Below are 115,503 nucleotides of genomic sequence, written 5' to 3' on the forward strand. Positions count from 1 at the left end.
ATATTAATTCATGCGTAGCATATTGTCATTATGCGTGAAATTAGCAATGTGTTGGAGGATAGATGACCAACACTGCAGAACTTACAATATGTTATGTTCTCTTCGGTTGCCAACTACTTACAGCAAGGGTGTGCAACCTTTTTCAAAAGAGGGCCAGGTACAAGTAACTGGCTGAAGCCGCGGGCGGCACTTACCTAAAAAGGCTCTGGATACAAAATATCCAACTTACGAAGAATTTTCTCGTAAAAATATTGCTTCGGCAAACGTAAGATTATCTACACAACAAAATGAAGAAAACCAAAAACATGGGAAACGCGTGTAGTGATATTTGTTCATTTCAGGATAATTCAATGCCGTGCTTGAAGAAGGGATGTCCAACTCGAATATCATGACCGTCGAATATCGTTTCTCATAATTGGCGCATCGTTTCTCATGTTTGGCCGTCCACGTTATTATTCGAAAACATTTAAAACGTATTTCATTTCCACGCGGCTATAAATTATCTGCCATCTCACTGGCCGTTGTTTCCCGTGGGTACGTATAATGTGTTGCTAACGAAAGTCAGTGACGAGACGTAACAATTAAAACAAAATAAGAAAAATTTGAATTTCATGTGTGTTGTCACTCTGGTATATTACGTTCTCTCCCAGCTGTCAGCGCCGTCCTCCAACTCTCCGCGGTCTTCGTTTATCCTAGCCTAGTCGGCCAACTCCGAAAACAAACAAAGATAAAGTAAACGAAGACACCGTCCGTAGTTTTTATTCGTTATTTCTCAGTTCTTTCTTCTTTTCAGGCATTAATTTGAACCACAAAGTATTAAAATAATAAAAATGCATCCCATACAGCCTTAATATTTGGTGTCAAAATGACAAAGTGCTCTATAAAATTATTCCCAGGAATTGAATTCTAGGTTTCAATATTATGTTTAAAACATTGCTGCTCACCAAGCGATCATTTCAAACCAGAAAAAAAGTAATCACATTCCATTTTATCACTGAGTTTTACGAAAATTTAAAAAATACATAGTGATAATAACTAAAGTCGCCAAGAGTTTTATATAGTTTTAGGCCGCTGAAGATGAAGTTTATTTCTTAAATTCGTTTGACAGCACGAAAGTATGTTTTGAGGGAAAACATACATGCATGTTATTTGACACAAACTTCTACAAGGTTTCTAGAAGAGTTGGAAGTTACGTTCAGTAAGTCAGTAAAACATCAGACTTTCATCCAATGCACTCTTTATGACTTCCACCAGCCTCAATGGTTGTCGTGATGTATTCACTATTTAGGTTCCTTAAGTTTGAATCATCTGTTACAATCGTGTGTGAAAGAATTACTAGACTCCTTCTCTTCACAGGTTGGTTCATTTCACCTCTGGATGGTTTGGGCATTCTCAACCAAGCCCATGTATCTGGCACTGTTAAGGTATTAACATACATATTGCAGAATGGGACTTTGAAGTTTGTCATTTTACTGCGCCACTTCATCAACTTCAATCAATCAATTTTTTTCACTCTGAAAGGAACAAAACAACAACAAACGGACAGACAAAATGCAGAGAACCTGAGGACGGGCATAACTTAATGAAAAAGTTTAAAATGTACAAGTATGTGCCCGTCCAGCAAAAACAGTCAAAAGAACACAATAAAATAAAGACACGATGTAAAATCGAGCAATACCTTTAAATCAATTTTAAGATGTGAGACACTGATTAAAAGAAGATCATGGCAATACTTTATACAAACTAGGATTAAAAAAAACAAAACATTGTGGCTAATTCAATGACAGATTGGCACATTCACTGTATTTCAATCTATGAACTCAACCACAGTATCAGCGATCAATTCTTTGAATATTCTCAACTGATCTCCAGTAAAGGAACAATTGCACATCTTCAATGTTTCAACCCCGCATTGATAAACAATTTCACTGACTGTAGGTAACCATTCATATCTGACATTGTTCCAACTCAGATCTAAGAATTTGATCTGGAAATGAAAGTGGATTGAAATATGGTTTTTGAAAAGTTTGTCCTCATCACTGATTAGGCCATTGCTGAAGCTTTAAGTAAATGTGGTGATGTTTCTTTCACACAGGAGGGGTTAATTTTTTTTTTTAAAAAGTTCAAAGTCTACAGTCAGTGGTATCTGATAAGAGCCAGGCCCATGTGACTGCGCAATCTTATCGGACCGAGATAAACATGAAAATGTAATATATCCTAAGTGACAACAGAAATTAAAAAATGGTTTTGCTTGGATTTTATGAATTTGCGAACATAACAGCTACATTTGCAAATCAGTGATTGTTCAAACTCTCGTTATTTTGACATTAACCTAACCCACTGGGAAGATTATCAGTAATCTATTTATGTTTTCGCAAACCTGAATATATGAACTGAAACTGAGCGCATCCAAATTTTACTATAAAAATTGTCATTTTAGTAAGAAGGAGACGTGTCAATCCCGAGGGGTTAGGGCAAAAATGTCTTCAGTGCACAATTTGCAAAGAGTTAATTATACTTGGAATGTAGATGTGATTTAAACTTAAGATTATTAAATAGCGCTCCAAAAGTATGTGTACCAGTATGGAGATAACTAATTTTGTTTGCCTATTTTACATCAAGTTGAGTAAAGGGACTGAAATCTATGAGCAGGGAGTATATTCCATTGGCTAACAAGGCAGTCCCTATATGGCAGGGATAGCATTACAGTTACCAATGATATGATATGGGCTCCTGAGATAGAATACATTGGTTTTGCTGTAGAACAGGTTAATTAACCGGAGAATTCAAGAGTATCAAACTTACATGTTTGCGGCGAATGTGAGCTATTTTTGACCTAAAATACTTTAGAATACTGACATGACTAATATGTAATTGTCCAAAAAAGCAATAATGACAATATTAAAATTTGTCAACTGTAGCGTCAAAATGTGGCAACAAGACGGTAGTTTAAATATGACATTATCTATAAGTTTTTAATATGTTTTGTAATATTTCAATCACCGCCTTGTTGCCATATTTCAAAACTACTTTATTAATATGTTGGTCAAGTGTCCAATTTACAGTGTGAATACAATTTATCTGTGAAATTTAGATTTATTACTAGCTTGTATTGAGAAAGTTCAGTATTTTGATTCTGGTTATTTATTTTCCATATATATAAAAAATATGATTAAAAAATAGTAACCAACTTCTTTACAGCCTCCATAACATCAAAAGTTTGAGAACCTCTCGGTTATAGTGTTGCTACAAGTGATATTCCACCATATTTTGACGACAAAATAGTTTTATGTTTAGTAACAGTAAATTTTTTTTTCTCAATTTTTCTATACAGTTCGATCATACCAGTGTTCATTAAGAAAACTCTAAATCTGTTTGCTCAAACAAAGTCGAGTATGGGCCATTGATAAAGTTCAACATCAATGAATTTAATGTTTGATCCATCCTTGTCTATATATAATGCTTTCTCAATCCACGGAAAAAGCATTTTCAGTTTCTACTCCAATAAGACAAAATCAAATGATATGTTTCCTACCTTTGCATTGTGAGTGTTTTCCTTGAATGCTTTTATCCCTTCTGCTGTCAGATTGCAATAATTAGCCTGTAATACTCCCACCTGACATTGTGAAACAACTTTTCCAACTTCACCAAAATCCATTCCAAGGTTCTTGTTGTCACTGACATTTAGTTTATCCAACTAAAATAAATAGGATCAGTAAACCAATCATGGCAAATTTGATTCTGTCCAATTGTACTTTGATTCTGCCAAGCAAAGGGCAGCTCTGATAGCGAATCAGATGTACGTGGAGTCGGTTAAAGACCTCGCTTGTGCCATGCCAGTGATGGGGATACTGAATGATGCTGTCTATAGGGTCTCGTAATTATATATTTATTGCTTCTTTATCGTTAAATAACATATTCTATGTCTTTTCATGCATCTGATGAATTTATACAGTGGTAATGTTGCATCTTTTGTAAATTCAGTCACTTGTAAAAAAATATGCTCATAACCGGGATGATTATGTTCTTTTAAATCACTTATGATGCATATTGGTAATTTTTTGTTTCCGAAAGTGTTCTTTGTTCCCTGTATTGACGACTTTCCTCTCCCCAGGGATATATACGGTATGTTTAAAAAAAATCCTGAGAGGCCTAAGGATTATGCCTTTTAACAATGACCTCATAAATAATGTATTATAACATCATATTGTACACTTAACGTTCTTATAAAATATATTATGATATCATAAATAAATTTTCATATTGCACTAAATACAAAATTTTAGTCTCAGGTGAGATACCATGGTAATCATCCAAGTATATTAGATGGTGTAGATTTAATTTAAAAACACTTTAAGAACATCAAAGCTGTAATGAAACCCAAAGTCATAACACCCATTCCTAGTTGGGAGAGAGGCGGAGGGGCATTGCCCAGATACTTTAATGAATAAAACATTAATGATAAATAAACTTGTCATTCCATTTTTTTAAATAAACGTGTCTTCGATGAAAAAAAGATTTGAAATACCAAGAAACATACTAATTCTTAGATTATTTGTGGCTTAAATAAAATTGTATAGCTATGTATCAATGTTTTTTTTAGCTTTTTCAAAAAATAAAAACATTATTAATATAAAAACTATTCAAAAAATTAAATTAGCATATTTTTTGTTTAATGAGAGGGGGCAGAGTTTTTTTTTTAATTTGATGAATTAATTAATTCCTTCTATCTATTTAACATATTAAATTGGTAAATATTCGGGACAAAAAATATTAAACTAAATAAAAAATTAAATAAATATCAGTTTTATGAAATTTTAAACCGGTTTTATTATAGATTACAATTTAAAATTTATAACAAATTAAATAACAATTTTTTAGTTGAACATTGAATGTTAAAGCCCCTAAGCTGGAAGCCCCAAGGCTATTGCCTAGTTTGCCTAATGGTAAACTCGGCACTGCAGACAGTCAATGTAAGTAGGAACATTGTTAAATATTATTTGGCTAAATATTATTTGGTTCAAGAATTATTCATGGTCATGTATGGATAGTAGGTAAAGTCGACAAAATTTGGATCGGTTGAAAATTATCAGTCAATATTTTTAGAGTGTTTTATTCAATACTCTTCAGAAAGTCATCAATCCCAACCAATGTTGGCCAATCTACAATGTATTTGCTTGTAAATGCCTGTTCACAGAGGTTTGACAAACATTGCATCTATTGCTGGTTAATGACTCAATGGCAGGTTTCATGACATGGAAGTAGCGAGGTAACCACACTTTGTGGATTCACCTACAGAACCAGAGCAATAGCGGAAGGACTTATTAGAAGTTACAGCTAGATGAATCAACCAAAATAAACACTCTTTGCCCAGTTACGTGACTCAAGTCAGTCAGGGTTATGTTTGCTCCATGCTTGACTCTATATAATACTCTTTTAATCCACCAAAAATCATTTTTATTTTACCCCCCAAGAAGACAAAACCAAATGATTTGCTTCCTACCTTTCCATTGCGAGTGTTTTCCCTGAATGATTGTAATACTTCTGCTGTCAGATTGCAATATTGAGCCTCTAATGCCTTCACCTGACATTGTAAAACGACTTTTCCAACTTCACCAAAACCAGCAGTTCCAAGATTATAGGCATTACTGACATCTAGTTTATCCAACTGAAATAAATAAGATCTGTGAGCCAATCATGATAAACTTGCTCAAAAGGTGATATTTTGTCAGAGCCTAAATGCAGTACACAGGCAGTCAGGGTCGTTTTTAGATGTTGAGAGTGTCCTGTGATATGCCATTTGTGAGGCCCCTATTTACCAATGATATGTCATAATTTTAATCTAACGATCTTGTAAAATGTATTATGACATACCAAATACATTTTCAAATAGCGTGAAATACAAAATTTTAGTTGCAGACCAGATACGAACACTAGTCACCCAAGTAGATTAGATCAATATAAAAAAACTCCTAGAAATTCAATGAAACCCGAAATCATCACACCCACTTTTAGTTGTGAGAGGTGGTTGGGCATTGGCCAATTTTCTTTTTGGCTTTTTTTTTAATAAATTACTTAGCTTTAAATTGAGGCTTCATTACTGTAAAATCTGTTAAAATAATTTAAATAGGCATATTTTGTTTTTAATGCTAAAAAGACAGATTCTTTAAAAATTTCACAAATAGATTATTTAATTTTCTAACTTTCTAGGCCAGAGGTGTGCAACCTTAATTACAGTAGGGCCAGATACAAGTACCTGGGTGAAGCCGCGAGCCGCACCTTCATTTAAGATAGCCTTTTCTATTAGTTTCAGGCACAAAAAATTGTTTTTTCTTTTTGTTATAGATCTCACTACATTATTAAGGGTCCTTGCAGAAATGGCGAGTTAAAACGCATAAATTTCTAGAGAAAATTGCTATCCAAATATATTGTCTTTAAGCAAATTCATGGAGAAACACGTTTTTTTAACATCGTGTATTGAGCAACAGGATTTTGCTAGTTAGTTTTGCTAATATGACAGTGGCACTCAGGTACTGGTATGGATTGGAATTGCTCGACAATCCAGACTAACTAAACTGAAAACTTGTTTTGCGGGCACACCATTCAAAATTGGTACTTCTCCGCAGGCCGCACAATTTCTCCTTGCAGGCCGCATTTGGCCCGCGGGCCGCAGTTTGCACACACCTGTTCTAGGCGGTAAATAATTGGGACAAGAAATATTAGACTGGAAAAAAAATTTTAATAAATATCAGTTTTATGAAATTTTATTCTGGAGCAAGCCTTACAACTCAAAATTTATTAAATCACAATTTTTTAGTTGAAAATTGAATGTTGAGGCCCCTAAAGACTGGAAGCGCCAATGTTCGGCTAATGATAAATCCGGCACTGCAGACATCAATGGAAGTAGAAACATTGTTGAATATTATTTGGTTTTAGAATTATCTATGACCTCGTATCAATAGTAGGTAAAGTCTGTAGAATTTGGATTGGGGAAAATTGTTAGTCAGTCTTTTTGAAAGATATTTTTCAATACTGTTCAGAAAGTCATCAATCCACACCAATATTGGCCAATTTATGAGGAAGTATTTGCTTGTACAAGCCTTGTTCAGAGGGGTTTGACAAACATTCCATGAATTGCTAGTTAATGATGCAATGGCAGGTTTCGTGCCATGAAAGTAGTGAGGTTTTCTTTATAGTTGACTCTGACAGCATTTTGTGAATTCACCCACAGAAACAGATCCTCAGCAGAAGGACTCGTTAGAAGTTACAGCAATATGAATCCACCAGAATGAACACTCTTTTCTCAATTAGGTTCCTTAGACCAGGGGTGCACAACTCAAACGAGGACTTGTGCCAAATTTTTCAAATAAAATCTTGTCGCGTGCCACGCTAATCGTTGGTATTGTAAATTAACTCCCGTAAAACACACATCAAACAAATTTTCAATAATTATACCGAATTGATTGAAACAATTTAAATTCCTGAACAACGCTGATTTTGATATAAACGTGATGTTTGAATGTATAATATAAATAAAAAAATATTTCACAAAAACCTTTCACGTGCCACGTTTGAGCATATGGCGTGTCAAATTTTGGCATGCGTACCCCGTTTTGTGCACCCCTGCCTTAGAACATTGAAATATACAAAGCTACTATGTTTTGCAGAACCAAAAGTTTTCAAAGTTATCACAACCTGTGTGAGATTGTGGTCATGGGGTTTGAATCCGAGATATTATTGCTAAAATTATTTTTAGATAAAATGCTTATTTCGGTCTTAGCTCCAAACAAGATTCTGTGAAAGATATCACTGATACCTAACAATATGTAAGTACCGGTATCTACTATATTTTAGGAGTGGAATCGTTCTGGTTAGTATTGCGTAGTCAAAATATATTACTCTTGTGGTGTGGTCTGTGGTGGTTTACATGGGATATGTAACCTACTTGCAACATAGTTAAGTCACTGTGAGGCCATTGCGCCTATGCCCACTTTGGCAAGAATACTCAATTTCAATGTGCGATTGGTTTTGCTTTCACCGTGAAAAACTCTGAAAACTGATGAAGCACAATATTTAAAAAAGGCACTGTTCTGTTCATGCCAGATTTTCCATATAATACATTTATAAACCACCACCAATCATGCACTTTCAGTTTGCTTCCTAATGGGATTTGCTTTATACCTTCACACTGCAAGTATTTTCTCTGAATGCTTTCATTCCTTCTGCTGTCAAATTGCAATTCCGAGCTTCCAATGCCTTCACCTGACATTGCGAAACAACTTTTCCAGCTTCACCAAAACCATCGCTGCCAAGATCCTTGTTGCCACTGACATCAAGTTTATCCAACTGAAATAAATAGGGTCTGTGAATCAATCATAATGAACTTGATGATAAAGTAAGATTTTGTCATAGACTAAATGCAGGACAAGTATTGTCAAATATTATTTGGTTTGAGAATCATTCTCGAACATGTTTGAATGATGAGTTTGGACTGGGTGGGAATTAGCAGTCAGTAAATATTGAATGTTATTTTTTTCAATAATCTTCTTATATACATTCAGAAAGTCTTCATCCACATTAGTATCTGAAATGAAAGTAGTGATGTTTCTTTATCATGGTTGACTCCGACCACATTTTGCAGATTTACCTACAGAGGCAGATCCTATGCGAGGTGGTGGACATGGGGCTTGAACCATTCAACCACGTTGGTGTCTGTGCAGTAACCAAGTATTTCCAATGAAATATTTTTTTTCACATTGTTTATTAGCGCCGGCCACTCCAAACAAGGCCCTGACCCAGCAGAGACTGACATCAAACAAAATATAAGGAGCTTCTCATTTTAGAAGTAACGGAATCTTTTGATTTAGCATTGTCTACCCAATTTAACGCACTCTGGGTCGAGTGGGGGCATGGGATTCAAACTCGGGATATGTCACCTGCAATGCCAGCACAGTTAAGTCTAATGCCCTAACCGCTAGGACCTTGTATCATCATGAAAAAACTTGGAATCTGTTTATACAAAGTCAATTATGACAAAACCAAATGATTTGCTTCCTACCGTTGCATTTCGAGTGTTTTCCTTGAATGCTTTCATGCTTTCTGCTGTCAGATTGCAATACCGGGCCTCTAATGCCTTCACCTGATATTGCAAAACGACTAATCCAACATCGCCAAAACCAGCAGTGCCAAGATCCTTGTTGTTACTGACATCTAGTTTATCCAACTGAAATAAATAGGGTCAGTAAACCAATCATGAGGTGGGATTTTATCAGAGACTAAAAGCAGAAAACAGGAAGCCAGTGTAGTAGAAGTATGTAAATGTAAGAAGCTCCTCATTTTAGAAGGAATGATTGAAATTTATCATGATAATAAATAAGATCAGTTACCAATCATGATAAACTTGATTCTAAGGTTGGATTTTGTCAGAGTGTAAATGCAGGAAACAGGCAGTCAGTGTAAGTAGAAATATTGTTAAAAATTATTTGTTTTAATGTCTACAGAATTTGGATTGGTTGAAAATTAACAGTCAGCGATTTCTGACAGAATTTTTCAATAGTAATATGAAAATTCAGAATGTTTTAAATTCACATGAACATTGTATTTGCTTGTACAAGCCTTGTTCAGAGAGGTTAGGCAAACATCCCATAAATTGCTGGTTAATGAATCAATGGCAGGTTTAAGGACATGAAAGTAGTGAGATTCTCTTCATGGTCGACTCCGACCACATTTTGTAGATTCATCCAGAGAGATGGATAAATAATGAAAGAATTATCAAGAGATACAGCAAGATGAATCTACCAAAATGAACACTCTTTGCCCAATTGGGACATCGAACCAACGCCTAATTGGCAAGAATGATTAGATTTTGTCTAAATGTAGGTTTGATTTTGCTGTGTATGCATAAAGAATAAATCAAAAATAAGAAAGTCCGGTTCGGGAATGAAACTGACCGAAAACTTGGGTCAAACAATTATGTAATTTCCAATAATAATATAATCAGGAAACACAAGCAATATATTTCCATAACTTATGGGCATTTCTTTTTATATAGCAGAGCTAGACTTGAACCAAAAATATGATGTCTGGTGGGATCCTGAGATAGGACACATTAGTTTTGCTATAGAGCAGGCTAATTAAGATCAGCTACGATACACCAAAAAATTCAAGATTATAAAATTATTCTGATTGCAGTGAAGGTTGAAAAAATATCCAGATTTTGTCCTATAAGTGGTCGCCCATAGTTGAACTTTAAAGTGATTTTCAATCCTATTCTAATTATGGTAGGTTCATGTTTGACAAATGTTGACATTTAGGTTACCGTAGATTGAATTACAGTATATTTGACCTATTTTTTCACAGCGTTATCATACAGTTTTCATGCAAAAAAAAAACAGAATCCAAGATTCTTGTTTCCAAATCATATTAGACTTGATCATAAGACAGGATTTTGTCAAAGACTAAATGCAGAACACAGACAGTCAGGGTTTGAGGTTAACCAGGGCTCGGCAAACCACGGCCCGCGAGCCAGATCCACCCGCGGAACAATATAGTCCGGCCCGCGACGCTTCATTAAATTATATTAAAAAAAAACTGTATTGACGATTATATTCTTTACGTAACAGAATTTGTTTTGAGACACTGAATTATATTATAACCTAACAAGTATATAATTCACAATCATGCAAGGCCCCTCCTTATCAATCACATCAGAAAAATAGTTCATAAGGTGTATTAAACGCTCTTATAAAATGTAGGCCTATTATGATATTCTAAATAAGAATCACCAGAAATGCACTTTTATTTCCTGACTCACCCCCACCCCCAAAACAGTAAAATTTTGATGCAGGACATAGAGTAAAAACATTGTTAAATATTCCTTAGTTTGAGAATTATTTTTGACAATGTATGAACGGCAGGTAATGACTAAAGATTCAAGTTTCAAAGGGCCTCATACAAAATGTGGGCTTATTAATACCAAGATGTGACAGTTCATTAGCGCTATAAATGAGGCTTAAGAATTTACATGGGTGATGGGCAGGTCGAAAAAGTTTCTATATTTATCAATAAAAATTTAAATTTCAATCTGAGCAAGGCTTCAGATAAGCAATTGCAGGATTTTATTTTTACTTATACTAACACACATTTTGTATTAAGTGTTAAGTTTTTCCTATCAAGTGTCATATGTTTTCTCCCAGAGCAAGGTCGTGAACAAGCATAATATATTTACTGAAAGATAGCGATAGATATTATAGCAGAATAGCAAAAGTACCTTTTGCATATGTCATTTCTGAACCCCGCCTGTCATCTAAAAAATAGTCTCTAGGGTTTAACATAGACAAAATAAACTGACCAAAAGATGAAAGAGATGAAAGGCCACAATGGTGCTTGGTGCCAGTCATATTCATTCACATTTTCAAAATCTCGAGTCAAAATCGACCCTATTTCTACTACCGGTACATAATAATTCAATTATAATATAGATAATAATAAAATTTAGTATATTGGCAATATTCAAACTTCCAAATGTTTTGTTCAATGTCAATTAAATTTCTTATAACATTTAAACTATTAAACAGGCAAAATTTTCTATAAATTAAAAAATTATTGTCTCTCCCTGTCTGAAAAAGATGTAAGGATTTTAAAATATAAAACTAGTCAGGAAGACACCAATCCCGAATGAGTTATGTTCCACCACCAAGGTATGTTTTACTGTTTTTACAAGTCAAGTAGCCATTTATCCACATGTTACTTGTATGTTATAAATCTTTGACTCATAGAATCTCACTTTGATAAAAAATCAAGAATATAAATTCAGATTCTAAAATTTTAAACCTTTCCACAAGTTTTCCATTTGTTTAGTTCCTTCAGCTGCTTTGTAGTTAGATGTAACTCTTTGCATGAATCTGTCAGAAGATTCTTGACTTCACTCTGAGTTGCAACTTTAGCGATTGCAAGAAATAAATCCGATGTAATCTGGAAGTTGTTTCGAACATCAAGAGTGTGAATCTGTGTGATTTAGAAAAATGACACGACAAAAGAAAATTACACATGACGAGGCAAACGTAAAATAATTAATATTCAAGTAAAAAGTTCAGAATATGAATTAGGTAGGTTGGATGATCAAGTGTTTCCCAATGTATGGGTTGTGACCCAAACTTGGCAGCATCTATCTTAAGATTACGAAGTTACAATTAATTAATTGAGCTCTGATTTACGAGGCTGTACATATAATAAATAACTTGCTGCTTAGTAGTGACGATTGTTGCTAACTTTATGAAAAGTTCAACAACAGTTCAACTTTACATGTTTTATACTTCGAAGTAATTAAACTACGTAATGTCACATAACAATGATTTCTTTTGTATTAGATATTCCATTTTGAAGCTATATAAGCATTACTTGCTATTTATATTTGAGCATATTCTTGGGTCTCTTTCAGGAACCACTAGGTTAGATAGATCAACGTTCAATATCAATCTTTGAGTATTACATTGTAAAACCAACCAAAAGAAAACTACAAGCTTCAAAATGACTAGAAAAAAGGCTATTGCAAATTTTAAAAAACTTAAAATCATATCATCACATTTTGCCGGGTGGAACTAGATAACCAAATTTTTCGAATGCTTCACATAAATAGTGCTTCAAGCATCAACCTAACTTTATTGGTTACATAGCTTCAGGTTTATACTTCCAAAACTTAAAAATAGTCGTTTTTCAACCAGGCATGATATCTTGTGACAGACCAACCTTTAATCCTGTATTTCTTCCCAGTGCATCGATTTTCTCTTTGGTGAGTCCGCACATTTGAAGTTTGAGTTCCAATTCTCTTCCATCAATACTTGCCAAAGCAGAACCAAGATTATTGAAAGCTTCTTCATTCATTTGATTCCCACTGATATCCAACTTCGATACCTGTATAGATGAAATGGTGGAGTCAGCATAAAATTAAAAGTGGTGCTAGTAATTCATGACCAACATGAAATGTTTGCCGTAGAACAAGAAAACATTTGAATGCAGAGTTTCCTAATGCTAAGGGTAAGCGTATCATTAATTAAATAATTAAAAACAAATATACAAGGCTTGACGATGTGGAGCATTATTCAAAGCGCTAAGAATACACTTGACACAGCACGTCTGCGTGGGTTTGCAGGTATGAATCCAGTGGGAGATAATCATGTGTGAGAGGTTTGGTGGATATGTCACCACTGCTGCCTCCCCCATTGTGTCCAGGGATCTGAAGACAAAAATAACTGGCTAACTAATCCCATATCTGACTTGGACTAGTAACCGGACAAGAGGCTGTGGTTTGCCATATGATGAAGCGGTTTTATCGGCTTTCCATTATGCTGGATAAAAACATAAATCCTACCTTAATGCTTGGAAAACTTATATTTGCAATGTAAAAGGGTCACATTTTAATTTTGTAGCAACATTAGAAAAGACTGCAGTGCTCTTGCCTTCAATTCAGACCCTTTCAAATTTATCTCCAAGCATTTCATCAACTTTGCATTGAGGCCACATTTAACCAGACGAAACTGCTCAAGGTGACCACAACGTCGCATAACCGACGACATTGCATACATTCCTGCAGTAGTGAAAGACTCATTTTCGAAGTTGATTTTTTGCACATGCGACTGGATGAGTTCGGCATCATTGGCCTCATACAAGGCACCGAACAACTCCAACTTTTGATAGGCTTGCGTACATTGGCTTATCTTAGCCTTGAGGTTTTCTCTAAGTATTGCTTTTTTCTCTTTTCGATTGACCACTGTTAAAAAATCAGTAAATTCAATTAACATTCAATTGTATGATGTTGTAGCTCTACTTGGGCATATACTTACTAGTCGTAAGATCTTTAAGGAATTCAATTTTGATATCTTGATTAAAAATAATTCCACACAAGAAACACAGAACAACTGACCAGTGATCATCGTGAATCTCTTCAATGATAAATGATTGGAAAGTGGCAAGATCCATGTTGGCGATGTATAAACTGGACAAAATTTCTTGAAGGATTTGGTGACTGAAGAACATCAAATTGTCGCCTTCCATGAGATGTTGGCTTAGCATGTTATTTCCAGGCACTTTTAAGATAAGATCACGAACCTCATCTGAATGAAGGCCTACCCTTTCAAAATCATCAATAGTAAAAATTACTCTCTTTTCTTTTGTGCCTTTAAATGACATTTCCATTAACTTGCAAATATCCTGCCTCATGTTTGTTCGTTTCTGAGCGTGATCGGACCGCATAAAAATATGGAGTATTTGTATCATCACATCTGTCATCGCATCGGGTGAATTTGCAGGGTTGAACTTGTGAACTATTGCAATAAAAAACAAGAATAATGGTATGCTCGAAAACTGGATGAGCGATGGTGATTGAACAGTCAACTTATTCCAGGATTCTTCTCCTTTCTCACCCAAAACTGCAATGAATAACTTTTTGGTGTCCTCTTGATCTAGACCAGTGAGGGCAGTTATGAATGAAGGCCGTAATTCTGAAGGCAAGGAAGCTATTTTGTGTTCATGTGATGAAATCACAATTTTTGCACCAGGGAAAAGATTTCCTGTTAAAATATTGTATATAATTGTTGTTGTACTTGACTTGTCAAAGTAATTCATCTTGTTATGGTTTCCATGAAGATCCCACATTGCCTGATCTAAACCATCGAAGAAGAAAATACACTCAGAATCATGCTCAATAAGCCATTCGTATCCATCTTCTAACCCTAGCTTTGTGAACCCATGTGCAATTTTTCCAAAAAGCAAATCACAAGGGCTTATTGCTTCTTCTGGTCTTGCAGCATAGGAAACAGGCATATCTTTGAAACCGAAGTGATGAACAAATTTAAATTTACATTTTTCTTTGCTGAATGTTCCTTTTGCTTTCCTAGCTTCCTTCACCAAGTCATTAGCAACAACAACTCTTCGAGACATTCGTTTCATAATTGTCGTTTTGCCACTCCCAGCCTGCCCCGTAATTGCAATGTACTTACAGCTTCCATTACTGAGCTGTTGAACCAATTCGTTCATAGTTGTCACCTCCCCAATTTCTTCAGATCGCTCTGTTACAGCAAATTCTTTTTCTTTCTTGTACTCTGCTGCCATTTGGCCCTCATAGAAGTATGAAACTTTCTTTAATTTAGGATGAACCTCGAAATCAGGCTCATTGAGCTTTTTGTAATTTTCTGCAACTTTGACTTCAGTTTCTTTCCATGACCTCTTGTTGAAATAATCAATGAACTTTCTCACACGCCGACCTGAAGATTTTATGATTTTCATTGCTCATTATTTATGGTAGCAATAAATTTCTGGATAGATGTAGATTGAATAACTACATATTGTAGCAGTGTAGATCATCCAATGGTATGTAATATTGCGAATTTTCCATTTCAATCAATTGTTCTAATAAAAGTGTCTTTATTATCTGAGGAAGTGTGTTTGTGCATACAACTCTGGCCAAATAGGTATCGCTCCCTTATTATCAGATTTGAATGTAGTTACAATAAGTTTGGTACAAACAGACCTTCATTTCGAGACTTTATCATTTCAAAGGTATATAACTTGGAAACAGATGTAGAATATTATATCAATGCAAATGTGAATGAATGCTAACACTTACCTTTATGAATTTTGCGAGAGACTTTACCGAGAATCCCTAAAGAGAAATGAAAAAAATGATTTTTACATCTTTATATAAACTGATAATAGCATATTAATTAGAAAACATCAAATTTTCATATTTACAATTATTACACTGGCCAACACATTTTTTGGTTCCAAAGGTTTCTAAGTTGATGTAGATTAATTTTGGGGTGCTGAGTCCAAAAATCATACTAGTTTTTTTTCATCAGGTAAAATTGTTGAAATATTTGCTATTTTATACCTTTTTTACCTTAAAATTAGGGGTATTTCTATATGCATTTTAGTGTTATAATTACAAGTGTAGGTTTTTATTGTGATGTCTGCCAAACGATTATGACATCACACACCTTATATTAAAAGTCAAATTTGCCATATAAAGAGGTATGTAGTTTATAAGAAGCGGACACTCAGTAGCAAAGAAGCCTGCCGATTGCGGCATATTTTGTTAAGTCAGACAGGAAATGAATAAGCTGCGTTGTTTTGCTTGAGTTGCAGATTTTTTAAGCAAAAATTAAGCATGGCTTCTCTTAGTCAGCATTATTTAAACAATCCAAATGCATTTTGCTATATTTGCGGAGAATATACATTGCAATTCAACAGGAAAGGATTCAGTAAATTTGTGAAGTGTGCTTATTTTGCTTACTTCAAAGTAATGCTGGGTGATCAAGATAAGGTATGAGCACCCCATATTGTATGTAAGCAATGTGTTGAACATCTTCGACAATGGACAAAAAAAGATGGAAAGTCACTCCATGGGGCACTCTACATCACTCTAGGGCAGCGTTTCCCAAACTTCGAAGTGTCCGTGGAAAAGGATTCAAAAAGTCGTCTTAAATAGTCGCCATGGATATCTATGGCAGGGCTTCCCAAACTAGGGGCTGCTAAACGAATTTTATGGGCCGCAAAGAGAACACCAATTTTACGAAACATCAAAATCGCATATTTCCAACTGTTTACCATTATTATCGATGACAAGGGTCGCGACATTTTTAATATATATATATATATTAAAAGGGATCGCGAGCTCAAAAGTTTGAGAAGCCCTGATCCATGGAACGTGAAGTTGTCGCCCAACTGATCGTTCAATATCGCGTCACCATCGGCTTAAATCGTACTAACTGGAGTAGGATAGTGGCATTTTCGATAACTGTCGGCCTAGCTTTTTGACTGTTAAGTTCATTATCAAGTTTACAGCTATCATTTTGGTTTTGCTATGAGCAAACGAGTAGACCGAAAGTATAAAGGCAAAGGGTCAACTCTTCTTCCTCCATCTTTGCCTGGTTTTATCTGAAAAATTACTCATTTTCGCTAAACTTTATTAAGTAGATAAATGCAGCGAAATTGCAGCAAGTACTTCTATCTCCATTAGACGTAACATTAGAGGCAAACACTACGTAATGAAGAGTAAACGACATAGAATGGTAAAATGAATTTATTAATTCATATACACACCATTTACATTAAGAAACAATAAAACATTAATAATAAATGTAACATGTAAAATATTCAATCATATTAAAGTATTATAACACAATTCTGTTAGTTTTTGCCGCGCATTTGACAACTTTTTCTTTATCAATTTTACCCTTTTATTTTTTGGTGTTCCGCGAGGCGAGATAAAAAGTGGAAGTGTTCCGTGGCCGAAAAAGTTTGGGAAACGCTGGTCTAGGGGAACCGGAAAGTCATTTTGATGACTGCTACTTTTGTGCAGTAAACACTAAGGGAATCAATAGGAAGAACAGGAAATCATTGGTTTATCCAAACCTTGAGTATGCCATTAGGCCTATTCCACACTGCAATGAAATTCCTGTTCCAGTGTTTGAAGGCTTGCCTGAATTGGAATTGCCTGGCTGTGAAGAAGACTTAACCTCCGTTTAGTCCAGTGATAGTAGTGAGGGCACTGTTTCAGATATCATATTAAAATTGTTAATTTCTGGGTCGGTATGGTAATTTTCAAACCCCCAAATGTTGGATGCATGTCTGCATCGCTGTGTAGCGTTATTCAGCTATTGGCTCTGACATTGTTTATGACATAACAATGCAATTGATCTGTTCATTTCTCGCAACGACTTGTCTCTTTCGGGAGTGCATCTGAAGACTGATAAAAAAATAGAACACTATCAGAGTGGAATTCCCTCCAAACTCTTTGGAACCGTAAAATGTAAAATAATTTGCTGCATCATCCTAAACGTTTTTGGTAATTCATATGCATGTTTTCGTAGTCTAATTTCATAAAATCGAGTGCGATAAAGAATCTCTGAAAGAAGTGCTGCATAAGTAAAGCACAAAACTACACCAACACCAACAGAAGCTTGTAAGATTTCAGAAGTTTCTTATAGATACAAACATTGATTAAATATCTGTGACCCACTCTCTTCTGTTCTGCGATAAAAATACAATTTTTGACCCATTCATTGAAAAAGGTTCGCCATCCCTGCTGTAGTATATTGCAACAACGTTGCCAGCCTGCTGCGAAAGCTTGGTGTACAACAGTATGATCCTCAAGATTGGGGCCTTTTTATAGACAGTTCCAAAAGAAGGTTAAAATGTGTTCTTCTTCACAATGGAAACTTATTTGGATCAGTTCCTCTAGGTCATTTAACAACCCTCAAAGAAAAATATGATGAAATCAAATTTGCACTGTAAAAATTCCATACAGACAGCACCAATGGATTATATGTGTCGATTTGAAAATGGTTGGATTTCTCCTTGGGCTACAAGGTGGCTACACAAAATTTTCTTGCTTCTTGTGTTTGTGGGACAGCAGGGCAGGAACAGAGCAGGGATAAAAAAAAAATGGCCTGTGCGCAGTGAGTTGATTCCTGGTTCTCTCAATGTTTTGGCTCCTTCTTTGGTCGACTGTTCAAAAATTGTATTTCCTCCTCTTCACATAAAGCTTGGCATCATGAAACAGTTTGTGAAGGCTCTTGAGAAAGATGGCGACTGTTTCAAATATATTTGCAGGAAATTTCCAGGTCTGACCACAGAAAAATTAGGAGCTGGAATTTTTGATGGACCCCAGATTCGAAAGTTAATGAATGACGCAACTTTCTGTAATTTTAAGAATCCAACAGAATTAAGTGCTTGGACGGCATTTACAAATGTGTTAAAATTCTTTTTTGGAAAAACAAAGGCGCCCAACTACAAAGAGCTTGCTGAAACACTACTTACAAGTCTCCGCCAACTCCGGGTGCAAATATGAGCATCAAGTTACATTTTTTGCACAGCCCGTTTTCCAGAAAATCTAAGTGATGTGAGCGATGAGCAAGGGGAGCGCTTCCATCAAGATATCAGCGACATAAAAGTTCGCTATCAAGGTCGTTGGGATTCCACCATGCTTGCAGACTACTGTTGCAGCCCGATGATGCCGAGGCCTTCCATTCTAGAAAATCAGTAAAACGTCAACTTATAGCTGATGACATCTATTAATTAGCATTTATTACAACTTCCATCTTTAATTGTGAATATTTTGATGAGATTCCATGAATATGTTCAATAAAATTACAACATGTTTCTTCAATCTGCATATCTTTATTGTAGCTATCGGCATCCTGCAGAGCGGGATTATACCACAGAAGAAAAAGTAACCTGATAGAGAAAAAGTAACAGCATTTCTGGAATCAGCGCCCTCAAATTTGCTAAAAATGTTTAAAACATCTTAGGCACCATGAAAAAATTTTTTTTTGTTGGCCAGTGTTATAGCTTGAAAAAAAAAACGGATCTGATTAATTCAATCATATTGGTGTTGTTATCATTATCTGATGTATTTCATTTGTTTGCTAAATTGTAGAAGCTTGATAGAGTAGTATCCACGGCACTTTTACTATTGTTTTAAACAAGATGCGATGTTTTAAACAAGCATGCACTCATGAAGAAAGAGCAAAATAACTCACTCAGGATGGGAGCACACACAAATTTGATCAGTAGTGCGACAGGGTTATACAACTCAGGCTTTCATTAGATATCAATCCACACGCAACTAAAATTCTTCAAAACAAAACTTTTTGCATATAAGTTCTGATAACTAATGAATGAAGAATCAGCCAGATAGTTAGATAAAGAGAGTTTGCTATGATAGAAGTCTGATCATGTAGTTCCATTTGCATCCAGGCATAAATTGCCAAGAGTTTCTTCCAAGCATTGACTTGAATTTCTGAATATTCTTGCCTTTATGTGAATATCATAGTGTTCTGTTTTCACCAAGATCATCACTTCATTTGGACACACACGAATTGTTTTCACCTCCATTAAATACATGACTGACACGGTTCCACTCTTTTCTAAAAAAATAGGTGGCCAGGAGGCAACCAAACTTACTAGGCATCTCATCATAGTCTCTCAATCTAAGTTCAACATATTGTCGATTCGGCAAAGATCAAGTCAATCAGCATTTAATAATTTCTGACTTCTTAACAATGTATGGCTTCGAATGCTAAAATCTTTTCTCTACCCTATCGTGGTGGACTCTTAACGCCTGTTTTAAGACCTTTTGCAATCGGATAACAGAAACAATTTTTGAAATCCCAATTTAGTGTGATATGAATTAATTGAAACTGAATATTAGCAGACATAGCCTGATTACTGCAACTAACCTAAAACACTGCCAAAAATGATGATTGAGCTTGAAGATTAAGTTCGTTAAGTATAAACAAACTGCAACTGTACAAATATGAAATATGTTTACAAGCAAGATGAGGTTCCGGCAAAATAAAATTTTCTAGATATCAAGCCAAAATTCAAATAAATTTCCTTTAAGCTTGATGCACTTTGAATAACATTGACTTGGCTTCGCATGTTTGAATGTCATGGGGCATAAGATTTTGTTTGCTCTCCTGATTTCATAATTAGTTTTTATTTATTTGTTTATATCAATCATTTAATTGTTATGCTGATTATGGAGTCGAAATAAACTTGTACTTATACTAAATATTGCAATAATGCAGAGCTGCTTGCATACCACTTGAAAATTTCCACTAGTGGTATGTGTACCACTAGTTGAGAACCACTGTTCTATAGGAACACTGGAACTGAAACAGTTGCACTCTCGGAGAATTCACAACAACGTAAGGCAGGGGTGTGCAACCTTTTTCGCAGGCGGGCCAAATATCAATACTCTGGTGAAACCGCGGGCCTACATTTAACTCAGGCTTTCTATTAGTTGCAGGCACAAAATGGTGTCTTTTTGTTATTGATCTCATGTCATCATTAGGGATCTGTAATTCAAATATATTGTCACACCCAATTTAAACGAAATCAGTGAGAAATTTGCTGCTGGATTCTTTTCCCAACTACTTTTATCCAAATTTGCCTAAATGGAAGTGCTAGCTATTCGATATGACGCCCATTTTAGAAAAAAATATGTTACCGAAAAGTGCCATATTTGGAACCATGACTTTTTTCAAATGTGGAAAGTTATCTTGGTTAAGATGTTTTCAGTAAAATACGCCAATATGTTTAGATTTAGACAAAATCAACTGATAGGCTGGAACCAAAACTCATTTAGCTTTTAAATCTTTCAATAATAATTTTTTCTAAACTGCTCTCCAGTTGCCTTCGCGGGCCGCCCAATTTTACCTTGCGGGCCGCATTTGGCTCGCGAGCCGCACTTTGCACACCCCTGATGTAAGGCATTTAAAAAGTGTCATTGCTTGCCAATTATCTTACTGTATAGTGAGTTATAAATATCTTAGTTACCACACAGAATTACATCATTTTGAATGTGAAGTGTGATAAGATGGCTGTGAAACGACAATGTTATTTGTTGAGCTTTATATGGTAACCGACACTCTTGAAAGTCGTTGCGTCTTATAGCGATTGCGTCAAATACCCTGGTGTGCCTCATCGTCTGTGAAATATGGTACGTTCATTTCAGGTAATAATTTTTTCCTTCTAATGATCATTTTTATGACCCCTGTCATGTGCTTAGCATTAGCATTGTGACATATACCGGTACATCTGTACCAGAAGTATAAGTCAACTGAATATTTTGAATAAAATTCAATAATATTTATGATATACCTGATGGTGTGGGATCAACTTTATATACAGGGTCGGCAGCTGTATTTGGTTGAGCACCTGCTTCAGTCGGCCTTTGCTGTGTGGGTGATGACAGACTTGAAGATGGTTGGTCTAAATGCAATGGGTGAGAGTTTAATACAAGCTACGTTGGATTTACCACTCATCTGGTATATATCAATACTGTTCCGAGCGCCCTGGCTTAAAAAAAGGGCCTTTCAATAATATTATTCAAGCAACAAGAACAAGCATCCGGCAACAAATAATTGGCTAACTAATTCTATACCAGTCAGGCCGTCATGGAGTGGTAAACAAAAGAGAGGCCATGGTAGGTCATATGATTGAGCAGTTTTATCTGCTTTCCAAAATCCTATCCTAATTGACTCCTGACTTCATGATAGTGTGACGTCCCAACAAACTAAATGACGCAATGAGCCAAAATTCCGGGTAATACTAATTATATCTTCTTTTATCCTGCCAATGCTATATATTATAAAAATATTGTCCAGACACAAATGGCCTAGTTTACGGTAACTAACAAGTACAGTAATCTTCAAAAATCCATCAATGAGGTATGAAAATGACCAGAAACATTTAATGAAACATGGGCTAAGAACAAAGATAAGCCAAGACGCTTGATCGTTTTCATCACAAATCCAAACAAATCAACGCCTCTACTTGTACCCTAAATAGGGACAATGGCTGCGAGCTCTTTGGTAATTTCAAATTCATCATCAACTCCCCGCAAGAAGATGGCCAACTGAGCAGTAACCTTGGGGTCAGTGCTTTTGTGAAGCGCCAATGAATACGATGAAAATTTCCCTGTGTTTGCAATTAAAGTTTCTGCTATAGAGATCCCAGGCTCTTCAACGCGACGAGTTTTGGTCTGTCTGTTTTGACAGGCTATTTTTGCAGACACCTCTTTTATTTTCAGACTGAATGGCTCCGATTGTTTTGCGATAACGTCATATAGACTAGTAAAAGACCAAGTGTGTAAGCAATTATGGCACCATTATGTATCGATATCTCCTCCCAGTTGGTTTCGATTCAAAATGGCACTCATGGCTCTTTTGAAAGGGATGGCAGGGCGCATTTCAGGAAATGAACAAATCGTTTGTATCACATCTTTGTATATATACTACATCACTCAAAAAATAATTTTACTCAATTTTTCTATTCAATCCTGAAAAATACAACGCGGGCCACTCAAAATGCTGTTGTGACGACGCTGTTCTAGAGGAAGCCTAGGGAAGTAGCGCCACCTGGGACGCACCTGACCAGTGGCAAAGTTTTTATCCAGGATACACTGATATTATTAAAAGTAGAATTTGTAATATGCTTTGTTTCATTTAAAGTGTAATAAAATACCATGAAAACATAAAAAGTAGGTTAACTTTAGTCACTGCGTTTTGAATTTGCAATGTGGCCCATAGAAAAAATAACTGCTCAGCCATGTTTTCTAAAGAGCAATATTGCCATGAAACCAAGGAAGCTAGAACCAGTTTTTAAAAATATATGCATCACTTACAACATAAGAGCGGAAATACCGGAGTGGAAACCAGAAATAGGTGAAAAGCCATTTCTCTATATTAATAATCATAATTTACTCGCTTTTGAATCTATCAGTTTTTGATTGATTAAATGTACTTTTCAGTGCATTTAATTTCGAACTGAAACTGTGGTGAACATGGATTTGTAGGGTCAATAAATTGTGGAAAAAGAGAATAAATTTGTTACCATGAGCTTGGAAAATGTTGACAACTTTGTTAACAACTAATTTTTCAACCTTCTTCACATACGCTTCCTTTGGACTGGTGATGACTGTTTCTGCAACAAAAAAAAAGTTGTTACAAAAAATTACCGTAAATAAATTGAAAGACTGAAGAATATTGAGAGGATACACTTGCCATTGAAGCCCTGGGAAACTTGACAAGTTCAAATGTTGAAAAAATGTTTGGAAAAAAATGTTTGGACTCCTCAGCGCAAATGAATCTGCTGTTTATCTATTGAGTAAAATCTTCATCATCCATATTCATGCACTTAAAAGGGTCAACTAGCTATTTTCAAATTATTGGTTATTTTAGATTACTATTCTTTTCATAAACATTTTTTACGCACAAAAAAATATTTTATTCTTAGTTATCTTCAAAATATGTACAACATTTAATACTGTGGAATCCAACCTACCATCAATGTTTGATACATTTTGCACGACCTTCTCAGCATGGACTTCACGAATCTGATCAGCTCGAACTTCTTTAATCTGAGAGTCGCTTATATTTGTCTCTGTAAGAAAGAAATAATTTGCAAATGTGAAATATTCGATTTTCAAATCTGGCATTATTGCAAGAATCAAAATTGTGCTATTTTCACATTCCGATTGGGTTGAATATGAAGGTTCCAACATGGTTTTGGTTGAAAGAAAGCTCTCAAACAAATGGTAGGAGTTGAGAATACACAATTCTTTACTCTTACGATACCATATCAGTGACAGAAGCAAAATGTTTAATATTATTAGTTAATATTATAAATTGATGCCTTGAAACAAGCATTTAATAGAAACTCAGCTTTGGGTACCAAACCACAATAACTGTTATGTTCATTCAACTTATGTACATATACAGAAATATGTCACACAATAAAAACAAAAATTTCATGTGAAAGACTTAGGGGCAACTATAAGCAAGGTTTTATGCAAGTACAGAAGAAACTCTACCTACAAAAGGTTCTCAATACAAAAAATTCAACTTACGAAAATTCTTTTCATAGAAATATTGCTTCAACTAATGTGAGATTTTCTGCATACAAAAGGCCGAAAAATTATAAAACATGTGTAGTGATATTTGCCTATTGTAGGTATAGAGTTTCTACTGTACTTGTATGCAAAAATTTACTATTTTAATTGGATGAACAGGAATCTTTGGTTTATAGGTTGTCAATTTCTCACCATAAACTGGAAAGCATTAAAACTCTTATAGCTGTTTTTTCAACCATGTCTGTCAGACCAGGGTTTCCCAAACTAGGGTCCACGGACCCCTGGGGGTCCTTGATGATTGAAAGGTTGGTTCGCAACTATATGGAGAGAGTCTGATCAATCTTTAAGGATTGATTTCAATCAAAAACACATGTGGGTACTGTTTAGATTCTTCCAGTTTTGGAAGTACTGTGAAATCCAACCTACCATCAATGTTTATTACATTCTGCACGACTTTCTCTGCATGAACTTCATGAATCTGCTCAGCTCGAACTTCTTGTAAGTGAGAATTAGTTATGTTTGTCTCTGTAAGAGAGAAATAATTTGGGAATGAAATTTTAGACATTCAAATCAATTATTATTCTGTAAAGTAGAAACTTGTGTCCTTGCCACTTTGATGTGAAATATCAAAATAATATATTTAATATTCATTAACTGAAACACTTGAACTAACTTTATGGGATGGGAAGTCATAATTCTTGAAGCTTATGATACTAAATCCGTTACAGATACAAAATGTGCTGGACGAGAAAGAAAGCCTTATTCAGGGGAGAGGGGACACCAAAATTTTGTGACCGCGGGCCAGGTATGACTCAAACTGTGTTGAAACGGGCCGGACAAATATTTTTGCAATACAATAAATTCACAAAAGTTGGGGAATGCATTCAATTTATTTAACAATATAAATTTTGAATTTCTGAAGATTTTAATATCAAATTATATATTGCAGAATATAGATTGAGAATATCATAGCAAAACAAATATAATAGACTTCTAGACATTTATCCTTAGGTTACCTGTTAGCAAAACATTGTTTTCATGCATAGTCACATGTGAGCAGTGTCACGTCTTTTGATAGCCCGGAATCTATATCGACGAGACACAATGAAAACGTATCGAACGCGCCACTCTCAGCCCCTTTGTCCACAAACAAGACACGTGCATAAATCACTTCTTTATATTCTTGGCAAAGAACGGCGGTTTTCTTAAATAAAATAAAACAAAATTGATTAACATAAGTCAAAGCATATAACAACAACAAAAGGCAAATTTCTCACCAAACGTTTTCCGATCCGGGAGGCTAATACAATTACAATATATAACAAATAAATAAACAGTCCACAATACAGACAAATATCTGCGACTCTTTACACGACGAATACGTGATGCAAATGACCGAAAGGAAAACGCTAAACCAGACAATAGATAATAATACTAATTTACGCTACAAACAAAGGGTAATAATGAGTCTACAATGATTGGATGCAAGGCAGAGCACGATGCACTGCATACAGTGGCAAAATATACGACAAACGTACGTTTACAACGTAACATACCCCCACCCGAATATATGACCCAGGGAATATATTCTAAAAAATTAAACGTTGTAAATGAAACAATAATTCGATGGACTATTTTTGGTCTTCTAGAAATCGACATAGTTTAGTAATGGGTCGTCTGACAACATTTGTGCCGGTTCCCACCAACACTGAGCGGACGAGTCCATGTTTGTCTGGGAAGGTATTTATAACCCTTCCAACAGTCCATCGACCGCGAGGAATCGATTCATCAACTAGCAGAACCATATCGTCGACTTTGAAGTTATCACGTCCTTTCGTCCATTTCGACCTTTGTGTTATTGTTGGCAGGCAGGGTTGTCCAAAACGAATCGAATATTCGAATGTATTCGAATATCAAAATATTCGAATACCTTTTCGGCTGATTTTCGAATAATTCCGAATAGTAGCCACTTTTCGCCGTAAACGTGGTGTTTCGTTTTACGGGAATCTTCAAACGACTTTTACGCTGTCTCACGTATTGTAATGACGATGAATTAGAATCGGCACTTTGATTGTTTATATTCTGTGCGACCGTACGTCGCATAGTGTTGCGACACATTTGCAGGTTTGCGTGGGTGGACATTGCCAACGAGGCTTCTAATTTACAAATTCATTTCCATTACGTCGAAAAATTGACATTTACCGTATTTCCCGGCTAATTAGTCGCTTTTCTAGGCCACCGAGATAAAGTGATTTGTGACCCTTTCGTTTTGCCGATTCAGCAGAACACGACAGGAAAACACAGCTGTGAAATAACCCGTGGACGTACAGTGTATTACTTATCACATTCCAAAATTATTTCAACATTCGGGTTAAAAGGTTGTCCAAAATGATTGCCGCTTTACAACTTAAATTTACCGCTCAATTGTTAAAAATAGTTAATTCTGTGAGTATGATTCTACCAAACTAACATGATCTGGTTCTAAACATTTAAAATTATTAGCGCATATCAGCATAACTGAACAACAGGGACACAATTTTTCTACCCGTCTTATTGGAGGTCTATATGGAAAAACCCCTTTTTGGAGTGCTAAAAATAGACATCGTCCTATTTGCCATGTGGACTTATTAGCCGGAAAATACGGTATTTATAGCAGTCATTGTTACGATATCCAATAAATTGTCACAAGTTGGAAAAACAAGTCGGTTTATTAGAAAATAATTTCTGATAACGATCCTTTACCAGGATGATTTTTTGTTGCGCAAAATAATCCAATCCATGACTGGTACCAGCATTTAAAATGTCATGCCCTATTAATTTAATTCTGTTCAATGTAACTCATGGTTGTATCGACAATCTGTGGACATTAAATGTGTGGTAAACTGACCGATTTTATTAAAAATTTAATTCATATTTTATATTGATAAAATAATGAAAGTATTAATACCAAATACCACGGGCATTTGTGGACATGAAATACGTGGTAAATTGCCCAATTATAATTTCGGATTCGTATTTACAAAATAATTGAACTATTATAATTCTAAAATGCAACGGCGATCTGTGATCTTAAAATGTGTGGTAAACTGCCCGATTTACCAACATTTGAGTTATGATAATAGAATTAAATTAACACGGTAAGGCATTTTAAATAGTGGTATCGGTCATGGATTCGAATATTTTGCGCAGCACAAAATCATCCTAGTAAAAAGTCCATACTTTTAAATACAAACCAATGGCAACCATTATCCAAATTAGTTCCCAAGAGCGGGATAAAATATAAATTCTTTTTCTGACGTGTGACAATTATTCGTGAGTACGAAAATAAGAATAAAAAACTAATTATATTCGGCATAATATCACCGCAATCTGTGGACATAAATTGTGTGGCAAACTCGCGATTAATATTAATTTTTGATTCCTATTTCCGTATTCACAAAATACAACGGCGATCTGTGGACTTGGAATGTGTGGTAAACTACCCGATTATGAATAATTTTTGATTCCTATTTTCATATTTATAAAATAATAAAAGTATTATTACTCAAACATACAACGGCGATCTTCGGGCCTCAAATGTGTGGTAAAGTTCCCGAATATAAATAATTTTTGATTCGTATTTTTGTACTCGCGAAAAAATTGTCACAAGTCGGAAAAATAACTCATACTTTATCCCGCTTTTTGGCAAATAATTTGGATAATGGTTGGTATTTGAAAGTATGGGCGTTTTACTAGGATGATTTTGTGTTGCGCAAATATTCAAATCCATCATCGATACCACTACTGCCGTATTAATTTAATTCTGGTGACATGACTCATGGTATATAAAATATATACTGCAATAATCTGCAAATATGAAATGCCTGGTAATATAGGTAGGTTGTAACTTGTAGATAGCAGTTATTCCATTGCTTATTGTATGGAAATTCCTACATACATTTAGATAAGCTTCAATTAATGGATTTTAATTTCGAAGTATTCGAAATTTCATATTCGGAAAAAATAATTTCGAATGTATTCGAAATAGTGAACTATTCGGTTTTGGCCATCCCTGTTGGCAGGTACTCTTTTATCCATCGATGCCAGAATTCATCTGCCAGATATTGTACCTGGCGCCATCGCTGTCGAACGTAGCAATCACGCTTCGTGAATACACCTGGTGATACATTTGGTGACGAAACAACAAGTAGTAGATGGTTGGGCGTCAACGGTTCATCAGCTGAGTGGTCCATTATCACTGGAGTTATCGGTCTGGAATTCAGTTTCGATTCCACTTCAACTAGTAGCGTCTCCAACTTCTCATGAGTAATCGATTGACCTGTCAACAATACAGATAGAATTCGTTTAGTTGATTTATTCATTCTTTCAAAAACGCCACCCGTATGACTGGCGTATGGAGGATTAAAGTTAAATTCTACGTCACGTTGACGCAGATGGTTTGCAATATTTTGCTCGTTCCATTTGCTAATTGATTCTTTCAATTCGCGACAAGCACCTACAAAATTGCTTCCATTGTCGCAATATATGTGAACAAGACGACCTCTGCGTCCAGTAAAGCGTCTCAATGCGTCAATGAAGTCGTCTGGCTCTTTGGGTTTATCACAGGATGATGTGGCAATAACCATTTTGTTGGATAGATGTTCGGCGACCTAGGACTGTCAGCTATACGAGCGTATCCTTTATCAACATAATCATTCAATGTCTGAATATATTTTTGGTGCAATGTGTCATCTTTGAAAAGACGTCGCTTTAACTGACGAAGGCGATTCTCCGCCACTTTCTGATTACATGGTAACTCGCGATGATTGATTTTCCACAATAAAGGTAGTTCGTAATGTCCATCAACAAATTTGAGTTTGTCTTCCACGCAACTACGCGCTATTCTATCTTCGCGGGAAGTTTTGAAGTTTTAGTGTCACAAATACTGGGGACGTCAGCAAAATCCGTACGCCAAAGTCGCTCAATCTGCGACGCCAAAGGATTTGTATCAACGAAATTAATGAAAGTGTTTTCATAGACGGTCAGAGACGGACCCATAAGAGACCAACCCAGAGGGGTTTTCACCGCAATCGGCTGTTGACTCCGACCCTTTCTAAATTCCTCCCACACAAACACTTCGGGAACATCCGCTCCTATCAGCAAAGTCACTTCACCGTCGTGTATTCGAGGAAAGTCGATATCAGACAAATAGGATAGCTTACGCAAGGAACTGCGCGAGGGTAGCTTATTGGGCTTTATGGGCAAGTTACTGACGCACAATACATTGGGCAATTCAATGCAATCGTCATGTCCGTCAATTTCTTTAACGAGTAGAGGGGACAACTTCTTTGCTTTAACACATCTGGGGCGATTACCAACAGTTTGCAATGTAACATCTATAGGCACCCCGGTTAGATTTAATTTGTTCATCAATTTCACACTACACATGGTGGTTGTAGAAGCACAGTCCAAAAGAGCGTATGTATCAAAAGCCCTGTTGCCAGCAGTTACTGTCACCGGGACGATATTCATGTAAACACCGGTGTTCCCTTGTTGCTTTGCGGGCGCCAATTTATTAGCGTGAACGTCGTGATCCGCATGGTTCATCGAGGTACCGACGGAACAAGTCTGTTTACTAATACCATCTCGCCGTGTAGGTGTCTCGAAATCGCGATGCAACAAAACATGATGGAACGGATACTTACAATCGTGAATGGGGCAACTTTCATTCTGGATGCACTGTCTAAACATATGCCCTCGTCTTAAGCATTTGAAGCACAACTGATTCCGTCTAGCCACGTTATATCGTTCGTACCATGAAAGGACTTTAAATTTCTTACAGTTGAATAATTCGTGAGAGAAATTACAATACGGGCAGTGCCAATTTGAACCACTAGCAGAAATAGCAAAAGCACTACCTTTCGCCTTAGAATTTTCATAATAATTTGATTGCCTTCTATCTCTTCGGGCAAAACGAAAGTCTGATCTTGAAACATTAGCTTGCTCGGTGACAAATTTAGAGAGGTCGTTGTAACTAGCTTCACGATCCTCCGTTTCTAAAATTGTTGCCACTTTGAAATCCCAAGCGTTTTGCGACTCTGGTGGCAATCGTTTAACAATGGCCAGCAAATTGTCAAAATTATTAAGATTGTCGTACTCACTGATTTCTCCAAGAACTAAGCCACATTTCCGCATCAGACGCGCATACGCTTGCATACCTTTCGCGTCGTCAAAGTTCAACTTCGGACCACGCTTCAACCTGTCCAAACAGGTGCGGGAAATGACATGATCTTTACCATATTCATTCTTCAGCTCTCTCATAGCTTCGCGATATCCGCGACTCGGTTCCATCATTGAGCAATGATCAATGGCATTTTTCGCTTCGCCCTGGCACAGCTGTAACAAATAACTGAGACGTACGTTATCATCATCTACAAGATCTGTAACATGGGCCTTAAAGTTGCGGATAAAGGAATAATATTCCATTGGATCACCTGAAAATTTTGCAATTTCCGGTTTGGGTAGATCGACAGTTCTGCGATGTAAAGCATGGTTCAAACGTGGAGGCACAGGATTAGCTGAGCTACTATCAGCTGTGTGTGTAGGCAAACGTCGTGGAGTATTTTCACGACCGTTATCAATGAGCTGGGATTTAGGTGGGAAATCACGGGTTTTCACGCTATTGTCGTGCCTAATTCTATCTACTGTTACCCACCGCAAAAATTTGTCATCGCTCATTTCCCAAACCTTTGATTCTGTTTCAGCAGCCTGTAAAGCGTGTCTTGTCCGAAGCTTACGCAAGTCGTCTTCTAAAGCTGAGAGTTCTTCTTCTTGACGGGCCTTTAGGCGTGCCAGCTCCAACTTCACTCTTGCATTCCGGACGGAGAAAGTCGATGACGCTGAAGAACCCACGTCGCTAACGTCACTGGAACTCCTGCAAACATCTAGATGAGTTTTAAATTCATTAAAACTGCCAGGAGCATTGCTAATCATTGCCTGATGTTGGTCATCCGACCTACCACCGGTTGCCATTATCGAGAACCCGAATTAATGTTTGAAACCCTTTGGTTGAAAACTTGAGAATTTTGGTATTAACGTTAATATCATTGAAAACTTCACAAATTATGTTTGGGGACTTGAAATCGTTTGAATTTTGAAGCACGTTTGAAAACTTTTATGTCACGTCTTTTGATAGCCCGGAATCTATATCGACGAGACACAATGAAAACGTATCGAACGCGCCACTCTCAGCCCCTTTGTCCACAAACAAGACACGTGCATAAATCACTTCTTTATATTCTTGGCAAAGAACGGCGGTTTTCTTAAATAAAATAAAACAAAATTGATTAACATAAGTCAAAGCATATAACAACAACAAAAGGCAAATTTCTCACCAAACGTTTTCCGATCCGGGAGGCTAATACAATTACAATATATAACAAATAAATAAACAGTCCACAATACAGACAAATATCTGCGACTCTTTACACGACGAATACGTGATGCAAATGACCGAAAGGAAAACGCTAAACCAGACAATAGATAATAATACTAATTTACGCTACAAACAAAGGGTAATAATGAGTCTACAATGATTGGATGCAAGGCAGAGCACGATGCACTGCATACAGTGGCAAAATATACGACAAACGTACGTTTACAACGTAACAAGCAGTACAAAAGTTAATGTGACAAGAAACGTACACACAAGTAACAGTTTTGCCGAAAGCACGTGCCAAGAGTGCATCCATCATTCACAGAAAATGTTGCGTACCGATAGAGAACTTACCGGTAAGCATATTATATCACAGCTATTCCTAGAATAATTTTGGATTACTACAAGTGCACTACAACTCCTAAGAAAGCAAAATGATGATTGACTTATTTGATTCATACTTAAATTTCCAAAACACAACCAAAAACTAACGAATTGCATTCAAAATCACAAAAACGAGGTATTGTTTACACTTTACAACAACGACTGAAAATCTGTTCTGAGTGGATGCGAAAAGGCTTATTTTTATCACTTTTTGCATCTGATTGATTGGCCAATATTACGAAATAAGCAAGAAAGTCGATTCCCAGGGTAATATCTCTTGAAGAAAAAAACCTTACAAAACATTGTTCTAGTTATTACAAGCCAGATGAAAGGACGTCACGGGCCTGAGGTTTTGTGACCTCTGCCTTAGATCATTGTTACATTGATGCATTGAAATCCATCGTTCAATGGACACACTTTTGATGTTCAACCACCACAGATGTTTCTTTACTTTTAATCAAATGAGAACATACTTGTAGTAGTCTGTAACTAAAAATGTTTGGAGGGGGTTTTGTCAACCAGAACACACACACGCACACAAACATGGCACAGAACCAAAGAAAAAAGTTTGCAATACAGATTAGAAGGCAACAATACGACTAAGCGGTGACCAAGGTTCTAAATAAGTACAAAGAGCTACTGCTTAATTGGAATAACCGGAATCTTTGCGACTCGCTATTGTACTACACTCTGGGTGATGTTGTGTTGGAAAAAAAAAAATTGAATTCAAGTTCACTATATTATCATTGAGAAAGAATTTTCTTTTTAACCATAAGCTAGTAGAGATAAATTCATTGTAATTCTATAAAATACTACTACTTGCCAAACAGAGTGATCCCCCACAACTTATCCTTATTGAAGATAAAGGGCAGATAATCATGAAGACGGTTTTTCACTATAGTATGGTACTATGTCAGTTGTGGAAGTAGTTACCCAAGCCAAATTTATTCATTAAAATTTCCTTCGTAATTTATTGAAAAGTTCATTCATATCTGAATAATCAATAATATTTCTAAAATTTTTAAACTCCTGAAATCCTGAGGAATACAACCTACCATCAATATTTGTCACATTCTGCACCACCTTCTCAGCATGAACTTCATGGATCTGCTCAGTTCGAACTTCTTGAATCTGAGAAGCGGTTATATTTGTCTCTGCAGGAAAGAAATAATTTGTGAGGAAAATGTTAGATTTTCAAATCTTGCATTATTGCATGAATTAAAATTGTGCTATTTCCAGATTTCATTGAGTATTAAAATAAGGTTCCAACATGGTAATCGTTAAATGAAACCACTCAAACTAACTCTAGGAGTTGAGAATACATAATTCTTCAGTGACAGAAGCAAAATGCATGGGAGAGTTGAATATTATTGATAAAAGTTGATGCACTAAAAGCAGCATTTAATGGCAGCTCATCTCTGGGTGAATGCTACAATAGCTGGTATGTTCATATAACTTACATGATTGAGTAACTGCCTGGGAGCCTGGCTGTCTGTAATAACCAATTTGTACAGAGGGTGGGTTTGCCCACCAGAACACATACACACAAATATGTCACTCAATTAAACGGAAAATTTTGTGTGACAGACTTGTGGGCAACTATACACAAGGGTTATACAAGTACTTGTGTGAAAGAATTTACTATTTCAATTCAATGAACAGATTTCTTCAATTGTCAGTTAATTGCTACAAACTAGAAGGCACAAAAATTCTTTAGTTATAGTTGTTTTCTCAACCATGTCTGTTATGCCAAGGTTTTCCAAACTAGGGTCTGCAAACCCCTGGAGTGATGACTGCATAGGAGGTTTACAATAATATGGAAAGAGTCTGGTTGATCTTTAGTGATTGATTTCAATCAAAAAGGCATTGCATTTTTTGTTTTTTTTTGGTTGAGAGTTGTGGAAGAATATCCATTGCAGTCAGAAAAGACAGTTCAATTTTTTTGCCGTTTACAACAACCTATATGTGTGAGGCAGTATTTGTTATGTGTATATTTATTGTATTTTTGGCAACTAGCATTTTCCCAGATGGCTGAGCATGACCTGTGATGTTATCAGTCAAAGATGACTGATCATGACCAACCAACTGTGAAGGTGGAGTAGCCATGTGTTCTCTGTACTTGAGGGATCAATCCTGTCGTGTGTCTTGGGGATTACCTTGGTTACATTTACAAATTATGCGTTTATTCTGAGTTAACAGTATTTTCAGATATTATCCATTTAAGATGACAAAATTTAGGTCGACGCTTACCATAGAGCCTGATCTATTAGTTTGCTTGTCACAAATTGCTGAAGAATCTATAAATTATGCAGTGAAAAGCAACCTAATCCATCACATTAATGTCATTTGTGTTGCTGTGTTTGGTGTGAAACATTGTATGTTTTAAATGAAACATTATCCTTTCTCGTTGGTTAGGCACAGAAATGGTTATGGCATAGGATAGGGCTTTTTCAAAAGTAAACTCACAGATGGGCTATTCCAAGTGACACTACAATAAAATCACAATAAAATTAGTCATGTAGTATAGTGCCCTACAATGTATACTGAGCATTGATAGAAGCTTTGTGTTTTATGACGGAACGGAAGTGTTGAGCTAGGGTAATATTTGGATTATTTCAATTATGGAAATCCTGTAGAATCAAACCTACCATCAATGTTTGTTACATTCTGCACCACCTCCTCAGCATTAACTTCATGGATCTGCTCAGCTCGAACTTCTTGAATATGGGAGTCAGTTATGTTTGTCTCTGTAAGAAAGAAATTATTTGCAAATGAAATATTAGATTTCAAATCTGGCATTACTGCATGAAGTAAAAATGGTTTACTCATACCTATTTTGTTAAATGAACCCCTTAAACTAACCTTAGAAGCTGAGAATACATAATTCTTCAGTGACAGAAGCAAAAATAAATGTATGGCAAAGTCTTATATTATTGGTAAGCCAATGCAATGAAAGCAGCGTTTATAGGACACCCAGACTTTGGTGTCCACCACAATAGCTGTTCCTTTATTCTGTCAGTAGTTTATAAATCGCAAGCAGAAAGTACACATTGTACAAACATAATGAAAAAAGGTAAAAAAATGCATTTCAGAGTGAAGGCAGAAGCGATAAAATACTGATGGTTATAGAGAAGTGTCACTTATGAGGGAGTGAATCTAACATTAAATCATAATAAAAAAAGTCAAAAATAGAATACTAACAAAAGTTGGACTGGGGGTCTGCATATCCGATTTGTATGACCAGCAGCGAGATAAAATTATTTCATTGTAATTTAATTAATGTAACTAATTTTTTAATGCATTAATTGATGTAATTTAATACCATATGTATAAATAAATCACAATAAAATTAGGCAAGTAGCATAGTCTCCTGCAATGTATATCAAGCATTGATTTAAAAAGTGGTTTAGTTTGTGTTTTATAAATAACAAACAATTTCCAGTTGTACGGTTGGCAATTTTCCTATATTTCTTCTCTCAAAATCCTGTGAAATCAAACCTACCATCGATATTTGTTACATTCTGTACCACCTTCTCAGCATGAACTTCATGAATCTGCTCAGCTCGAACTTCTTGAATCTGGGAGTCAGTTCTGTTTGTCTCTGCAGAAGAGAAAAAAAATTGAGATTTCAAATTTGGCTTTAGTTAGTGAAATTTCCACATTTCTATTTAGTAAATATTGAAATATGGCTCAGAATTATACTGCACTCAGGACGTGGTTGTGGTGCCAAATAAATAATTGGAATTAAGTTTATTGTGTTATGATAGGGTTCGAATTTGATCAAGTGAAGCTCATTAGTGATTTCCCAAGTATTGATTTGTAACAAAATAACCTTGTAGGATTTAATAATGGTTCCTAGATTTTGTTCATTGAATAATTTTGATTATCTTAGGTTAGATTATTCCCCTAACCTGAGTTTCTTGATTATTTCAGGTGAAACAAATGATCTAAGCTATTGTCCCAATAAAGATTTTTTTGTTATGCTGATATCAAATTATTTGCTAATATATTTCTGAAACACTCAACATTTTATTCCAGTATCTATGATTTTTACTATTTGGACTATAAAATTCATCAAATGTAGAAAGAAACATGACGTGTTGGCAAAGAATTAAGATTGTTGCAATCGGGTAGTCGTGAAAAACAGGCAGTAAGTCGTAAATCGACACCAATAACTATTATTATGCTGTAACGAAAACTCAACAAGCGTGCAACACTGTCCATCGCCGAGCCAGCTGTGACGACTGCGTATATTTACGAATGCCCTCACATACTAAATGCTATAAATTTCATCAAAAATTCAAGATATCTCACCCGTAATACTTGGAACCAAATTTGGCTCGTGACACTGATCCGTCATTTAAAGCTTTATTTGGCATCAGGTTATAGAATTATGACTAAGAAAAAAGATTGTTACATTGCTGATTATGATAAGTAGAATAAGTGAGATTGTTGCTATTACCATGCACTTGAGACTGCCATGAAATATTTGTTTTTAATCAAAGAATTTATCCCATATAGTTACATCATCCATTGTATAGGATGGAGCTCTTATGAACCAAAATTTCAAAAACTAAAAATTGAATACACCATGCCGAACGAGCCCAAAATCCAACATTGCAGCTGCACAATTTCGAATACCTAACCCGACATTTATCTATTCCACTGCCTGCTTTCACCTGAAGTAATCGTGGGCGTTGGTCCTTGCTATGACGTAGGGAATAACTAATTCACATGAGGAAATAGCGTTTGGATATGACGGAAGTCAAGATTTCTATATGAAAACCGATAACGCGTCAGGTTATTGTATACAAATATTAACGCAGCACGTTCAACAAATTGCTAAGAATGCTCCTGAAACTCCTGAATCATCTAAATCAGAAAAACTGCTGACGAAATTCCCACTGTGCTCTACTATACACGATCGCTCCCATCAATCATGCTGGAATGCACCCGAATATCAAAACGGATATTGTCGGTAAGTGCTGGAATCTGATACTTTTATTGCATATGCAGTCATATTCAAATTATACACGATCAAGCATGGCCATACGATCGACCACAGGGATATACACAAAAAACTATTACAATTACACAAGACCAATGTGAAAGATTTGGCGCTCCAGAAGTATGTGTACCAATATAGAGGTAACTAATTTTGTTCTCCTACTTTACATCAAGATGTGTACAGGGACAGAAGCCTATGGGTAGGGGGTACATTTACTCGGCTAACACAGACAGTGCCTGAACTCGCGTTAGAACTAAAATAAGGAAAATCGGAATAAAATTATGGCCTAACCCTAACATGGTACACATACCGGTGTCTCCAAAATGTCGTGTCCCACTTGTACCACGTGTCCCACCTGTCCCACTTGTATCACGTTTCCCACTTGTACCACGTGTAGGGATTATCATATTTTTCAATTTCTAATTTTGAATAAAGCGCGCCAACACTGTTTTTGTAAATTTAGAATTGTCAAACCAGATAAGTACGACTGGTAAATTTTGTATTCTATGAAAATTTTCCGAGATATTGGGGACGGGGAGAAATATTATTTTAACCACGTAGAAAAGCCATTATTGCCGATTTATTCAAGTATTTAGTATCAGTGTTTTATTCCTAAGCTGAGTTACGTGAATTCTCAACACTGAGTATTAGAGAGATTACCAATTTGCGGAGTTTTAAATTATTATTATTATTATATTGTTATATTATTAATTTACAAACTTCGATACAAATCCTACAAAAAAGATAAATATCAGCATAAATTTAATTTGTGTTGTGAATGCACTCCTTAATAGTTGTCTTTGACATCGTCGCCGATGTAAAATCAAATTTCTGTCCAAAAATTAAAACCAAACTGCGATATCCGCCGTTGCATGAGAATTAATATTTACTAGTGAATAAAAAGTGCTTTAATATACCGGTAGTTTATTGTTATCAATTGGGATGTCAAGCCACCGAAAGGATCACGGTGACAAAAATATTTACTGCGGCCTTGGGTTATGACAAAATTAGGAAATAAAAATCTCTGCATTGTTGCGAAGTTTTTAGTCTTCAAGTAAATTCCGAAAATTGAAATTGTCACGGCGATCGTTTCGGCGGCGGTTACAAATACGGTTGTTTGAAATGACAATACTCATTATTCGGTGTTGTGTTCGTTGAAAATATTCGAATAATTCGACTAAAAAAACTATTTGTCCACCACTAATCACGACGCATGTTAATTATCATTGAATGGCAATTAAAAATCAACTTGTTTAACATTAAAATCCAAGTAATAGCGTGTTTTTGTACTTATAAACGACTTTGAAGCTACTGACATCCGCGAGTTACACTTGCCCCAAAATTAATTTTCACGATTTCTATTGTTCTATTTTCAAATGCGGGTACTGCTGACTACGGATTAATGGTCGATATTTGAAATAGGACTTTCAAAATATTCACCATAAACCGCCAGGCACATAAGAGGCGGGCTACACGTAACTGTGGAATTTCGATGTGAACGACGCATTCTTTTCAGTTTATTAAACGCCTTACGTCGTCGTGAATTGCATTTTGGGTGCTCTGTTTTTTAATTTCACCGAAAATTTTGGCTGCGCCCATGTCGGTACCTATCCGATATCAACCCGGCTATATTCTGGCACTGATAAACCGAGTCATAATTTGTCACCCATGTCATCAATAACCAAAACTATTGTGCTTGCTATGACCAGAATGCCTTTGTTGAATGAAAGTGCGACCTGCGGTTTTACTCAGTTATCTTTATTTGGTCCTCCTGTAATAAAGGTTGCACACCCTTGGTTTTAACTACTTAAATTGCTTTGCAACCTAGTTCTTCGCTTGATATTTATCATGTTTTTTCGATTTTCGTCATTTTTTTCTATAAATTTAGAGCAATAAGGGAATATTCAGGTAGTTTGTAGACTAACATGAGATGTAAAAGTTAATAATGTCCCGAGCAAGTGTTGACATTATCTATCGAACCAAGAAATTATTGCTCCATCTAACATGAATACTACCATATTATTTTATGATATTTTTTCCATTTTATTGCATTTTTCTCTCCGATTTTATATGTAACTGCAATACCTTATATTTTTTCTGCAAAGATGTTTGTTATTTTATTGCAAGCATCAATTGCTTTAACCATTTTATACTAATTTCTTTTTATTAACTGTTAAGTTCCCTTATTTTTTTCATCTGCAAGTCCTTAATGATACTAGCCCAATTGAAAAAAAACTACAATCACAATTTCACGAATCATTGTGATGTGATCATATATTTTGTCGCATTCACTACTAAGAACATAAAGTCATGTTTTTGATGGAATCAGTCTGCTTTACAAATGCGTCTTTGTAACAAAAATAAACGAATTTCTTCAATTGAGCATTGACTGATTACTATAGCTAAAGATAGTATTATTTATTACGTAATTTGTCCACAAATATCTCATTCATTGGGGGCACGTTTTCCAAACTGGAAAAAAATTCATCCCTGGCGAGTAACTTTGTCCTTTTGAGAAGGAATCGGCTATGTATCTGCTGTAGCATTACTGATTTCCCAAAGTTTGCTCTGCCTACTATAATACAATGCACACATTCAATTAGAAAATACTGGAACTGTACAAAATCGGTTTTTCAACTGGGGCAATAGACAAAGATCTAAGGATTAAATTAATACAGTAGTTTTTATCCATAGTGGGGAAAGAATAAAAAGGTTGAAAGATTTGATAAGGGAAAAGTTTAACGGAAAGGGTTTGGAATCACATGACTTTTACACCTACATCTTATTCATCAAATGTTTTGTCCACATGTACAATATGTATTTTGTCCACATGTATCCCATTTATCAAACATTTCATTTAACAGATGTTTTGTCCACCAACAGCTCATTCGTGAAATGTTTTATTTTGATACATGTCGTTCAGGGGTTTTGTCCACATATATCTCATTCGCCCGATATTTTGTCCATATACGTCTCGTTTCCTTGATGAAACAACAGCTCATTCGCAAAATGTTTTCTCTCCATACATTTCGCCAAGGGGTTTTGTCCACATCCACCTCATTGGCCTGATATTTTGCCCACATGAATGTCGTATATCATACATCTGATTAACCATTTATGTTGTCCATATATATCTCGTTTCGCCGATGAAACAACAGCTCATTCGTAAAGTGTTTTCTCTTCATACATTTTGTCTAGGGGTTTTGTCCACATGTATTTCATTCGCCGAATATTTTGTCCACATGAATCCCGTTTATCATATATTTCACTCACCAGATATTTTGTCTATATATATTTCGTTTCCCTCGCCGTGATCACAGTCGCCGTGATTATTCGCTCTCGTTAAAAAAACGACTTTTTTAGTGAGACTCTTCTGTGGCGTATAATATTCAATCCATGGTAATTAACTTAATTGTGTCTAACGTAACTCGTGGTGGCGGGTTTTAAATACATTGCTACTCTAAAAAAAAACAGATGTAATATGCGGACATAAACACATGATATAAACTGTCTAATTATATTTAGTTTTCATAGGTATGTTTGCAATCTTGCAAATTGTTATCGCGGTTAGGAATCCGTATTTTTGCCATTTTGCGAAATAGAAAAATCTGTACTTGTAACACAGATCCGCTCAATGCTGCCACTCAGGTTATTTTTAAGATATAAACGTTATAATCTCACGACGTAATATCTATTTTAGTACAATAAAACTCGATTGGATTAATAAATTTATCATCATAATTAATTTACCATCACAATCCGTTAAGTGTGACATGTGGTACAAGAGGTACACGTGGGACAAATGGCACAAGTAGTACACGTGGCATACGTGGGACAAATGGCACAAGTAGTACACGTGGTGCAAGTGGCACACGTCGGATATGGGGTGCAAGTGGGACATGTGGTACAAGTGGTACACGTAGGACAAGTGGTACACGTGGACAAGTGGGACAAGTGGAACACGACATTTTGGAGACACCCGTACACATACTACGTGAGCACCGAAGATTTTCCAAAGCTTATCAACCCGTTGACTGTAGGCTACCTAACCAATGAGTGGAAAACCCTTGGACAACATCTATTGTTGTATCGTTCGGTTCTTAGCCGAACAAAATTATAATCGTTCTAAGAACTAATGACTAACGTTACGAAAATAAGAAAGATTGGTATCGTATTTCAAGACATTATACCGGATGATAATAATTATCTTCATTTTATCACAAAAACGTACACAAGACAACAGCAAACACATGTAAGATGAGGGAAATAAATTAAAACGGGGAGAACGTAAAAAGTTTGGTTTTGACACATAGAAATACGTGTGACAGTTCACTTAAGTAACATATATCTCCAAACATAACGTGCATAAAACAGTGATAGAAACTCCAAACAGTCATCTCTTTTATTCATTCTTTTTATTCTTCCTTTCTTCGGCCGAAGAAGGTGATTTTCAGCCCGACCAACATGAAAGTTCTCGAGAGACTGAACATTTCAATTTTCAAATTGAATACTAATAGTAAATACTGTTCGAGAAAGTTTAAAATAAATTCTTCATTCCAAAATGTATTAAATGAAGTAAACAATCTCTTGTGCAATCAAAATGCTGGATTGACTGAGGATCGAACAGGCTTCGCCACTGGAAAAAGAATAATCCAAAATTCAATGTTTATAAAAGATGCAATTTCGCATACAAATATAGAAGATAAACCTTTGTTATTAATGTCTTTATATCAGGAAAATGCATACAATTCAGTCTCATATAATATTTAAATTATTGATCAAAATTTATTTCGTGGATTCCGGTATTGTATATAGATTACTTTAGTAGCAAAATTCAAGTTAATAGTTTTATTTAAATAGTGCATAACTTTGATACAAGCAGGACAATGGTAGGATCAAGCAGAACAAGTGTGAGACAAGCGAATATAGTTTAATTCAATCAAAAAAGCAGAACAATTATGATACGCCCAAGATAAGTTTGGAATAAGGGGTACAGGTGTAGAACAAGAAATACAAGTGTGATAGAAGTAAATCAAATGCGGGCCGAGCGGAACAAATGTAAAACAATCAAGTCAATTTTGTTTCAATAAGGACAAACAGGATAACAGACAAAATAACAGGGCAGGGTTCAAATAAGCAAGACAACTGCGAATGAAACAGCAAAAGTGCGGTAGACAAATACAAAGGTGAAACAAAACAAGTCAAACAGGGGTGATGATATAAGCATGATAAGTTTGATTAAATTGAAACGAGTGTGAGAATTTCGGAAAAAGTGTGGGTTGAGCGGGACAAGTTTGAGTCAAACAGGGAAATTGTGTGACACTCATGAATAGTGTGAGAAAACAGGACTAGTGTGAGATAAGCAGGACTAGTTTTAGATGAAGTGTACAAATGTGAGACATACAAGAGTGACAATGGTGGGTCAAGATTCAATAAAGAAAAGCAAGATAAGTATGATACGGACAAGACAAGTTTGAAATAAGAGGTACTGATGTGGAATAAGAAATACAAGTGAGTTAAAAATGACTTTTTTTACATTTGTTCTGCTCGCCCCGCATTTAATTTGCTTCTACCACACTTGTATTCCTTGTCCAACAACTGTACCATTTATTCCAAACCTGCCTTGCGCGTATCATACCTGTCCTGCTTTTCTTGATTGAATCAAAAGTTTTTCGCTTGTCTCACACTTGTTAAGCTTGCCCCAATATTGTCCTGATTGTATCATAGTTATCCTGGTGATGTTTCTTTTGTACTGTTAATTTATAACTTGTTTTGCGTGTCTCACACTTGTCCTGATTGAATTAAATTTTTCTCTTGATTCTGAAATATTGTTCTGCTTCTAGGTCAGTTTTCCTACCGGTCCCAAATTTGTCTTGCATATGTTTTGCTTACATCAAACCTTGTTACCCTCGTTTGTCCTGATAGTGCCACCCTTGACCCACATTAGTCCTGATAAATTCGTACTTGTCTTGAGTTTCTCACACTTGTCCTGCTTGTATAATACTTGTCCTGCTTTCCTAAATTAATCAAAAATCACTCGCTGACTCACACTTGCCATGCCATTATCACAGTTGTTTTGGATGTCTCACATTTGTACAGTTTATCTAAAACTAGTCCAGCTTATCTCACAATTATTCTGCTCTTCTCCACACGTGTCTTGATAGTCCTACACTTGCCCTGCTGGGATTAAACTTGTCTCGCTCGTTCCTTGCTTACCCTGAATGTCTCACATTCTTTCTAATTTATTCAAACTTGTCAACACGTGTTCGGCTTGTCCCACATTTGTGGGACGAGCGGAATCAAACAGGGCAAGTGTGGGACTATCAAGAATAGTGTCATTCGAGCAGAACAAGTGTTAGCCGTGCGAATGAATTTTAAATAATTCAAACAATGCAGAACAAGTATCATACATGCAGGACAAGTGTGGAACTAACAGGACTAATATTAAAAGGGCAGAAAAGTATAAGACAAACAAGGGAGGTTTGATGAAACATGTAAGCAGGACGAGTTTAGGATGAGCAGGACAAATTTGGGACAGGTAGAAAAACTGAGATACAAGCAGAACATATTTCAGTTGTAAGATAAAAAATTAAATTATTCTGGACAAGTGTGATAGAAGCAGAACAAGATTTAGATAAACAGTACAAAAGTAGCATCAGCAAGATAACTTTGATACAAGCAGGACAATGTGGGTCAAGCAGAGCAATTGTGAGGCAAGATTCAATCAAGAAAAGCAGGATAAGTATGATACGCGCAAGACAAGTATGAAATAAGGTGTACTGGTTTGGGGCAAGGAATACAAGTGAGGTAGACGTAAATTAAATGCGGGGCGAGCAGAACAAATGTAAAACAATCAAGTCAATTATTTTCAATAAGGACGATTCTGGGACAAGCAAAATGAAGGCACAGCTTTGAAACAAGCCGGACAACTGTGGGTGGAAAAACATGAGGGCGATAGAAAAATACAAATGTGGGACAAGCCGAACGAGTGTAATATAAGCATGCAGTATAATTATATTGGAAAGTGTGTGAAACAAGTTTGAGTAAAACAGGACAAGTGTGAGAAAATCAGAACAAGTGCGAGATAAACTCTATAAATATGAGACATCCAAGACGACTATGAATCAAGCATGACAAGTGTAAGTCAAGCGAGTGAATTGTAAACAATTCAAGAAAAGCAGGACAGATATTATACAAGCAGGACCAGTTTGAGACAATCAAGACAGGTGTGAATTAATTAATCAGGATGAGTGCGGAACAAGTGTGGCACTAACAGGACAAATATTGGAAACGCAGGAAAAGTATAGGACAAACAAGGCAAGTTTGATGTATGCAGAACAAGTTTAGAATATAAAGGAAGAACTTGGGACAAGTAGGAAAACTGAGATACAAGTAGAACATGTTTTAGAATCAAGAGAAAAATTTAATTCAATCTGAACAAGTGTGAGAGAAGCAGGAAAAATATCACAGAAGGGCAAATGTGAGACAAGCAGGACAAGTTTTAAATAAACAGTACAGAATTAACATCTCACAGAAGGATAACTTTGATACAAGAAGTACAATGATGGGTCAAGCAGAACAAGCGTGAGAAAAGCGAATAAATTTTGATTCAGTCAAGAAAAGCAGGCAAGGCAAGTTTGAAATGAGTATGAGACAAACCGGACAGGTTTAAAATAAGAAGGACACCTGTGAGTGAAACAACATAAGTGCGGTAGACAAATACAAATATGGGGCAAACAAGACAAGTTTGAGTCAATGAGGACGATTGAATGACAGGCAGAACGAGTATGAGACAAACTGGACAGGTTTAAAATAAGCAGGACAACTGCGAGTGAAACAACATAAGTGCGGTAGATAAATACAAATGTGGGACAAGCCGAATAATTGTGATACAAGCAAGACAAATTTGTTTAAAGTTAGTGTGAGACATGCTGAACAAGTGCGGGGCGAGCGGGGCGATTTTGAGACAAGCAGAGAAAGTGTGGGACTATCAATACAAGTGAGGAAATGCGGAACAAATACGAGTCAAGCATGACAAGTGTGAGACAAACGAGTGAATTTTGATTCAATCAGCAATAGCAAGAAAAGTATGATACAAGTAGGCCAAGACTGGGACAAGAGACATATTTCAGAATCAAGAGAAAAATGTGATCGAACCAGGACAAGTGTGAGAGAAGCAGGACAAGTACAAAAGTAGCATCACCAGGATAGCCTTGACACAAGCATGACAGTGGTGGGTCAAGCAGAACGAGTGAATTTTGATTCAATCAGCAATTATAAGTGTGGTAAAAGTTACATAAATGTTGGAAAAGCCGTGAAACAAGTTTGATTCAATCACGACGAGTGTGAGAAAGGCAGGACAAATACCATAGAACAGAAAATGTGGGACAACTCATACAAAGATAGTAGAAGCAAGATAAGTGTGGAACAAGCAAGATCGGTTTGATTCAATCAGGACGAGTGTGTGACAAGCCAAACAAATATAAGACAAACATGACAGGTTATAAATAATCAGAACAACTGTGGGTGAAACAACCTAAGTGCGATAGAAAAATACAATTATGGGACAAGATATATGAACATGACAAGTTTGATTAAATTAGAACGAGGGTGGGACGAGCGGCACAATTTTGAGGCAAGTGGGGAAAAGCAAGACAAGTGTCAGATAACCAAGACTAGTTTTAGATGAACTGTACAAATATGAGACATCCAAGACAACTGTGATACAAGCATGACAAGTGTGAAACAATCAAGACAAGTATGAATTAATCAGGACGAATGTTGGACAAGTGTGGCACTAACAGGACAAATATTGTAAGCCAGGGAAAGTATGGGACAAGCGAGGCAAGTTTGATGCAAGCAGGACAAGATTAGGATAAGCAGGACAAACGGGTTGGAACGGGTAGGAAAACCGAGATACAAGCAGAACATATTTCAGTTCCGAGAGAAAAAATTTAATTCAATCAGGACAAGTGTGAAAAAAAGCAGGAAAAATATCGTAGAAGGGCAAGTGTGAGACAAGCAGGACAAGTTTAAAATAAACAGGACAAAAGCAGCATCACCAGCAGAACGATGGTGGGTCAAGCGGAACAGGTGCGAGACGAGCGAATAAATTTTATTTCAATCATGAAAAGCAGGACAATTATGACTTGCGTAAGAAAAGTTTGAAATACTGGATACAGGTGTGGGCCAAAGAATACAAGTGTGGTGGAAGTAAATCAAATGCGGGGAGAGCGGAACCAAATGTAAGACAATCACGTAATTTTTGTTTTATTATGGACGAATCTGTGCAAGCGAAATAAAAGGACAGGTTTGAAATATGCAGGACAACTTGTGGCACTATCAGGACAAATATTGGAATCGCAGGAAATGTGTAGGACAAACGAGGTAAGTTTAATGTAGGCAGAACAGGTATAGGATAAGCAGGACAAGTTTAGGACGGGTAGGAAAACTGAGATACAATCACAACATATTTCAGAATCAAGAGAAAAAATTTAATTCATTTAAGACAAGTGTGAGAGAAGCAGGAAAAATATCACAAAAGGGCGAATGTAAGAGAAAAGCAGGGCAAGTTTCGAATAAACAGTATAAAAGTGGCATCACCAGGTTAACTATGATTCAAGCAGGACAATCAATAGTGGGTCAAGCAGAACAAGTGTGAGAAAAGGGGATTAAATTTTAACAGGCGCGACGGTGTGGCTCAACGGGCTAAGCGTTAGGAATACGCTCGTCACCGCACCTCTAATTACTCTGCGTGGGTTCGAATCCCATACAGGGATGGTTATGTGCGGGAGGATTGCTGGACTACTCGCCGTCGTTGGGTGGTTCACGTAACCGCTGGTCGGTTACGGCTTCCTCCACCATCAAGTCCATGTTTCCGAAAAAACGAACAATATAACTAATCCCATACCCGACTTGGAATGGTAACCGGACGAGAGGCCGTGGTTCGCCTTACGTAAATCCTATCCTAAATTTGCAGCCATCCCGGTTGTCATCATTGTCTGTCCAAATATCGGGTTCAGTTCGAAAAATAGAAAGGAATAGACGCTGATGATACAAATGATCAGAATTTAGATTTTTTTATGTACAGCAAAAGGAATAAAAAATAATGAAATAGTCCGCCGTTTTCAAGCATTGAGATTTACTTGTTCGCCCAAGCATGCTTTTTTGTAGATAACACCTTCAAAAAGACGTTGTCCAATGTTACATCCACGTGAACGTCCGAACAGGACCAATTAGAATTGATTTTACATGTAATACGTTCGCTAACAATGTTAGCGGGAAGCAACGAAACAAACAAAATAACACATTCAACTTCAGTAAGTAGGTTAGCGTTGCGCTACATAGCAACAACAGTAGGGAGAACATGTTCGTGTAATATGCTGGATGGCTGAACGCCAAAGCTGGATTTTTATCTGGCTTGTCGGGACGGCGGGACAAGATGCACTAAATGCAAAGATTATCCTTGTGGTTACCAGTTTACATCAAGCGTTTTGAACGGTCGCCTACCTTATCCATTCTTTGTGATTTTTATAATTTAATAAATTGTTCCATACAATATTGCTCTCGTTTGACTGATTGCAAGCACTCATATACTTTGATAAAATTGTATCGTGTTTTTCAATGATTACTTTTTATGAATATGCTTGTTTCGCTTATAATAAATTTAATAAATTCAGTTACTCAATTGGCAAAAAGTATGTTTTTGGTGCTTTGTTGTCCTAGACTTTTTAAAATCTCTGTTCAGGTCATGTTACGCTTGAATGAATTAAATTCTTATGATTCAAACTCACCACTTTATTATATTTTCGGAAAATGCGCATAATGTCGAAGAAAACGTGGCTACTGAGTGACGCTTTTTCGATAATACTTAATATGCTTTTCCGCACAAACACGCAATAGTCGTGAATGTATTCATTTGGGCAATAGTTATTGTTCAATTGTGACGCGTAGATTTCTCATTGTGAAGAACAGCTATGGTTACAGTCACGCTCTAAAGGAGACGAACAATTTTCATTTCTGAATAGACGAATTCTCGCGTTGATGACCTCGCATTTTGATTTCTCGAATACCTATAATCGAAAGGACATGTATATCACATATCAGTTTATGATGTATGTAACTTACAGGTAATTTGTTACTATACCGGTACAGTAAAGTTATAATGTTACCGGTATCAGTTTTGCAGTTTGAGTCACATTACCGATACGGTACCTGGACACGGTACGGTATAACTTATATTGTATCTACTCTTTATTCTGTTATTCAGTTTTCAGTACGGTACTGTTTTATTTGATGTTAACAATTTCCTACGGATTTATACTGAATGAAACTCAGCACATAAAACTGTACTGGCGCGGCGGTGTGGCTCAACGGGCTAAGCGTTAGGAATACGCTCGCCACCGCACCTCTAATTACTCTGCGTGCAGGCGTGGGTTCGCAGGTTCGAATCTCATGCAGGGATGATTATGTGCGAGAGGATTGCTGGACTCGTCGCCGTCGTTGGGTGGTTCACGTAACTGCTGGTCGGTTACGGCTTCCTCTACAATCAAGTCCATGCTTCCGAAAACAAAAACAATATAACTAATCCCATACCCGACTTGGAATGGTAACCGGACGAGAGGCCGTGGTTCGCCATATGGATAAGCCGTCTTATCCCTTTCCTCTCCCCCGGGATAAATATGTAAATCCTATCCTATCCTACCGGTAAAGTGAAGCAGTTGATAGGTCTGTAGGTCAACTATTGTGTATTGTGCTCATTCTGCTGTTCTGTGATAAGCATCCGGAAACTTTTTTCTAATGAACTTTATTTGTCTGTTTGTGATGATATAAAAATGATGTTGATTCAATGCGGTTAGGGATGTAACTTAGATTCAAAATTTTGAATTAAAGCGATTCGAATCAACATCAATTCAGATAGATTCGAAGCAATTTGAAAAAAAAATAAATTGATTCTATTAAAAAAAAAAAATAGTAACTCAGATAACATGAGGCGATACTACACCAAAGTGCATTTTTATTATTGCTTTCACAGATTTCTGGATTTTTCGAATCTTAACACTCAAGAGTGTTTTTATATTTCATATGACTTACTGCTTCAAAGGAACCAATGGTTTCGATCTATTTTGTTCAAGTGCGGTACCTTAATTGTTAAGAATTCACGAATATGTCATTGCTTTTTTAACGTTTGTTTAAATCACCTGTAAAAAAACTTGTGTGCGATGTTTCTCTCATAGAAATATGTAAATGAGTTTAACTCTATACAAATCTTGATTTAATAGCCCTTTTCCATTAGAAATCGGGCATCTAATCACATATCCTGACATGCAAAGATTGAAATCCTGGCATCAGTGACCACCTCGACTCGCCAAACATATAAGATCTGCGCAAACCTACAGAGAATGACTTACCGGTGACATGAACAGTTATTTTTATTTGCTTACAATTCAAAATACACTTATTGTTTCGATTAGGAAATGGTACCACAATACGGCACAGTTTTATAATTCCCCCCGATATTGGAAGTCATCAATTATAACTCGAGTCAGTCTGAGATTCCATGTCAGCATAAATCGGCAATCCATTTTGGTGCAATTAAGAAGGAGCACTATTTAAAAACGCCAACATTGAATTCTTCAGAAAAATGAATCTAATTTGCAGTAGGAAAAAATCTCATTGTGGCATTCCAGAATTTTTAGCTGAAAAAACATAATTTTGTTCATGTGACGACTGTGGTTGAGATATGCACGCCGCAATGTGCTGGACGTCGTCATTTTAGAGACAAATATAGTGTTTGTTTATTGAAACAAATGTTGGGACATTTTGGAATTGGAGAACTGGGCCCTGCTTTAATGAAGGATTGTATGCTCATAATCATAATACAGTAATGTGAAATAAATAATTAAATGTATTTTGATATTGAAACTCAGTCTCATGTTTTAATGTTAGAAACTCTCATGCTATTATAATTTATTATTCGAATGGGTAAACTCAACGATAATCAGAATGGAATAATCTACTATTCAGAACACATTGGACAAACATATTTCCAAATCTAGAATATTAAATAAATTCTGTTCAATGAAATACACCAAAATTTGTGTATATTCAATGAATTGTATATTGGATTTCATAGAATGTAAACAGTGATTGGAGGGGTTCTTCGAGATAAATGGCGTAAATGATAGTTTGTTAAATGCAACTAAATTATATCCTAAATCAAGTATTTAAAGTTCTTAAATATTTATAATTATTATAAATTTAATTTCACTCATTCAAATATTCAATCACTCGCTACGTTACTCACATTTATTAAAGTTTTAAATGTATTGATATGATGTGAAAAGCTATATATATATACAGATCTAAATGGATGCTCAACACAAGTATGAGCCAAAACTTTAGTCGATCATGGGCCATGTTCAGAGACTGAAATAAATTAGCATATTTTATTCATTGACATAGGACTATTCCATTACTCAATCTGAAATATGTCAGCAAATTTTTGAGTTCTGAATTTTGCCTGAAGAGATTGAATATTTCAATACATTCAAAAATATTTTGAGATATAGTGAATAATTAATTTTAGGAATTTAAAATATTTTTCTTTATAGAAAAGTGATTCTGCTTGATTTAAATCTTCTGGCAACTGTAAAAACTACTTAATCCAGTTCGTTTTCACATTTCTATTTCATATAATTTGACTTTTTTAATATTGACGCAAATTTTGTGTTGAACATGACCAAATTTAGAATATTCAAAAAGAGTATTTCAGAATATTTTCAGAATAATAGACTACTTTATCTTATTCTAAGATCCATGATTTTGTGCTACTGCATCTGAATGGAATCTGTCTCTGTTGTAAGAATTATTTGAATATCATGAAGTAGTGAAATTATTTGTTGAACAGTGATACTTGACGCATTTAATTACTATAATACTTGATGAATTTGCACTGTAAGTGAAATTTCCTTTTTTATCAAACTACTCGCTCTACGGTGCTTGGAGTCTCTCTTTACCATTAACGAGCGCCTCTGGATTTCCCTGACATCCTCTGGATACGTTTCTAATATATATATATATATGATTGGTGCTGCAGTCTTCAAGAGGCTGCAACCATATCTTGACTGATGTGCGATCAGCAAAGTAGATAATTGAGTTAAGGTGTATATGAAATAGAAAAAAGAGTGCTTATGAAATTTTGTCTGAGATTTATCATACCTTCACTCTGGAACAGAAACACTGAAATGGGGGTCACTGATGTAAATGGCTCAAATAATTGCTTTTCTAATGGAACTATAAGGAAAACAATAGCTGGGTCAAACAAATTTTGAAAGGATAAATATTTAAAAAAAAATACAGTATAAAACAAGATGGAAGAAACTGGGCAAATATTCTTGATATATGTGTAATATGTATACATTTAGGTATTTGCTACCTTAGTTAATATTATATTGGGAAGTTTGGATACGTTCTACTCCTAACTCTGATATATGCGACTGAAAATGTCAGATTGCTCGATTACACTTTTATTAACCATATTTAACCATATTTCTAAGAATTTAGGTTATATCAATCAATAATGCTATTTATTGTCATTGTAAACTCCAGACTTGATCATTATCATTTAGTCAAATTAATTATCTTCATTAATTGAACGTGTACTATGAAACTAGTGTTGGCAACAGGACTTTTAAACTGTTGCTAATCTTTTGTGGACTAGAAGGAAACATGTGGCAACACTCAACAGCAAATATTATAGCTTCATAAATCATATTTCAAAATGAGCGAAATGCTTCTGTTTATAGCATACTTTGGGTATATGACAATTTGATGTAATGTTTTAGGATCAATGTTTAACAACGGCTGTATTTGTAGTTTCACTACGAACTAATATAATTGGTCTGCAATGTTTGCGAACATGTATTGACATATTTTCAACTCTTGTTCGTAGGTAATATTTGTTCTGTATGGAGAGCATTTCATAGCAAACTTTTCATTTGAGATCACAGATCTGTTTTTCTGGGTTTAAAGTTTTCGGTATTTTAAATTGGAGCTTCTTTATTTCTTCGATCAAGGTTTAGTTTTTCATTTTCTAATTCTTTCGTCCCTTATTCCCATTAGTAGCCTACTTTTCTCTGTTGAGATTTCATAAGTAGGAATTATTAAAATTGGACTGGTTTCTTCGAAATTGTTCAAGTTGGATATATAAACTATAGACATGTAAAGAAAAGCAACGGCCGCCCTCTCATTTTGTCTTAATAAGAGATAGATAGCTCTTTTTCAGTAAAATACATTAGTATCCATTCTAGCCAGACACTACTTATGTTTAGTTCTATAAATTGAGCATTTTTTCAAAATAATGTGAAACATTATTAAATTAGGTATTGTATTCTGTAACTATATAATTTATCTAGGGTCAGAATTTCTTATACAACATAGTTATTCCAATTTGGCTCTATGTAAGGCTTTGAAAAATAGCTAAGTAAGGAGCTGCTTTACTTTGGAAAGATAGGAATCTTTCAGTTCAGCTTTCCTTACCTAATTTATTGCACCCTGGGTGAGGTGATGTACATGAGATTTGAACCCATAGTGTTCAGCGCTTCACCACAGGGCAATTTCGCCTAATATGTATGCATATGCATCATCCCATGCTGGTAAATATGTGACGGATGTTATATAGGGTTTGATCCATTTATTAATAGTATCCTTGTGCTAATTGGAGTCAGTCTTGCGTCAGAAATCAGCCCTCGAAGTCATTCAGACATTTTATATATTGAATAGCACAATCGGAATCTTATTGTGATAGTATTCTTAGATTCCATTTGATTCCTTTATTCTTTAAGTTTCGAATTACACATGTTGTATTCAGCATGTAGCATGTGTTTTATTGATACTAAACATGCCCTTATTAATTACATTCCGTCAGGTTTATATATTGTTTAGGATTATTGTGCATTTGTTCATGAAGATGTAACTGAATTAGGCTGTATTACTCGTTTTTGTGTCCTTTGAGTTGGTTCGAAAAATCATTGGATATTAAAAATGACTGGCGATATCATTTCATCAGCTTTTGTTCAACATCACTGCAGGACTTTGGCATCAGAAAGCAGTGACTTAGCAAGTGCTTGTCAAATCATCAAGGATCGTTTATACTTTGCTACACTGAGAACAAGACCAAAAAGCACCAGTCACACTCACTATTTTTCTGTTGACGAGGAGTTAATATATGAAAATTTTTATGCCGACTTTGGCCCATTAAATCTTGCACAACTACATCGCTATTGTGCTAAACTACAGAAAAAACTGAAATCTGTAACATTAGCTAAAAAGAAGTTGATTCATTACACGTCATTTGATGCAAGAAAGCGTGCAAATGCAGCATTTTTGGTTGGAGCTTATCAAATAATTCATCTGAAGTTGTCTCCTGAGGAAGCCTATAGACCTTTAGTTTCTGGAAACAGTCCCCCATACCTACCCTTTCGTGATGCTTCTTTTGGGCCATGCTCTTATAATCTAACATTGCTAGACTGTTTACATGCTGTGCATAAAGCAGTAATGCATGGGTTTTATGATCCTGAATCTTTCGATGCAGATGAATATGAGCATTACGAACGAGTAGAAAATGGAGATTTCAACTGGATTGTCCCTGGGAAATTTCTTGCTTTCAGTGGGCCTCATCCAAAGAGTAAAATAGAAAATGGATACCCATTGCATGCTCCTGAAGCCTATTTTCCATACTTTCGAAAACATGGTATTACTTGTGTTATCCGACTAAACAAGAGACTGTATGATGCCAGACGCTTTCAGGATGCAGGATTTGATCACTATGATTTGTTTTTCATTGATGGAAGTACTCCTTCTGATACTATTTTACGTAAATTTTTGAATATTTGCGAAACCACTGAAGGTGCGATTGCTGTCCATTGTAAAGCTGGACTGGGGAGAACAGGAACGTTAATTGGATGTTACATGATGAAGCACTACCGTTTCACATCTGCGGAAACAATCGCTTGGATCAGAATATCTCGACCAGGATCTGTCATCGGACCACAACAACAATTTATCGAAGAGAAACAGCACAGTATGTGGGTGCAAGGTGATCTATACCGTGCCAAAAAGAATGACAGAAAATCGGAAAGCAGCCGAGTCACTTTGCAGCACATAACATCTGAAGTTGATGACATAGATATATCAGATAGAGGTTACACACATGCATATGAGTCGTATAGAAAAGGATCAGGCAGTAAAACAACAGACAGGCTGTCTCAAGGTGATAGGTTACGAGCAGCCAAAGCAAAACGTCATCCACACTCTGCCACAACAGGGACCACGAGATACTCTGATAGTGGTCTCTACAGCAATGGACGAAGCACTTCACATCTTTTACGATCTACGGTTCCTAACTCGGTCTCAACTTTATCATCACAACTTAAAGCGACGAAACTGGTTCTCTCTGAAGGACATGGCATCACAACAAGAAGCAAGTTCAGATCGACAAGTGCGAATGTTGGGGTGAAAACCCGACGCAGTCAAAAATCAAGAACTCCTCCAGGGTATTCATTCAGTCATATATATTCTGACGAATAGCAAACTGATAATATTGGAAAGCTAGCAAAAATACTTAACAAATAATATTCATTTCTGGGTGGGTCAAAAATATACAATTGAATGTTTTATCTTTTGGGTATGTTTGGCTGAAATAATGTTATTTTTAGGCTTAGTTTCTATTATTCACATTTGTAGGGTTATACACTTTTCTGATTTCTAGTCAATTTTATGCCCGTTGCACTCACAATTTTTAATTTTTTTTATTAGTATAAATTTATTAAAAATATTAATTGTCATTTTAATTTTCTACAGCACTTTCTTTAGGGTACTATACTCTTATTATTAAATCTTGATTGCCAATTTCAATTCACTAATTCTTGTAAAGTATACTGATATGTTGGTGTGATATTATTAACTAGCAATTGCCTGGCTGAATTTTAGAGCTGTCATTTGTTTGAATATTTTTATGTCTCAGCATGCTGTATCTTTGTTTAAAAAAGAATTGAGTTCAATTCCAGTTTTCTGCATAAAATTTCAAAACTTTTGTAATCTACATTCATGGTGCACATTTGTCTTAATTTCTATTATATATTTTATTTTGGTGTAATTATTAGTGAAACAGACTATAATATAATAATAACTTTATTTTTCCTACACATGTTCTAATTTGCCTTTGCCAATGATTGTATTGTGCCGCTTTTAATTGTAAAATAATATCATCTGATTTCAAATTGGTGCTTTTTTTATGCATTAATTCTCAGGTTATGGTATGATGCAAGAATGCTCAAAGGTTAAATATTGTAATATAAGATCTTACATGATAGTACTGTAAAATCTAAAATGTTGATGAAGACGTTGAAATTTTAGTCAAACTTTCTGAGCATTCCTCTCATCTATGGCTTCACTATATGATTTTGTTGTCTTTCATACAATATACAGTATCTTGGTTTCCAAAATATGTTAGGCTTACAAATGTTCCGATTCTTTTATATTAATGTTTTCTTCAACTTCTGTAAAATATTTGTCTCTTTAATGGTTTAAAAATCCCCTTGAAAAGCACTTGTATACATGACTGATCAGTTTCTACCTGGGAAAATTATTATGGCGGCCCTATTTGAGCTAAATAGTAAACTTCAAAAAGGTAAACCTGTGGTGTTTATCAAAATAATTGACCACTTTGCATTACTTCTAAATGATATTATATTTTTCAAATAAGTTTTACGGAAACATGTACAAAATAGGTAAAGTGTCTTCAAACAATAGCTATTTTTGAAGTGAGAACAATTTTCGTCAGTGTCAACAGTATAAGAATTGTTAGTCAATGATGGAAAAGATGTAATAACAATTCCAAGTACTAATGGAGATAGAATAAACTGACTTGAACGTATCAAAAGCCCCCTTCAAATTTGAAAAATAGTGAACTTGCTGAGAGGTAGGCTACATTCTCAAATTTGATAATTTCTATTTGATTATTAAACTAAATTCTATGATTGTTTCAACATTTGTTTCCTTTTCCAATGATTAAACTATACAATTCAGCAAATTTATTTAGGTTTTTTATGTTGAATTGTTTTTTATAAAGTGAATTTCACCTACAAACTATACTGTTGCATTATTTATCACATTGATTTCATCTCTAAGTCAACATAATATTTTGCAATTGTCAAGATTTAATTTCATGCCAAGATAAAACTATTATGTTCATATAAGACATTTATTTTAACTCGCCAGTTAATTTGTCTGAAATAAGAAAGCATTCCGTAATTGTTCAGATTTCATGATATTATTTGCAAGATGTTTTGCGATGACTTCTCTTTTTGTTTGTACTAAACTTCTAAATGGTTCAATGTAATACTTTCATTGCTTCTCTCAAAGTGCTTGTATTATGTTGGTCTATTTTTGTATTCCTGATAAAATTCTGTTTGATGAATTAGAATGTACAATCTTAACCTGTCCTTATATAAGATGATCATATGATATTTTGTACCTAGGCACAGTAGATCTAATTATGAATGTTGTAAACTGGAGTATTCTTGCAAAAATGTCCTCTTCATATAAACCTGAAAATATCTTGCATTTACACTGAAATCTAAGCATTAGATATACCCATTCTTGACTGACTAAATTATTGAGAATTGTATGCTTGTCATAGAAATCAAGTAACCCCACTAATTTTTGAATCAGTCACCTAAAGAGCTTGCAAAATTTCTGTTACTCTGAAATATTTGGTTCAAGAAAATTTTGTCAAATTTGCAGTGGTATGAGTAAGAGTAACTCATTTGGTTCTCCTTGCATGCGAAATTATCTTTCAACTCAAAAGGACTTCATTCAGCAATGGTTTAATGGTACTGGTGTTGTTATAAAACTCCTTCTCCAGTCTGGTGACATTCAAATGTACCCAAGTTAGAATTTTTTTATCATCTTTGAATATTAACAATACTGTGCTTATGCCAGAAAATCTGTAAATTATATTATTTCTTGTAAATTTTTTCAAATTTATAACAAGAACGTTCCATTTGTCATTATTGCCAATCAAATTGAATGCTGTACTGTAACCTAATTTTCAGAGATATATTGTTATTATATTTGAAATTTTCTAGATTAGAATCTATTGTTATTATTATATTATCATAATTGTTCCAAAACACTCTTTAGCAATGTTCTCTTCTTTGTAATGTGATTTGAATGGAATTTGTGTCACACAGTTATTAAGTTTTGTGGTTCGGAGTTTGATATATCCTGGACCAACTAAATTCCCAGTGTCACTAAAAATGTTTTTCTCCTTCATCCAATGCATTCTGAATTTTTTGTGATCACATAATATTTTTGGTCGACTTACCAATGTTATCAGTTCACAATTTTGTTCATTTGAAATTTTATTCTGAATTTTTTGTGATCACATAATATTTTTGGTCGATTTACTAATGTTATCAGTTCACAATTTTGTTCATTTGAAACCAACCTAGAACAGTAAAATGTTTAATTTTACATATGCCACGCAATAATGCTTTAGCTTTGTGAGAAAATTCACACCACTGTATCAAACTAATAATTCGTCACTTTCTTTTTTCTGTAGATATATTATAGGCTTTGTAATATAACAAACAACTCCCGAAATGTCTCGGCTTATTGTTAAAAATTTGCCAAAGAAAATATCATCTGAGAAGTTGACAGCTGTGTTTGCTGAACATGGTACAATTACAGATGTAAAGCTTTCCTTTACCAAAGATGGAAAGTTTCGCAGGTTTGCATTCATCGGTTACAAAGATGCAAAGGACGCAATGAAAGCTAAAGAATATCTTCATAATTCTATGATATTAAATCAAAAAGTTATGGTTGAAGATTGCAAAGATTTTCAACAAAATAATTTATCACCAAAACAAACAGATAAAAATGTGAAAATAAATGAATTAGACGATTCTGGAATTGATCAAGAAGATGAAAAATCTACGAGATTTGTTTCTGATTCAGATTTTTTAAAATTTAAAAAGCAAGCAAGAGACGTATCTAATGAATTTGAGGATGAAACAAAAACTGGAAACATACAATCAAAATTTTCACTAAGACTTCGAGGTGGTCCAGCGAAGTTAACAGATAAACAAGTTCACGAATTCTTTCACCCTCTGAAACCGAACTCTGTAACAATCTTGAAAGGCAATGCCAAGCGATGTGCCTTTGTTACATTTTTAACACAAAATGATTTGGACAAAGCATTAAAGTTCAATGGTGACTGTATCAACGGAAAATCAATCAAATTACAGTCAATTAAAAGAACTGAAATTGATTCTCAAGAATCAAAAGGAGATTGGAAGAAAAAGCTGGAAGACAGCAGGAGTAAAATTGACATTGATGAAATTGCAGAATCTGGACGATTATTTGTTCGTAATCTTGCGTTTATTTGTACAGAAGAAGATCTAGAAACTCATTTCAGTACTTTTGGCCCATTGTCAGAAATTCATATTCCCATTGACTCAATGACAAGAAAAAATATTGGCATAGGTTATGTCACGTTTATGTTCCCTGAACATGCAATAAAAGCTTTCAATGACCTTGATGGCACAGCATTTCAAGGTCGAATGTTGCATATCCTCCCCAGTAAAACCAAACCTGAGAAAGAGTCTGATTTTCAAAAGAATGGTGCAGGAGGCTCATCATATAAGAAAGAAAAGGCTGTCAAAGATAAGTCTAAGAGTCAACAAGCATATAATTGGAACACTCTTTTTATTGGTACTGATGCAGTGGCAGGCGCTATTGCAGAGAAATACAATATCTCGAAAGGTGAATTTCTCAATGCTGAAGAAAAGGGAAGTACAGCTGTTAGAGTTGCCCTTGGCGAGACTCAAATTGTACAAGAAACTCGGCAATTTTTACTTGATAGCGGCATTTCATTGGATTCTTTTAGCCAACCAAATTCTGAAAGAAGCAAAACAGTTATTATTGCAAAGAACTTGCCTTCAGGAGTAACAGCTTCAGAGTTGCGAAATTTATTCGAGCCTCATGGTGATTTGGGAAGAGTCTTGCTTGCGCCAAGTGGTGTAACTGCTGTCATGGAATTTTTGGAACCATCACATGCTCGACAGGCATTCATGACGCAAGCATACAGAAAATTTCATTTTCAGCCTTTATATCTGGAATGGGCACCTACTAATATTTTTTCAAAATCATATGACGACTTTACGAAAGATAAGGAATTAGAGGAAAAAACAGATGTTGATGAAACGATAAACTCTGAGTTGAAAGAAAATCAAATAAGTGAAGAAAATTTAGAAGAAGGCGCTACCATCTTTGTTAAAAACTTAAACTTTGATACAGCCGAAGAGAACCTAAGGAATCATTTTTGCAAATGTGGTCAAATATATAACTGTACCATAAGTAAAAAGAAAACTCACAAAAAAGAAGAATTACTTTCGATGGGATATGGTTTTGTGCAGTATTATAAAAAATCTGATGCCGAAAAAGCCATAAAAACTTTACAACATAGTATGTTAGATGGACATAAATTGGAACTCAAACTTTCTAAACGGACAACAAAAGAAACTGTACTTGATTCGAGGAAAAAACAAATTGAAAAGAAACAAACTACTGCCAAAATACTTGTCCGTAACGTGCCATTTCAAGCAGACAAAAAGGAAATTGTAAGCTTGTTTAAGACATTTGGTGAACTAAAATCTGTTCGATTGCCCAAAAAGTTGTCTGTTAGTGGTCAAGCTGGTACGCATCGTGGGTTTGCGTTTGTCGACTTTATTACTAAACAAGATGCTAAAAAGGCATTTCAAGCTTTGTGTCATAGCACTCATTTATATGGCCGTAGATTAGTTTTGGAATGGGCCGATAGTGAAGAGGAATCAGTAGAAGGCTTAAGAAGGAAAACTGCTGAGCGATATCACGGCAACAGTAAGAAATTTAAGGGTAGGGGTGAATTTGAACAATCATTGGCAAATAAAAGAGATGATTCTTAGTTGAATATTTGAATTTCTTGCAATAAATTTGCTCCTATGACATCAAAATTTTTTTTTTTCTGAAAATGTTGGAGTAACTTTGGTGTGTTAAAACAGATTCAAACATACCAAGAATTTGGAACGCCTAGAGCAGGGGTCTCAAACTCGCGGCCCGGGGCCAGTTGCGGCCCGCAGGACGATAGTTTGTGGCTCCCACCTTAGTATGAAAGTTTAATGTTAGTGTGGCTCGCAAGTCACTTAGGCAAAAATGCTTGAACAAAAATAAAGTAGGAAAGATTAAAAATTTTTAAACTAGGCTTCTATCGTGAAAAACCTGATGCGGCTCGACCCACCCAGATTCTGCTTCCAGTGGCCCCTGGGAAAATTGATTTTGAGACCCCTGGCCTAGACTGTTGGTTGGCTCTTATGATTCAAAAATTCCTTCTTTATGATGCCATAAAATATTGCTTGGTATCAACTTTAGTCAATGTTTACAGATGCTAAGGAGAATAGCTCAAGGACTTTCTGTTAACATAATATTTGTTTACCGGCAGTCAAGTCTTTTATAGTTGCGGTGTTTCAATGGAAGACAGGTGCTTTTGTGTTTATAGTAGTTCATGCTTTGGCATTGTGATGGATACAATGGTTTCAACACTACGAATTATCAATGCTCAATAACAGAAGTGAAAATTGCTCAAACATGATTATGCTCAGTTGTAACATTTGAGGGTTATTTAAATAAAGTGAACAGAGAGAGAGAGAGAGTTTATTATTTTTGTCAACCAAATAAAAAATAAATTTTAGTATAATAAATTAAACAGCATTTATTTTGGTATAGACTGGGAGATGGCGATACGACCAAAGGTCATCAAAGTCAGCCACCACCCATTCCAGCCAAATAATTATCGAGAAAAATAAATATAAAGTAATCGTCGACTAGTTAACTACCAAATATTTAAATGAAGTATACTCTCACTATGAAAAAAATAATGTAAAAAATAAGAGGTACCAGAAAAAATAGGTGAATTGTAGAAAATATTCAAAATAGATTTGAAAATTGAAATATTGTAAGCAAACAGTGGCTATGTGACAATTATATGATGGGCAGTTACATATTTTTATCATTATTGATTATTGTAACTACCGGTATACTCTAGTAGTTCTTAACCAAAAAATTTAGGTAACTTTTCTTAAATTTCACGTAGGAAGCCAATCTAATAGATTCAGGAATTTGATTCCAAATTTTTGGACCAGTGAACTTGATTGATTTTTGAGAGAATTTTGTGTCAGCTTTGTGTCATTTTGTGTCGTATCAAAAATATGAATTTTTTGATACGAATATTGGCTACTACAATCGGTGAAATATGACGCAAACGATTCAGGTAAACTCCCTGAGGAGAATTTATGCATAATTTTCCCTATTTCATAGTGAAATAAGTCATTCAGTTTCAAAATATTCAATTTTTTGTATAGTGGACTAAGTCTAGTTCGCAACGGCACATTAGATATAGTCTTGACAGCGCGGTTTTGGAGAACACCAATTGGCTTTAAATAAGTTTTTGATGCCGAACCCCATAAGACAATACCATATTGAATTGAAGAATGAAAAATTGCAAAATAAACAGTTCGTAAAACACTTAATGGCACATAATTTTTGAGCCTGATTAAAATACCAACAGCCCTTGACAGCTTACTAGATAAATGATTGAGATGTTCTTGCCATGTCACACCATGGTCAATAAAAATACCAAGATACTTAACAGAGGTACACACTGATAAACGAGTTCCACTAAGAAATAATTCAACATTACCAAAGTTTTTATTTTCTTTGTTTCCAGGGCTTAGAATAAGAACTTTAGATTTATTTGGATTAACAGATAACTTATTACACGACATCCAGTTTTGAATATGCTGGAGATCTAAATTCATGACATTCTCCAAATGTGCCAGAGTTTTGGAAGAAGCTGTCACACTGGTGTCATCAGCGAAAAGTCGCAGAAAAGATTTTGAAACATTTACTATGTCATTAATGAAAGTTAAAAACAAAGTTGGACCAAGGACAGAACCTTGTGGAACGCCACATAGTATGGGAGCAAGACTTGAATTTGAGGCATCAATGCTGACGAATTGCAATCTATTACTTAGATATGACATAAAAAGATTATTGGCCACACCGCGTATGCCATAATGATTCAATTTTGCAAGTAGTATCTTGTGGTCTACAGTATCGAAAGCTTTTTTCAAATCTAAGAATACACTGCAGCCAAAATATTTCTTCGATATAATTTCATGATAATTTGACAAAATATCCAAAATGGAATATGTGGTGCAATAATCATCTCTAAACCCAAATTGACTACTGGTAATGATAGAGAATCTATCAAGATAGTTTTTTAATCTTACATGAATTAATTTTTCAAAAATTATTGACAAACAGGATAGTATTGATATAGGCCTGTAATTGGATACTGAGCTTTTGCTGCCAGATTTATATACTGGTACAATTCGAGCAATTTTTAGACATTCAGGAAAAATACCAAAATTAAGACTATGATTAAAGAAAACATTCAGTATCTGAGATATTATTTCATCTAGCATTTTAATTAGATACACAGGTACACGATCATGGCCTTCTGCTTTTCCATTTTTCAGTAAATTAACCACAAGTTTTATTTCTTGAACCGTGGACGGTTTTAGGAACATAGAGGATTGGTGCCGTTTGCCCATATATTTCAAGTATCCTGAGTCATCTGCCATAAACGTGGAGGCTAACCTAGGCCCAATTTGAGAAAAATAATGATTGAAAATACCAGTTATTTTATCAGGGTCATTTGATGATATACCTGTAGAGTCATCAATTATTTCTCTGAAAACTTGACTACATTTTGACTTCAAATTAACAATCAATTTTATATTATTCCACGTTTTTTTTGCATCGTTTTTGTTTTGTAAAAAAGATTTTGAAAAGAACAATTTTTTGGCCGCATATTTGATATGGCACAACTTGTTAGCATATGTTTTGTATTGCCTTTTTTCCAAAATAGAACCTTTCAAATACAATGATTTATGCATTCTATCTCTTGTTTTGATGGACTTCAATATGCCGGTAGAAATCCAGGGTTTTCTTTGCAAACGCAATTCTTTCCTAGACATTTCCTTCAAAGGTGCATGCTTTTCTATGATAAATTTCAAGTCTTGGACAAACTTACTAAAAACATTATTAAAATTATCCTTTGTAATATTCTGTAGGGCATAGTTAGGGAAACAATTTTCTGCATCACTTATAAACAGATCAACATTAAAATTCGACATATCACGTTTTAATTTTTTACGATTTGGACAGTCTGATGTTTTATGAGAAATTTGGCAGAGAACAGGAAAATGATCTGTGAGATCATTTTGTAGCACAATTGGTTGTAATGCGACGTCTTCTAAATTAGTATAAATGTGATCCAAGAGAGTGGAAGAGCCAGGAGTCACTCTAGTTGGATGCGTTATCAAGGGAACCGTGGAGTGAGATTTGAGCATGCTGATATAATTTAAAATATATTTAGACTGAGATAAGAGATTCACATTCATATCTCCCACGATGAAAAATTTTTTTTTATCATGAGACAACTTATACAGTGAATCACTAAGATTGTCTGGGAAAGAATTGGTGTTAGAGTTAGGGTGGCGATAAATGACACCAATAACAAGTGAGGAATGCTGGCTAATTTTTAAAGGTATTTCCACCCACAACTCTTCACACCCAGCATCCATTAAATTATATACCTCAATCACCTTAGGACAAAGTTCATTCACTATATATAACCCCACACCCCCAGATTTTTTTTTTGATGGACTATGTAAAAAAGTATATCCTTCGATAGAAATATTTTTTATAGGATCTTGTTGTAATTTAGTTTCAGAAAGACAGATAACAGAAGGATATGGGTTAATATCATGTAGCAACGTCACCAAATCCTCATAATTTTTTTGTATGGATCTAATGTTGAAATGTATGAGCAAGAAAGGCATATGTTTACTATATTGTGGCATGAATTTAGATACAGACAATTTATCCATGTTCAAAGTGCAACAATCCTGAATATTTTCAAAATCAAAATCAGAGAGCTCAAGTTTTGGTAGATTAGTACTGACTTCTTGTGGGACCCTATGCTCAAGGCTACATTGATATACATCAAATGGAAGAATAGATTTAACACAAGGAAAGCAGTAATAATTAAGCTCAGAATTTGTCAATGTTTCAAATGCAGCAATGTCCATTAAAGAACATTTAAAATGTACCCACTGATCACATATATCACAACAAATTGCTGCTTGGTCCCATTGGCAAGGTTGCCTACAAACTGAGCAAGGATAGGATGACATTTTAAAAAATAATAAACTATTTATATCATCCTATCTTATATCAGTTACTTTAGTTTTTCAAGGTCACTCATGGACTTGATTGCAATTCTAGCATGGACATTACTTTTTTTCATGAATACCTTGCCATTTGCAGTCCATAAATATTCATACTTGTTTTCCCTTTTCACAGTGCGTGCAGCGTAGAACAAATCTTTTCGTTGTTTAGTCAAATGCTCATTGATGTACAGGTTCGTCATTTTAGGAATTCCAAAATCTTGAATATCTGCAATTTTTTTTTTAGCTACAAGAAACTCATTCCTTTTGTTGCGAGAAGTGAACCTCACAAGTATTGGAGGTATTTTCCTGGTTTGTGAAGGTAACCTATGCGAGATGGAAATATCTTGTTTTCCTACCTTGATGCCCAATAACTTCCCGATTTTAACAATAGTTTCATCCGTATTTTCCCTACCATCATGAGGAACCGGAACATCGTGGAACTCTAGATTTTCAGTGCGATTGTATTGATTCAATTCCTCAATATCATACTCATTGATGTTCATCCTTTCAACAAGAGTACCGGACAGTTTCTGCAGAGAAACTATTTGTGCCCTCATGTTGATGACCATTTCTTCAAGCCATTCTACTTTTTTCTTATTCTCTTCAAACTTCTCATTAATCATATCTTGGCTAACTTGTATTTCATCTACAGTTCTTGCCAAGACCTGAGTTTTATCGAAAATTTCATCCAGACGAGTTCCAAATTTCCCCACATCGCATTTCATTGACTTTACGTCACAGCACACAATTTCAGTGCTTGCCACGACCTTGTCCAGTCTCTCCGTCACTATTTGAAAATTACTAGAAAATGATTTCTCGGCTTGGCTTGAAAAACTTCTCTCAGACATGAGGTCTTCAATCGTTTCATTCACAATGGCTTTTAGAGACAACTTTAGATTTTTTGTTATCTTTGACTCCATCTGCTCCATTTTTGCCAGTAACTGTTCCATCATTTCTTTTTCTACATTCGCTTTAGAAGTCATTTTTACCAATTTACATAAATGAGTTAAGTTAACTAGTCAGCGAGTACCTTAATCAAATAGCGAATAATGAACAATAGGTGCTATGGTATCTATATACTCAACACTTGAGATATGCGAACTCTTCTAGTACCGTATCTATTATGACAAAATTTACTCTTCGGAAAGGAGTTGGAAATGGGTATTTGGTTCGTTCTTGGATGTGACATTCGATTTTATGGACCAATCCCAAGGATGCTCTTAGCAAATCAAGTACGGTAGTAAGTCAAGTTCATGTATCTGAAACAAATCGTTGGCTAACTAATTTCACACGAAAGGCCGTGGTACGCTTCATGACAAAGCCGTCTTATCAGTTTTCCACACCGCCGAGATTCCGTGTTTCTCCGAAAATAAGACCTAGCGTTAATTTTAAAATTGATGAATTTTAAATGATGAATATTCCATGTTTGCAGTTATTTTGAATAAATACGTGTTATTTATAAGTAAATGGATATCGGTTTTCATATTTTGTACATTTGTAAATCTAGTAATTCTCTAGTTTGTCAGAGTCAGAGTTGAAAATTGAAATAACACCCTGTTTCATTTTCGGGGAAACACGGTAAATATGAAAAATCCTCCTCTACAAACAAATAAGAAAAATCCCCAAGGGCGTGACGTATCTGAGTAATAATCGTTCATTGAGTAGTTCTCGCAACAAGGGCCGGTGCTAGGAACTGTGGAGCCCAATTATAAATCTGATGGCGGGGCCCCTACTCTTTATAGTAAAATTTATGGGTGTTTATATTTCATAAAAAAACATACATACAAATCAAAAAATACATTTAATATTTGCTATAAAACAAATTAAAGGTAGTGAGATGAAAAAAGGTAAATGCGGATGATTTTATTGTTTTACTTCCAACGCAAAAATAGGCAATAACATTATGCTCTTTTAGAAAAAGACTTTTCTAGCCTTATTATTAGCAAAATCATTCAAAATATTTTTAAAAACAATAGCTTTAGTAATCTCGCTTTCCATAAATGGTATTGACAAACTGTTAAATCTTTTTTGTGAGACGGCATACGGTATACCTCAAGTATGTTTTAATTATAGATGTACCGATACCACTCTTGTCGTCGATAACGATATATATTATAAAAAGCAGATATTCCGATACTATGTAATTATCACCTCAAGTGTGCAGGGCAGACGAGTTGAAACAATAGTATATATATATTTGAGCATTATCCATAGTGCACATCATTTCAGATTTGTGAAGAAATAGACTTATCACATTAAAAGAAATTGGTGTTTGAGATCCAGATGCGTTATTTGATTCATTGTGTACTACCGCTAGTAATCTAGGTGTTGAATTAGACAACTCATCGAGCTTGGCTGCTGTGGTTGGTACTGATTACTTATCCTATCAAACTGATACACTGAGTTAAGTGCGCAGGATTTCGTGCCAAAATAACGACATATTTTATTTTACATATGTATTTTACAGATTTTATTTTACATATGTATTTTACAGATTGAAAATTCACTTTTTTTTTATTATTTTATTTTTATTTTTTTATTTTACATATGTATTTTACAGATTGAAAAATTCACTGATATTCGATTGATGTGTTTCTTCATAATTACCAGACAATTTTTAAAATGTCAATATGAAAATTTGGCAGCGAAAATATCCAAATTAGTTGAGCTAGTTCGGCTGATAAATAGCTAAAAACAGGTCAGAATCCTATTCCCGTTTCTACTCGCGGCAGTGGGACGTGCATGGCTCATTGTTTACGATCTATACAACAACAACAAAAATTCTACATCAGTATTCTAACTTATCTATATCGGTCTGCATTCAGCCGATACCAAAAATTTGGCCGATATCCGAAACATCTTTAGTTTTAATTAGTTTCAGCTTTGAAAAGCTTCTTTCCCTGACACGACCGTTATTGGCATCGCTGTACTTTTTTTACCAAAATTTACCATGCATAACAAATTAATATTATGAGAAAGATTATTTCACTTTATATTTATGTTTTCAGGAGTATTTTGTACCTCTTAATACGAAAAAAGACCCCCACTAGGGCGGGGCCCTTTTAAAGTGAGCGGCCCAATTTGATAAATCGGTCAAATCGACTTGAAGCCGGCACTGCTGGCAACCTGAAGATATTCTTACATCTATGGTCGAATAAGGGGATAAAGTGCACCTCCCAATGTTCGGATTGCTTCGCAAATTCTGCTGACAGTGGCAGTAACATCCAGCAAGTTGCCAGAGATTGTTCATTAAACTAATTTTTTCGTATCGTCGATCCTCGGTGAGTTAGTAAAGATTGCGTGATCTGGCTTTTCAAGTCTTTGAAGCAATGAAACAAAAAAAGAAAATTATGATGGAATTTCTTAAAGCCCTACTACTATGAAATGAAACTACTAATAATAAACAATAACATTAGTGAACTTTACAACGAAATGGGCTTCATGTTCTTTGAATCCCAAAAAAGTTTTTTTTTTCAGTTCACGTGAAAACATTTCAAACCAATTTCTTCCCTTCCCTCCGAGCATGAATGTTTGCTATACTTGTCACACAATGAGCTAAATCCGCTTCTACAGATTTTTGTTGTTGATAGAAAATGTCCCAATATATTTATATCGCTGGATAGTCTTGATAAAATGGGGACACTGATAACGATTGTCGTACTAGTTATTTTTCAATTGATTCTTCTAATGATTTCCCGCATTAGCACGCAGTTCTAAATCGATGCATGAACGACAGCATATATATATATCATAAAAATATACACCTTTTGATGTTTGCTACACTCTCCGAACATCGTCCATGTAATTCTTTTCAGATACTGATCTTTTCTGTGTATGTGTTGAACTAGGCTCATGTGAAACTATTGCACGGTCGCGCCAATATTCAAATCCTCTTCTTAGTTGCATCGCAGATTTATCATAAACCGGTGAACATTTGTTCGCAATTCGATCTGGGCGTTTTCAAATACCTAGTGGTTTCAGAATTGAATCGAATATTTTTTGGAATCGAATCTCGAATCCTTGAAGGATTTGTAACTGAATGCCACTTTTTTATTGAATTACTGAAAACATACAATCCATCCAGTTGTTGTGGGTTCACACAGAACAAGAAAAACCCGTTTAATCAATAAATGACTCGCATGTCAGTTTGTATTGTAAAAAATAACTCCAAGAGTTTTATGCAATTCCACCCACACCATATTTTGTCAAACTTTGGCTATTCGTTTTCTCGTATTTTCAGGAAGAAGTCTAGTACGCCATCATGTAGGAATCTTCTCTGTGCGCTTCCCCCCTTTAGGATCAGAATTATTTTTACTTCGTACAAGGTCAACCCATGTCCTACTACAAACTACATGTCTCATTCGACATACAAGAATTGCCGTTGCAATAAGATAACCGCAGGAGATTTTATAACGATATACACCAATTACATAAGCGGTTGAAGATATTTTTCTTTAAGGCGCCAGCTGCATTCTATTTTCCTGCGATTTGTGTAAATTATGAGTGAATACAACTTGGTCTGTTCTGCAGTGTGAGACATTAAAGTATTATCAAAAGAAGCTCTAAAACAGCGGATTAGGAAAAGGCATATTCTAAAGTTGCGTGTAACATATAGCCAGGCTGAGTGTGGGCCGCACGTTATAGGCGGTGAGTTTGTTGATTGAACAAATACTAACATTTCACTCTTACTTGACCATTAATTAATTCATTCGCATGTATAACAACATCTATAATTTGTTTATCACTCGTTTTCTTTCAATTTAGGCCTATAGGGGGCATTTTCAATGAATTACGCAAATAATCTACGAAATTGAAAATACTTGAAAAACAAGCAGTGTATGCCTGAATACTTGTATTATTTCTTCAATTTAGTTGTTTAAATAAACTGTTGTAGGCAATCCTCTACGAATTGTACGACCTCTTAGCGAAATACTTCCCTGAAATTAATATATACTGCTAAATATCGCCATCCCATAATTTCAGGATGCTGTTTTTCAACAACATTTACACGAGTTATTTACACAATTACCAAAGAAAGCAGACGATTCTAGCCTTGTACCAGAACTATAACTACCAACCACGGCCATATTTTTCTTATCAATAATTTAGTTATTGTTAAAAATTTTGTCTTGCATGCTCAATTTCCGATCTGCACATAAAAATTTCTAACCTACTTGTTTTTAAACTTGCCAAGACAATCCTGAACTATGGAGGGTCTCAAAACGCTCATGTTACATGTAGTAGTAATGGAACGCGCATTTTGATAGATTAATGGGTATGTCCGCCAACCAATCACAACAAATGTATTTGTTGAGGAACTACAAAAATAACGAAGGGTTTAACGTTAGTGTGTTTGTTGCGCTGCTGCTTTTGTTTATAACTGTCTGGAAACTAAGCGGCATACCTCAAATGACTGTGATAATTTCCCATATTTGATTTGTTACATGTTTGCTCATTTACAATTGCTTAAAAAGCATTACCCGATTTTAAATCGTGTTTACTCGTTTATGTACTTGCATTATTTTTGTCGGTAGGTGGGTGCTACTTATACGTTTGGTTTGCCCGCCTCCCACCCAGGTATCTCTGCATTTTGTTCGTCTGATTACTTTTTACACTGATTTGATTTGTCAGAGAACCAAATTAAATGATTGATAACTATATTCATTTAACGAACCCTGCTGATAACTATAAAGAACTTTGTATGAAAGTTTTCAAGCACCCGCGCAAATATGTTACGTGCTTTATATATTTCTTCACAAGATACTGTATGATGGAACCCAGAAATGGATTACAATAATGATCCAATAAGACCAGAAAAATATAATTTTGGGCATTTTCGAAGGTATTCTCTGAAGACTTGATTTTGTCTTATCTTGTTCATCTCTAAGATCTATTTGCATATTAAGCCCCTGCGTATCATAACAGAACAATTTTATTCATACCAAAACGATTTTATTGTGGTTGCTATTTTATTGATGACTGTATTTTTTAATTGACAAAATAAAGAGTTTCTCTCTCTCTCTCTCATGAAAACAAGTTAACACTCCCGCCATCAAACAGAGAAAAGGATACATGGATAAGGATTTGTGAAGCAATCCGAACTTTGGGAAGAGCACTTTTATACCCATAGTCGACCATGGATGTAAGAAAATCTTCAGATTGACAGCAGGGCCGGTTTCAAGTCGATTTGACCGTTTTTATCGAATTGGGCCCAAAGTTTTTAACACTCCCACCATCAAACAGAGAAAAGGATACATGGATAAGGATTGTTGATTATTCGTGTTTGGAAACATTTTGATAAACAGACATAACTATTATTTTTTCTTCAACCTCGTTTTTCTTCCTCTGGTAGCTCCATGTTTTGCAGCTCGAACCAGGCCGTCAAATTGGCCCTGCATTTTCTTGCGCTTCCTGCAAATTAACAATGATATAGTTCAGGGTTGTCCCAAGGTTGTCGGCTCCGCGGGCCACAAAATTATTTTTGCATTGTTCGCGGGCCACAATAGTGCCAAGAATAGGTAAACAGTGCAATACAATAGACAATAATGATGACAATACGTCAAAAGATTTTTCTGATTTATTTTATGACGAAACAACACGAAATGCGATTTTTTGATTACTCTCCGAATATGACGCGGGCCACAGATAATGAAGCGGCCGGCCACATGTGGCCCGCGAGCCTGGGTTTGGACCACCCTGATATAGTTCATTATTTATTGTTTCAAATGCCTAATAGTTCAATAAACAGCTGCTTTAAAATAATAATTTTTATCATGATGAACCAAACTAGGCAGCCAACAGAACAAGATTTTATTATCAATCTAATTTCCATCCTGTTCACTAAGTGTGACATTTTCAACAAGCAGTTCGATATACATATGACACCAGTGTTAACTCTAAGCAAATTATGAGTGCGAAAGTGCTTCGCAGTCGAAAAAAAAAGTGCGAAAGTGCTTTTGCCGATTTTAACAAGTTAGGTGCCCTAGCCTTTCATATAACCCATTTAAAACCACATAGATACTCAAAAAAGCGCTCCTCCGGTTAATATCATGAATTAAAGAGAAGCCTTTTCGTTAACCAAGTTCCCTTTAAGCGAATTCATGTTTAATTAAAACAAGCGAATTCATCGGCAACGAAATGACATCTGCTAACACCTGCCCGGACAAAACTTTCATGCAATGTATCACAGTGTCAGTTGCTTACTCGCGTAAACAGCAAAGACTTTCACATTTGTTACTCCTTCCATCTAACAGACACGAGGCAGGCTGGAAACCATAGTAGTTACAGGGTGGATTGTTTGTACAAATCCCGTGCAAAATAATCCCCCCCCCCCCCAAATATAAATAGTAATCAACTAATTAGGGTTAGGTGCGCTGTAAATTCAACTTTTCGATTTATCCTTAAACCTAATCTGGTAATTATTAATTTGTGATTTTGGAACCACTTTGAAAGTCGCCACCCGCTGCTTTAAAAGATAAGTTAACCTACCTTCCCTCCGAAATATTACGCAGGATACTCCCCTGTTTTAGGAGATAGGTTGACCTACCCTCCTTTCAAACTTTTTTCTCCGAAATATTACACGAGATCACTTTGAAAATCCTCCCGTTTCGTGAGCTAGCGTGACCTAATTCCTCATTTACATTTATATTATACTATTTCAGAGCTTACCCAAAGACAAGTAATTTTTAAATGTCGACATGCCTTGGTTTGTGTGCGAGTTAGTTTAAATCGGGCAGAAAACTTAATATTTTGGCAAAATGTTTAGTAATGTCATGTACTTTCAGCATTTATAAATAGCACTCTTTGTAATGTTGCTGACCTAGTATCAAATATTCGCATCACAACGCCACTTGCGAGGTTTCCATATATTTCAATTACACTAATAGGAACGATGACACCAAAGAGTTTTCTTTTGCGAAGGTACACTAAATACAACCAGAGTGATTCTTGACAAAAACATGAATATAAAAAATAAACGAATGATATGATAGTGGATCCCAAATAATTTTGAGAGTCTCGAAATACCAATCCATTTGATGAATAATTTTCATTCGACCACATGAACGCTGATATCCTGAAAATTAATGTTGAAAGAGAATTACGCATTCTCAGATATCGGACATCCAGTCGCGATATTCAATCGTTCATATGCACAAATCTCACATTAATAGTAATTGCTACCCAAGTTTGTAAAGTTTAGAAACCAACAAACAGAAAATAACTTATCCTGAAACACAATTAAAATTCAGTCGGCAATAAATTCGTCGCCAAGACGATGCCATACAAAACAAAAAAGATTTGGTCGTGAGAGTTACGTGAGATGACTGCCGTTGTTTTTTAAGCAGAATGTAAAAAAATTTATAATTAATAAACGGGAGTTACGACGCCCTTTACACATCGTGTGTATTAAACTTCCCTGGTAAGTACTTTGGTAAGTACTATTATTATTGTACTTATACACCTGTTGGAGTATTTCGGACAATTTCGAATTTAAAATAAATGAAAACCCGACATATATAATAAAGACGCAAAAGTAAAATGAACATTTATTGAAAAAGATATTATTTAAGACAACATGATCGTACAATTCCGCCAAAACCTCGATGTTCGCAAGTGAGATGATAAATAAATACTTCCATGTATTCGATCAATTAACTTTAGCGTATCGTTGTTCTGCCAACAAACAGCCGGGTGCAAAATATTTCCGTCCTGTGATATGCTCACAAATATTCTCGATATTAATATCATACCCTCGCGACCCTTCCATCCTTGGCCAAGTCATGTTTCGAATATGTGAACATTTTATTCGACCATACGTGGCCGGCGGGATGTTAAAATTGTAAACAAGAGAGAGGTAAAATCAATCGCGAATTTCGTTATAACGGCTCGTTTACGAATTGTTGCGCCTGTTATCGTCGAAAATGATTACATTTGTTGTATTTTGAGGCATTTAAGCAGTAATAATTAGGGCATGACATCATCAAAATCGTCAAGTGAGATCTTGAAATTGCAAATTCCGTAAATAAAATTGTGAATTATTCGGTAACGAAATCAGCTTTAATGACCGTCGGGGTATTGTTTTGTTGAAAATTATTATTAATGTGAGGGCGCCAAAAACATACAGTCCATACCGATGCGACTGCAATTTATATGGTCGCAATTGGTCTGGCGCGTTTATTAATAGTGTAAAATAAATTAAACGAATATCAATTATAACCAAGCCTGTCAACGTGTTTATTTTCTGTGGGCGGGAATCGTAAAATACCATCTTGAGACAAATTCACTTCTATTATAAAATCTTAATTTTCAGTTATTATCGTTATACAAATAACGTGTGGCAACTTTTTAATTTATCGTCGACTAAAAAACCGCCCCACACTCGTCCAAACGTGTGTCGAGCTTGAACGACAGGAACAGATTCATCGACGACCTTAATTAGGGAAAATATGTATTTTATTGGGAATGCAAAATAAATGTAACAAAACGCATTTTTTGTGATATAACTTTGTATTTTCGGAAACGGGTTGCCGTGAAAGGTAAAATTTGATCTAAATTAATCGCAAAAATGTTTTATTTTAAATGTAACAAAACACATTTTGCGGTATAACCTTGTATTTTCGAAAACGGGTGTCCTGAAAAGTAAAATATGATCTAAATTAATCGCAAAAATGTTTTATTTTAAATGTAACAAAACACATTTTCGCGTTATAACCTTGTATTTTCGGAAACGGGTGTTCTGAAAAGTAAAATATGATCTAAATTAATCGCAAAAATGTTTTATTTTAAAAGTAACAAAACACATTTTTCGAGATACAACTGTATTTTCGGATACCGGGTGTCATGAAGAGTAAAATATGATCTGAATTAACCGTAAATAATGATTCATTCCAAATGTATCATAACGCATTTTTTGCGATATAACTTTGTATTTTCGAAAACGGGGAGTCACGAAAATTATTAATCTAATGTTTTATCTATGTCTATCTAACGTCTGGAACACATCATTTTCGGGGAGAACTCTAGCCCGCGAAACGTCATTTAATTTAAAATAGAGAATGTTTCACGCATTTCAAAACGGAAAATCACCAGTAAGTGGACAGGGATTCAACCCTCCGGATTCAGTATTCTATATCCCCCCTGTCAGAACTTTCTGAAGAATGGAACAAAGAACCCGTCAAACCGCCGCCGAAGGAGGGGAGTATTTTTTGCACTAATAATTAGGGCGTGACAATATCAAAATCGTCAAGAAACTGGTGAATTTGCAAATTCCATAAATAAAATTGTGAATTGCTCGGTAACATTTTAGCTATAATTATCGCCGGGGTATTGTTTTGTTGAAAACACGTTGAAACTTGAGGGAATCAGTTACAATTAGCGCCTGGCCTCTATTAGGCACTCGAGCACTCGAAAAAAAAGCACTCGAGCCCAATCTTTTTAGCATCAAGTCGCATACTTAAAATATCCTGTAAAAGAAGTGCTGTTCATTAACGTCATCTCGTCTTATGACCACGCAGAAATGCCTTTATTGCCGAATTATTCAATCACTATTTTAAATCAACATTCAGGATTGGCACAATTTCAGATTTGCGAAGTTTATCACCATAGAAATACATGAGAAAGTTAATTATCGTCTTAATAAATATCTGCATCACGGTATGAACAATAATATTAACATTCGCATAAAATTGGGACGGTATATTTACAAATCTTGATAGGTAATATTGAAGCCAACGCAAATGTTAATTTGAGTCCTCAATGTCTTCAACAGCTGTTGCCGATGTGAACGAACGGGTAAACCCGAAATATAAAACTTCGATGTCCGCCGACCCACAAGAATTCATATTTGTAAAAAAGAGAGGGCGGGAATATAGATTACCCAAAACCTGGATATCGCCGCCAAAACGGTCGGTGACAAGAACAATTAGCGATTACAACGGAATTAACCAGTAAAAAGGCTTTGTTGCCGATTTTTTAATGTTTCCACCACGTTTATTCGGTACTCCTTAAAAATAATCGATTCAAAAAAATATTGAATTTTGCCCACCCGTCCTCGCATATCAATGAGAAATAGTTGTGTAAATATTGCAAAATTACGGAAAATGCCACTCCTTTCAACATTGTGATTACAATAAAATGGCACTTAATGGTATTTTGTGAATTTGGTGATTTTGCAAATCTGTGACATGCTGCTAAAAGTTTCGTCTGATTTGAAAATCGTGCAGTTTGGTCACAATTCATCCAAAGTGACTATAACACATAACACTTTTATAGTCATTTTGAATTCATCGATATCATTGATAGTCACATGACCACTCTCTTCAAAGAAACGCACTGCGTATTATTCCAACATCTGGTTTCAATCACCTGGGAGCGTTTTTCGCGGGAGAAGCGGAATCGGTGTGCTTGTATAATAATCATATTATAAACAAAATTTTGCAGTTAATGCAAAAGCTTTATCTCCTATGTCTGCATCTCGTAGGTTAGAATTCCGGTAAATATCGTTATGATATGCAGAATTGAGTTACAAAAGTACTAGTATGTTACTTATTTGTCAACTTAATACTCGAAAATATTTGTTAACTTTGAATTTTTATTCCATTCAAAATCGGAAAAAAGTGCTATTTCTCTTCAAAATCGGAAAAAAGTGCTATTTCGCAGTCCCTGAAAAAAGTTGCGAAAGTGCTTCGCAATTTTCGCAAAAAAGTGCGCTAATAGTGAACACTGTATGACACCATATATTCCAAACCATTACCTTTTATTTAAAACCGACTTATTAAGAGGAATATAGGTATATGGATCGTGCATTCCCTTCTGTTTGATGTCCCCTTTTGCTTTCTGAAAAACATAAATGTTATAAATCCACTATCACCAAGATCAGAAAATTTATAAATAATGGCGCAGGGTCATGTCATAGACAGGTCAAATGCCAAAGTTGGTGTAGCGAAGTTGTATGTTACGAATAAAATTAAATCCTCTAAAATTTCAAGATTAACTTTTATTATTACTGACATTGTTATGTCATAACACACAAGGTATGTAAAATAGTACCCAAACTCAAGTTGACCTTGAAATTTCTGATTGGTTAGTCTTAAGACCCCAAAAACTTTTGTTTTACACTGCAAAGATGGCAAAGACCTTATCAACAAAGTCAAAAGAATGAAAACTTTTGACATACTTTTCTTAATCTTGAGTTTAATGAAAAATGATGCCCTCACCAAGTAAACATACAGTTGGGCAAATTAATTGGGTCACAGTTTCCCAACCACTTAATATTATATCATTTCACTAGGCATACCTTTGCTTTATAGACATTTCCCATGTTTCTGTGAATTCCTTTCCCTCCTGGCTTGTAAGAAGCCTGTTCTTGATCACTATCATCATCATTATCTTCTGCGAATGTAACTTTACGTTTTCTGCTGGGAGATATCATACTTTCTTTGTTCAATGCTTTCTTGATACCAAGATTGCTGTAGACCTCCTCTATGTCTTTCATAATAAAGAACATCATATTACAAAATTTACATCTTACATAACACTACATAATCCTTTTTCTTTTATTACTTATGAACATTCCATATTCTGATGATATTAATATTTTTTATACGATGAGTATTCACACCTTCGCTTCGAACGAGGACCTATACTACCGTGTTTCCCCGAAAATAAGACCTAGTCAATAACGTGAATTTTTATTTTTACCTAGTAGGTAGCAAGCAAGAAACCTCTGCTACACTTTTTAAACTATTAATAATCTAAGTTTTGCAGTTAATTTGAATAAAAACGTGTTATTTATAAGTAGATGGATATCGGTTTTCCTATTTTAAAATCTCGTTCTTTACTCTGAAATTTCGTTTTTGATAAATGAAAATATGAGACATCCCCCGAAAATAAGCCCGAGTGTTATTTTTCGGAAGAAAATTGAAATAAGACCATGTCCCTTTTTTCGGGGAAACACGGTAGCAGCCATTGATATCTGAAGATTCGTGAAGAGCAACTTTGTTTTATTATTTCCGGTTCGGCATAGCCTACCCATTTGTAGCACCCTGGGTGAGGTGGGGACATGGTATTTTAACCCAAAACGTGGTATCAATGCTATGTTTGAAGCAGATTCTCCATGGAAATATATGCTTAACCAGTATTTGTGTGCTATAGTCTTGAGGTTTTTGAAGAATCATATTACGATATTTCAATGTTACCCCGAATTGCATTTTGAGGGTTTTTGATTTTTAAACTTCTGTAGCTTTTCATTGAAATACTTTGGTGTATATTGCTTTAAACTGTGATTGAACACCAGCTTAAAATGCACCACTGGTACATTTTGTAATATTTTCAAAAGGAAATTTCATGAAATATTAGCATTCACCCTTTTGTTTTGAAACCCTCATATCACGGAGTTTCTATGAATTGCGATATTATTCTATTGAGTTTCATTATGCTTCATTATAAATACAATGCGAATGATTGTAATATTTATTGGACAATTCACAAACTCGAATTTGCAGCTATCATATTTTGTCATCTAATAACTGACCACCTAATAAAAACCACTTTAATGTACACATAATCTCCATACGTCCTTAAAACTGTTCAGGTATAGTAGGAATATTTTCCTGTCCTACCTTCCTTATTATCTTCATCATCTTCTCCTATGATCAATCTTCCATCTGGTGTTGATTTGAACGCTTCAACCTTATTTTTTGTAGATCCATGAGGATTTGTCGCTGAAATTATCAAAACAATATTTATTTATTATAATAAATTTATTATTATAATCCTGGGATAAATAGGAAAACCCTATATGTTGATTGTTGGAGTTTCCCCTTTCTATGCCGCCCTTTCAGTAACAACTTTATATTTAGATTCAGATCTTAGTAGGAATGTCATCAACATCTTGTGACTCCTCTACCACTAAATTTACTTATATGTTATAGGCAGTGACCATGTTTTGAGCAAACTCACTATAAAAACCAAACAAAATACTCAAATTCTTTTTCTCTTTTGAAAGATTTAAAGGCTTTAGTTTGTGATAATTTTTTACACTCAAAACTAGTAACTGGGTTGAGAACAACTCTTATTTTTTATTTCTATACCAAATTCTTACTTTGTTTATTACTACTGGTATATCAATGAAAATTTAGTAGCGTTACGCAGTAACCTGGTTGTTTGATTAGATTAATTATTGTATGTCCATTTAAGTAATAGATCTATACAAAGTGAAATTACTTCTGCTTGCCACATATAGTATACCAGGGATGATCAAAGTGTTTTTACAAGGGCCACAGTCAGAAAGGGCTGCATTGAGAAATTATATGTGATTGTGATGTCACAGCAACTACTCTCAATCTCTATGGTGACAAATTTAATGGTGGTCGACGCAACTAGAGATGAATAAACACATTAATGCTATTTTAAGAATTTCATGAAAACTTAAATCTTGCGGTATATGTAGGAAATTTTCACAACTTTTTCCAAGAGCTCGAGGCCGTACAAAACGCTTTGGCCCGCAGCACTCAGCCTAAGTTACAGAATTCTTACCAATAATTTTTTGCGAAACGGACTGATCAAGTAAATTCATTGGTTCGTCTTGTGAATCCTTCAACCATGCCGAACTATTTGAGTTTTTCTTTTTAGTTTTCTCACTGACGTCGTCATCATCAGAATCTGAATCAGCAAGTAACTCTTCGATGCTGAAATACAATCACTCAAGTTGAGAAAAAACTATCATCAAATATGTTATTTGTGAGAGTGACAAGAAAAATATAATAGGATAGGGTTTTCATATTCATGAGGAAAGGAAAAAAGATGAGACAGTTCTATTATACAGTGAACTACTGCCTCTCGTTCAGTTGCTGGTCAATGTTGGGTATAGGGGTAGTAGGGAGAGTGATTTTATCAGATGTATGTTTGACAGTGGAGGAACATAAGGTAGGGTAAACAAGCGATGGAAAGGGTCCTACCTAGCGCTTATCAGTTTAAACTTTTTCACAAAATCGAAAGACAAAAAAAACTTGATGCTGCAAAATTGAATTGAAAAGAATAATTTTTGACTTGCTATCACCCATGTAAACCTGAGAGAAAATTTGCTCAGAGCAAACAATCTATTACTTCTTTACAAAACTTGGTAACACTAGATAGAAGATTGAAATATTAGAGATATCAACAAGAAAGTTTTTAATATGGTAATATTATCAGACTAGTTTAAAAATATACTATGTCTGAAATCCAATAAACAAAATACCCCTCTGCTTTCTTTGATTTAAATGTAACATCTTCATTGTCTGCGGTTGTTGTCTTTTCGTTTCTTTCTTTTTGTTGCCGCTTTAGTCTCTCTTTAGTTTTCTTCAAATTAGCTAGTTGTTTACGATGATCAGGCGGTACAAGTGAATTAATCATTTCATACCTGAATATATTATCACATATCCTTTAGAAAATTTTCCTCACAAAAAAAATTATATATTTTGTGGAAAATGTGTAAATTCAATCCTAATCTGTTTCCAATCTGGGTCCAGTCAAATTGTCACAAGAGCCAGTAATCACGGTGCAGCCACCAATCAGACTGATATATCTTCGAAATTAATCTGGTTCTCATATATCTTAGGCGGCAATCTGATCCATTGAAAATCTATATTTCTGTTGCTGCGAAAAACTAAAGATTTCTAAGCAGTGCACCTGAAATAGCCTATGTACCTTATTGTTATGGATATCTACAGATTGCAGGGCGGTAGAATAGATAAAACTGGTTTATAGTCCGAGCCTAGCGTTAGAAAGTGTTAGACCTAACTGTGTTGGCATCGCAGATTGTACATTTACATTACAGTGGTTCAAATCCCAAGCCCTACCCCCTCACCAAAGGTGTGATAAAAGATGCCATTGTGATCCATTCAATAAGTACCTTTTTGCATAGCATTAGATGTCTTCATAAATCTTATGAAAATCAGCAAATTTAACAACAATCAATTCCTCACCCGAATTTCTTCACCAAACGTTCCAACATTTTTTTCACTCTAAATCTGAAATGTCTTCTGGTTTCTGATTTCCATTCAAATAAAGCACCAAGCTGAGAAAAGAGATAATTGACATATTCTTTATTTCACAAAACAGCGAGTAAATAAATTATTCTATGATAATAATGTTTATCTGGTGCAATGGCTTAGCAGTTAAGGCATTAGATTCAACAATGATGACATGACAAGTTCAAATTCCATGCCCCCACCTTACCCAGCATGTAATAAATTGGGTGGGTGATACCGAAACAAAAAGATTCTGGTCCTTCAGTAGACTATCTGCTTGTTTAGAGTGAAAGACATAATATATAAAATGTGGTATAAAAAAGCATCATATTTTAGTTAAGTTGATAACAACTGGTTAATAATTTGGCATTTTTTGCAACAAAACTCATGCCTGATGATGATATGATATTTGACATGATTTGATGATATTTGACATGATATTTGATGCAACACTGATATTCACTGAATCCTTTTTAACTGAACACGACTGAAAATTTGTCACAGAACCCAGGACATTTAGAACTTATTCTAGAGAGGACATAACTTTCGTAAAAAGCGTCTTAGATTACTAACAAACAAAAGCTTCAAAGTTGCCTAAATTTTCATCATTTTCATATATAAAGAGATTTATGGATCATGTTTTATTTTGGGTCACTGTGTATTCAAATAAAAATTTTGTGGCAAAATCAGGGACGCAAACGAAAACTGAACAAAACAATTACTAATTATTACTTACTATATCTTTCAAATGCTGAGCGAGAGTTGAACGATCAAGTATAGTTATTAAAACTGTAACAAAACCAAGTGCGGCTTTACAAACTTCTCTTGTGTTCGTGCCAAGTAAGAAGCAAACATTGGTTATACAGTTGTTTAGAAGTTCTGATGACATTTTATCTGAAGCAAAATAAGTATTGAGATAAGTTTTTGCATTTAAGGCAATTGTGACAAGATGTAAATCTTCCATAAACTATATTTAGAAAAAGAATAAAATTGATACGTGAATGTATTCAACTAAATTTGATAGCAACCCACGTGATTTCAAGAAGCATGAAAAAGAGAAAATTACTGAAAACTGTGCCAGAACATATTACTGTTTAACACAGTAATTAGGAATTCCATGAAATTCAATCAATTACACAGATATGGTTTAAGAGGTCTAAGAAAATACATGAATGAAGGAATTAGTGGTTATATATATTTATGGGACAGGGCACATGCCCGAATCATCTTGATTTCAAACCCGATTATGCAAAGTGGACTGTAAAATATTAAGTAAGAATGCAGCCAGACTATTCCAATGATATATTTACTGTTGCATCATAGATGAGAATAATAAAATAAATAATAATGACAACCACCTTTGAATTCATAAATCAATCTCGATAAGGCACATATTGATGCTGTTACTGTAACAGGAGATCCACCGAGTCCAGCAAAACAAATCTTAAAAGAAAAACAATGAAAGAGTTAATGTTCAGTTTCCAAAACATCACAGTTTTGTTTTCAATGATAAATATATTACATCTGGAACATTATGAAACAGGGGTTCCCAAGCTTTTTCTCAGGAAGAACCTGAAGAAAAAATTTTGGGTGTTCATTGCAATCTCGGGTCCAAGAGTTTGGTCACTTAAGACTACATTTGGGGTTGCGAACCTCGATTTGAACTTTGAGGACCCCTGTTATAAGAGATTAGATAAACAAGCGCTTGCATTTGCAGCAGTATATTGAATTTACAGTCTGATTGTCTCAAAAGGCATGATACTTCTCAATCATTAATTTAAGATAGAAATTTTAGCAGAGATTGAAACATTCATTTCACCTGAAAATATTCCGCTAATGCTTTGCGTTGTAATTCGACTTTATTATCTTCGTCTGACAATCTTGTAGCGATTTCCATATAAACTTCACCTGCTGTAACTAAAATGTTAAATGCAGCAACTCGAGCTCTTTTCTTCTCTCTCGTACACATAATAACCTTGAGAAACAAAATTTACAAATTGCTTTGAATAAAAATTTAAAGTGAAATGCAAGCAATGATTTATGGTTAGATTTATGAAATTAACTCTGGCTTGTATTTAGTTAGTTTTGCATTCTTTTCTGTGTAAGGGAATTTGCTCAAAGCTAGGTCACAAGTACTCACTCAGAAATAAAGGAGATTGATCACTGAGAAAAGTTATGCGCAACCTGCAACAACTAAGTGCCACAAGCTACAGAGACTATAAACTATATCTTATTATAATGTAAATTTCATGCTTGTTAAAAAAAATATCCTAATTTGTATAACTATACAATGTAATTTCATTAAAAAAGGTATTTGAAATGTTAAGGCACTCACTTCAGGTATCAAATCTCTCATAAACTCAATACATTCTTCTGATGAATATTTTTCATTTCCAGCTAAAAGTTTTAATATCTTTTCCATGCACTTTAGTCTGGGTCCTGCATCATAAAAATTATCTTCAAATATTTAACAAATCGCAAAAAATTTATACTGATAAATTTCTAATACTGTATTTTCTGGCTAATAAGTCAAATTTCAAGACCTATTATTTGGAAGATTCTCTGGGGTCACCTTATGGTGCGGCTCAGCTTAATTTCTTTTTTCTGGTTTCGGCTTATGATTAGATTTGGACCAGAGAACAACAGACGAACTTCCCCGTCAGTTTTCAGGAATCGGCGTTCTCATACGTTAAATCTGGAATAGGCCTATCTCTGCTGTGATTATTATATTTGACGTTGCCGGTTGGTTGGAAAATAGGATATTTACCTTTCGAAGACGGGCTGGCAGCAGTCAAGCCATTAGTAAGAAGTTCTTTGATTTCGTTCAATTTATTGTCGACAAATGTTCGGCAGTCGTCAGTGTTTGACCCACAAACTTCTTCGAGCAAGCGGTAGGCTTTCTTTTGCATACTTCTGTTAAAACTATTCAGCATCGGTTTCATGTCCTGAAAAAGATAATTTGACACAATTCGACAAATCCACCAACTTTAAAAAAGAATTTTATTTAGTATCCAAGTTGGAAAAAAAATATTTCAAATAAATTCAGCTTGTATGTTAGCCTTTTGTAACATCAGTATGGGATGTGTAACAAATGTTAAACTTTGATGACATGGATACCTTGACACATCTCTGACTCATCTTGAAAATGAAAATATTCAAACATGGTCATGAATCTTAGAATTACAACATCAAAAGGAGTAATCAGATACATAAAAATAATTCCATTATATTTTCTCATTGACAGCATAACATATCATGAGATAGAATTATTATTTAATTAATAAAGCAGAACTGATTTGAATCATTCAAATTATCAATTATCAAGATGAATAAAAAATTTGGCGCTCCAGAAGTGTGTGTACCAATATGGAGTTAACTAATTTTGTTCGCCTACTTTACATCAAGTTGTGTAAAGGGACTGAATCCTATGGACAGGGAGTATATCACTTGGCTAACACAGATTAGATTAGATGTTTTTAGATATTCTATGTCCATTGCATGCAAGAGAGTCCACATGTAATTCTTAGCAATCAGTGGTTACTTACAACTCCAACTTACAACTTATTTGTTAGTGGATCAGTGCTTGCGACCTTGCTCAGGGCTGGCACCCAAGCTAACCATAATAGATGTAGATGGAGCTCCAAAAATAATTGGCTCCATCTTAACATTTAATTATTTTTTCATATTTATAATTGCCTAATACTTTATAAAATAATAACATCCATCCATTTCTGCTCATAATTATTTCATATACTTTTTATTATTTAATAGTAGTATAACTTATAAGTATAACTTCAAAAGTTTCATGACAGAAAACTAATTTAAAATTTGAAAAGCTTATATCATAGTTTTGAGTCTCACAGCTGCCAAACTGTATTTGGCTCATATTTCATGACAGTGGTCATACTAAAATACATCAATGGCTATGTATCTGGAACATCTCCAGTAACAAAGTAATTTGTAATTCAAAGCATCTAGCCCTGCCTTAGAGCAAACACACATCACCTAAAAAAACATTGAGTGGTGAAAAAGATAAATAGCAATGATGTGTGTAATTCATAACAGAAACGTAAAATTCACCTGATAAACATTGTTCAAAGTATCGACATCTGTATACATAGCCATTGCAATTAATAGATCAAGTAAAGACAATCTTGTTGCATCATTTTCATCAATAGCATTGAAAACTCTTTTCTGAGCTTTTGAAAAATACCTGTGAAATATCAGATAGTCTCAGTTCAGCAGAAAAACTTTATTATTCATGAAAGTAAAAAATCGCATATAAAAGAAAAGCAATAAAATAGTTGTGTGAACAAATTTCAACACATACAGAATTAAAGAAGCAAATAAATGTTTCCTGTTTTAAATTTTCAGGCAGGGATAGATTGCATTAAAAAACTCCACATGGCCATCATGACTATACTATAACAGCTTGACCAATCCAGTTGCTGTTAGAATTATACGTGAAAACCTTTTTGGTGCTAGTAAAGAAACATATTATACCAAATGTAAAAAATGACATTAAATCAAATTGACAAAGTGAAACTAATCAAGGAAAATATTACAAAATTTGTAGGAGGCAGTGCGGACTTAAAAACATGACTCCCACTTAGGCTTTCTTGTTTAACCACAACTGTGAAACATCAGCCAAAATACAGTTTTGCATATAGGAGGATTCAAAACTTGAACTTTTTAACATACAAATTTGACTTGAAGCCTTGAAATTATTATTGAAAATTGAAAAAATAATTATTAGGAAAGAGTAGATTTGGTATGATCATTGGTATGAAATATTAGAAGATTATAAATGTGAATAAATGATTGGATGGTAAGAGGCTGGAGAAAAAAAAACTTTAGGTAGGTCCAGCTCTAACAAAAGGGCTCCAGACTATGGCTCCCCAGCGCTAGTACGAGGTTTAAATTTTCCATTATTTTATAACAAGCATACCCAGAAATCATCTTCTTATCTGCAAGCGGTAAATAAAGTCTGATGGTTTCGAGTGCAGCGAGACGATCAGGTGATTTCTTTTTATTCAAATCAACGTCTGATTCTTTTTCGTTGTCATCTTCCATCTCCACATCATCCGTGGAAGGAAGAGTGGTGTACAAATTGAATAATATTGGAAGATAGTTTTTGGCAAAGCGACTGATGGTTTTTCTACAAAGAAAAATCATGAAATTGTTACAAAAATTAAATAGAAGTAATAATGTAGAGTAGAATAATTTCCCCATAGAAAAAAATTGGGTTTAGTTATAATTGATCTACGATGACTTCAGTTCAAATGATCTTTTTGATTTGTATCACTGATTCCTACCTTTTTTCAAATAACTCGAATTTGAAAAAAAAAATTGGACCCAAAAATATGAACTACCGGTAATACTAAACAAAATGTAGTCTAATTCTTTTATGCAAAATTAAACTTCTAAAAAATATAGTTACAATCGCTAGCACTCAACAGCAAGTTGAATTATTACTGCATACCATCGGTAATCTGAAGTTAAAAAACTAATTGTAACATCCCAATCAAAAAAATACCATGATACTCCATACACATCTATTATTATTAGGCAAACTCATTATTAACAAATCAATATATTTTTGTTTTTGTCAATAAAAGCGACATCGAAGGATTTTCAGGTGAGACCCACACACTGGGCAGCACCGATTTCAAATATAAAAACTGAAGTTGGACAATTAAGGACTGTTTATTCAATATCATTATCTTTCCTCGATATTGATATATGATATTAAATATCGCAATTTAGCCACTTATTTATGACATTGAAATTTACCTGTCATTCTCAGCAGTACATTTCGTAATCAACGTCCTCAGTGCCTGCATTGCAATTGGTCTCAAATCCTCACGTTCAGTGATTGCCGATCCAATTGTTCTCGCCAAGGTGGAAAAAGCTGCTGGGACGTCCGTGGCACCATCACAAAAATTGGGCAGTAGCAACCATATTTGATATTGCAGCGTGTCATATGGTGCTGCGAGTGATTGCTGACTGGATGTCTTGAGTTGTATAGCTGTTTAAATTGGAAGTTGTGTGGTTGAATGCAAATGTAAGCATAATAATATAATAAAAAAAAATTATAAAAAAATACAGGCTCACTTCACAAAAACGGATTCGCTGATCACCATAACATTCCAAGAAAGTGTTAGCAAAAACCCTAGAAACACCCCGGCCTCCGAATCCCACCACTGATTAAAATAAATAATTATTGACAAACATATGGATCCATATTAGATTCTAGTAAAGAATTTAAAAAAAGAGGGAAAATATGAAAAATTTCTTTGTAAACTGCATCAACTTCGGAGAGTTATTATCAATTTAACCATGTCTTCTAAAAATAAATTGGTCAATGTGTAGGGATTTCTCTATTAAAATTAAGTTTATCAAAACCTGTTTAGGATGGACATACCCACGATGTTATAATGATAAGGCATATTGTATACAATAGGTGACAAGCGCCAATAAACCGAATCTTACTGTAATACATGGTTGGAAAGATTTGAAATATAGCAAGCAAAGCTTTTCCCAACAATACATTGAATTAGTGCAAAATTGTTTGATTTCGTTTCCTAATTTCCTATCATTCAGATATAAAAATTCACCTTTGACTCTAATTTTAGCGGCAAGAGGAAGAAAATAAGAGTTGAAAAATCCAATTTCAGTGTTTTTCACATGATCTCGTAACAATGGAAGAAGCCAACTCCTAGGAAAATTGTAGTCAGTTCTGTAGAGATAAAACATAAATGAATTGAAGATAAAAAATTGTGAATCAGATAGCAATATTTTTGACCTAATATTGGATGCTGGATGTGGACAGGGTGACTCACTCAAGAATTTTTTGCCCAATTCAGTTGAGTATCGGATTTGACATCAGTGAAGATCATATTAAAACAGTTAAACAAAACCATGATGCCCATAAAGTACAGTTCTATATTACCGTACTAATGAAAGCTTAATGCCAGAAAAAGACGAATCTGTTGTGGAGCTGCCCACTACATGAATATGGGAAAACTTGTAAAGGAAAGCCAACGAGTGCTGAAAAACGAGGGTATAGTCGCTATAGCTTGGTTTAAATTATCTGGCCTGGAAATATATGATTCAGGGAGTAATTAAAAAAAAATATCAGCTGACAATATATTTCAAGAATATTACTCGAAATCATTGAATCAATACTTTTTTGATACGAATTATCCTGTATATCGCGAAATATATGACAAAAAGGAATGAAAAAAATAAAATAAAATATCACTGCATATTCAGATTTATCTCACAGGGAGCTGAATATATTTCTACTATCTCAGCCCATGTTCAACAATCACCGCAAATTATATGAAACAGAATCTGCACCGTTTACAGTGATGGGAGAAAAGTTGAAGTTGATAAATAAACCAAACATAACAGATGAGAATATCTTTAACTCAGATTGAGGTCGCAGAACTCGGTTATATTCTGTTCAAAATAAACGAAATGGCTGAATACTTTTTTATATATCATAATTCATATCACGTATATATAATTTTATTTTTGAATACAGATCAATAAGTTATGCACTAGCACATTATTTGTGGATTATATCAAATTTCTCCATTCTTGTTTCAGATTTATTGTCACTTTCTTGCAAAGTTTCAAAAAATCGTTTTGCTCCTATTTGCAAGTCGTAAAAATGATAAAAGGTACTTTCTAACAATCTCTAAATTTCACAGTTTAAAGTTGATATTTAATAATAAGTAATATTACAAGTAGCTACATTTTTACCAATACGCAGAACTGGAATATGATGCAAGTTACTCCAATAGATTATATACAAATTTGCTAGTATGGTGAGTTTTTTTTAAATGTTAACCATTTGATGTGAACAAATAGGGGAGTAACTAGGATTGCAGAGAGACACAGCGTCTCAAGTTTCTTGTAAACACAAATTAATGAAAGATGATAATACGATTAAGCGATGAAGATCTATTTTTCAGTGGATCAGCTATCAAAAGAGCAGGTTCCAAAAATGAGCAATATGTGTGGGAGTGAGACTAAATTAATTGTATCATGATTTGATTTTACTTGAAGGCTGTAGGTGATACCTCACAAACTACTAATAAAGAGCATATACCAATACCATTGTGTAACTAAAACATTTACAAGCATGGAGTTCGACCAGAATCAACAGACATGCTACAGAGACCCAGTAATATTAGTGTTATACAACTGTTCTTCTTGCACAATGATAGTAACACGAAACACTTGACATAAATAATAAACAAAATACTCACTCAGTTCCATCAATCATGAGAGGAACGGCTTCTAACAACAATCTTGGTCCTATAGCAACTGTTGCAGCTCCAAGTGCTTTATCAAGAAGAACTTTATGAGGAAACAATGGAGTATTGCGTAGATCAGCCATTGAAGTTATGCTATTACAAACCTGAACACATTAAAGATAGGAGATGACAATGGTGTGATTTGATTATGCAACAATATTTTAACAAGCTTTATTATAAGAAAAATGTAGTCCAAAATTGAATGTCCATAGACATACATATCAGGGGTGCAGCCAAGATTTTCAAAGTCGAAGGGGATTTAAAATTGGAATCAGAAATTCCCATGGACAGGCGTGTGAAACTGTGCTGTGATTAAGCTACTCGTTAAAAGAAACAACTTTTCCATCTGATGATAATGTATCTGTTGCATACAATATTCAATTCACAACAGATTTTATACAGCATTTATAATGTTTTGCCTACATTAGAGTTGACAAATGATGAAAAAACTGTAAAATAACTTTAAAAATATAAACCTTAGATGCTGGTCACACACTTATTTCATGCAAAATTCAAACACTGAGTTAAAAATTGGATTTGAGTATTTATAATAATAACCCCACTTACTACTTTGAAATTTTCTGGCTTTGCCAAAAATTTATATGCTGCATGGAATATTTCAAAAATCAAATCCCATACTGAGTGATATTTATAACGAAGTCCATCTTCAAGTAATCTAGAAAGAAAAAACATTATGAAATAGGAATTATAGATCTTGTTAATGTGAATAAATGTGAATGTGGCAAATGTGAATAAAAAGCTCTGGTTTTAAGATATATTATGCAAATTGCATTATTATACTGGTTACCTGAAATTGAGATGTTATATAGACACCTAGAGAAACATTTATTCAACTACTTAGGCAAAAACTGATTTGAACTAGAAAACCAGCTCAAACAGCATTCATTTCTTTTTAATTTTTGCAAATAATTTTTTTTAAATACCAGCATTCGCCTTTTTGTCCCAATTTGCTGAAAATAGCATTGGTTACTAATTGTGAATCTGGAGAACAACGAGTTAAATGATTGAGTGCAAATGAAAATGAATCTAGTGTGTATGATGCACATAATGAAAGGCAGTGAAATAGAGTATGGTGGTGGCCCCCATGCTATGCTGCTCAAAAGTTATAACTATCCAACAGGTTTATTTCGAAAGTTTGCTTCATCACCATCATCAACTTTTGTAAGCAACATAATAACATTTGATTATTTTTATGTAAAATTTCCCTTCAGAAGAGGTACGCAAGCACTGGTAAATTGTCAGCGCAAGGCGCATCTGCAATGATATTCAGTAATGAATGTATTAAAGTGCAATAATTACTTGAAAATGTCTTTAACGTTTGCTTTAAACATTGTTGAAACTTCTTCACAAGAACCATAAGAATGTAAAATTTCCAGCACTGCCTGGAAAATATACAAAAATTGAGTCACCGATATCACAAAAAATATTTCACAACTTTATTTTATCATTAAATTAACAGAAATAAGACAATTAAAATTTTGAAATACCATATTTAAAGGCCCTAACACAGCCTGTAAAATTAATTGGCCATCAGGTATCAGGGACACATGGAATATATAAAGTTTGATTCTTCAAGAAACACATGCGGATTACAGAAAAACAAGATGTATCTAAGGACATATATAGGGTAATGAGTCCAGGGGGTTCAAAATCAGAATCAACCCCCTAGCTGTACCACTGAATGAGTCATTTAGAAATTACAAACTATGGTGTTTTACAGTCTGGCCTGGCATACGAGTTTCTGCACAATGCACGTCACAAGAAGAGTGCTACTTTTTAATGATATTAATAGTTCATTTTTCTGAAATTTGATATTTATGTGCTCCTTTAAATTTGAGAAAAATAATTTGCAACCAATTCCATGTTCTTCATCATTATTATTATTATTTATGCCAACCTACCACTACTGTTGATGCTGCTGATCTTGAAGAATGTCTTATGCCAGATTCCATAATTTTCAAGCATGTTTTACAGAGCTTTGCAATGTGAGCAAGAGCGAGTTGTCCCACTTGAGTTTTCTTCTGTAACAAAACGAATGTAACATATCACTCGGAATGAGTTTCAGGAATAATGCCAGTATTAAAAATGTCCTAAAAAATAGACTTAATCTAAAAGAAATTGAGATCAACCGAAAAACATTCATAAAAAAAATTGCAATTAAAATGTGCTGATGAGACATCAATAAAATATCAGTCCAACATACCTCAGTTAAAGTCTGATATATAAAACTCATATTCTTCACAGATTCCTCCATCACAGCCAGCCATGCTTGTAGAAGTTGAATATCATTTGCAGAAGGAAGATAATCATACAGTGCCTAAACATAGTGAAGGAGTACAAATTAATTATTATTCCCATCACGTACAGCGTGATCCCTAAAATTAAAACTTTTGGGTGCAACCATACATATACAAACAGAAGTTCAAGTGTTAAATAAATTGTCTTCATTTCCGTAAAAGCAATTAAGTAATTCATGGTCACGAGAATCTGTTTTATTAGATCGCACTGTACTTAACTTTAAAAAATCATAACATTCTATATGGAAATAAAAAGATTAAGAATAATGGAGTATTCTATAGTTTATAGAGATTTTATCTCTGTCTTTTCGTATAATGTAAGTTACTCATTAATATGTGTGTTGATACATCTCTAATCTCTATCTTAAATCCCATGTCCCATACCCATATTGTTAGATATAGGTGGCTTGCGAAGGCTCTTGTTTGAAGCAAAAAGCATGAGCAAACGTCACAATTCCACAAGCTTTGTTGAAGGTAAATAAAATGATATTAGAAAATACTGAAACTATAATAAAACGGACTTACAGTCATCAATTGTGCATTCATTTCTGCAGACAAAAATTCCGGCTTGGGTCGATTTTTGAACATTGTGTGAAAAGCCTGAAATAGCATACCAATTAAAACAGTGTGTGCAAAAAAGTGAATTGAATATATTTCAACAATAAATGTGTTCAAAAAAGTTTCAATTGTATTTTCAAGTCTCTAACTGCATCAGATCAGTCATATCGATTAGCAAAGAGCTATGGCTTGTATATGTACGGGGTGAAAGTGCTGTAACAAGGCTTACCTGCAAACACACAGACTTAACAATAGGCTGACTGAGCATCATCAATTTTAATATAGTTTCACATGATTGTTTAAGAGAAGCTGATGGAAAGCAATGCAAAATTCCACTAAGCAAGGATACCGCGTGACAAACAGATGAAGAAGCATCTGACGAAGTTGATCCTTGAAATAAAAATTGGAGTAATGTTATATATAAGTTTTTTTATTAACTCGAAAAAACAAAGCCCTGTTGAAAGAGTAATTTTCAATAAACCATCACTTGGTAGAAGGGAGAGGGAGCTGGTTTGATATTAGGTATTTCGGCTTACGCACCCCAGAATATTCAAACTGTTGCTCCAGCTACATTTACAGTGCCTCATTTTCTTACACCATGGCTGAGTTCCAGCACCAACTCCAAAGCCATTTAGGCTCTCGGTATGAGCCACTAAAATTTCTGGTAGCTCCAGCTCTATCTATTATGGTAGGCTTGGCTCCGACTTGAGACGACTCCGACAACAAAATGTCACAGCTCCATGACTCCAGCTCTGTCTGACAGTCAATAATTAATTTTATTTTCAATTGACAATATACAGATATTTAGAATATGGACAACATGCAGTTTTCAGCCACTAATAGCTTAATTTTTGTGTAAAAAGAAGGGGGTTCAATTAAAATTATTGGCACCTGATTTTTCGATAAATTGAACACAATATTTTGCAGTCGTTGATGCAGCAGGATGTACTTTAGGAGGTTCTTCTGTCAACATAAAACAGCTCGCTTTCAAAACAGCACAAACTCCATTTTGGGCAGCTTTTCTGATCTGAAAGCAGGAGTATTGAAATTAATAATGTTATTATGAAAACTCCATAATAGATATTACAAAATTAACTTCAACTAGTGATTCACAGAGCTAGGAAAGGCAAACGGATTAGGTCTTGTGATGAATTGTTTGCCTCTAACACAGTGAACATCACTAGGGTTGCATATCCGTACAAAAACATCTCTTTCAATTAGTATGCCATAATCATAAATCAGAGCTTTCGTCCGGAGCAGACTGCGTTGTTTTTTACCGAAGGTTCATTTGCAGTACATAAGGATTACTGAAACATGTTTTGTTGAAAATTGAATGAAGAAGTTTATCAGCGCACACTCAAGTCTTTATACATGATTCGCCTCTGTCAAAATAGTTGTGTTGAGTAGCATTTAGTTTTTGACAAAGAAATTGGGGTAACTATAGAACATAATTCGATGATTCCAGGCTAAACACATTTATATATCTTAAATTCATCAATTCAAATTATCAACATTTTTCGCAATATTTTATGGATATCAATAATCACTCACCTTTGGTTTTGAATGAAAAGAATAAGAAAGCAAAGTTTGATAAACATTAATTGTTGATAGATGAGACCAGGTTTCGACAGTCTGAAAAAAGTATATGATATTAGGTTACATGGAATAAACATTGCTCTTCAACATTAAAAGTATCAAGCACAAATTCAATTTGTGTTAGTACAGAATATTAAACATTTTGAGGTTCCAATCCTATGCTCAGGGTGTAAGAAATTTGGTATGGCGTCTAAAGAGAGAAAATTCCAGTCCCTAAAAATAAAAACTAGATTCTTACATATTATCAAATATCAGTGGTGTTTGTAAAGATCCTTGTTCGGAGTAAAAAGGAATGAATACAAGATATATAAAAAATAATAAAATGGATGCATAGAAAAAACTTGTGTTTTTTTATATTGAACAAATTTACAATAAATTCAAAGCTTTATTAAGGGCTACATGCGGCGCACGAGCAATAGTTTTTCTCATTACTACCCCATAGGAAAAACAATGGAAGTGTATGTACCTGATTCCGAAGTACTGTAGCTAAACAAATCAGAAGCGATCTAACAAGAGCAGTTGGTGATTCACTCGAAATATTTGAAAATCGTTCAAGTGTTTCAACAAGTAGTTTTGAGACTTCTGAAAATTTGGCTCTTAGGACAGGTTGTGGAACTCTGTAACAGAACAAATTAACGTTTGTCATGGCCATGGGTATAGCTAAAATAAAATAAATTTAACTCGGTGGTTCCTAAAGTTAATTAAACGGGGGCCAAAGTTAGAAGCGGGAGGATTTCGCGGGCCAGGAGAGTAGAGCACCCGCGAGGAACCGAAAACGGTACGTATAATTACCGATAATAATAATCCGATACCGGTATAATTGATGTGTTACAAATATACTTTTTTAAATTAACTGACATGATTTCAAAAATACTTCGACAGTGAGATATTTTTTAAATTAAATCACAAACAATGGAAATCACAAATCAATGAATTACTTAATGGAAAAGAATATAATATTGAGAAACATTTAAGATTTAAAAATTTATTATGAATATATATCCTATCTCGATGTATGTTAATACGTACATTAGACACCTACCTTTTACATGTCATTGACAACAAGTAAGAAACTGCTGTAACTGATTCAACATTTTCAACAGAATCCAGAGCAGTAACTAAAGCAGCAAAATAAGCAGTGTCAGATTCCTCACCACCTTGCTGTCGAATAACTTCGGTAATTGCGGCAATGACAGCACAGACCTGGAATAATAATTTCAGTTGAAAAACGTTAATATCATACCAGTCAATTACTTGAAAACCCAGAAAATGAATTTGATTTCACTAAAAATATCCACCGAAATTTGAGTAATTTTTATAATATCATTACATGTTACTTATTTCAGTATCAGTTAATTAAAGGTAATAAACCAGGATATTACTCATTTTTTAGTTTTATAATTCAATCAAAAGTGCTAATAATCAAAAACAATAATTCATAAATTATATAATTTTATTTTGTAACATTTGTACTATTGTGGCCAATTTCAGATGCAGCACTTATCAAAATCGAAAAATATCTCCGACCTAAAGCATAGCCTAGTTCAGATTATTTTTAATCTTATGTCATTTCAAAATCTTTCGTTCAAGTTCATTCTGGTTATTCTGTTATCGGATAATTTTGGATTCGAATATATACTATATATTGCCAAGCCCTGATAATTTAAATTCAGATTGGGATGAGCTACTCAACACAAGGAAAATATTTATTAAAGGGTGCTCAATTGATAGTCATTGATAGCAACTCTCTCATGTTATCCAGATTTCCAATTTTTCAGAGAATTCTCATTTTCGAGAATTGCTTCATTCAAAATTCGTGTTGACAATAATTGACATTGATTCAAACTGAGTCAATTTGGAATCCCCAAAATTACAGTTATACAGCCATACAGTTATAAGCACCTCTTTATGTTTTGCAGAATTGTTTTGCCAATATCGTTGAATTTTTTTGAAAGTTATGTTGCTGCAATCAGATAGTCCACTGAGAAAAGTACCAAATGTTTGACCTCCTTCACTTCCATCATCATCCACTGATGGGCTGAAAAAAAAAAGAATTTTGTGACCATTGAATGTATTATAGCCCAGGGTCGTCCAACCCATGGCCCGCGGGCCATTTGTGGCCCGCGGAAGCATTTCGAGTGGCCCGCGCTGTCTTTTTCGAAATTTAATAAAAAATAAATTGAGTATAACTATTATTTGAGTGATGTAGTATGCAAAAATACGCTCTGCCAGCCCTTTCAGACGAGCCATGAGTGCCATTTTGAATCGAAACCAACTGGGAGGAGATATCGATACATAAAAGTGCCATAGTCGCTACGTACATAAATAAAAATCCCAATACATACATAAAAGCAAGCTACTTCATGGCAGAAATATTGGCAAAACAATCAAAGCCATTCTCATATTGAGAATTCGTTAAGCGATGTATTGTTCGGGTTGCCAATATTTTAGGTCCGGAAATAAAAGAGGCGTTTGCAAAAATAGGCATGTCAAGACAGACGGTTCTCGCCGTGTTGAAGAGCAAAAGCGCGAAAGTTTTCATCGTATTCCTGAGCGCTTGACAAAAGCACTGACATCAATCTTCTGCTAATCATGCGGGGAGTTGATGATGATTTCGAAATTACCGAAGAGCTCTCAGCCATTGTCCCAATTAATGGACACGACTCCAGGCATTGATTTGTTGGGAGCTGTGATGAAAATGATCAAATTTCATGGTTCGTCTTTGGCAAAACTTTCGGGAATAACCACTGATGGCAGTCCATCAGTGGCTGGGAAACAACAGTTTTATTGTTCTAATAATTGTGAAACTTTGGCGTGAGGGTATTGTTTGTTTTTTCATTAACCTGTAGTCAGTGTAGCAAAACTAAAACATAACTACAATGTTGAGTGGCCCGCGCACTTAATAGTAAACTAAATGTGGCCCTTCGGCCAAAAAGGTTGGACGACCCTGTTATAGCCAATAACATTTTTCCAATGACCATGGCTAATGTTTATAAAACAATGGCATCTGCAGCCATGTCACTTTTGATTGAGACGGAACAAGTGAATTTACTATAAATATATATTAAAATCATTTTTAATAGCAAATTTATACCTGTTTAGTATAATATATTTGTAAAAATATTTCAAAAGCATTACTAGTAATAAAGTTTTAGCATCTGGAATGAATACTAAGCATATTACCAGCTGCGTAAATATTTTATTTTACGAATAATAAGATACTGACATCACAAGAATATTGCTTCACCTTAAATGAGAATCCTGCATTTCATCATGAATTTTCAATGCTTCCAGCGTCAATCCTGTATTTGATTTTGAAGTTGGATGCAAATGAAAGAACTTTGATCTTGCTTTTTCTCTATACTTTTTTACATCAGGGTTAGATGAACTACTTTGACCTTTTCTCCATCTTTTTAATTTCCCTTTATTACCTCCTTTGAGTTTTCCTGCTTTTACCATTTTTAGTGTGTGTTTATGCCTTCTTACTGAAGTCTACTACACTAATGAGAAATGCTGAGCAAGAAGATAAAACATGATAGATCAAGCATGATACACATTTATGCAGCCTATTCTAAATACATATTTGAAATGCATAAATTCTGAAATTATTTATACAAACCACAGCCAGTAATAACCCCTGAAAGGGGATGTCAAATTTGTAGCGCTTCGTAACGCAAATTTGTAATTTATAACACTGTAATCTTAACTACAACCTCAAGGAATTCAATTCGGGAGAAAAGAAAATCGATTTAATATGCATTGATTATATTTCATTTCATCACGATCCTGAATAAAATGATGGCTGTAATTTTAATAAGCCTCATTTGAAATCAGCACCGAACAAAAATGCACGTTGTACAAAAAATAAACTGCATTTTTTCATCTTAAGTATGTATGTATGTTTATTTGCCTCAAAAATGTAACAGTACATATGCGTAGTGCAGTGTTGATCCCGATAGCAAAGTGCGCACCATACTGCCATAGTCATGAGAATTTCTTTTAATTTACAATATCTAAAAATAGAGTTAACACAACATTTTATCTGTCCCAGACAGCCAGAGCTACTAAAAATATATTTATGATGCTTTTTCATCTTATTTTTTGTGTACATTTCGCTTCGCTGCTTTGTGACAAAAATTAAAATCAAGTAGCTTAGACATTACACATTAATGATAATACTGTAATATGGTTCACATTAGGCCTATCAGCCTATAGCTAATTCACTCCAAGTACATGAATAATCTTTTAGTCTTTAGTCTTGTCGATTGCTGTAGTCCTGTAGTCAGGGCCGGATTTACCATTGTGCAAGTTAAGCTGAAGCCTAGGGGCCCACAAGCCTTAGTTAGGGGCTTCGACATCAGGCCTGAGCTAGGTTATCAGGCCTTTCACTTTTGAATCATTTTTAAATGCTCTGATAGCAGAATAGGCCTACTATATTTGTTCAATTTTAGAATCAGTTTAATAATTCTTGTCCCAAATATTTATCGTTTACGAAGATAGAAATATGGTCGAATAAATTAAGGGGTCTAAATTTGAAAAACTTCAACGTTACACGTTCTGACATTTATTAACCCCAGAAACATAATACTGTAATAGGGTACGTCGGTACGGTGCTACAGTACCGGTACTAATATCTGAATACGGTACTGGAATATGGCCTATGGGTACTGTAATACCAGAACACAGGTACCGGTACCTCTACCAGTTTACCGTAATTCTTAAATTCCTTGTTAATTAATGAAAACGATTCAAATAATAATAAAGTACTACCGGTACCGGTACGGCTGTACGGTATTTGAGCCAAGCTATTGTACGGTAATTCAGTAGGCCTACCGTAATTAGGCTACCGGTATTACCGTACTTTTTTTCGATTTTTACGATTGCGATCTTTTTTATCGTACACCCGCTAACCTAAAATATTGGAATGATATATCAGTATATACTATAGGATTCACAATGAGCATAATTGCCGAAAGTCTAGTTCAATTTTAAAAACTCTACCCAAATATCCATTAGTTACGGTACCGTACAAGTACTACCGGTAGTGTGATTATCCATTGTTTCTGTATTTCCATCAAAACTTGTACATGAACGCACGTGTTATGCTCAGTCATCCATGACTTTATTTACTGCTGTATTTTGGATATTGAAGCGCAAATATTTATATGGTTTTCTATAGTGAATTATATCATCCTTCAAGCTGGGACTTCACACGCTAAGTTGTTTTGGAACTGAAAATGTACTATGTTTGTAGAATTGTGAGTGATTGTTCTCCAACTATTGAATATTATTTGTAATTGTACCAGATTGGGGTTAGGCCATAAGCTCATTCCGACTTCCCCTATTCTAGTAACTAGTTCTATTACAAGTTCGGGGATTGTGTGTGTGTTAGCCAAGTGTGTATTTCCTGTGCCCACAGGTTTCTGTCCCTTTACACTGTTACGTTGTAAACGTACGTTTGTCGTATATTTTGCCACTGTATGCAGTGCATCGTGCTCTGCCTTGCATCCAATCATTGTAGACTCATTATTACCCTTTGTTTGTAGCGTAAATTAGTATTATTATCTATTGTCTGGTTTAGCGTTTTCCTTTCGGTCATTTGCATCACGTATTCGTCGTGTAAAGAGTCGCAGATGTTTGTCTGTATTGTGGACTGTTTATTTATTTGTTATATATTGTAATTGTATTAGCCTCCCGGATCGGAAAACGTTTGGTGAGAAATTTGCCTTTTATTGTTGTTATATGCTTTGACTTATGTTAATCAATTTTGTTTTATTTTATTTAAGAAAACCGCTGTTCTTTGCCAAGAATATAAAGAAGTGATTTATGCACGTGTCTTGTTTGTGGACAAAGGGGCTGAGAGTGGCGCGTTCGATACGTTTTCATTGTGTCTCGTCGATATAGATTCCGGGCTATCAAAAGACGTGACATAACAGTTTTCAAACGTGCTTCAAAATTCAAACGATTTCAAGTCTCCAAACATAATTTGTGAAGTTTTCAATGATATTAACGTTAATACCAAAATTCTCAAGTTTTCAACCAAAGGGTTTCAAACATTAATTCGGGTTCTCAATAATGGCAACCGGTGGTAGGTCGGATGACCAACATCAGGCAATGATTAGCAATGCTCCTGGCAGTTTTAATGAATTTAAAACTCATCTAGATGTTTGCAGGAGTTCCAGTGACGTTAGCGACGTGAGTTCTTTAGCGTCATCGACTTTCTCCGTCCGGAATGCAAGAGTGAAGTTGGAGCTGGCACGCCTAAAGGCCCGTCAAGAAGAAGAACTCTCAGCTTTAGAAGACGACTTACGTAAGCTTCGGACAAGACACGCTTTACAGGCTGCTGAAACAGAATTAAAGGTTTGGGAAATGAGCGATGACAAATTTTTGCGGTGGGTAACAGTAGATAGAATTAGGCACGACAATAGCGTGAAATCCCGTGATTTCCCACCTAAATCACAGCTCATTGATAACGGCCGTGAAAATACTCCACGGCGTTTGCCGACTTTGCCTACACACACAGCTGATAGTAGCTCAGCTAATCCTGTGCCTCCACGTTTGAACCATGCTTTACATCGCAGAACTGTCGATCTACCCAAACCAGAAATTGCAAAATTTTCAGGTGATCCAATGGAATATTATTCCTTTATCCGCAACTTTAAGGCCCATGTTACAGATCTTGTAGATGATGATAACGTACGTCTGAGTTATTTGTTACAGCTGTGCCAGGGCGAAGCGAAAAATGCCATTGATCATTGCTCAATGATGGAACCGAGTCGCGGATATCGCGAAGCTATGAGAGAGCTGAAGAATGAATATGGTAAAGATCGTGTCATTTCCCGCACCTGTTTGGACAGGTTGAAGCGTGGTCCGAAGTTGAACTTTGACGACGCGAAAGGTATGCAAGCGTATGCGCGACTGATGCGGAAATGTGGCTTAGTTCTTGGAGAAATCAGTGAGTACGACAATCTTAATAATTTTGACAATTTGCTGGCCATTGTTAAACGATTGCCACCAGAGTCGCAAAACGCTTGGGATTTCAAAGTGGCAACAATTTTAGAAACGGAGGATCGCGAAGCTAGTTACAACGACCTCTCTAAATTTGTCACCGACCAAGCTAATGTTTCAAGATCAGACTTTCGTTTTGCCCGTAGAGATAGAAGGCAATCAAATTATTATGAAAATTCTAAGGCGAAAGGTAGTGCTTTTGCTATTTCTGCTAGTGGTTCAAATTGGCACTGCCCGTGTTGTAATTTTTCTCACGAATTATTCAACTGTAAGAAATTTAAAGTCCTTTCATGGTACGAACGATATAACGTGGCTAGACGGAATCAGTTGTGCTTCAAATGCTTAAGACGAGGGCATATGTTTAGACAGTGCACACAGAATGAAAGTTGCCCCATTCACGATTGTAAGTATCCGTTCCATCATGTTTTGTTGCATCGCGATTTCGAGACACCTACACGGCGAGATGGTATTAGTAAACAGACTTGTTCCGTCGGTACCTCGATGAACCATGCGGATCACGACGTTCACGCTAATAAATTGGCGCCCGCAAAGCAACAAGGGAACACCGGTATTTACATGAATATCGTCCCGGTGACAGTAACTGCTGGCAACAGGGCTTTTGATACATACGCTCTTTTGGACTGTGCTTCTACAACCACCATGTGTAGTGTGAAATTGATGAACAAATTAAATCTAACCGGGGTGCCTATAGATGTTACATTGCAAACTGTTGGTAATCGTCCCAAATCTGTTAAAGCAAAGAAGTTGTCCCCTCTACTCGTTAAAGAAATTGACGGACATGACGATTGCATTGAATTGCCCAATGTATTGTGCGTCAGTAACTTGCCCATAAAGCCCAATAAGCTACCCTCGCGCAGTTCCTTGCGTAAGCTATCCTATTTGTCTTATAGCATAAATAGTTGTTAAATAAATGTGATGTTACCGTATATTGCTAATTTGTAGATTGTCTCTGACTTGCAAGTCACCCATTCACCCTTCAGCTTCAACGCCCACGTGAATGAAGGAAACTTTAGAAAACTCTGTTTGATTTTATTCTCAGATTTCCACGATACACATAATATAAATCTTATAACATTTATCCCTACTAGCTTTGAATGGTTTACATCGTCTTCTCCTCCTATCGAAAGATATCGGAGTCGTATTTATAAGTCCATCATAAATCTTATTAAATACTGTAAACGTGAGCTCGTGATTCACGTTATAAACAGAAACTCCTATTATCTCAATAAGGGTAATTATGTACATCGTACGGATGAGAACTTAGATATAATTATTTCAATCAGTGACAAAGGTCTTGAGAATATAAATTTTAATTTGATAATGACTGGGTGGAACATGTTATGTTCTTAAAACTGGTGTAATTTGATTCCTACGAAAGTCTTTGTTCGAATTTTGGGAAAAATTAACTTTGTCATGATGATTTCAACATGAAATGGGGTACATTTGGGGGTTAGTTGCTATATTATCTCCCCATCTTACTAACTGGAAGTTTAAAGATTTGGCACCTCTAATAAATTGAAAATATATAGAAAAATACAATACACAATGCTAAAATTAATGATATATATAGGTCAAAAAAATATTTACATGTATATGATCTACAATGAGACAAGACATTGAAGTAAAGAAGAGTTTATAGAAAGGGTAAAGGTTGTAAAGTAGAATTACAGAAAGATGGCGTATTTTTATTTTAAAAATTTTAGTTTGGACGGTTAAAACATATTTTCAATTTAATGTATTTCGCTAAGTTAAAATACTTATACTCGCTTTATCGCATTGTTACGATTTTGTAGACCTAGTTGGTCAATATATGCTTGTCCCATGTCGGGAAGAAAAAACGCATTTTTAAGTTTATGCCATCTCAGGGCTTTTTTTGAAAAAATAACGCTTTTGGATACAATTTTTGTTAAACGAGCTTATTATTTTACCGTTCTATATGACGGCTTTGTAAATAATTAAAAGTATGACTCGCTCGAATCTACTTTTAGAAAGCATTTTAATTCTAACGAAATCTATTTAATCGAAAAGGAATGCTAACCACAAATATTCAATAATATAAATCTCTTGAAAGGTTTTGAAATCGGAATATTCAAAGTTGTTACCATCAATTAATTTATAAAATTAAAAGTCGAATGAAACGCCATGTATATATAAGAAGAAAAAGAAGTACTTTACCTTAGTATTAGTGGAAGAATGAAAAATGTCTGTCTCAATGATAAGAAAAACCTGAAAATCATGAAACAAATTGTAGGATGACATGCTCCTGATCTGTATATCCATTATGTATGCGAGAAAATATCTCTATTGTTTGGAATAGAGCGCGTAATTTACCGTAAAACAGTCCATGTATATAGTTCATTGTTTTCAACAGTTTGTTTTTGATTAGGTTTTTCATCTCGAACATATATCATGTTCTAAAAGAGTTCATTTCGATTGTTCGACAACACAGTCCATATTCATGATTTTAACGTTTCCAGAGTCCGTTACCATAGTTCAACTGTTTTCAATTGAGATTATTGTCTTTTCATAATGTTTTTGATTATTGCGGCTTGATAGCAATTTGATCCTTCAATCGTTGTTCCAGGCAATTTGAATCTCCCCGACGTTCGTGAGTTGGTCGAATTTGATTTTCGCACGTATTGTAGAGACGGTTTCTCGGCAATTGTTGAAAGCTTCTGCTTGGTCAGCTTTTTGGTTGATTCCGTCAAATTGTTGCCTGTCCTGATTGTTGCCCGTTGATCTGGTCCGTTTCAGAAGGTTAATTCAAGTCGGTTTTGTCACCATTTATAGCATAAATAGTTGTTAAATAAATGTGATGTTACCGTATATTGCTAATTTGTAGATTGTCTCTGACTTGCAAGTCACCCATTCACCCTTCAGCTTCAACGCCCACGTGAATGAAGGAAACTTTAGAAAACTCTGTTTGATTTTATTCTCAGATTTCCACGATACACATAATATAAATCTTATAACATTTATCCCTACTAGCTTTGAATGGTTTACATCGTCTTCTCCTCCTATCGAAAGATATCGGAGTCGTATTTATAAGTCCATCATAAATCTTATTAAATACTGTAAACGTGAGCTCGTGATTCACGTTATAAACAGAAACTCCTATTATCTCAATAAGGGTAATTATGTACATCGTACGGATGAGAACTTAGATATAATTATTTCAATCAGTGACAAAGGTCTTGAGAATATAAATTTTAATTTGATAATGACTGGGTGGAACATGTTATGTTCTTAAAACTGGTGTAATTTGATTCCTACGAAAGTCTTTGTTCGAATTTTGGGAAAAATTAACTTTGTCATGATGATTTCAACATGAAATGGGGTACATTTGGGGGTTAGTTGCTATAGTCTGATATCGACTTTCCTCGAATACACGACGGTGAAGTGACTTTGCTGATAGGAGCGGATGTTCCCGAAGTGTTTGTGTGGGAGGAATTTAGAAAGGGTCGGAGTCAACAGCCGATTGCGGTGAAAACCCCTCTGGGTTGGTCTCTTATGGGTCCGTCTCTGACCGTCTATGAAAACACTTCCATTAATTTTGTTGATACAAATCCTTTGGCGTCGCAGATTGAGCGACTTTGGCGTACGGATTTTGCTGACGTCCCCAGTATTTGTGACACTAAAACTTCCCGCGAAGATAGAATAGCGCGTAGTTGCATGGAAGACAAACTCAAATTTGTTGATGGACATTACGAACTACCTTTATTGTGGAAAATCGATCATCGCGAGTTACCATGTAATCAGAAAGTGGCGGAGAATCGCCTTCGTCAGTTAAAGCGACGTCTTTTAAAAGATGACACATTGCGCCAAAAATATATTCAGACAATGAATGATTATGTTGATAAAAGATACGCTCGTATAGCTGACAGTCCTAGGTCGCCGAACATCTATCCAACAAAATGGTTATTGCCACATCATCCTGTGATAAACCCAAAGAAACCAGACAAACTTAGAATCGTCTTTGATTGCGCGTCCAAGTCCGAGGGTTTGTCGTTGAATGATGCGCTTATGAGTGGCCCAGACCTTGTTAATAGTTTGGTTGGTGTACTAACCCGATTTCGAAGGAAAAACATCGCGATTATCGCTGATATTGAATCAATGTTCCATCAGATTAGAGTGAAACCGGAGGATCGGGCCTATCTAAGATTTTTGTGGTGGGTCGATGGAGATTTATCTACACAGCCAGTCGAACATGAAATGACTGTGCATTTGTTTGGTGCTCCGTCATCACCTAGTTGTGCTGCATTTTGTCTGTTGCAAACAGCGAAAGACTTCGGCGCGGAATACGATTCCAAGATTTTAGAAATTGTTAAACGAGACTTCTATGTTGATGACTGTTTGTCCAGTTGCAAAAATGATAACGATGCTGTTTCGACGGTGATGCAGCTACGTTCTTTGTTGAGTAAAGGAGGGTTTAAACTTACGAAATGGATGTCCAATAGTAAGGTTGTCTTGAATAGTTTGCCGGAAAGCGAGCGTTGTAAGCAACTGCGAAGTCGTGTCTTGGACGACGGTGTGTCTAATCGCATTCTAGGCGTGTATTGGAACGCATTGAGCGATGAATTCGGGTGCAAGATTGATATTCCCGATCGAGAGTTTACTCGGCGAGGTATTTTGTCCGCGTTAAGCTCGTTATTTGATCCCCTTGGATTTTGGGCTCCTGTCACGTTGACTGCTAAGTTGCTGCTACAGGATCTATGCCGTAAGAAGATCGGCTGGGACGACCCTGTATGTGAACGTGATGCAAATAGCTGGGCCAATTGGTTGAACCAAATTCATCTATTGGAAAACCTGAAAATTTGTCGCTGTCTTGAACCGCTTGACTTTGGACGCGTCAGTCGAAGTGACGTACATATTTTTGCAGACGCATCGAATAACGGATACAGCGCCGTTGCATATCTGCGTCTGATTGACGAACATTCTAGAGTTCATTGCGCTTTCCTGATGGGTAAATCTAGACTAGCTCCAATTAAACCCGTATCAGTGCCTCGTTTGGAGTTAACTGCGGCGGTTTTAGCCGTGAGATTGGGAGCAATAATCAGAAAAGAGCTAGACCTTTCACTAAGACAGTGCGTCTTTTGGGCGGATTCAACTGCCATACTACAGAGTATTCGTAACTCTTCGAAACGGTTTACAACGTTTGTTGCTAACCGACTAACTACGATCGAGCAGAATTGTGATATTTCAAATTGGCGCTACGTTCCAACTAAATTAAATCCAGCCGATGATGGTTCGAGAGGAGTTTCTGTAGATAGATTTCTTAATCGGGATCGCTGGCTGCGTGGTCCGGATTTTTTATGGTTGGATGAAAGGGATTGGCCTATTGACCCTGTTAGTATGCCGGATCCGCCACTGGAATTTCAACCTTCCGAGCATATTCCCGTGCAAATTAACTTAACTGACTGCTTGAACGAAAATTCTGAAACGGTTTCGGCTACCGATCGTTTAATTCAAAGATACTCTAGTTGGACTCGCTTGCGGAGAGCCACAGCTTGGCTTATGCGATACAAGTTGTTTCTGCTCATGCGGGTATCTAAGACGGCAAACAACCCCAATGTTGGTCCTTTGACGTTAAGTGAGCTCAGGTTTTCGGAGACGCAACTTGTGAAATACGTGCAGTGGCAGATGTTTCCGAAGGTTATGGAGATGCTGGGTTGCGGGATTGTGATTTGGAATAAGTCTAACTGCTCCCGCGCACTTCGTAAACTTTCTCCAGTTATGGACAGCTACGGCGTAATGCGTGTGGGAGGTCGTTTAGACAATGCGTCAATACCGTACGAATCGAAACATCCTGCCATTCTACCGAATGAACATCATTTAACTTCGTTGCTGATAATCAAGTGTCATATTGAAGTTGGACATTCTGGAATGAGTCACACTTGGACGACGTTGAGACAAACATATTGGGTATTGAAGGGTGGCGCTGCAGTTCGTAAAGTCATAGGAAAATGCATATTTTGTCGAAAGCGGAACGCCCATGTTGGCGAGCAGATAATGTCTGACCTACCCGCTGCTCGGTTATATGATAACGTCCGTGCATTTTCGTATGTTGGAGTTGACTTCTTTGGCCCAATGACTGTTAAGCAAGGACGGAGTCAAGTTAAAGTGTATGGTTGTCTCTTCACTTGTCTATCGATTCGGGCCGTGCATATCGAACTAGCTAGTAGTTTATCAACTGACGACTTTATTGACGCATTGAGACGCTTTACTGGGCGCAGAGGTCGTCCTGTTCACATATATTGCGACAATGGAAGCAATTTTGTAGGTGCTTGTCGTGAATTGAAAGAATCAATTAGCAAATGGAACGAGCAAAGTATTGCAAACTATCTGCGTCAACGTGACGTAGAATTTAACTTTAATCCTCCATACGCCAGTCATATGGGTGGCGTTTTTGAAAGAATGATTAAATCAACTAAACGAATTCTATCTGTATTGTTGACAGGTCAATCGATAACTCATGAGAAGTTGGAGACACTACTAGTTGAAGTGGAATCGATACTGAATTCCAGACCGATAACTCCAGTGATAATGGACCACTCAGCTGATGAACCGTTGACGCCCAACCATCTACTACTTGTTGGTTCGTCACCAAATGTATCACCAGGTGTATTCACGAAGCGTGATTGCTACGTTCGACAGCGATGGCGCCAGGTACAATATCTGGCTGATGAATTCTGGCGTCGATGGATAAAAGAGTACCTGCCAACAATAACACAAAGGTCGAAATGGACGAAAGGACGTGATAACTTCAAAGTCGACGATATAGTTCTGCTAGTTGATGAATCGATTCCTCGCGGTCGATGGACTGTTGGAAGGGTTATAAATACCTTCCCAGACAAACATGGACTCGTCCGCTCAGTGTTGGTGAGAACCGGCACAAATGTTGTCAGACGACCCATTACTAAACTATGTCGATTTCTAGAAGACCAAAAATAGTCGATCGAATTATTGTTTCATTTACAACGTTTAATTTTTTAGAATATATTCCCTGGGTCATATATTCGGGTGGGGGTATGTTACGTTGTAAACGTACGTTTGTCGTATATTTTGCCACTGTATGCAGTGCATCGTGCTCTGCCTTGCATCCAATCATTGTAGACTCATTATTACCCTTTGTTTGTAGCGTAAATTAGTATTATTATCTATTGTCTGGTTTAGCGTTTTCCTTTCGGTCATTTGCATCACGTATTCGTCGTGTAAAGAGTCGCAGATGTTTGTCTGTATTGTGGACTGTTTATTTATTTGTTATATATTGTAATTGTATTAGCCTCCCGGATCGGAAAACGTTTGGTGAGAAATTTGCCTTTTGTTGTTGTTATATGCTTTGACTTATGTTAATCAATTTTGTTTTATTTTATTTAAGAAAACCGCTGTTCTTTGCCAAGAATATAAAGAAGTGATTTATGCACGTGTCTTGTTTGTGGACAAAGGGGCTGAGAGTGGCGCGTTCGATACGTTTTCATTGTGTCTCGTCGATATAGATTCCGGGCTATCAAAAGACGTGACAACACAACTTGGTGTAGAGTAGGCGAATAATATTAGTTACCTCCATATTGGTACACGAACTTATGGAGCGCTCTTTAGTTCTATTTATATGTACCAGAGCCATTATATAACCGTTATATAATGGCTCTGATATGTAGGCTACTACGGAACCAGACCACGCAATAATATTGAGATCGCTACGCAAAATACTTAAGGCGATAAAATAAAGCCAAATACAGGTAAATGGGGAAGCAATTCGATAAGCCATCTTGGCTAACGTTTTGTGGTCGTTTTTGTTCGATTTTGACTGATACGTTGGCCATATTATTAACCCACGACTTTCGCAAATTCATAAAACTGCCAAAATTAGCATCGTATGGTGAGCTGGGATATATTAGCGTTTAAATAATGAGAAACGAATCAAGATCAGGTGAATATGCCAGAAAAATCGACGCAAATGATTGATTTCTGTCAAATCCCATAAGAAATCAATTAATAGACCTTATTCATGAAAAACCCATCCTACGCGCAAAAAGAAAAGTGATGTAAAAAAATCTTTTTAACATTAGCTCTTATGGGGGATGTGATCACCAGAGCAGAAATTTGCATTTTTTGTAATTTTATAGATGTCTTTCATTGTATACGTGAGCAGTTTTGAGGATAGAATATTTTTTACATCTTTTTTGATAATTTTAATATGATAAACAGGGTCAAGATTTTTAATAATCGTTCATTGAAATTTTAATGAGCACGGTGTTTCCGATGACGTCATTCTCACTAGACCATGAGATTCTGCCAACGCGCCGTGCTCTGTGGGATATGCACTCCAACTGCTTGTGATAACAGAATACCGGTACCGGGACCACAACTGGCGTTCAACGAAAGACCTATTTTGGATGTTATATATTTCATGAATTCCTTGTAACTATGTACACTTCTGGTACACCTTTCAAAATCCAATGGCCTAACTTTTTAAATAAAAGAAGAAAAATTTACTTGAGGCAGTTTTGCTTTCAATTTCTTTGATCAAACAACCGCTACAGCCATAACATAGAAACTTCCAGCGGAATGCGCATAATAATAATTTCCCTTATTATGATGCAAACGACGCAATAATGGCTGCTTACAATGTGGTTGAAACCAGTTGTGTACAGAATTTTCTACTTTGAAAAGCTTGATATATATATATACTTTTCGTAGGGTTTAAACTTGTCAAGTTTTCAAAAGAATTACAAACTTCGAAACCGAATTTCGAGGCTCTAGGTTTCAGCCTGCCTAGCCTATTGGTAAATCCAGCCCTGGTGATGGTACCTACAGCAAATTTCTGTCCCTAATCACTCAGCAGATTGAAATAAATGGTTTTCATTATTTATTAGCAAAGATAGATATTTTAATTAAACATATAGTTCAACTTAAAGCCTGTATATTATATTATAAATATATGTCCCATTATTACTGCATTGTGAGAAGGCTTTCCACACTATCAAGTCTATAAGGTTTTAGGCGTCTTCCAATGTCTCAGATGGAAACTTCAGTCTTCAATTCGCATATTTCTTTTCATTCATGCCATTAGCATTTGAAGCTTGACTGATTCCAATGTATCTTTTCCATTGTTGTTTGATGTAATATCTTAAACGTGACTTCAAATTTTTTTCTCATTTCAATCATCACATGTTTGAATACTCGAGCTGACTTCTACTGATTTGTTATTAATTTACAATTTTTTGTTATAAATTAACTGTCGTACTTGCTAAGTGTCCACTAAGTGAAAATCTAGTCTACAAAAAAAGCAGTGGTTTAATAATGGACTACAATATTAACCGAATCCAAAAATATTCCGTAACTTAGTCAACCTATCCTCCGAGGAGTTTTTGTTAAATTGTTCAAACATCTTATTTACTGGTAATCTTGATAGCGAACATGGGGGGCAGGGGGTGAGCTGACTGTGATGGTCGTATCGCTCCCCAGTCTATACCGAATAACTGTGTGTTTTGTAGTCTATATAATTTTTATTGATTCAATGCTTGTATTCTGGTTGACAAAATAACTCTCCCTCTCGTATAGGCTTGCACGTAATTTACGGATTTACGTAATTATTTTGAGTTACGGAAGGAAAGTTACGAATTACGTAAAGTCGTAATTATTGCATTGAAACGAGCTTTCTTCAAAGCAGTCAATTTCGTCGATTGCGAAAAATGAAAGCTCAACAAGTAGAAGTTAGAGTTCCGGTATTCGCAGCCGTTTTTCTCTCTTTTACCTTTCTTGCTACGTAGGTGAAGGAGGGCATGACGCGTTGCCATTCACTAACCTATTATCAACTTCTCTGGCATGGCCAATGTAAATTATTAACGTAGTTAAGGGGGAAGAACTGAGTAGGGCCGTTTGACGCCAACACACCTGGTTTTAACTTCTCCCGTAACTTAACCGTAGATAAGGGATAGAATTGCGTTGAGACCGATTGACGCCAACACACCTGGTTTCAACTTCTCTCGCATCTTATCTAGCTTGGCCAATGTACATAATAACCGTAGATAGGGGGGAGAATTGTGTTAAGACCGATGGACGCTAACACGCCCGGTTTCAACTTCTTCGGGTGAAATGACTTATGAACGCAGGAGATCAATCTTTCAAACATGGTCTATCAAACATTTGTATCTATTTTACTTTTATTTATTATTTACTTGTTCCAGTTTTCCGTTACTTATGGTATATATGTTCCGTTTCTATTTTATTCTATTTTATAGTCACGCGTTTAAATAGTGGGAATTCCCCACCAAGTGTGGATTAGCAATGCTTAACCATTCTTTATTGTTGATATCAACACTTGATATATGAACATGGAATATCATACTGTTTTTGGCTGTTTTATTTCAGACTTGGGGTATAAACAGGAAAATGTCCATAACCTTTCAACACGACGATCTTGTGAAATTTAACGAAGAGCTTTCGCGACGAATTGGAACCAAATAAGCGAAAAGAGCGATTGATCACTCGCGCCAATACCTCGCCGTGATAATTAATGTCGCGCTTATCAAATAGCAATATGACGACAAAAGAGAGATTGCGTAATGAACCAACGCAACTTCGTCTTCTCGGCATCGGTAAAGCGATTGAGACGGCAGAGAAACAGCAAAACGACGGATTCCTCGCGGACCGCAAAAAATTTAACTGCTATCATATATAATCAAATATGAGCCAGTGTGTTTATTCTGTGCGAGATCCATTTTCTATTACAAAATCTTGATGTTCTGTTAACGGTTTTATCGTTATATATCATCCCGGATGATGTTATATATCAGTCCGCATGATGTTTTTCACAATTCCTCTCAATATTTCGGCCATATATGATTAACTGTCTTACCAAATGCGCCAACTTATTTTGATTTATCGTCGACTTGAATACCACCGGCACTCGACCAAACTTGTGTCAATCTTGGCCGATAGGATCGCCGACTTGAGTTAGCAAATAAATGTCGTGAGTGTAAAATAAATGTCACAAAATGCATTGTTTTGCGATATAACTTTTGTATTTTCGGAGAAGGCATATCATATAAGTTCGATATTTAAATTATACTCAAATAAATAATATTTGATCTAAATTTATCGCAAATAATGTTATAAACATTCAGTCCGCGAGATGATTAAATGTAAAATGAAGCATGGTAATCGGAATATCGTCAATAAGTCGACATCAATATTTATTATTATAAAATGCTTAACAAGGCAGTAATGTCGGATAATGCAGAAGACGCTGCAAAAACAAGTCTTCGTCGCGAGGAAATCGCAAGTATAATCAAACGAGTGAATACGCTCGTCGTTGGTTAATAAATTAGAAACCCGTAATTTTTATTCAGTATTAAGGTGGTTTTAAAAAACTATCGTTTCCATAAATATCCGTATACCAGTGTCGGTAATGATAAAATAAAATTGATCGCATAAAAATGGGACGGTTAATTTGCGAAGGTGATAAAGGAAAACCAAAGCTAACACAAAAGATAAAAATCAGAATAAAATTTATTTGAATTCACTCCTTGATATTTGTCTTTAACATCTGTCGCCGGCGTGTAGTACTGCCAAGAATATGAAAACCCAACTTCAATGTCCCATTCGGAAAAGAAGTGGATTCAATTGGTTGTTATGATAGGTTTAAATGCGTGGAAAAATATCGCAATTACGGGGTCATTACGTAATTGATTTTGCCGTAATTACGGAATTGATTTTTGTCAATTACGTGCAAGCCTGTATTCAGTCATGTTTTTTAACCTAGTTAGGAGACCGGTATTGTACCATTATAGGTTGGAGATATTCATCTTTTTTGTATACCGGTACCGTACAACTTATCCTGCCTATTGGCAGGATGGCCAACATTTTTGTTCGTGGGCCTATTTCAGTATTTACTAAATAATTTAGTTTTCACCTCTTGCAGCCCTGGTACGGTACCGGTAGTTTAAAAACACGTCAGCATGCCTTCAGTAAATGATTGCTAGCTGGACAGGTATAAATGCGTAAAACCAGTAAACAAACGTGATAGAAATGGTATGGGTTATAGATTGCCAATGTTAAACGCTTCCAGTATCGGTACCGTACCCAAAGCGACATTAGCGCCGCATTTGCAGCGCATATCCCACAGAGCACGGCGCGTTGGCAGAATCTCATGGTCTAGTAAGAATGACGTCATCGAAAACACCGCGCTCATTAAAATTTTAATGAACGATTATCAAAAATCTTGACCATGTTTATCATGATAAAAATATCCAAAAAGATGTAAAAAATATTCTGTCCTCAAAACTGCTCACGTATACAATGAAAGATATTTAGAAAGTTACAAAAAATGCAAATTTCTGCTCTGGTGATCACATTCCCCATAAGAGCTAATGTTAAAAAAAAAATTTTTACATCACTTTTCTTTTTGCGCGTAGAATGGGTTTTTAATGAATAAGGTCTATTACGCATATCGTAAATATTGGAAGTCTATCGTCAAAACGAGAGAGCCTTCAAATGGTCCCGCGGAAACGGGAGAGAAGCGCATCTCTGTGGGTCTGGTGCTGTCATCGTATATGGCGGTGCAATGGGAGTTTTTTGGATTGGAACTTTAAAAACCGGATTAACATTAATCCTCTAATGAAGCCTATTTCAAAATTGGGATCACAGAACTGTAACTGGGAACAGGAGGAAGCCAGGGATGGCTCAATCATTGATAAACAGTTGGATTTTCCTAAATGATTTAGCCTACAAAAGTTGTTACTGGAGAGAAGTACAAACAGACGAGAAGAAGAATGAAAACCTACAGGATGGTAGAAAACTAATACTTTTAATTATTTAATGTGTGTTTTCATCTGATTGCGTACGTTCTTTTCATTACATTTAATTATTGTCACGGCGGACAGCCTCTGCGCAAAATTTTATCCTTGGTATATCTGGCCAGACTTTGACATCACTGGAATCAGTTCACTGAAATCAGTTCTGTCCGATCACTAATCAATGCTGTTCTAGATGGCAAGTGCTTTCGGACATGTCTTTTAGAGTTCCTCAGGTCTTGAATCTTCTACCTACATTTTTTCTAATATTTATCAATGATCTGCAAGATAATTTAATCTATAATTTACTCATTCATGCTGACGCCCTGACGACACTACTCTTTCTTTTTCGTAATGCGAAGTCGTTTGAAACTTGCTAAATATTTGGAAACGGACTCGATTCGGGTTTCTGAGTGGAGTGATCAGTGGTTTCTCTGAATTAAAAAAAAATCGAAATCTTTTCAATCAATCGTTATATTAATCCTGATGCACCTCGAATTTCAATATCGGAGGAAATACTAGAAGAATTTCGCCTGCTTGGACTCATCACCTCCGAGAATTGTGTTGGAATGATATACTACGTCAGTAGCTAAAAGAGCATCCATTGAAGTTGTTATTTGTCCTGCAACTGCTTTCTTCGCTTGTATGAATCACTGATACGTTAATGTATGGGGGTATTGCTGTCATATTTGAACTGGAGCTTTTGTAAGCGTTCCAACCTATTTAAACGTGGACCCAAATAAAAATATAAAAATTTCAAATATGATTGGCGTTGCATCGTTGTATTTGTTCTACGGATAGACCCTACTATATTCTGGAATGTGTTCTTTCGACTTCTCGGTACTTCTCCCTTAAAAAAAAACGCAAATTTGTGTGAAAAAACGTGATTTGATATAGGAAGCGCAGTTGTTACTTATCGATCTTAAGATCGGTAGGTATTTATTTGTCTGTTTGTTTGTCTGTCTGTTAGATGCACGCGATATCTCACGAAAACAAGGTTGAATCTACTCCAAATTTTGCATGTGCATTCATCATAGCTCGGATCAGAAGCCTATTGATTTTCGATGACTTATGTCGTATCATTAGCGAGTTATTAATCAAGTAGTGATTGGACACACGGTGTCACTATGGAGTAAGAGCGCTGTTTTGGGGGATCCCCTAACCTTCGATAAGTCTTCGGTCTCCGACCGATATTCTCGTTTACTCCTGATCAGATTTGATATCTCATCAAAACGCCTTCAGGAATATAATCGATACAAAATTGTGGGCGGTCAATCAAATAAAAATAATCTGTAACAATTATCGATAGTGAAGTATGAACCGGCGCGTTCTTTGCTATATATATATATATATATTACTTTTCTAGACAATATTTTTCATGATTCTCGCGCGTAAATAAGTAACACTGGGTTAGGCCTACTTGGTGTCAAATGTGGATCAGACACTTATCTTAGCATTGCTCTTATCTTTGCGATTATAGCTCAAATATTTAAGTCAGCCGGCGGATTTTATCTTATCCGCACTTTATATGAAATCTTGCCCATTTTCCAGAATTACATATTTCATACTTTTGTGTTTAACAATATCTTCTGATAAATTTAAGTCTAAAGCCGATTATGAATATTATACATCTGAACTCTACCGGCGTTTGAAAGTGATTTATGCTCAGGTTTGTGATACTTGAAGTAACGGATATCACTCAATGCTGCCGCTGCTATACTTAGAGCGGTGTGATTGTACGAATTATATTATACGTGCAGACGCGCACCCAACTTTTCAAGCGATCATGCATATATATATATATATGTTGAGAAAGATTACTATATATGTTTACAACACCTATTCGAAAGCCGATTAGACCCATATATCCATAGCTATTCCAACTATGAACTCAATCCACATTTTGCATAGCTAGTATAGGTTTCCTATCCTACTTATATAAATAGAAATTTACACCATCGTTACAGCAGAGCCGATGATGCAAGGAAACCTCGTTATTCTTTGATTTTTATGCGACATCTCATTCACTCAATGTGACTGTATATACTATATACCATGAAAGATGAAGATCTTCTGCAAATGCGTCCTATCATGAAAAATGAGTTGCACCGAAATTGATACTGTTGGACTGTCAATTAAAGGCATATCATTAGTTTCTGTTGGTTTCGGTCTCGTTGCTCTATGAAATGTACAGAAAGCAGCGCGTGCTGAAATATCTCTTCAATCACGTACCGTGCATTGAGTAAAAT

The 115,503-nt window shown here is 35.3% G+C and overlaps 7 protein-coding genes and 1 pseudogene across 10 annotated transcripts; 5 read left to right on the forward strand and 3 right to left on the reverse strand.

The window, feature by feature from the left end:
* Positions 1-743: 743 nt before the first annotated feature.
* LOC120338386 (uncharacterized) lies at positions 744-37,181 on the reverse strand. 4 transcript variants are annotated; one of them, XM_078116911.1, is made up of 18 exons: positions 36,528-37,181; positions 35,716-35,814; positions 34,862-34,960; positions 33,269-33,367; positions 24,842-24,940; positions 23,848-23,946; positions 23,398-23,487; positions 21,664-21,774; positions 15,623-15,658; positions 13,842-15,260; positions 13,458-13,768; positions 12,748-12,912; positions 11,833-12,006; positions 9,059-9,223; positions 8,182-8,346; positions 5,504-5,668; positions 3,536-3,697; positions 744-1,987 (listed from the first exon to the last, which is right to left on the reverse strand). In XM_078116911.1, exons 1-18 carry the CDS (start codon positions 36,571-36,573, stop codon positions 1,808-1,810), a joined length of 3,684 nt encoding a protein of 1,227 aa, XP_077973037.1. In that variant the 5' UTR covers positions 36,574-37,181; the 3' UTR covers positions 744-1,807. The 4 variants fall into 4 exon arrangements, with proteins under 4 accessions (XP_077973037.1, XP_077973039.1, XP_077973038.1 ...); XM_078116913.1 differs by lacking the exons at positions 33,269-33,367; positions 34,862-34,960; positions 35,716-35,814; positions 36,528-37,181 and adding exons at positions 25,432-25,619; positions 25,693-26,900; XM_078116912.1 differs by lacking the exons at positions 33,269-33,367; positions 34,862-34,960; positions 35,716-35,814; positions 36,528-37,181 and adding an exon at positions 25,432-26,900.
* Positions 15,912-18,323, forward strand: LOC144428196 (uncharacterized; annotated as a pseudogene).
* Positions 28,447-32,295, reverse strand: LOC144428197 (uncharacterized). The gene is made up of 2 exons (XM_078117089.1): positions 30,613-32,295; positions 28,447-28,733 (listed from the first exon to the last, which is right to left on the reverse strand). Exons 1-2 carry the CDS (start codon positions 31,424-31,426, stop codon positions 28,447-28,449), a joined length of 1,101 nt encoding a protein of 366 aa, XP_077973215.1. The 5' UTR covers positions 31,427-32,295.
* A 15,947-nt stretch (positions 37,182-53,128) lies between the features above and the next one.
* Positions 53,129-57,848, forward strand: LOC120337261 (dual specificity protein phosphatase CDC14A-like). Its single transcript, XM_039404993.2, has one exon. It carries the CDS (start codon positions 53,266-53,268, stop codon positions 54,808-54,810), a length of 1,545 nt encoding a protein of 514 aa, XP_039260927.2. The 5' UTR covers positions 53,129-53,265; the 3' UTR covers positions 54,811-57,848.
* Positions 57,849-57,866: 18 nt separating this feature from the next.
* LOC120337259 (putative RNA-binding protein 19) lies at positions 57,867-60,278 on the forward strand. The gene has a single exon (XM_039404992.2). The coding sequence runs from the start codon at positions 57,888-57,890 to the stop codon at positions 60,228-60,230; it is 2,343 nt and encodes a 780-aa protein (XP_039260926.2). The 5' UTR covers positions 57,867-57,887; the 3' UTR covers positions 60,231-60,278.
* Positions 60,279-70,549: 10,271 nt separating this feature from the next.
* Positions 70,550-96,956, reverse strand: LOC120337805 (RRP12-like protein). Its single transcript, XM_039405692.2, has 29 exons — positions 96,676-96,956; positions 95,331-95,466; positions 94,471-94,631; positions 93,895-94,045; positions 93,384-93,464; positions 92,724-92,859; positions 92,062-92,222; positions 91,800-91,874; positions 91,181-91,294; positions 90,879-90,998; positions 90,277-90,359; positions 89,524-89,632; positions 88,909-89,060; positions 87,247-87,368; positions 86,423-86,657; positions 85,578-85,787; positions 84,710-84,842; positions 83,397-83,574; positions 82,965-83,068; positions 82,449-82,604; positions 81,988-82,072; positions 81,366-81,523; positions 80,585-80,676; positions 79,858-80,019; positions 79,155-79,306; positions 78,239-78,340; positions 76,915-77,105; positions 76,372-76,454; positions 70,550-71,030 (listed from the first exon to the last, which is right to left on the reverse strand). Exons 1-29 carry the CDS (start codon positions 96,885-96,887, stop codon positions 70,934-70,936), a joined length of 3,951 nt encoding a protein of 1,316 aa, XP_039261626.2. The 5' UTR covers positions 96,888-96,956; the 3' UTR covers positions 70,550-70,933.
* A 1,916-nt stretch (positions 96,957-98,872) lies between these two features.
* LOC120341575 (uncharacterized) lies at positions 98,873-101,363 on the forward strand. The gene is made up of 2 exons (XM_078117153.1): positions 98,873-99,141; positions 99,215-101,363. The coding sequence occupies exon 2, from the start codon at positions 99,504-99,506 to the stop codon at positions 101,361-101,363; it is 1,860 nt and encodes a 619-aa protein (XP_077973279.1). The 5' UTR covers positions 98,873-99,141; positions 99,215-99,503.
* A 2,464-nt stretch (positions 101,364-103,827) lies between these two features.
* Positions 103,828-107,973, forward strand: LOC144428324 (uncharacterized). Its single transcript, XM_078117412.1, has 2 exons — positions 103,828-107,762; positions 107,836-107,973. Exon 1 carries the CDS (start codon positions 103,968-103,970, stop codon positions 107,406-107,408), a length of 3,441 nt encoding a protein of 1,146 aa, XP_077973538.1. The 5' UTR covers positions 103,828-103,967; the 3' UTR covers positions 107,409-107,762; positions 107,836-107,973.
* Positions 107,974-115,503: the final 7,530 nt, after the last annotated feature.

This window comes from Styela clava, chromosome 10 (genome assembly GCF_964204865.1).
Source record: "Styela clava chromosome 10, kaStyClav1.hap1.2, whole genome shotgun sequence".
In the NCBI taxonomy this organism is placed as follows: domain Eukaryota; kingdom Metazoa; phylum Chordata; class Ascidiacea; order Stolidobranchia; family Styelidae; genus Styela; species Styela clava.

What these genes read in the sequence shown, in the direction of transcription:
- LOC144428197 (XM_078117089.1), bottom strand. Translation starts at nt 31,426, where the DNA reads ATGGCAACCGGTGGTAGGTCGGATGACCAACATCAGGCAATGATTAGC. An exon ending in GAACTTTGACGACGCGAAAG is followed by an intron (nt 28,734 to 30,612) that starts GTATGCAAGCGT and finishes TATTGTTGACAG; the next exon opens with GTCAATCGATTACTCATGAG.
- LOC120338386 (XM_078116911.1), bottom strand. Translation starts at nt 36,573, where the DNA reads ATGACGGATCAGTGTCACGAGCCAAATTTGGTTCCAAGTATTACGG. An exon ending in AAATGTATCAAACATTGATG is followed by an intron (nt 23,488 to 23,847) that starts GTAGGTTGGATT and finishes TTTTTGTTGCAG; the next exon opens with AAACAGTCATCACCAGTCCA. An exon ending in GAAGAAATACAGGATTAAAG is followed by an intron (nt 12,007 to 12,747) that starts GTTGGTCTGTCA and finishes TAAATCACACAG; the next exon opens with ATTCACACTCTTGATGTTCG.
- LOC120337261 (XM_039404993.2), top strand. Translation starts at nt 53,266, where the DNA reads ATGACTGGCGATATCATTTCATCAGCTTTTGTTCAACATCACTGCAGG.
- LOC120337259 (XM_039404992.2), top strand. Translation starts at nt 57,888, where the DNA reads ATGTCTCGGCTTATTGTTAAAAATTTGCCAAAGAAAATATCATCTGAG.
- LOC120337805 (XM_039405692.2), bottom strand. Translation starts at nt 96,887, where the DNA reads ATGGTAAAAGCAGGAAAACTCAAAGGAGGTAATAAAGGGAAATTAAAA. An exon ending in TGTACTGCTGAGAATGACAG is followed by an intron (nt 85,788 to 86,422) that starts GTAAATTTCAAT and finishes TTTTCTTTGTAG; the next exon opens with AAAAACCATCAGTCGCTTTG. An exon ending in TGATGAAGATAATAAGGAAG is followed by an intron (nt 77,106 to 78,238) that starts GTAGGACAGGAA and finishes TTATTATGAAAG; the next exon opens with ACATAGAGGAGGTCTACAGC.
- LOC120341575 (XM_078117153.1), top strand. Translation starts at nt 99,504, where the DNA reads ATGGCAACCGGTGGTAGGTCGGATGACCAACATCAGGCAATGATTAGC.
- LOC144428324 (XM_078117412.1), top strand. Translation starts at nt 103,968, where the DNA reads ATGGGTCCGTCTCTGACCGTCTATGAAAACACTTCCATTAATTTTGTT.